General features: G+C 40.8%; 1 protein-coding gene and 1 pseudogene across 1 annotated transcript; both read left to right on the top strand.

The window, feature by feature from the left end:
- Positions 1 to 41,914: 41,914 nt before the first annotated feature.
- Positions 41,915 to 108,465, top strand: LOC140519191 (STE20-like serine/threonine-protein kinase). Its single transcript, XM_072632009.1, has 19 exons — positions 41,915 to 42,631; positions 65,099 to 65,263; positions 69,048 to 69,096; positions 69,631 to 69,780; positions 74,524 to 74,596; positions 75,878 to 76,143; positions 76,669 to 76,729; positions 78,736 to 78,817; positions 80,511 to 80,621; positions 85,292 to 87,370; positions 87,783 to 87,913; positions 89,110 to 89,233; positions 95,042 to 95,221; positions 97,229 to 97,358; positions 99,005 to 99,129; positions 100,886 to 101,071; positions 102,679 to 102,804; positions 106,981 to 107,094; positions 107,813 to 108,465. The coding sequence occupies exons 1-19, from the start codon at positions 42,485 to 42,487 to the stop codon at positions 107,924 to 107,926; spliced, it is 4,413 nt and encodes a 1,470-aa protein (XP_072488110.1). The 5' UTR covers positions 41,915 to 42,484; the 3' UTR covers positions 107,927 to 108,465.
- LOC140520673 (putative monooxygenase p33MONOX pseudogene) lies at positions 89,240 to 95,113 on the top strand (annotated as a pseudogene).
- Positions 108,466 to 126,925: the final 18,460 nt, after the last annotated feature.

Raw genomic sequence — 126,925 nt, 5'->3', positions numbered from 1 at the left:
GTTGTCATAGCCCCCACTTAGAGACCTCCAGTGCTAGGGAGCTTAATACAACTCCAAAGCAGCCCTTGCCACTGTCACAGCTCTTAAGGTTATTTGAGGAGGGTCTCCTTTCTAGTCAAAGGATACACTAAGTGCAGCCCCTCCAGACACTTGAAGGAGAGGCTGGGGTACTTGGGGGTGCTCTTTTGGGAACTGTCATACTTGAGTAACTGTAGTCCCAAAGTATCAGATGTCTCAGCAATTGCCCTGGGAGGTAGGAAACTTAGGCTCTCCTAAGTCAACCTCATTTTATAAACTTGAACATTCGTGCACATCAAGGGACATCCATTATATGCAGGAAATAGGAGCCGAACTGACCAACTTGTCTAATTCTGTGAGCCCTTGGAGAATCCAAAAATTAGAACGTCAGAGTTGGAAGACATCAACTACCCCAATGGTTTTTATTTCACAGATGAAGAAACTGAGGCTTGGACAAGTTAGGTAACTTACCTATTAAAGCAGCATTGAAGTGTTAGGGAAGGAGCACTCACTGATCTTGGAGTCAGCAGGGATGTGGGTCTGAATTCTGTATCTGATACTTCCTACATGTGTGACCCTGAGTAAGTCACTGAACCTCGCTTGAGCCTCACTTGGCTTCCTCACTTGAAAAATGAGGAATAAGAATTATGACCCCTGTAGCACCTACCTCCCAGTATTGTTCTGAGATTCAAGTGCCTGCCATGTACGTACCAACTTCTTGTCCTAGTCATATATGAAAGAGCAGAGATGAATAACAAGCCTTGAATCCAGACTGGGGTTCTTTCCAGTGTCTTGGAGTTGAGTTAACCTCAGCTCTAGCCAACGGTATGCTGATAAGTATTTAACAACTGGCTGACTGGAAAAAAAAATGTATGTAATTAACAAGTTTAATCTGCATTATTAACTTTTTCTCCATCACTTTCTTAAGTGTAAACAATCACCAAAACAATAAATCAAGCCCTGATTTGTAGCCTTGGTGTAAATGTTCACGCTGAAAATTTAACAATCAGGTCTCCTGGGTCAAGCTGGCTCAAGGGCACCCTTAGTTCAGCGTTCTGTGGAGACTGGCCACTTGACATCCCAGACTTGGTCCTAACAGTTTCTGAACCTATATTCTGCCCCTCTCGCAGTTCTCAGGCTGTCCCACACCAACCCCTCAGCACTTCTAGGACTCAGGAGCCCTCCTCTGCTGTCTGAGACCCTTAGAAAATGCTTTCAGCTGAGCAATTAAGAGATCAAAAAAAGCCTTGACTGGTATATATTAAGTCCTAGCCTAGGGAATAGCTCCCACCTCTCAGCCAGGATTACTGGGGCACACCGTTGGTAGGGTCCTACCTTATCGCTTTTCTAGAAAGAACTGTTGTGGGATTGAATGAGCTGCCCAAGGGCGGGACTTCTGCTGAAGGGAGGTGAGTCCAGAGGGGGGCAACAAGAAAGAAAAAAATAGTTACTATTGTTTGCTTCTCCTGTCCAGCAAGCCCATAAGAAGTTTGGAGAGGGCAAAGGATTGAGGAAGGATGGCAGACTGGGAGGATTATCATTCTGGGAAGGTGATGGCCCTCCCCAACATTCCTCCCCAATGCTGAGAGAACCGGTTCAGAAGATATTGGTAGGGTACTACCTACCATCCTCAAACTCCCATATACCCTGTAACTTCCCTGGGAATCCTGGGAAACAAAAGTTTTGCAAACTCTCAGGATGGGGCTAGGATAGCCCTGAAAATTGCAGCCTGATTGAGGGGGGTCATTGGCATGGAAAGTCACAATCACCATCTGTTGCCATCTTGCTACCTGTTTAAATAATGCTCATTGTTACATGATTACTTGGTAACAGATATTTTTCTAAACCCTAGTGGGGCTGTTCAGATACTGGGACCTACTTCTCTTGTCCTTGGAGCCTCAGCTACCACCCTTGTTTGGTATTGGGTTTACAATCTGACACAATGACTTTCCACACCCAAGGACAAAGGACTTTATTCTGATGAATATGATAAGGAAAATAATCTCTGTGAACCAAAAGCCAATAAAACAAGTTGTGGTGACATTTAGCTCTCTGGCTGCTTCATGGTTTCAATCATACTACCCAAAGGCTTGGGAGAGAGGAGCTAAGGCCTCTCCCAAAGGTTGCTTCTTGCTCCTTAGGGCATCAATGCCATGCAGTTTTTGAACTGGAACTCTGGAAAAATGGAATGCCAGGAAGCCCTCCAGATCTTCCAACTCACCAAGTTGTGGGTTCCTCTGGCTTCATTGATCTCCAAGCTCCCCCAAGAGCCCTCGGAGAAAGAGACAAGAGTGACAGCAAATGAGCCTTTCTGAATGTCTCAGTGGCCAACCAAAGAGCCTCCTCTTTAACACATGGTCAGCCAACCAGAACCAATTATAGATACACTCCCCATTTTAATTAATTAATTGATACAATACCCAAATACAATATGCATTTTAATTAATTCACACAATACACAAATTAATACATACACTCCCCAATCTGTCTCCAAGGCACTCCCTGTGTATATCATGACAACTGGATAGCAGGTTTCCCGGGTTTTCTATGTGGAAAGATGCCATCCCAGGTGCTCTGCACATCCACCAACCAGACTCCCATTACAATAGCATACCTTACAGAACAATTAGAAGATAATTCAGCAACTCATCTTAAAACTACTGTTGCACCACTGCTAGGTCCATATCCCAAAGAAATTTTTAAAAATGGAAAAGGACCTATTTGTACAAAAATATTTATAGCATCTCTTTTTGTTGTGGCTGAGAATTGGAAATCAAGAGGATGCCTATCAACTGAGGAATTGCTGAACAAGGTGCAGTATGTGGTTGTGATGGAATGCTATTAATGCTATTGTGCTGTAAGAAATGACAAGCAAAATGACTTCAGAAAAAACTGGAAAGATTTACATGAATTGATGCAAAGTGTAGTGAGTAGAACCAGGAGAATGTTGTACACAGTAACAACAATATTGTACGACGAAGAATTGTGAATGATTTAGCTATTCTCAGCAATACAATGATCCAAGACAATCCCAAGGACTCATGATGCAGCAGGCTATCCACCTCCAAAGAAAGAACTGATACTGTCTGAATATAGACTGAAGCATTCTGTTTTTTCATTTTCTTTCTTTCATTCTTCTTTTTAAAAATTCAAGTCTTATTGTACAAAATGACTAATATGGAAATGTTTTACGCGTTGGCACAAGTGTAACCTAAATCAGATTTCTTACTTTCAGAGAGGGGGAAGGGAGGGAGGGATAGAATTTTTAAAAAAATTTTTATTTTTGAAATTAAAAAAACTTTTAAACTTTTCAAAAAAACTTTTAAAAACTTAAAAAAGCTGAAAAATTGTTTTAACATGTAATTGGGTGGGAAATAAAAATAATAAATAAAATTTTAAAAACTTACTGTTACAATCTTCTTGGAGGCTGATAGGTAAGACTCATCACAGCATCAAAAAAGCGTTGCAATACTAGTAATTAGCCATTTTAAATTTTATCTCTGATGGGCATTGTCCAATCACTCCTGGCACATGTCTGCTGGTAAAAACAGGACAGGAGCATCCTCTCTCCTGGTGGTGGTCAGATTCTCCATAGTAGATGTTTCTCCTGCCAGCAGCCGCTGCTGCTCCAAGGACACAGAAGCTGCCACCTTCCAGAACCTGAAAGGTCACTACCAGTCCTGGACATATCCACTGTAGGATCCTTCTCTGTCTAAAGTAAGGAAAGGACAAACAAATCAGAGGCAAAACCAGCCAGGGACCCCTGAAGCCAGTTTGCTTGGTTAATTTCTGAAGCACTAACTGCCCTGTGGGTGGAATTGCCATTATACTGGGATAGAGGAAAGACCCTGTCCTTTTCCACCCCACACTGGTGCCCCATATTGTGAGCTACAGCCCACAAATCACCAGTCAGAATTTTCCTCCTCTCTTAATAGGTAACCTAAGTCATCAATCAGTTCTTTTGGCTGTGTGGTCAATTAGGGGAGGTTCAGTGCTGCCCCTCACTCCCACCTCATCCCACATGGTCAGCAGAAAGGAGAAAGAGAATGTCCACACGGACTCTATGTAAACCCCATGGTTACAGTTTCTTTTACTATGATTTGTGTCTAAGCTCATGAATGTGAGGTTCAAGAGTGAGAAAGGGCAACTAACTCAACTCGAAAAGAAACAAAAGATGTTTTCTCCAGCTTAAGCTGAGGTTGAGATTGGAGCCAATAACAGGACCTCTGTGGTTGTTTATCCCTTGTTCTTAAAGGACTGTGACATCAGGGAAATCATACCATGACATGCAAGTGAATTGGATTTAAGGGAGGGAAGGCTGTTCAAAGTCAGGACTTCTAGTTATGATGGCTAGGGGAAAAGTTCTAAGAAAATCCAGCTAGCTCCCTCGGGACAAACCTCTTAATAATGAAAATGTTTCCAAAAAAGCAGACCTGAAGAAAAACACCGATACTGAGCTCTTCCATGATATAAGGAATGATGCCAAGAGATAGAACCTAAATTAAGGGTTACTCCAAGGGTTGAGGCTTCCCAGTGCATGGTGGAGAAAGACAACTGAGACAAGGTCAGCGTGCCAGGATTCTGGTCTTACCCTAGGAGACTGTTCTGAAGCCATCATCTCCCATGGTGCTGCTCCAGAGGACAGGCCTGAAACTCTGGACTTTTGGGTAGGCGACTGCCCAGGAAAACAGTGAAGACTGCTAGACCAGGAGTCAGATGTCAAACAAGCTATAGGACTGTAACAGTGGGTAGGATCTGACACCAGTATTGCGTCCAGCTCCTGATCTCCAGCCAGGGTTGTGGGAGAAGATAACAGCATTCAGACTGTAGCAGAGGCTAGCTCTAGCCCTGGTACATCATTGTCCTATTTCAGCATTGTAGCGGGAAACAATACCTGGGTCTAGTCCTGTATCCAGTAACGGAGGAGGGGCAGTACCTAACCCTGGCACAATGTCTGAAACAAAGAACTGAAACCATAGACATAAGTGAACAGGAGAAAAAAATCCCCATTACAATGAAAACATTATTATGAATTAAAAGAATCCCAAGATAAAATCACAGACTAAGAAAAATAACTTAAATAGTCAAAAGGTGGGACAGCTGGGCGATACAATGGATAGAGCACTAGTGTAGGAGTCAGGAGGACCTGAGTTCAAATCTCACCTCAGACATTTGACACTCACTAGCTGTGTGATCTTGGGCAAGTCACTTAATCCCAGTTGCCTCATCCTGGGTCATCTCCAGTCATCCTGATGAATATCTGCTCATTACATTCAGATGGCTCTGGAGGAGAAGTGAGGCTGCTGACCTGCACAGCCCTCCCTCACTCAAAACAAAGCCAAGTGCAAGTCATGTCATTATTTTCTCTGATGGCATGGTCTTCTTTGGCAATGAAGAATGAACACACACAAAAATAATCAAAAATAGAACTGCATTAAAAAAAGAATAGATTGATGACAGTGACACTAAGAATTCTTGAAAGAAATAATAGAACTGAAACAAGAGACCAAAAAAATAAAATGAAAAAATGGGAACACTTGCGAATAGAATAAGTAGCTTAGAGCTAAAGGTGGATGACCAAGTAACTGACATTGAAAAACAGAGTAGGGCAAATAGAATTCAATGATTCAGCAAGCCAACAAGAAATATTAGAACAAAGTCAAAAGACTGAAAAATTAGAGAAAGTGAGTTAATTATCAAAACCAACCACCCTGCATTGGAGGCTTTTTTTCCTAATGTATAGGGAACAAAAAGAAGTTCAGAAGGAAAAGAAAGGTAGCATAACTTTGAAAGTAACATGTTGAATTGTTATATAAATTGTTCTTCTAGTTCTACTGTTAACCTCACCCTGCCATAGTTCACACAATCCTTCCTAGTTTTCTCTGAAACCATCACTTTCATCATTTCCAATAACATAATATTATTCATTTACATTCATATATCATAATTCATACAGCAATTCCCCAATTGATAGACATTCCCTCAGCCTCCAGTTCTTTGCCACCATAAAAAATGGCAGCTGGTGGTGCAGTGGATAGACCAATGGGACTGGAGTCCAAAAGAACTGGATTCAAATCTAACTTCAGACACTTACTAGCTGTGTGACTCTGGGCAAGTCACTTAACTTATGTTTGCCTCAGTTTCCTCAGTTGCAAAATGGGGATAACAATAGAACTTACCTTGTGGGGTTGTTGTAAGGATCAAATGCTACATTATTTGTAAAAAGTACTTAACATAAATATTTATTCCCTTCTTTCCTGCTTTGCCACCACACGCACAAACACACACAAACACACATACATGCCTGCTATAATATTTTTGTACATATGAGTCCTTTCCCAAAAAGGGTCTCTTTGAAGCATAGATCTGTCAGTGGTGTTGCTAGGTCAAAGTATATACACACTTCAGTGACTTTGTGGGCTTGATTAAAAATTGCTTTCCAAAATGGCTAGATCAGTTCATAGCTCTCCTAACAGTATATTAATATTCTTATTTTCTAGCTGATCTTCAACATCTGACACTTTATTTTTTTTTGTCTTTTATGACAATCTGATGGCTGTTAGGTGGACTCCCAGAGTTGTTTTAATTTACATTTTTCTGATTAGGAGTTACTTGGAAGAATTTTTTTTTCATATGGCTATTGATAGAGTGGATTTCTTCTTTCAAAAACTGCCTGTTTATAGCCTTTGACCATTGGTCAGCTGTGAAGTGACTCTTATTATACCTTTGAATCAGTTAATTAAATATCTTGGAAATTAGACTTTTATCAAAGAAACTTCCTAAAATGGTTTTCCCCAGTTAACTTTTCCTTCTAATTTTAGCTGTACTGATTTTGTTTGTGCAATGCTTTTTAATTTTATGAAATCAAAATTATTCGTTTTATTTTTTGTGATACTTCTTGCTCTATTGATAGATCTGGGAGGTAATTTCCTCCTTATGTTTATGATGCGACCTTTCACGTCTGTCATGTATTCATTTGGAGCTTTCTTGGTGTATGGTGTGAGATGTTTGTCTAAACTAGCTTCTTCTAATTTTCCTAGAAGTGTAATGAATCCTTACTCTAGTAGCTAACATCCTTGGCTTTATTGAACACTTGGCTATAATGTTCATTAACATCTCTATTTTTGAAACAGTACCAAGTTATTCAGATATTTATTGGTTTGTATTATGGTCTGAGCTCTAATACTGCTAAGCCCCCATCCATTCCATTTTTTCATTGTTTCCCCTGAGATTTTTCATCTTTTATTCCTCCAGATAAATTGTCATTTTTTTCTATCTTTAAAAAAATAATTTTTTTGGTAGTTTGACTGGCATGACACTGAATAAGTAAATTAAATTAGGTATTATTAACATTTAAATTGTCAGCTTATCCATGAAAAGTTAGTATTTCTGCACTTATTTAGGTTCATCTTTTTTTTCCCCTTATAAGGAGCATTTTGGAGTTACATTCATAGAGTTCCTAGGTATGTTTTGGTAGGTAGACTCCCAAGTATTTTATTCATCCTATAGTTATTTTTAATGGCACTCTTCTTTTTGTTACATCCAACTGGATTTTATTAATATACAGAAGTGTTGATCATATTATTGGACTTGTGTCCTACAACTTTGCTGGAGCTTTTAATTATTTCAATTAATTTATTCTAATGTTCTCTAAGTTAACCATCATATCACTCCAAAAAGTGATAATTTTGTTTCCTTTTTACCTTTACTATTCCCTTTCAATTCTTTTTTCCTATTTTTATTGTTATAGCTAGCATATTTAGCACTAAATCAAATAGTTGTGATGATAATGAAAACCATTAGTTTACCCCTGATCTTACTGGAAAGCCATATAGCTTATCCCCATTACCCCCTTAATGCTGACTCTTGGTTTGAATATAATTCTGTTTACCATATTAAGTTAATGTTCATTTATTCTTTCTATCTAGTATTTTTAACAGAAATAGACATTGCATTTTGTCAATCTTTTTTATTCTCATTGATTTGCTCATATGATTTTTTGTTCTTATATATTAATATAGTTTTTACATTTTTAGTTTTACTAGCAGTGAAACAACTCTGAATTCTTGGTATAAATTTGATCTAGACATGGCAAATCTTTATTTGTAGCAAAACCTCTTAGTCAAAAATTCATTTTAAAATTTTTGCATCAATGAATATTAGTAGTATTGAAATATAGTTTTCTTTCTCTGTTTTGACTCTTCATAGTTTAGGTATAAAGACTATATTTATATCACAGAAGGAACTTGATAGCTTATTTTCCTATTTTTTCAAATGGTTTATGGAATTATGAAATTAATTGTTCTGGAATTTGCTTATGAATCCATCTAGTCTTGGGTTCTTTTTCTTTGAGATTTTATTTATGAGTTGTTCTGTTACTCTTTCTGACATTGGATTATTTAAATTCTCTATGTCTTATTCTGTTAATCTGGGCATTTTTTATATTTTTGTGAAAGTCCATCTATTTAATTTAAAGTGTAAGGGCATATAATTGAGGAAAAGAAGTTCCTGGTAATTTCTATTTATTTCTCCTTTGAGAAGAATTTATTGAGAATTTGCCGAGAATTTTTTCTCACTCTTGATACTGGTAATTTGGTTTCCCTTTTTCTTTAAAAAAATAAAATTAGTTATTTTAAAATTAATTTTATTTGGTTAAAAGTTGCTAGTTTTATTTATTAAATCAATTGAATACTTTGCTTTTTGTTTTGTTAATCTCTTGTTTTCAATTGCTTTTTTAGTGTTTAATTTTTAAAATGGAGTTGATTCTCTAGGGGGGAAGGGTTTAGTGACATGCCCAATTCATTGATCTCTTCTTTTTTCTTTTGCTTACGAAAGCATTTAAAGATAGCAGTTTTCCCCCAAGGACTGCCCTTGCAGAAACCCACAAATTTGTTATTATCTTTACTAAAGTTATCTATTGTTTCTATGATTTGTTCTTTGGCCTACCAATTCTTTAGCATTAAATTTAGCCTTCAGTTAATTTTTAATTATTTTTAATGACCATTAATTGAATGGGGAGGGGTGTTCTGTGTGTATGTGTGTAATTAGTAAAAGATGTGTTTAATAGTTCTGGTTTTTTGCATTTGTGAGATTTTATGCCCAAATACATGGTTATTTTTTTAAAGGTGTAATACACAAATTATAAAATGTATACTCCTTTCTATTCTCATTTAATAATCACCAGATATATATTATATCTAACTTTTATAAAACTATCTTTACATCATTAAAGATTTTCTTGTGGGCTTTTTGGTTAGATTTGTCTGGATTTGAAAAGGGTACATTGAGGGTTGTCTTCACCACCATGGCTTTACTACCTATTTCTCCTTGTAAAACATTTAACTTTTCCTTAAAATTTTTACATTCAGTCACTCAGTGTGTGTATATGTCTATGTCTATACTTAGATACAGACATATACATATATATATTATCTCTGGTACCTTTCAGGACAAAATAATTTCCCTCTTTATCTCATTTAATCAAATTTCTTTTTTTGGTTTTGTTTTTTCTATCATCATGATTACCATCTCTGGGATTTTTTTTAAATGGAAGAGGAATAAGGCCCAAGAAAACTAAAAAGGTGGGAGAGGGCTATGTTTTAAAAAGCTTTCCATACCCTATATTCATTTCTCTTTTATTATAATCCCCATTTCTTACAGAACATTAATATATCATGGACTGGGATGTCCAGGAATTAGTTTGAATGGACTAATGAGAGCTAATTGTTACATGTTCATGTGAGTATTTATGTTTCAGAAATTGGCAAATTTTACAAATCAGGGCTTGATTTATTGTCTTGCTGATGGATTCAACTTAGGAGAGTGATAGGAAATATTAATAATGCAGAGTAATCTAAAAATTGTCCAATTTGTACTTTTTTTTTGGTGAGCCAGTTATTAAACATTTACTAACCCACCACTGATTACATTTTGTTTAGCCATTCCTTTATTGATGGGTATCTTCTTAGTTTCCAGTTCTTTACCACCAAAAGTGTAGCCATAAATAAATATCATTAATATTCTTTGGGAGTATATATGCCTAGTAGTGGAATCTCTAGACAAAAGGATATGAACATTTTAGTCACTTAATAATTTACATAATTCCAAATTGCTTTCCACAATGATTGTACTGATTCACAACTCCACCAACAATGTACTAGTGTGCCTATCTTCCCTAAATCCATGCTTCAATGAGCATTCTCATCTTTTGATATCCATACTGGTTTTTAGGTATTTTTCTTTTATTAGTGATTTGGAGCATTCTTCCACAGTTTAATAGTTTCCAATATTTCTTTTGAGAATTGCTTATTGATATCCTTTATTGTCTTATTTATGGGTTGTTCATGTGTATGTGTGTATATGTGTGTATGGATACATGTGTGTATGTGTGTGTGTTAGTTTTCTACAAAAAACTTGGGCACCAAACCTTTACCTGAGCAATTTTAAACAAGCTCTTTTTCTCCATTCAGCTGTTTACCTTATCCTAGGAGCTTTAAATTTGTTTGTGCAGAAGCTTATCAGTTTTGTGTAAACAAATCTATTTTATCTTTTGTTATTGTCTCTATCTCTTATTTGGTAAAGAATATATCCCCTACCCATAACTTTGAGAAGCACAGGATCTATTTCCCTTCTAGTTTATTTGTAGTTTAATTGTTAATATTAAGATCACATATCCATTTTGAATTTTTTGTGTAATATGGTTGAAGAAGCTGGTCTAGGCCTAATTTCTAGCACACTGCAGTCCAGTTTTCCTAGCAGTTTTTGTTAAATAGGTAGTTCTTTCCTAACCAATTTATGTATTCGACTTTACTGATTACTAGAATGCTAAGTTCCATTTTTTTTTCTTTATCTCCTTTGGTCTGTTCCATTCATCTACATCTCTATGTTTGATCATCAAATGATTTTTAAGGATGCTTTGTCAAATAGAACTGAATATATTTCTACAAAAGCTAACTGTATTTGAGCAATTTGAAGGGGCTAATTAAAAAGGGCTAAATTACATCCTAAAGGAAGAGGCAATTGTCTTTTCAGAACTCCACTGCCTTTGAGAAGAGGTGAAGAAAGACAAACTCAGGGCCTGGGTGGAATTTTGTGCTATTTTGTTTGATTTAAGAGAGTAAAAAAAAAAAAAGGGCAGGGGGGAAAGGAATGCACTAGGGGAGAAAAGAGGAAGAGGGAGGAATTTGCTATGTCACATGAGGAGAATGTGCTAGATAAAGAATGTATAAACAAAAGATGGAGGCAGGGGTGGGAGGAATGGGTCTTTCATGAACCTCATTCTTTTCTGAACCAGAGGAAGGTTGAAAACATACAAACACACAGAGTTCAGTGGAGAAATCAATAAGGAAATAAACAAGGAAAGGGATGAAGGGAAATTAAGAGAGGAGAATAAGGTAGGGGAAGGTCATAAGGGAAACAAATTGGAAGGGAGGAAGCAAACATTTATTAATCGCCTATTTTTGTGCCAGGCACTATGCTAAAAGCACTTTATAAATACTATCTCCTTTGATCCTCACAACAACCTTGTGAGATGTGCTTTTGTATTCCCCATTTTACAGTTAAGGAAACTGAGATTGACAGAGATTAAGTGACTTGTCTAGAGTCACACAACTAGTAAGCAATAGAGGTCAAACTTGAATTCAGATGTTCCTCCAGGCCCAGTACTCTAGCCACCTTGGAATAGGTGATAGCTGTTAAAAATCAGATGTAGAAAAGACATCTGAAATTGGGGAGAGAATGACATGAGGGTCTGATAGGGAAAGTAAGAGAGTATGACAGAAAATTTTATCCTCACAATTTTGTACCATATAGACCATGCTCCCACCCTAAGACTGGCTTTATCTATTGGTTAGACCAATTTAATTCCGTTCAAGTCAACATTTATCAACTATTAACTATCTCTTCCACATCCTGGAGGTTAAGGGTGTGGTGCCCCCCATGATCTGGAAAATCCATGTAAAACTTTTTGACCCTCCCTTTGTAAGAGAGAAGTTCAAATTTTTTCTTTTATGGGGTGTTTACGGTACCCTACTACAAAATTTGGGTTGACATTATACGATACTATGCATATGTTTTATGCATTTCTGAGTTTCTAGAATTTTTCTGTCATCTGTGGCTTCTGCAAAACTCCAAAAAAAAGTCCTATTTAATTTCTTATGCTGACATATGATATATCAAAATCACAATGGGGAAAGTCACAACATAGAAGGGATAACTGTACATGCACTGTGTAGATATGAAGGTTACAAAAATGAAATGTCACCAACAGTTACTACTATCAAAGATCTTAAAATCTATTATGATTAAGACTTAGACACAAATCATTACAACACGAGTGCTTTAGTTCTAAGTAACTGGGAGGCACTGAAGTGTTTTGAGCAGGAGAGTGACATGGTCTCTGGTAAAATGACTTTGGTAACAGCAACGTTGTGCAATGATCAACTTTGATAGACTTAACTCTTCTCAGCAATACAACAACCCCAAATAATTCCAAAGAAATTCATGGTGGAAAATGCTATCCACATCCAGAGAAAGCTCTATGGACTCTGAATGCAGCCCAAAGCATACTATTTTCACTTTTTTATTATGGGTTTTTCCTTTTGTTCTGTTTCTTCTACGACATTACTAATGTGGAAATATGTTTAACGTGATTGTACATGTATAGCCTACATCAGACTGCTTTTGCCATCTTGGGGAGGGTGGAGGGGAGGGAAGGAGGGAGAAAAATACAGAACTCAAAATCTTATAAAATCTTATCAATTATAAAATTTTATAATCTTATAAATCTTATAAAATGAATTTTGAAAACTATCTTTACATGTTACTGGAAAAAATAAAATTCTATTTGAAGGGGAAAAAAGATGACTTTGGTAGCTGTCCAGAAAAAGGATTAGAGAAGAGCCAGTGGAAGCAAAGAAGACCAGTGTGGAGACTATCGCAGTAGTCTTGGTGATTAGTAAGGAGAATCTACACTAGGATGGTCACAGTGGGCAGAAGTGGGCAGAAATTGGAATAGACTTCCACAACATTTGTTAGTGTCTGTTAGTTCTACAATAGAACTTGGCAACTCATTGGATGTAGGATTGGAGGTTTGGGTGAGAGATGAAAGAAAAGGAAATGTCAATGGGAGCTGACTGGGAGAATGGTAGCACTATTGATAGAATTTAGAGAAGTTTAGAGGGGAGATTTGGGGAGGGATATGATCAGTTCAGGCTGGGACTTGGTAAATTTGAGGCTGTCTCTCAGCCTGATGGAGATTTCTATAGGGAATGGAGATCTATAGAGCTCATGGAAGACCTTAGGACTGGAAATAGAGATTTCAAAACACTCTGCATACAGTTGAATATGGTAAGGCCTGTTAAGAGTCTGAAAACCTGTTCTCAAGGCCTGGCTTGAACTTTAGATACTCTGGACCTCAGTAATAGCCATACTTCCTACCTGCCTCACAGGGCTGTTGGGAATAAAGTGCTTTATAAACCTGAAAGTATCATAGAAATATGAGTTGTTATTATTAACTAGGACCATGGGAATTGACGAGATGGACAAGGGAGAGTAGAGGGGGAGAAGTGGGCCAAGAACAGATCCTTGGGAGAGAATGGTCACTTTTAGGGAAATGGAAGGGAAAAGTGGGCTCTGCAAGAGACCAAAAACAAAGTTGGAAAAGTAACAGAACCACAGTTATAAGATTTTGAGCTAGACAGGACTTCTAAGGTCATCTGGTACTACACCAGCAGGTCACAGATGAGGAAACAAAGACTCAGAGAACTGAGTATCCTGCTGAAGGTCACACAGCTGGTGTCAGAACCAGGATCTGAATCCAGGTCCTCAGACTCTAAATGTGTAGACATTTACTTAACACTCTAGCATGACTATTTCTCACCTGGGTCTTTGTCCCTAAAACCAAGAGAGGGGAGGGAGTAGAAAGATTTCTGCCTTTGGAGTCAGAGGGCCTTGGTTCAGATCTTGACCATACTACTTACTAACTGTGTGACTTTGAATGAGTCAGTTAGTCACTTATTTCCTTTAACTGTAAAACAAGGGGGATTAAGCTAGGCAACCTCAATGGTCTTTTTCAGCTCCAAATTACAAGGAGAAGGAGGTCAACTCAACTCTGATGCACACTATTGAGAGTTCTGATTTAGAAAGCTGGTTTAGATATGACATATGTGATTAGAGGGCCCTATACTAGAAATACAGGAAAAGGACATCTAGTACGTTAGGTTTCACTTTCTTAGAAACCTCAGATTTCAAGGTTAGAGGGCATCAAGGGACATTTAAATGAATGTGAACAATAGAAAATAAAAATGAATTATAACCGTTTATTACAGTGTTTATACAGATAAAGGAAAAATAAAACTGCAATTAAGAGATAAACTTCAGTTTTATCACATTGGGAAGGAAAGGAGGGAAGGTAAGAAGCATTTATTAAATGTCTAGTGTATATGCCAGGCACTGCGCTAAGCCCTTGACAAATATTATCTCATTGGAACACTAGAAAGAACAAAAATTGATCAGTTTTTAAAACTGCTCAGAATTGTTTTATTTGTTTTATTTCATTCTCAAAGAGGACCAAAATAATATCACTATTTTGGGGTAGGGTACAGTGTGTCTGACTGTGGCTGGTCAGGCCAATACAGGCTCAGAAGGCTCCACCACAGATCAGGCAGGTGGGGAAGACTGACTGGGATTAAAGGGAATAAGTGGTTAAGTAGCAGATTAACTTTATTTTCTGCACCCAGCAGCAGCTATATGGTATAGTGGCCTGGAGTCAGAAAAACTCAATTTTGAATCCGGCCTCAGTCATTTGCTAATTGTGTGTGACCCTGGGCAAGTCATTTCACCTTTGTCTGCTTTAGTTTCCTCAGCTGTAAAATGGGGATGATAATAACACCTACCTCACATGGTTGTTATGAGGATCAAATGACATAGTAATTGTAAAGCATTTAGCACAGAGCCTGGCATATAGTAGGTACTTAATAATTACTTATTTGTTTCTTTCCCTTCCTCCAAAGCTATCCTGACTACAAGACTACTTTGCATTTATGCATATTATACAAAATCAATTCAAGCTTCATCTTCAAAATCCCCTGATAACTCTCAATACAAGATCCTGGGAATTTTTTAGCCCAAACCTCTTATTTTACAGAGGGAAATTCTGAGGCCTAGAGAGTAAACTGATTTGTCCTTGGCCACACAGCTAAGTCAGGGCAGTCTGGAAACCAGGTTTCTTGATACCTAATCCAGTATTCCTTCAGCTAAATCATTCCTTTGGACATTATTTTCCACAGGGTTGGAAACAGGTAACAGTCAGAGAAGATTCTCAGTCTGGTGACTGGATGGCTGCATTTTCTTGTTGGGGGGGAGGGGTCCAACTACCTTGGACTACCTTCAGTGGTCCAAATGACCCCTGTATCTACCTATGGCTAAAGACTAGAGGATGACAATCCTTCTCACTCTATTGTTCACAGAAAGAATACAACTCAATCCCAGAAACATTTATTAAGCAAGTACTATGTGCTGGGACATGCACTGGGAATGCAAAAACAGAGATCAAAACTAGTTTCTACCCTCAATAGTTTACAGTCTATTGGGGGAGGGATGGAACATGTAAACAGTTAATAGCTTAAAAAAGGAAAGATCACCAAGAGAAATCATCTAGGGCTTCCTGTAGGAGACATCACCTGAGATGGGACGTGAAGGAGGCTGAGAATCAAGTCTGCTAACCTACTTTGAAAAGTATAATGCCAGGCACACGGAAGTGTAACCAGGATTCTGACCAAGCCTGGGATGCTTAGGATGTGGCTGCATTTACAGAGGGAGGTGTGACTTGTTGTTCGTCCTTCTTTCAAAGACGACCAATGACATCCTGGGGTGATGTCTTGACTAGTGAGTGAATTGGATTTAACTGAGGTGGAGTTGCACAGAATCACCAACCTCATTTCTCTTTCAGAGTCATCAAAGTTTGGTGGCAAGAAAAAAAGTCAAGACAACTGAAAATGGCCTAGGATGCAGTGGATGACCTTGGCATCTTGGATGACGGACAAGGGCTAAGAGCTCCACAGTGCCTGCTCCAGCCACCCTTGTGGCCATTGGAACAAATTCTACTCATTCATCTATTCTTCAGGGGGAAACCTTCACATGACTGGGGGTAGACATTCCCCGAGATGTTACAACTACTACTAATTGGAGAAAAGAAGGCTGAAGCAATGCTACAGACCTTCATGAGGGGCTATGTGGGTACCAGGGTTCTTTGGAGAAAGAAATCATGTCATATACTCTTCAGTTGAGAAAGACCCCAAGCTGGTTCCTCAATGTGTCCCTGATTTCTAGCTTGCCTCTCTAAAGACTCTGGAGAGAGACTTTGCCTTGTGCTGAGATCAAGACCTCTCTATTGCTTGAACTGTGATCTTATCATACTCACTTTTATATATTTTCTGGCATATTCTGAGCTGTATAACTTCTCCAATTTCTATTTGCTGTTTTCTTAGATAATAATAATAATTAATAATAGCTAGCATTAATACAGTACTTTAAGGTTTGCAAGGTACTTTACTGATTACTTTATCATTCACTTCTAACAAAACTCTGACAGATGCTTTGACTTCTCTCCATTTTACAGGCTAGAAAACTAAGACCGAGAGAGGTGAAATGGCTTGCATAGGGCAAGAGTGAATGTCCGAACTAGGATTCCAACTCAGGGCTTGATTCCAAAACTAGTATGCTATCCACTGTGCCACCTAGCTACCATAAACTGATTTATTTGTTATTCACTATGTGTATAACAAATGCGTATGTCTTTTGTGTAACCAGCATTTGGTGGGAAGCAGTTAAAGCAACAAGTGTAGGCGTAGTATTATTCTTTCCCTTAAGAGTGACTAGGGAAGCAACTTTTTCTTCTCACTCCCCTTTGCAGGTTATACTCCTAGAGCAGCAGTATTTGGGGGAGCAGAGATATGCAATTCTCGTCCAATACCCCTCCTGAAAACTGGAAAAAAAAAAGTGTCCAACTCCTGGGGCTTGCCTCCTCACCTCTCTCCTAGTATTCTAGCACTGACCCATGCTGTCCTCCTCTCCTCAAAGGCTGGACAGACTTCAGATCATATCTATCCATGCCTCTTAGCACCATATCTATATCTTAAGACAACCTATATAGACATGCATATCTTAATGGGCTCCAGCACATCCTACACAAGCTATTATAATGACATATTTGTCCTAGATTCTTAAAGATTCTGCTAGAAAAACACAGGTCAGGTCTTGCCAAGCTGGAAAGCTTCCAAGTCTAGTCTCTATAACAGTCTGTTTTCTGAGGACCAGCTAGTCAGTCAGGGAAGGCCAAGGCCATATTGCCAGTCAGGAGGGGTGACTTTTTTGTCAGTAGCTCCTGAAGAACATAAGATTAGACATCTTGAAGGTGGGCTGAGTATCTGAAGTATTTCTCGACATAAGTCCACCAAAAACAAACGCTTGCACCTACTGTCCCTTTGACTCCCTCATCTCACTGTGTCTCATTAAGTGCACTGCACACTGCAGGTATTTCATAAGAACTGTTAATGGCCTACTTGAGAAATCAACCCTTCCCCCAAACCCTGGCTCCCATCCAGAAGGGCAGAACTCAGCATCCTACAAAATCTCTGTCTGGCATTGTGAATAACAAGGAATTTCTTTAGGAAAATTCCACCTTGTGAAAGTTCAATTCCAAGTGTAGGATATCAAATTTCTAAACCAGGACCTGCTGCCAAGAGTAGGCTTAACCCTGCAATGTTAATATGGCCAAGTCAAATGGGACAATCTTGTGACCTGAAAAGGGTGAGCCATAGAGTTGGATGTGATTCAGGATTTAGAACTGGAAACAGGGATATGTTGGTAAATGTTTAACAAACAACACTCCAGGAGAGGAGGGGGAGGGGAAGGGGGAAGTAAGCATGACATATTTTAAAGTTTAAATCAGCATAATTAATGATTTCCTTCATCACTTTCTTAAGTTCAGACAATTAACAAACAATAAATCAGACTGATTTGTAGTGTTTATCTGTTTCCAAAGTGTAAATGTTCATACTGAAAATTTAACCATTGGCTCTACAAGTTGGCATGAGTTGACACTAGTAACCCCCTGATCAGGAGGGACTTTAGAGGAAATCAAGTCTACCTCCTTCATTTTACATGTAAAGAATTTGAGACCCAAGGACATAAAGTAACTTGATTCAGATTAGACAAGTACTGAATAGCAGTCAGAATTTGAATACAGGTCTTTTAACTCCAAACCCAATATATTTTTTCCATTATATTAAATGTAGAAGTCAAGGTAGTACTGGGTTGACATTTGTAGAGTACTTTCATATTCTTCATCTCTGAGATAGGTGGAATGATGGTGGTGGTGGTGGTGATGGTGATGATGGTTCAAACTTTCATCACCACTTGCCTTGACATCTTTAATAGTATCCTAAGCTCCCTATCTCAATTTCCTCCCCTTCCCAATTCATCCTTCACACAGCTATCAATCTACCATTCTTAAAGCACAGGTGTGACCACATTTGTCATCTCCCCTGCTCTAGTAACGTCAGTTGTTCCCTACTGCCTGTGAAGAAATATAAATATCCTCTCTTTGTCATTTACAAACTGGCTCCGACCTGTCTTTCTAGTCTGATTTCATATGACTTGCCCATACCTGTTCCACATTCCAGTCAAAGTGGTTGACTTATTATTTTCTATATATGACCCTCCATTCCCCACTCCCCAGCCCCATACCTTTGCTCAGGAATATCCCATGCCTAGGATCCTCTCCCACCTCCCCTCTGCCTCTCAGAACACCCAACTTCCTTCAAGTCTTTGTGCAAGGTATGGGAGGTTAGTGTTAGTGCTCCCATCTCCCCACCCCAGTTACTCCCCTATTGCAACTACTTTGTATCTGTTGTTTAAATAACTTGTCTGTACTTAACTGTACAAGGCAGCTATAGATGGTACAATGGATAAAGAGCTGGACCGGGAATCAGGAAGCTCTGAGTTCTAAGGAGGCCTCAGACACTAACTAGTTGTGTGACTCTGGGTAAGTCACTGGATTTCTGTCTGCCTCAGTTTCCTCAACTATAAAATTGGGGTAATAACAGCATTTAACTCCCAGAGTTGTTGTGAGGATCAAAGGAGACAGTTGTAAAGTACTTAGCACGGTGCCTGGCACAGAGTAAACACCATATAAATATTATTTATTATTATTGAGTGCTTAGCACAGTACCTGGCATGTAGTAGGCATGTAATAAAAGCTTGTCTTCACAACGTGCACACACACATGCATGCACACACACATGCATACTTATCTACGTGTAAAACCCCATGACAAGGTATGGAAGAGGGGGAAAGGAATGTTCTTACAATTCCATGACATTCCCTCTTCATAAACCCTTGTGGGGTTGTAGGAAAACTCCTTAATAGATTCCTAAAGGAAGTGTACCTGTGAACATGTTGTGTCCTCCCCCACCCTCATAGAACATAAGCTTCTTAAGGGCAGGCACCTTTTTGTTTTTGCCTTATGTCACTATTTCCATTGCAAGATAATAGGCTAGCTGGGCAGACGGTCTGTAAGGCAGAGTGCCTGCCTTATAATAGGCACTTAATATATACTTGTTGAAATGGACATCATTTTACAGATGAGGGAGCAGTGACCTGACTTGCCTGTGACCACACGTAGCTCAGTGCCCCAGACTCCTCACTGCACGAGGGCTGCCCCAAGATCAGGAAGAGGACTGCCTTTTCATTGGTCTACCACTCTCCTCACACTTAAAAGGGGATGAATGGCAATCTAACACTGAGCAAAGTCCCAGAACAAAAATAATACCAGTGGTCAAGATCATTTCCATTCTATGGATTGAGGTAGGCCACTGCTACCCCAGTAGGATTGAAGGGACCAAGAAAGACACCCCTAAAGTCCTTCCTTGTAATATAGATGGTTATCTGACATTCCATTAAATGCTAACCTTTGGCAGATTTCCTGGGCACGCCTATGACTTGCCCAAAGTTATAAGGTCAGTAAACATTAGAGCTAGGAATGAAACTCAGACCATCTGGTTCTAAGTCTAGTGCTCCTTACACTGTATAAAACAAAAATCCTGGTTTGTATTTCTGTATCTGCTACTTCCTAGCTATGTGACTCCAGGAAGTCTGCCTCTCTAAATTTCACCTTATTTATCTATAAACAGAGCAGTGTTTAGGGCAAAGGGCACTTTGCCTCAGGGCATCAATCAGAGTTTAAAGAGTCCAGAAATTTGAAATAATTTTAAAGATTATCCAGTTTTTAAAGTTGTTCCATTTAGATATTGGCAGCATATGTATTCCCACTTACGGCATAGAAACATCTGAACTTAGTACCTAGTTAGCAAGAATGATTAGCTAAAATGGGAAGCTACCAGATGATATAAATTGTTAGTAATTAATGTCTGAGTGACTAAAGTAACTAACTCCCCTCCTGCTCACCTGAATTTGCATTACTTTTACATCATCAGTTTCAAAGTTGTTTTGCGTGTACAGTTCAAGATGCTTGCCCAGGTGCTGCAATTGCTAGTTAAGATTCTGAAACATAAGGATAACCACTGCTCATTTTCAGGGCTTGGAGATCTTCAACTCCCATGGAAGAATGAAGGGATCAAATGTATCTGAAGCAACTTCTTTAGCAACTAACTCTATCCTTTAGTACACAGGGGCTGCCATAAGGCTCAGATGAATCTGGGTTTCTTTTGATTTAGATTTGCTCAGTTTTTTTCTGCATTTAGGAAGTTATAAAATATGAAGAAATAAAATCTTTTTCACTTAGCTGGGTTCCCAGTAGTCATGAAAATCTATTTATCTGTCTGTATGTCTCTCTGTTTCTGTCTCTCTGTGTGTTTCTCTGTCTCTATATCTCTCTGTGTCTCTATCTTTGTGTCTCTGTCTATGTCTAGCTACCTTTCTGTCCTTTGGTCCCCCTAAGGACATACATACATCAGTACTATAATAATGACCAGTAAGTGACAATGCCAAAAACAAACAGACTCTTAAAAAAGGATTAGTAAAGTAGATTCCACTCTGCCTCTGGAGAAAGGGAAGAGGTAGAGGCTGGGAATATAGAATTCATTAGGTTCTATCTTTGCAAAGCCACAGGTAAAACAATTTTTCTGTCTGGCTTACATGTATCCTTGACTACACCGTATTGATATTAGAATCTCCATGTATCTCTCCACTCATTCCATGTAGCTGATGTTGCTTACACATGGAGGTTTTGACAAAGTTGAGCAGCAACTCTTGCTTCTTCCTGTCATCTCTTCTACTTCTCCTTGCCAAAGTGATGAAGCTTGTGAGTTTGACACATCCAAGGCTCTTCATGTCTCCCCCAATTGTGATTGCTTACTTCTTGCTTCTCACAAGGTTTAAGCTCTCCCCCTTCTTTAGGATGAGAAGGAGGGAGACTGCCAGCTCTGAGACAGTTGCAACCCATAGAGACTCTAATAAGGAGATACTGGATAATGTATGTGCCAGCAGATATCAATCTCCGATGTCCCAATTCATCACTCCCCAGGCTCAGGAATTTTTCAGTCCCTTGTAAAATTGTCTACCATATACTTGACATCTACAATTATGCTGTGCATCATCAAAATTCACATCAGTACTTAATAGAACAAGGATGATTAACCCAGTTGTTCTTCAGTCATGTCTGACTCCTCATGACCCTATTTGAGATTTTCTTGGCAAACGCAGGGCCACACAGCTAGTAAGTATCTGGTGGCATTCACAGTAAATATAAAATGACACATGAAATAGACATGGCATATTATAAATCATCACTTGACAGGCTGCTTCAGTGACTATGGATCTAAATGACATGCAGGAAAAAAAGAAATTACATGTAAAATATATGACATTCACATGTTACAACAACACATGCATATCTGGAGAACACAAGCAAATATGCATAACAGCAAAGCAGCAGCATCAGTCAGCATATGAAATACCAAAATATGCAGAAGTAGTGGCACATATATGAATAAAAAGGCATCAAAGCTATTTACAGCTAACAGGTAACATAACTACAATCCATAAGTGAACATGAGAAACAAGAAAAAAGGAGAAGCATACTCAAAATAGGAAGTAATAAATACATGCATCAATGAATATATGTGATTACATTCAAGGTGCACAGCGCATTGTTAAATATTTGGCTATGTGTGTAACCATTTCTTCCGTTTCCTTTGTGTTACAGTTTTACTTACTGTATTATAACAGGTTAGTTTGGTCGCCATTGAGTAAGCTCAGCTCTTCTGGTACCTGGTGACCTAGTTGTCACTATAGCTATTTTTATAGCTTATTCCATTGTATAGTGTTATTGTTATACAGGATTTCAGTTGTGTCTGACTCTTTGTGACCCCATTTGGGGTCTTCTTGGCAAAGATATTGGAATGTTTTGCCATTTCCTTCTCCAGTTCATTTTACAGATGAGGAAACTGAGGCAAGCAGGGTTAAGTAACTTGTCCAGGGTCACACAAATATTAAGTGTCTGAGGCTGAATTTGAACTCAGGAAGATGAGTCTTCCTAACTACAGGCCCAGAGCTCTATTCACTGTAGCACCTAGCTGCCTTCACCCTATACTACTATATTCCTAAATCTGAACTTGTGGAGGACCCAGGCTGACTAGCAACATCACCCTGATCTTTGGTGTACGTGTACTCACAGCCTCTCCAACTGAAGCTCTAAGCAGGAGAATTGCTGCATCTGGGTTTGGTCCTCTCCCCTTCTTTGATTCAGTTTCATTTTGGTACAGAACGTCTTCTTCCCTTGAAATGTGTTTCTGAGCCATTATCTAGTTCAGGCTTTACACAAGTGATAAGTGGTCTTTTCTGCTTATTCTCCTCTCCTTTTCTCTCTCTCCTCTCCTCTTCTCTCCTCTCTTTTTTTCTTTTCCTCTCCTCTTCCCAGGTGCTCTACACAGGGAAAGGTACACTTCAATGGCCAAAAGCTGCCTTTTTTCCTTTGGATTTACTGGCTAGATTTCTTGCTAAAAGACCAAGCCTTAAGCCTAATTTTCTCTGGAGCTCATAGATGGACAAGTCCCTGTCCTCCAAGCACAGAGCAAATGTAAATACTAAATACTAACTGTTTCTCTTTTACCCAGGAACCCTGAGAGTCTTCCCTCCCAGTTTGATTTTTTTTATTAAAGGGGCCATCCCTTGAGTAACTACTTAAAGAGGCCTATTCATTGAATGGGTGTATCTCACTCAAAGTGAGAATCTTATAAGACCTTAGCCTAAAATAATCAGGGTCTCCCATTGCATCCTGGACCATCTCCAGTCATCCTGGTGAATATCTGACCACTAGACCCAGATGGCTCAGGAGGAGAAAATGAGGCTGGTGACCTTGCATAGCCCTCCCTCCCTCAAATCAAAGTCAACTGCAAGTCATGTCATCATTTTGATGTCAGGGTCCTCTTAAAGAACAAAGGACAAATACAGCTGAGGTGAGTTTCCATTAGTGTTATGATGGTCTGTCATCTCTCCATTCCAGGTGGTTCTGACCCAAACATACAGATAAGTCTGTAAAACCTGTGACATCATTCCTAGTGCTGTTGTAGATATGTATTAGAATAGCACATGTTCACGTCATTGAAATGTTATTCCGATCCTAATGTCCCTAACTTGTTCAACAGTGTTATTGACATCTTTGGGCTGTGTATCTCTTTGATGAAGGTAAAGTGCAGTTCTAGTTGTCTCAGTGCCAGCCAGTCTCCTTGGAAAGTATGTTTTCAAAATCTCTGAGTTTGTCCATACAATGAGCACCACTTCTCCCACAACATTTAAGCAGCTACAGAAGCTTTCTGGCCACCAGTTATATATGTCCATGCATATAACTTGTGAAATGGTCAATTACCAGCAAAGCATGTTTTTACTATCTCCTTTCAGAGACAGAAAGTCAATGAAGACAATTTTCAGTTTTGTTAGTGTTTATAATCTTCATACATAGAGCACAAGCTGGTAGAATTTCTCTTTGCACACGTCTTGCACACAACTCTTGCACACTGAGTTATATACATCTTGGTAACATCTGCCGCTGTGTTGGGCCAGTAGAATCTGTTTCTTGCTAGTTATAGGGTTTTTTCTTTACTCATGTGTCCAAAGTCATCATGCAAAGCTCTCATATTCACTGCATAGCACCAACTGCATTCTGGTACCATATGTGAGATCAGTGACAGTCTAATACATTACACCACCAAAAAGTTCCAACTTCTGCCATAATCTCAACAGTAAAGCACTTTCCAGGGCCTAGAACCTGAATTCTTTTACAGCACTGTCTCAGTTCTTGAATTGGATCACTTCTCAGACTTTCATGAGTCATATGTTCTTGCTGCCAGTTATCTACTGGCAACTGAGTCAAAAATTGGTTTAGTGAAGCAAAGTTCACATACACTTCTGGGTCGCTGTCTGGTAGTAGTCCCAAACTTTCAGCTCTTCTATCATTTGATTTTAGTCTAGCTCCTTCGGTTTTACATACAGACTTTACTCCTTTAGCTATCTCCATCACTCTGGTATCATGAGACCTTCAGTGCACATCAGTCTTTTCTGGCCAGTAACGTATTCAGAAATCACAACTATCTAATGTTATTCCCAATCTTTGGCAAGTAACATCTAACTTGGCACTGGTAGAAATAGGTCAGTGGATTACTGTTAGTTCATACCTGTAAATTCTCTTCATACATATAGTAAGTGAACTTCTCAATGACAGTTCACTTCAAAGCTCAGACCTCCAGCTTGGGTAATGGATTTGGCTATTGTTCAGGTCAATGTTGAAAAAGGCAATTGGTTTCTGATTGTCATTGCCTTTGTGCAGGACAGACCCCAGGCTCTCCGGGCTATACTTGGTATGCAGGACAAAAGAAAGGCCTGTTTGAATCTGAGTAAGCCATTAATTATACTTGTGGGGTGGTAGACCAATACTGAAGGTGCATTGTTCTACTGATCTCCCAGCAACTCTATGGGTTTTAAGCTAGTTTGCATGTCTTTGCTCTTCTGCTTCTAGAACTTTTCAGTCATATATGCAAAGGTAAGAGCATTCAATGAACTAGCAGCAATAGCACAGTTCTTAACTAATTATGACAATAAGCACAAAATCCTAGAAAGCCGCTTAGACCTCACTGATTCTAAATCTGTGGCCTAGTCTTTCTGTCTTCTTTGGGTTGTTTGTACCTTGTTCAGATACTATGTGACTCACATATTTGATAGAGGTTCTGCAAAACTTTCACTTGTTAACTGAAATTTTCACACTGCTTTTTTCTAGCTGATCCAATGCTTTCATTCATTTCTTTTCAAGTCCTTCCAGAATCTTCCCAAAGGTCAGATGTCATCAAAGTACACTTTTTCATGTATCTACTTAGCCCATCAGTCTTTGTATTGTGGCAGGTGCCTGAGATACCTTGGGACATTCACTCAAACTGGGAACAGTCCAGCTGGGTCAATTAAAAACAATGTTCTCCTTATTTTTTTCTGCCACAGGCATCTGGTAGTAGACACTGTGTAAACCCAACACAAAGAACTGGTGACTTAACAATGAGAGACGTCTCCAGGAAGGCTTATCTCAGGAAGTGATCAGTTTCACTGCACTAGAAGTCTTCAATCAAAGATTAGATGACCACTTTGAGGAGGAGCTGTAGAAGAGATTCTTGATCAGATACAGATTAGACTAGATATCCTCTGTGGTCTCTTCCAACTCTTGGGCTGAGTAGATAAGATCTCTAAGGGGAAAAGTATATATGAGAATAAGGTCCAGGACAGAACCTGGAGGGACACCCATCATTAGGAGTCAAGAGATGAAGGATAATCTAGCAAAGAAGAGTGGAGAAGAGTAGTCTAACAAGGAAGGAGGTAATACCAGTACACATGAGGAAACTGAGGCAGTGTTCATTTAACAGTGAAGTTAAATAATTTTTCCCAAGCACACATAGCTAGTAAGTGTCTGAGGCAGGATTTTAATCCAGGACTTCCTCATAAATCCCATGCCCTATCCATTATCCCATGCTATCTCTCTATGTTCCTCTGATTCTCTGTGTATAATCTTCCTCCAACAGACGGAAGAAGGAATAGAGGTGATAGTGGGGTTGGCCTAGGTTCAAGGATTATCAAATTATGAACCGCAGTAAGACAGGTTTGATTCATAATCAAACACTAACTAAAAAGTAGAAAGTGAGAGCAGAAAAGGGGTAAGGAGAGAAACTCTAGGACAAATGGAGGGACTAAATCTAAACTAGACTAGATTTAGAAGGAATAAGACAGAAGAAGAGATAAGAAGATAGGAGATTGTAAGTGATAGGGCAGTCTAAGGTGACTAGAGATGATTTGAATAATTTGGTTGGTTTCAGCCCTTATTGGTCCGAACCACCCCCTTTAGGGTGAGCCAATGGAATGAAATCTTCATTGTAGGGTCAACTGTTTTCCTTTGTCTTTTGTCCATTGACATTTAGTAAGAGCAGAAACCTAAGGGCAGAGGATAACTACATCAACACAGCCCTCTCTCTGCTCCTCATCCAAGTACCTGCATAGTATCCCCATCCCTAACTCCTGAAACATCAGAAACATCAGCAGGTACCACCACAATGTGTAGCAATAGTTCCTGGACCCCAAGTGACAGAACCCAGTCACAGAGAATCATGGAGAAGCAATAAAGGAACATCATGGTGGCACATGATCCTAAGCAAGCAGCTCCAGAAGAGGGCAACCTAGTGGCCACGTGGTGGGAATCCTGAACCTTGAGACCAAGAGTTCTGGAATTGAAATTCTTAGGTAGAGAAAGAGTTTCTAGGAAACAGCAGGCCCTTAGAAAGAAATGAATCTTCCATATGGTCCTGGAGCTAGAGTGGCAAGGGAACAAAGGTTATACTACAGAAGAGCAAGAAAGATGTACTTTTTCTTCCACTGTTACCATGAGTTATTTGAACAGTACTGTAGGGAAAGGAAATTACCTCTCTGGCAACCCAGTCTTTTTCTTTTTCTGAGTATGTTCTTTTTCTGAGGGGAGTACTACTGCCATAAGGCTGGAGACCTGTATGGGTCCTTGGAGGGTGGGGGGACTCACTGCAATGTCTGGGGTTGTCTTTTTAGTAACCTCAAGTTTGTTTCCTTTCTGAAGGGAGACTTTATGAATCTAGAGGAACGTCAAGATCTCTGGAGGTAAGATGGAACTCACCAGAGAGAGATAATTGTATCAACTGATCATGGTCCATGAGTGCTTTGTGTTTTCTGCATTTTTGTGAGGCAGAATAGAGGCTTTCCTGTCCTTAATGTGCATTGTTACCTTGAGTGCTAATTCAGAAACTAGTGGCCTCTTTACCCACATGTGTGGAGACTTCACTATGAGATAGAGTCTGAGATTTTCCAGGAAAAACTGTGCCCAGTGGAGGCACAGAGGGAAAGAGTTATGATTTGGCACCCCCTCCCCAAAACTAAAACCAGTCTAGAAACCCGGAGCTTGGGGAAATACTTCTTGATGATTACTAAGTAATTTATAGATATGATTTCATTTGATCTTTATCTAGATGGTATAAGGTGGGTATTGCAAATATTTACATGTATACTGTACTGATAGAGTAACCTTGACTCAGGTTGCTAAAGTAATTTTTCCAAAGTCACACAGCAAATGAGTCACCAAAAAAAATGATCTTGAACTTAAGTGTTGTGAATCCAAATTCAGCACTCTTCCTTCTACACCAATCCGGTACTGCTGAGGCCAATACTGCCCTTTCAAAATCCTCCCCATCTAGGTTAGGGGCTGCTATGAGAGTTTACTCTAAGAACAGCCTGCTGGATTTAGTTGGGTGCACTCCCCAAGGGAGCCAAACAGAAATATATCAACCGGTGAGTAATCTTGAGACTATTTGTTTAAGGTTTCTTTTCTGTGCTACTACTGAGTGCACTGGAGCTTTTAGATTAAATAGTAACGAAAGTGTCCTCTGTCATCTATCTCTCTTTTGGCTGTTTGCCTAACCAATATCTAACAAAAGTCCGTGACAAAATGTACACCAGGAGTGGGGAAGGTCATCGTCCTTGTTTTGTTACATTTTTATAGATTTAGAGTTAGAAGAGACCACAGAAGCTGCCTAGTCTAGAACTTGCTCATTTCAGACACTGAAACCAACCGTCTAAGAAATTAAGGGACTGATCTAAGGTCACCTAAAGTAGGCAGTAAGTAACAGAGCAGAACCTGTCCCCTTCATTACAAACGCAGCCTGCTTTGGCATGTTTCTCCCTTGCACAGTGTCAGGCCTCCTCTTCCCTTGTTCATTCACACCATGGTTTCAATGGCCAATCAAAGCTGCCTTTTCGAGCATTACCTCTTCCTCGTTCAGTATGGAGTAGTAGATAGAACACTGGAGTCAATGAATCTAAACCTCAAACCTGAGTTAAAAGCCCATGATATAGAAACGCTGTGTAAATATTTCATGAACGTTTACATAGTTTGTAAAAATATAATTTCTAATATAAGTACATTATAAATGTAATTTATAATATAATTATACTATACAACAAATATGATTTGTAATATAATTATAACATATAACAAATATTATTTATGAATACAATATATGACAAATGTAATTTGTAATGTAAGTAAATATTACATTATATTTCAAAAATTACAAGTATAATTTGTAATATAAGTATAATATATATTACAAATATAATTTGTAAATTTATTCAAAATGTTTATAAAAATATTTACAAATTTTGTGTCTTTGGACAAGTCACTCTCCTCTTCTGGGTGCTTTTTTCCTTAACTGTCAATAGAAGGGCTAACTCAAGTCCAAGCTAAGATCCCTATGATGACAAATGGTCTCGCCTTTTTCTTCTATAAATCTAATGGAGTTTGTGGTTGGCCCCAGGAAAAGTGTTCCAATCCACTTCCCCTTACCCCAAATAAACTGAAGACTTTTAAATTCAGTGGGAGAAAGGATCTGAGACTTTAACAATCCTGCAATCACATTCTGTGAGTAAAAGCTACTCCTTTGTAAGCAAGGGACTCCCAGTCCACAGAAACCAAGTTGAAATGAGAACCCTCTGCCTTGTGCTTAGTACGTGTTTCATCACCCATTGTAGGAATGGAAGTGATAGACACCATCCCATGGTCTTTGGATGTGATACAATCTCATCCTGGAGATATGAAACTGATTCAATTATTTAAGAAGGTGGGCTGGTTCCCCAGTTGGGCAATCTGGGACAAGAGATTGTAGCCTCCTCCCCCACCTTCAGGGGGCACCAGACCTCAGAACACAGTTTAAAATGTAGTCGTAAGTCAACATAAGAAAGAAATACACATATGTGCATTTGTATACACATATAAATAAGAGCAACTGGGAGGTACAACGGATAGAGTGCCAGGACTAGAATCAAAAACACCTGAGTTCAACAAAGGAGGACCTCAGTTCAAATCTAGACTTAGATGCATACTAGGCATGTAACCAGGGCAAGTCACTTCATGCCCAATTGCCTCCTTAAAAAAAAAAAAAAGAAGACCTGAGTTCAAATCCAACCTCACATACTTATGAGCTGTGTGACCCTGGGCAAGTCACTTAACGTTTGTTTGCCTCAGTTTCCTTATCTGTAAAATGGAGATAATAATAGCACCTACCTCTCAAAGTTATTGTGAGGATCAAATAAGATAATATTTGAAAATTTTTAGCACAGTGCCTGGCACATAATAGGAGCTATATAAAAGCTATTATTAATTATTATTTGTTGTTATTGTTACATTAGTATTTAGAGATAGAAGGAAAGAGGATGATGCCATGGAAAGGGAAACAACGTCAGTGTTAAAGGACTTGAATTCAAATTCTATCTCTGCCACTAACTACTTTTGTGACCTCGAGCAAGTCATTGAATTCACACGTTCTTCAGTGTTCTCCCCCTGTAAAAGAAAGGGGTGGGACTAGATGGCTCTAGAGCTATCTATGATCCTATGACTAGATCCAATCCTCTTATTTTACAAAGGAGGAAACTGAGGCTTACAGATAAGAAGTGCTCAAGACTGCACAGATGCAAACTTTTGATTCCAAATTCAGTTCTCTTTCCACTATATTCGACTACAAGAATTATAAAATTCCCACGTGCACAGAGCCTCCTCAGATAATGAAGAAACTAGGTGGCTCTAGACATGAACATGAAGTCTTGCAGAATGGAACCTAAAAGAGTAAACTCAACAGTGAAGTCTCAAGGAATGAAGACAACTTTTCTAGGGAAAGGCATCATGGCTTATGGAATTAGCTGGACTTAGAGATAAGAAGACCTGGGTTCAAATCCTACTCTGATATTTACTAACTCTGTCATCCCTTAAATGCTCTCCAGTCTTAATTTCCTCATCTGTAAAATGCATATCTGTGAACTCTTACCTCACAGGATTGATGTGAGAATTAAATCAGACCACGTATAATATATATTGCAAATGTTAAAGCACCATATATGTAACTGTCTGAATGTCAGTTATTATTACCACTTTAAATGGTTCAATAGAGTTAATGGAAATAGTCATGATGTAAAAGATACAAGAATAACGTATTTATACAATAATACATATTACATTGCCATAAAGATAGATACATATATCTATATGCAGCATGTCCCCAAAGTCTGTGTTATTTTATGCCATTAAAGCTTACCACCCTTCTTAACCCCTAGACTCTCTCCCAGTTGTCCTCAAGCACAATTTTAAAATATTAAAGCTTAAAACTGTACTAAGACTTTTGGAACATATTGTACGTGTGTGTGTATGAAACAAGGTTTGACACATGCTCAGATATCACTTAAGAAAGGGACACTCAGGTGGGAGACAGGAGGACTGGTGAAGACGTAGAAAGTCTCCATTGGCCTACCATATGTGTAGGCCTCTTTCCATTGGCTGAACAGTCAGAACTGTCTAAATTTAGCAGAGTTCCTGCCACATATCACATGCTTCTTCTTTTTCCTGTTCCCTACATCTTTAAATCCACGTGATGGAGGTACCATCACTCTGCTGTCTAAACGCTGGCATTCAAGGGGGAAGGATGAGTTCACTCATAGCAGGTTAGTTGGTTGTTTGGCTGTTATCCTTCATTCTTGAAAAAGACCAAAATAGCATCACTATGTTGAAGTCAGAGTACCTTGTGTCCAATAATGACTGACCAGAACAACATGAGCTCAGAATGTTCTACCAGAGGTCAGGTGCAAATAGTTCATGTGAACATTTGGAATGAAGATGTCTAAATTCGTATATTTCCCATTTCTTTTGAACTACTGCAATTCTGCTTCACTCATAGAGTACAGCACCTTCTTTGATGAGGGCACACCATGCTGGGTGGTCCTTTGTCAGCATCTCTCATGTCACATAATTGATTCCTGTATGAAGTAAGCAGGGAATTACTGAGAGTTACCTTCCCCTCCCCTTAAGACCTCTGAGCCAGAGAAATGGGCTTGTGGTTTTGTTCTTGGTTTATTTCTTCTTTTCAGTGCACTTCTTTGAGTGCAAGGAATGGAATTTTTGGTACAGAAGCTTGAGCCATGGGGACCTTGGAGCCCAGCATTCCAGACCAAATGTAGTAACCAGTCTCTCAGTGAAGCCCTGAGAAGTTGGGATGGCAGGATACAAGCTTGGGGGGGAGGGGAGACTTTAGAATTTGGTGGGACTAATGCTAAGTAAGAACTGAGTTAAATCATGAGTCTACTCCCCCTCCTCTCCTAGTGAGGTGGTATAGGAAGAATTATGCCCTGACTTATGGGAGTAGGAAGGAGAGATGTTTTTATGTTTGTTCTTGAAGTGAATATTCCTTCACTGATTCTTAATTCTTAATTCTTAAGTGGTAAAATGGAACTGAGGTATGTGGACACTTAGAATTGAGAGGAACACAACTAGTGGGTACCCTAGCCAACAGCAGAGAAGAAAGGCTCCCCCTCCCCATGCCCTTAAGGTCCTGGAGAACCCTTAGGAGAGAGATAGAAATATAACATACCAGGCCTTCAGGCAGTGGGAGCCAAAGGATCACCATCATATATGTACATACATACATAAATACATACATACATGCACACACATATATATGTGTGTGTTTTAAAATTACACCTCCTACCAGCCTTCTTTAGCTTCACCTACTCTTAAGGCTGATCCTGTAAAGGAATCTTGAGTGTTTTCTTTAACCAGAGATATTCCCTAATATTAATTTGTAAGTTGCTATTTCATAAAGTCAAGTCCTTTCTGACGCGATATCGTTCAAACAGTTCCTCAGAGTGATCACCACCACCCCCCCAGAGAAAGCCAGTAAAACTGAGCCTCTGAATACTTAAGACTAAGAATCATATCTGCAGAGCTGAGAGAAGTCAAAAAATGCTGAATTGCTGCTCAGCACTGAGACTATTGGCTTAGCATCTGAAACTATGTCATTATCACATGCTGCTTTCCAGGGGACTTGGCAGCCTTCTCGACTTGCCACTATGATGCCAAATGACACATCACTGGGCATTGAAGACTATCGAATTGCCCAAATTTCTAATGAAACAACTCTGAGTATTACATAGACAAAACACAGATCAGGAACATATCCCTTGCCCAAATCTTGGTACTATGACAAGGCACTGACTGAATTTTCCTTATACTCAGAAATGCTAGGAGACAAATGACTCATTTTGGAACAAACCAGATCTGCTAATAGTCCTGAAATACCACTTGAGCAATAGCTAGAATTGAAACCAAGTGATTAATATTTTTGGCTGCATGAAACGAAGTCATACTTAGAAATGTTGAACTTGGCTTCCTAAGGAGTGGTGTAAACTTAAAATTCTGTTTCCTAGTGTAAAACTTTACCTACCAATGCTTTCCCTAGCCACATAAAAACCTCACAATAAATGCAGAAAAGCATGAATAACATAATCTTTTACTGATTACAGTACAATATAGTTTTGTTCAATAAATGGCCACTAAAATTAAACATTGATTTAAAATCAACTGGAGACTAAAATTTTGATAATAGTAACATTGAAAAAACCTTGAAAAAATTATGATTAATACAATGAACATTCATAATTCTGGAGGACTATTAATGAAACATGCCTTCCATTATAGAGATGTGTCATATTTAAGATGTAGAATGAGACTTACATACTTTTGTATGCAGCCATTGAGTGCATGGAAAAAGAATTTGCTCATCTCTAATTAGCCTCCTGTATCCTTATAGGATAAATATTCATAAATAGGTCCTAAAATGGTCAGTTTTCCAGAGTTTAATGGCTACTGATGAGAGTTGATCTCAGCTTATTAATACCAGAAGCAAGCTGGACACATACAGCACCTTGCATGATTTCTAGTCGTTTTGACTTTTGCATTATCCTATGTGATCCTGACTTACTTTTTCCTGCAAGCTATGCCAAAGAAGCAGGGGGGCAAGGAGATCACAGAAAACTCAAAAACTTAAAAGTACAGAGATATTGGCCTGACAGTATCCCCTAATAATGCAACTGAATGAAGTCCCAAGAATTTAAAAAAAAAAAAAAAAAGGAAGTGAAAGTCTTTGGAGCCACTGACTATCTTGCCCTAGAAGAGAATTCTAAGAAGAGTTCCAGTGGTAAGCAAATATTGCCGTTTAAACATCTGCAGACACAGTTGATTGAAACCAACCTCAGGGCTTTGGAAATCAGATGCTTTGAGGCCAGGTGGCTCCAAGGAGCTCCCATTTGGGGGTTTACCATGACTTGATCATCCACCCAGAACTGTTCTAATAAATGCAGATCTTTTGGTTGTCCATCCTGCACCTAAGGACTTGTTGTAATTATTTACTTTGATGGATCCCTGATCCTAGGCAGGTACTTCCCCTATCAGTGTAGGTGCTACACCATTCTTGTCCAGCTCCTTCATTGAGAAACTACTCAACTCACTGGTGATATATTTTATATAATTTCTTACAAATTGATTGGTAATATTCTATATATAATATATATATATGGTGATATGTGTCTTCTGGCTATTGCCTTTTAATAGGCATATGGGGTCAATTGTAATTTTGCTTCTTTGGAGATCATGGGGCTCTCTGATCCACAGCCACATATCTTCACCAGGAGAATATTGAGGTTGAAAAGAATTTTTAATTTAAAATGAGCAAGGACAAAAAGTTCAGAAAAACTAACTCATGTATTGAAATAACCTGGCATTATATGCAGAGTCCCACACCTCCAGTCTACCACCCTGGCAAATAACTGAGGGAAGCTGTCACCTTACATCTGTTCTTTGGGATCATCTCACAGCATTTGGTTTTATCCATTTCACTGCTTTTTCCATTTAGATTGCTCTAACCATTGTATGTATTATTCTCCTAGTTCTGTTTACTTCATTTGGTGACCTTCAGGACTTAGCTCACTAGGTGTTCACATGAGGACTCACTATCACTCACCAGTGATGTCAGAGTTAGACATGAACTTGACTGGACCAATGCTATGGAGAAACCATGTTAAATCTAAGATCTTCCTCTAGAAGCCGAGATAGAATAAGGGAGAGTGTACCTGTGAAGTGTTTGGGGAAAATGTAATCTGTTCTTGCTAAAGTTTGAAGTAAATATCTTTTTGTAAAAACTAATCAATATTAATCAGTTAAAGGTAACTGAGGCACCAGTCACTGGAAGCTAAGAGAGTGGACAGAGCACACCCAGAATGGGAGATTGAACCTATGGGATTAGAGACAAGACACCCTACCCTTCAAGGGCACCCCTCAAATCCTGGAAGGGTAGATGCTGGTTCCTGGCTCTGGGATGGTGGCAGCAGCAAGCATAGTCACTATATCTTTATTTAGACAGTCAGCATTTAGTAAACTGTTACTGTGGACCAAGCACTGGGCTAAGCATTGGAAATACAAATATAAATGGAAAGATAGTCCCTCCCCTCATGGAGTTGATATTTTAGTGGGGGAAGATAACACATAAAAGAAAGTGAAAATGGGAAGGGGAGGAGAGACAAAAATTCCCAGAACAGGGACATGATAGAGGAAGCCCAATGTGCCACTTGGAAAGGAATAAAACATGGCTGACCTGGTTGTTCTCCTTAAGTAGAGGTTCTGGGAAGAACCTCAGACATCTCCTCATCTCCCACCAGACTACACTTATTTTGAACTTCTTTGTTAAGAGCAGGGACTGGCTTTCTTTTTTGTATTTATATCCACCAGCAATTAGCACCATGCCTAGCACATAGAAGGCACATAATAATATTTGTTGATCATTGACAACTGATCCATCCAATCAGAGGAAGTGGCCCCATGAGTGGAAGATATTTCCAATGTGTGAATTCCAGAGCTAGAGTGAGGCCTCAGGATGAAGAACTGGACATGGCAGAAATCTGATTCGAATGTGTTTCTTTGTGAAGGGGTTGAAGTTACCACAAATCAAAAAGGATAGTTCATCATGTTTATTATTTCTTGCTGCATAATATCCCATTACATTAATTTACCACAATTTGTTTAGCCATTACCCCAATCAATGGACATCTACTTTGATTCTAATTCTTTTCTACCACAAAGTGTTACTATAAATATTTTAGTTTACATGAGGTCTTTCTTTTTGTCAGTGACTTCCTTGGGACATATGCTTATTAATTTCCTTTGTATAATTTCACATTATTTTACAAAATGGTTGGAAAAATTCACAATTCTTCCAATAATGTATTAATGTATCTGTTTTTCTACAATTCTTCTGCAGGAAGCTTGATCTAGAAAAATTAAGAAAGAATATTCCTTTGGTTTGAAAAGTGCTTTCTAAATGTCCCTGTTTGAAGACTGGTTCCAGCGGAGGGCAAAATGCTTTTCTCAGGAAGGAAAGAAAAGAAGGAAGGAAATAATTATGGTGTCATTTTTTAGTCATGTTGTATTCTTCATGACCGCATTGGGGATTTTCTTGGCAAAGATACGGAGTGGTTTGCCATTTCCTTCTCCAGCTCATATTTCAGACGAAGAACTGAGGCAAAGAGGTTAAGTGACTTGCTCAGGGTCACACAGCTAGTGTCTAAGGCCAAATTTGAACTCAGGAAGATAAGTCTTCCTGACTCCAGGTGCAGCACTCTATCCCTGGCACCACCTAGCTGCCCCTTTACTGACAAGGTCCACTACAAATTTATGTTCCATAATCTCAACTGGGCCTTCACCATAGTAAGGCAACCCTTATACACCTCCCTAATTAATTCATCCTTCTAGGTACCATAGTGGCTCTTCTAAATCTTTTACTTCTTCGCAGTTTTACTTTTGCTCCTTTTTTCTCCCTTTACAATCTTCTTCATCCAACACTGGTGTCTTTGCTGTTACTTACACCATGCTCCATCCTCTTTCAGCATTTTCACTGGCTGTCTCTCCTTTCTGGAATGTTCTTCTTCCTCATGGAGAATGGTCTCCCTCCTCATCTCTGCCTCCTAGTTTTCCTGGCTTCTTTCAAGTCCCAGCTAAAATCCTCACCTTCTATAAGAAGCCTTTCTTGATGCTCCTTAGAGCTAATTAATACCTTCCTTTATTGATTATCTCCAATTTATCCTATTTCTTATTTGAACATAGTTGTTTTCATGCAGGCTCCCTCATTACATTGTAAGCTACTTAACAATAGGGAGTGTCATTTGCCTTACTTTGGATCTCCAGTGCTCAGCACATTACTTTACCCATACTAGGCTCCTAATCAATGTTTGTTGACTGACTATTTACTATTGTACAAGAGTCCTGTAAATATCATCCCAAATGATCTCTGGGTTTGAGAGCTATATTGAAAAGCACAGGGGAACCATGCCAATTGGTATGTCTTTATCCAGGCAATATATGCTGGATATTAACGATAAGTTAAATAAAATTGTTTCTGGTAGAGATGACTAAAATGAAGAGTATGGTATCAACATTTTTAAAATTTGACATCTCCAACACTATTCCCGTCTTCAGCCAACTTTGCCAGTCTTCTGGGTATGAGATAAGACTTCAGGGTTATTTTTCTTTGTACTTATTAGTGATGAGCAACATTCTTTCATATGGTTGTTAACAGCTTGCAATTTTTATTTTGATAACTATTTTCTTCACATCCTTTGATAGCTTATCTTTTGTGAAATTAACTCTGCTTTTGTGTGTCTTTCTGGTGTTTATACTTTTGATATCAGACCTTTAGCAGAAATATTTGATACTAGGCTTTTTCCCCAGTTAAGTGCTTCCCTTCTTAACTTAGTTGCATTAATTTTATTCATGAAAGATTTTTTTAAATTTCACAGAATTAAAGCCTCTACTTCCTCTTCTGTGATTGCCTCTATCCCTTATATGGATAAAAATTCACCCAATGCCCATAGCTGTGAAATTATTTTTCTGGAATGATGTTTAATATTCAACTTGGCCTAAACCTTATTTCTGCCAAACTAGTGTCCATTTTCCCTAGAATTTCTTGTCAAATACGAGTTCTTTCTTATGTAACTCATATGATCAGATTAATCAAAGCACGGTTTATTGAGTTTGATCATTTTTGCTTCTTTATTGTCCAATCTCTTCCATTGATTATACTTTGCTATTTTTAATCCAATAACAAGTCATTTGGATGAAATTGTTACTCTACAACATAGTTTGAGGTCTGGAAGCCCTTCCCTTTCATTCCTGCTTTTCTATCATATCTTGTGATATTCTGGGTATTTTGTTCCTTTAAATGAGTTATATTATCCTAAGAGGGCAATTTCAGTAACTCGTCTGCGGAAGCCAGACTAGAAGCAATTGAGGAGAGAGTGGGTGGTGAGGAAGTGAAGACATCTGGTGTCAACAACTTTTTCCAAGAAGTTTGGTTGTGAATGAGAGAAAAGAGATGGTGTAGACCAGTTGAAGAAAGATTGGAAGGCTTTTTGTGTGGTTTGTTCTTTGGTTTTTAAGGATTAGGGAGAAAGGATGTGTTTGTAGGAAGTTGGACAGGATTAGCACCTAACACAATGTTTTGCATGTGGCAGCAACTTAACCGATGACTGGAACTGAACTGAATCCAGTGAAGAGAAAAAGATGACACTATACAGGGTGTCCCAAATGTCTTACTAGAGTTTCAAGCTCCTAATTGCACGAGGAATTTTGGGACACCTTGTACAGACCTTTAACGTTTGAGAGGCCCCCAGTTGTGCTCACAGCTCCATGAGGGAGGTGCTGCAGGTATTCTTCTCCCCAAACTGTGTCTTAGGTTAAGTGATTTCTCAGGGTCACACAACTAATTTAAGTGTCCGAGTGAGATTTGAACTGAGATAGGCAAGATATCACTGCAGCTGTGTTTTAGGGATGTTAATCTGATTTGAGGTGAAGGATAGGTCAGAGACAGGGAGACCAAGAGGAGATAAGATTGAACATTTAGTGCAGGTGTTGTACTCCACTCCACCCGCCTCACCTCCCTCTAACTCTGACCCTAATTCCCAGGTACTACAGGTATGGCTCTGGTTACCCTCTTCATGTGTGCTATGGAATAACGATAATGATAGCTGACATTTATATAGCACTTCTTATGTACCAGGCACTGTGCCAAGCATTTTATAATTGTTATCTCATGTGACCCTAATGAGGATCCTGGGACATAAGTGCTATTCTTATCACCATTTTACAGATAAGGCGACAGGCAAACAGAGGTCACACCGCTAGTAAGTGTCTAAGGCCAGATCTGAACTCAGGTCTTCCTGACTCTAGGCCCAGGGGTCTATCCACTGGGTCACCTAACTGCTTTATGAAAATAGAAAGAAAGGGGACAGTAAGGCAGCACAGTAGCTAGAGTGTGCCCAGGGGCATGGAAATCATCAGACTAGGGGAATCTTTCCCCCCAGTTTAAAACACCTGTGGGTGCAATGGGAAAGATCACTGGGTTGACAATCAGAAGCCCTGGCTTCTCCTCTTGCTCCTAGAATTTGAGGGACTTGAAGAAAATCACTTAGCCCTTCTGGGCCTCAGTTTCCTCCTCTGTAAAGTGAGAGGATTGGATGAGATGATCCCCAAATCTTCCTCCACTTCTCTGCTCTCCTTGCACGGTGTCTGCTGCTCAGCCCGTCCAGTGCCAGGGATCTCACAAACGCCTGTGATAATCACTTTCCTTTCTTGTGACCAATCTATATTGCTTATCTTATTTCATTTTCCCTGAACAATTAAGATGAGTCAGGCAGCCTTTTCCCAGTGGGGTAATGCCAGCTTCAGAAGGGCAAGGATTATTGAGCCTCTGATTTTGTATCTCCAGAGTTTAGCACAGGGCTTCACACAGAAAAAGCACTTGATACGTTTGTTGATTGATCGATTGAGTCCAAGTGACAGTCTTTTGTATATCTGAAGACAGTTAGCAAGTGTCCCCTCACCCCCATCCCAGGCTTCTCTCCTATTGGCTAAGCATTCCTAGTTCCCTTAACTGATCTTCATATAGCCTGTGCCTAAAACTTTTTGCCATCTGGGCTGTATTCCTCTGGATACTCTCTAGCTTATTGTTGGTTTTTTAGTAGATTAGTTGTAGCCTATTCTTTGTGACCTTGTTTGAGGTTTTCTTGGCAAAGATAATAAAGTGGTTTGCCATTTTTTCCCCCAACTCATTTTATAGATAAGGCAAACAGGGTTAAGTGACCTGCCTAAGGTCATATAGCTAGTAAGTGTCTGAGGCTGGATTTGAACTTGGGTCCTCAGTTCTATCCTCTGCACCACTTCTCTGCCCTCCAGCTTATTAATGTCCCTAAAATGTGGTAAATGCAAAACTGCAGATGTGGTCTGATCAAAACAGAGGACAGGGAATTTGTCTTCTCTTTATTCCTGTAAAAAGGTGTGCTACAAAACTCCTTTCAGGTCTCTGCTGACCACAGGCTGCATGTGAAAAATCTGGTAATGTGGTTAGACCAAAAGAAGACACACTGACCTTGCCCTCTCTGTTTAACTTGTCTTGGTGTCTTTTTCTTACTCATTGGTCTATAGGGGAGAAAAGACAACTGAGGAACCTTGAACCACGGAACTGTTTGGTAGTTATTAGGCAAATGACCATTGCCTGGTTTATTTAGTCTAGATTTCAGAGATTAAGAGGTCTATAGAATGCTTATCATAAACCAGAATTAGGTTTCTAACCGAAGGACCTAGGTCCCTGGATCAGGAAAAGGAGTCCAAAGAAAAGACCATTAGGCCATTAGGGAGCTGGAGAGACTTTTTTTGTTTTAAAGATATTAACGATGATGATGATGATGATTACAGGTAGCATTTATATAGTACCTGCTATGTGGGAGGTGCTGAGCTAAAGCTAAATTGCTTTACGAATATATCTCATTTTTATCCTCACAACAACCCTGAGAAGTGTGTGCTATTATTATCCCCATTTTATAATTGAGGAAACTGAGGCAAACAGAGGTTAAGTGACTTGCCCATGATCATAGGGCTAGTGTCTGAGGTCAGATTTTAATTCAAGTCTTCCTGAGAAGACCTTCTTGGAGAGCTTAGAACCTGGGATTGAGAATCTCCAGCTAGGGAGATGAGAGACTCCCAGGCAAGAATCGGTAAGGAACAAGAGAAAAGAATTTAAGGATAGGTTTGTGTTTTGTTTTGTTTTGCTAGTCCCAGGTGAGGGTTTATATCTCTTCTAAAAGAGCAAGAAAAAGTCTATGATATTTAAGATATATGAGCATGAACTTCCCTGCTTTTCCCTTGAGGATGAGAAAGCCAAGGATTTCAGCAGAGCTTGAAGATGGAAGTCAGTCAGCTAGTCAAGAGTGTGAATGTGTGTGTGCGTGCACATGTGTGTGTGTGTGTGTTTGTCCTTCATTGCCGAAGAAGACCATGCCATCAGAGAAATAATGACATGACTTGCACTTGATTTTGTTTTGAGTGAGGAAGGGCTGTGCAGTTCACCAGCCTCACTTCTCCTCCAGAGCCATCTGAATCCAGTGACCAGATATTCATCAGGATGACTGGAGATGACCCAGGATGAGACAATTGGGGTTGACTTGCCCAAGGTCACAGAGCTAGTGAGTGTCAAGTGTCTGAGGTGAAATTTGAACTCAGGTCCTCCTGGTTCCTGCACTGGTGCTCTATCCACTGCACCACCTAGCTGCCCTAAGGGGTGGTTAGTTCTTAAAGGAACATGTACTTTTAGTATCTACTGCACTCACTATGTATCAGGCATTGTGCTAAGGGATGGGAATGAATATAAACATAAAGGCAATTGCAGGCATCATTGGGTAGTGTGATTCCTCAAAGCATCGAAGGAGACTGTTCTCTCTGCCTTGGTTTCCTCATTTGTGAAATAAGAATAATGCTTGCACTATTTCACTGGATTGTTTGGAGATAAGTGCTTTCTAAACTACAAAATGCTATTCAAAACAGACCGATTCAACATTTATTATTCCCCTACTATCGGCTACTATTAGGTAAGGAGAACAGTGATTAATGTATGAATGAAGATACTTTGTTTGAAGGCCAGTAAGAAGACTGCCTTATCTAGAGCAGAAAGTGGATGTGAGGGGCAGCTAGGTGGTGCATGGAATAGGGCACAGGCCTGAGTTCAAATCCAGTCTCAAACACTCACTAGCCATGTGACCCTGGGCAAGTCACTTAACCCCCATTGCCTCCAAAAAGAAAGTAGATGTAAGCTTGGGAAATGTGAAAAATAAGTTCAGAAAGGTAGATTGAGAACCTTGAACCTCATACTGAAGGTTTTGGATTTTATTCTGTAGAAAACTAGAAACAGTTAAAGTTCCTCAGAATCAGGGCAGAGCAGGGACCCTGCCACTGAAATTCTTCTGAGATTAGAAGGGAAGAATTTACCCTGAGTTTTTCCCCAAAACATCTGCTGTCAGCCATCTGTGAACATATGTACATATCTCTCTTTCTTTCTCATACTCACGTGTTCCTTTCGTCTACTCTTTTATCTGCAGTTTATTTCCTGTCTTAACAGACCTCAGGGACCTGCTGGCAGAAGAAACAGCAAGTAGTTGGGGCCTGCTCCAGAAACTACTACCCTGGCCTACTCCCGTCCTGCCCAGGTGGTGTGTATCCTGGGAGTGACAGACCAGGGAGGAAAAGACCTGAGTGATGGACAGTGAGGGGTCCAAGAATGATGTGGGAGTAACCTGGAGTCCACAAGTCCTGAATGAGAAGACAGGCTAAAACAACCATGGACCCATCTACTGCTCCACTGAAGCTGTTATCCCCGGAAATGGGCTAGAATCTGAGGAGAGGTTGGTTCACCTCAGAGCCTTCCTGTGATGTCTATTAGCCTCTTCTCTTCCAGAATCTTCATGTTCTTGGAGTTTCCAAGATTGAAATCAGGCCAAGGTGCTGGATAGCAAGGAGCAGACTTGGCCTTAGTGACTATTATTTTTCCTGAAGTCTCTAGCTGCAAAATCTCTTTGAGGTTAGGGCTCCCTCTTCCCCCTACCTCTCTCCTGTACTTCTGTGGGGCATCCAGCCATTTCAGGACCTTCCTAGGAAGAAGACCGCATCCCAAGGTCAGATCCAAGGAACAAGGCATCCACCATGGCCTTCCTCTTGAGGCTGCTCAGATTTGGGACGGAGAAAAAGAAGGCAAAGCATTATACCAACGTGAAACGAGATGTGAATCCTGAGGATGTGTGGGAACTTGTCGGAGAGCTGGGGGATGGAGCCTTTGGGAAAGTATTTAAGGTAAGCATGCTATGGCTAGGACAGATTCTTGGGAGGGAAGCTAAAGGAGTTTACTTACCAACTTGGTCCAGTTGGAAACATACCTCAAGATCAGCTTCCTTGGAATGAGGTTTTGGAGAGTTTGATCCTCTTGGGATGAGCCATGATGGAACAGGGGAACAGGGCCCTTGGTCTTCTCCCACCAAAGAGGGGTGGGTAGGAGAAACCCTGGTGTATCTGATTCTTTCCAGCCCCATCTGCCCTTGGCTACCTGCTAGTAAGAGCTGGCATTAGTAACATAGATTTAGAAATGGAACACCCTTATTTTACAAAACTGGATAATGAGGCTCAGAGGAGATAATGACTTGCCCTGGGTCACCCAGCTAGCAGGTATCAGAGGTGGGATTTGAGCCTAGATCTTCCTGACTTTAAGTCTAATACTTTATTCACTACATCCTACATGTTGGCTGCATGAAGGCACACCCACATACAGATGCTCAAAATAAAACTCGGAATTCCATGGCCCCCACTGCTGTTATCTGTATATCTGTATGTTTTCCCTCTTTTTCATGGACACTTCTCTCTGACTTCCTCATGTTTTTAATGTTCCCACATTCATTTTTCTTTCTTTTTGCTCTCTCCTTTCTTGATCTGATCCACATCCCGCCATTCAGTTATTACCTCTCTGCAGACTACTCCTCACTTTTTATTTCAAGCCCCGACCTCTCTTCTCACTTCCACATTTTAAGCTAAACTGGACATTGCTCCATGGATATCCCACTGACTCTTCAAACATAACCAACAAAGCTCACCATTTTCTGCCCCAAACCACTCTCTCCTGACTTGGCCCTCTGTACAGGTGGCACCACTAACTTCCTGGGTACCAATAGTAGAAACATCAGGGTAATCTGTCAGGTACAATCTGTCCTCAGGTCGTATTGATGATTGAGTTTTTCTTTCTGATGTCACTTGAAAGTGTCTCCTCCTTTCTGTTCTTACTACCTGAATTTAAGTCTTCATTACTTCTCAACAGGACTAACTACTTCAGTAATCTTTATAGAACTCCCTGCCTCCATTCTCTCCCCATGTTACATGCCATCACTCGATCAATCTTCATAAAGAAGTATCCCTCTCTCCTTGCACAATAATGGTCAATATCTCCCTATTGCCTGCAGAATAAAGTACAAAATCCTTAATCTAGCATTCCAGGTCTTCTACTCTCTAGCTCCAATTCATTTTTATCTCCATCTCCCATCCCTCCCTTACACATACCAAATGTTCCGGTTAAATTGGACTAACTTGCTACTCTCCCAACACATCTGGGCCTTTCCCCCTATACTTTGTTCATGCCATTCCCTCTGCCTAGAGTGAGCTAATTAACCCCCCATCCCTACCTCTTGGCCATCTTTCAACTGCCACATCTTCCAGGAAGCCTTTCCTGGTCCCCCAATCAAGAGTGATTTCTCTTTGCCCTGAAATAATTTTGTGCATGTTGTCCCATAACACAACATATGGATCCTTGCATTGCAATTATTTGTGTCCCAGTCCCCTCATCTCCCCTTGGGGCAAAGACTGTATCTGACACATTAGGACATACATAGCAGACACTCAATAGGCTGGCGTTTGTTTGCTTTTTAGTGGATGGTGAACACTGCCTGAGTGAATTCCGCAGTAATAATCGATGACATTTACATGTTGCTTTAAAGCTGCAAAGTGCTTCACTGAGAGGCACCATGGCCTTGTAAATGGAGAGCTGATCTCAGGTAGAAAGCCTAGATTCAAGTCCAGTTTCTTATACCTCTAGTTATGTGACCCCAAAAAGGCCTCTTATTTCTCAGTATCCCCAGGCAATTCTAAGATTGTAATTTGCCCAAATAGCACAATAGAGGAAGTTCCTCACCCAGACCTCCTCACTCTGATGAAATTTCAGATAGGAGTTTTTTAAATCACTTTGCATAGATTATCTATCTTCTTTGAGGCAGAGCCATCCTGCGAGAACAATTTTACCTAAAGGTATGATTTTACATCTGTGGAAACTGAGGCTCAGATAGGTTAAGTCTCTTGCCTAGGATCACATGGCTGTCAGAAGTCTTCCTGCCTCTGTCCCCTGTAGAACCCTGCTGGACTGAGATGCTCTCAGAACAGGAGGGTGGCCTGTTCTAACTCCACTAGTAGTTGATTTGTGTGAACTTGGACACACATTTCCCCCCTACATCTCAATTTCTTCATCTGAAAATGAGTGGGTTGCTTGAGCTGACCCATAAGGTCCTTTCAAGCTATAACAGCTGATGAGTTTGTAAGGGGCCCGAGCCCTTTTACTTAGGTCCTTGTTTTCTGTGGCCAAGAACAATGACACACCAGCATTAGGTTTCCTGTTTATGTCTCTTGCTGTTATGAGGTGTGGTTTCAACAAAAAAAAAGTCACACAAAAATAAAGCTTGTGGAAAAGGGCTCATGCATTGTCCCCTGTGCATTTACAGGCTTTTCTTCTGGGCACCCACTCAGGTGCAATGCTTATCTCTGATTGCCCAAAGAGTAACGGTGGGGAAGGGGAAGTTGTCAGGTGACGTGGACCAGAGTCTAGACCACCAAGTGGGCACCTGAACCCATCTGGCAAAACCCATGTTGCTGGCCTTAACCAGAGGTGGCAAAGCTGGCTGCTCATATGAACTTTCCACCTCTTACCATTTCTGTACACTTTTATAGCAACTTTTACAGGTCATTGGTCAGATGGAAAAATCAGCCCAGAGGAATTCAGTATGCAACTGCCTCTATTTGTTCTGTATCCCCACAGTAGACTGTCAGGTTCTTAAGAGCAGGGAATGTTTTTGGCCTTTCTTTATACTCCCAACACTTTGCACTGAGCAGGGCACATACTAAACGTGAATGCTTACTGTTGACTTCACTTGACTAGTGGCTACAGATTCACCTCTACTTCTTGAAAAGGTACATGACAAGTCCATTTCAGCAAGAATTTAGTATTTGTTCAACAAACTTGAGAATGATATAGCGGACTAGGTACTAGGGGAGGGAGATACAAAGAGTTAACATAATTCCTACTCTCTAAAAGCTTATGGTCTAGTAAGGATGATAAATATGCACAAATATAGATTACAATAGATAAAAAGAAATGCATGAAGTGAAATCAAATGAAATAAGAGATCAATTCCATCTGGGAAGATCAGGGAAGGCTTCATAGAGGCGGTGTCATTTGAGTTCAGACTTGAAAGACTGGTTCAAATGTCATAGACAGAAAAGGGATATATGGTGGATATTGTAGACAAAGGGATGTGTCTGAGCAAAGGAATAGAGGAGGGAAAATTCAGGAAATGTTTGGGGGAATTGGGGGTAGTCATGGGCTCATACAATCATATATTTAGAAATGATCAGGGCTTGGCCATCATTTAGACCAACCTTTATATTTTATAGATAAAGAGGGCAAGGATCAGAGAGGTGAGTGACCTGCCCAAGGACAGCTTGACAGGAATATGTAAAGGGAATGGTGGCAAAAAATTTGAAAAGGTAGATTGGAGCCTAATTGTGAAGGCCCTTGAATGCCAGCCAAATTTGGCATAATTGGACCAAAGTTTGGTTGAGACTATGAACTTCAGTCTAATTAGTGATATGAAAACAAACAATCATGGCAAGTCTTCAGGTTTTATAGACCTTTAGGAACCTGCTACCAGTTTTATTGCAATCTTCTATACGAATAAAGGGCTTATTGGCAATAAATTAAGCACCAACCCAACCTACAGATCCAATTCCCTTTCTCAAACCATTTCTGTAATATTCTCCTCCTTCCACAACATCCTTGCTGCATCCCTGAGTTGAGTGGCAGCTTATGAGTGTTATTTGATATAACTGAAATATGTTGTATTTCCTTTGGTAGAGAATGTCGGAAATGGTACAGAACATAGTGGGGCCAAGGAGTGACTGATTGGGCTTAATGTGTTAACCAATCCAACAATATTTGCATTTTAAACACAATGATGGCTTAAATTGATGTGGGCCTTGGGGTTAAGGGGAACTTTCCACTACTTTCATTTGCTCCTCACATTGCTCTGAGGGTGGGGAGGAGGTGCTCCAGGTATTGCTTACATCATTTTCAAATGGGAGAGGCTGGAGCTAGGAAAGCTTGAGTTATTCCCTTAGAGTCCTCAAGTCAACAAGTTAGCCAAGTAGCATTTATTATGTGCTAGGTACTGTGCTAAGTGTTGGGGACACAAAGAAAAGGAAAAAACAACAATCCCTGCTCTCAAGGAGCTCACATGTAATGGAGGAGATGATAGTTACATACAAGCAAGATATAGATAGGATTAACTGGATAAATTCCCTCAGAGGGAAGACTCTAAGATTAAAGAGAACCAACAAGGACTTCTTGCAGAAGGTGGGACTTTAGTTGAGACTTGAAGGAAGCAGAGAAGTCAAGAGATGGAAATGAGGAGAGAGGGAGTCCTGGGCATGGAAACAGCCAGAGAAAATGCCCTGGGTTGGATGAAGTCGTTTAATAGCCAAACAAGGATTTTTATTTGATTCGGGAGGTGATAGGGAGCCACTGGAGTTTAATTGAATAAAGGAGTAACTTGGAGACCTGGTGACTGTAAGTTAATAATAGTAATATAGTCCAATTACAACAGCTGAATTCAGGTCCTTATCACCTATCGCCTGTACTGTAGCAATAACATCCTACTTGGTCTCCCTGCCTCTGCCTATGTCCTAATATGATATGACTGGTAGGTAAGCCCTTCTAGTGGTCTGGGAACTTGAAATCACCCCTTATTCCTCAGGGCAGTTTAGTCTGGATCTTTTATGGATAGCTTTCTTATAATTAGAGACTCCACTCCCTTCACCTAGAACAGAAAATAATGGATGAATGAAAAGACAATGGGGGGGTAGTGGTAGCCTGAGGTAAAATTGAGGGGCACTGAATAAAATAAAAAGGCAATGATAAGGCAATCCCACCCCCTGAGGGTGCTGGAACAATACGGGGTAGTGGTAGCCTGAGGTACAATTGGGGGGCACTGAATAAAAATGAGAGGGCAGTGGAAGCATAAGGAATAAAAGAAAATTTCGAAAAACTGTTTGTACATGTTTCATCTGTTGTATAACAAAGTTAAAGTCATAGTGATTACATTATTTTCCAAATAAACACACAAAATGCAAGTTATAACCAACCAGTTGTCAAGTATACTGACAGGTCTTAACAAGCAAGTGTTGGCAGGTGAGCGTGTTAAACATTGTTGGGAAGTTCAGCATGCATTGGCAGTAATATGTGCATGTAATGATTTGTTTACAATTTGTTTACACAGTTATAGGATGGAATACTGTATGATCAAAATTTCAATGCAAGAAAAAAATTTACAATAAATTACTAAATTTAAGGTGTGTCATTTTAAAAAAATTATATTTTTTGAAATGATGCAATTTTAAAAAAAACCATTAAAGGATTAAAGAAAGTAGATTTCCAGGGGGATTCTGAGTAGTTTTTTAAGGTGGGGCAGTAGGTCAAATAAGTTTGGAAACCTCTACCCTAGAGCAAAATCCCTCGCTAGGTGCCTTCATACTACCAGAACCCAGTTGAAGACAGTGAGGTGAAGGGATGGCCAAAGCTGACTCAGGCCTTTTTGAAGATGCTGACTATGCTGCTAATCAAAAAAGGCTCTTACCAATCACATGTCTTGCTATGACTTGCCCAGGGTTCCACAGCTAGTAAGTATCTGAGGTCTTCCTGATTCCAGGTCCAGCACTCCATTATACCACCTACCTGCCCTATTATATAGATATAGACAAAGATGTAGATATACATATACACATATGTGTATATTTGTTGTTCATATCATGTCTAACCCTTCCTGACCCAATGGACCATAGCACATCAGATCCTTCTATCCTCCATCATCTCCCAAAGCCTGTCCAAATTCATGTTTGTTGCTTCTATGACACCATCTATCCATCTAACCCTCTGCCATTCCTTTCTCCTTTTGCCTTCAATCTTTCCCAACATCAGGGTTTTTTCCAATGAGTCCTGTCCTCTCATTATGTAGCCAAAGTATTCAAGTTTCAGCTTCGGTATTTATCCTTCCAATGAGTAATTAGAATTTATTTCTTAAAGTATTTACTGATTTAACCTGCAGGGGACTCTCAAAAGTCTTCTCCAGCCCCACAATCCAAAAGCACCAATTCTGCAGCGCTCAACTTTCTTTATAATCCAATTCTCACAGTCATACATTACTACTGCAGAAAACCATAATTTTGACTATATGAACCTTTGTTGACAAGGTAATAGCTCTGCTTTTTAGTATGTTATCCAGATATACCATAGCTTTCCTTCAAGGAGCATGTTTTAGTCTCATAACTGCAATCACCATCTGCAGTGATCTTTGAGTCCAAAAACATAAAATATGACACTGCTTCCATTTTTTTCTCCCTTTATTTGCCAGAAGGTGATGAGACCAGTTGCCAAGATCTTAATTTTTTTTTTGATGTTAAGCTTCAAGCCAGCTTTTACACTCTCCTCTTTCATCCTCATCAAGAGGCTTCTTAACTCTTCTTCACTTTCTGCTATCAGAGTGGTGTTATCGGCATATCTGAGATTGTTGATATTTCTCCCACCCTCCTTAATTCTGGCTTTTGATTCATCCAACCTGGCATTTTACATGATGTACTCTGCATCTAAGTTAAATAAATAAGGTGGCAATATATAGCCTTGTCATACTCCATTCCCAATTTTAAAGTAATCAGTTGTTCCCTGTTCAAGTCTAACTGTTGCTGCTTGGCCCATATACAGGTTCCTTGGGAGACAAGTAAGATGATCTAGTACCCCATCTCTTTGAAGCCTTGTCCCATTTTAGTTATTATCCACACAATGGCTTTAGTATAATCAATGAAACAGAAGTAGATGTTTTTCTGTAACTCCCTTGCTTTCTCCATGATTCAGCAGATATTAGTGATTTGATCTCTAGTTCCGCTACCTTCAGTCTGCTCTTCTGGTAATTCTCAGTTCACATATTGCTGAAGCCTAACATGCAGAATCATAAGCATAACCTTGCTTATGGCATGTGAAATTAGCACAATTGTTTGGTCATTTGAACATTCTATGGCATTACCCTTCTTTAAGATTGGCACATCAACTGATCTTTTCCAATCCAGGGGCTGAGTTTTTCTAATTTGCTGGCATATTGAGTGCAGCATTTGAACATCAACCTCTTTTAGGATTTTAAGTAGCTCAGCTGGAATTCCATCACCTTTACTATCCTTATGGTTAGCAATGCTTCCTAAGGTCCATTTGACTTCATTCTCCAGGATATGTGGCTCTAGCAGAACAACCACACCATTGTTGTTACCAGTGATTTAAGATCTTTCTTATATAGTTCTTTTGTGTATTCTTGCCATCTCTTTTTGATTTCTTCTGATTTCTCTACCTCTTCCTAAATCCCTACCACTTTTGTCTTTCATCAGACCCATTTCAGCATGAAAATTATCTTGATATCTCTAATTTTCTTGAAGAGATCTCATCTTTCCCATTCTATTATTTTCTTCTATTTCTTTGCTTTACTCTTTGGGGAAACTTTCTTATCTCTCCTTGCTATTCTCGGGAATTCTGCATTCAGGTGGGTGTATATCTTTCACTTTCCTTTTACTTTCATTCATTCCTCAGTTATTTGTAACTGTTGCTGTTTCCCTCCCAACCTGATTTAGTTTTTTTCTTTGCCTAATTAAAGGGGCCATCCCCTGACGACTTCTTAAACAGGCCTATTCACCGAATGGGGATTACCTCACCCTAACTGAGTACCTGAAGAGGCCTTGGCCTAAAGGGGCCAAGGTCTCCCATTCCATCCTGGACCATCTCCAGTCATCCTGATGAATATCTGGTCACTGGACCCAGATGGCTCAGGAGGAGAAGCGAGGCTGGTGACCTGCGCAACCTTCCCTCACTCAAAACAAAGTCAAATGCAAGTCATGTCATCATATCTCTGATGGCATGGTCTTCTTTGGCAATGAAGGATGAACCCAGCAATAATAATGAAACCTTAACAGATAGCCATTTTGCTCTCTCCCTCTTCTTTTTATTTGGGATATTTTTTGTTGCTGTCTCTTGTACAATATGGCAAAGCTCTGTCCATAGTTTTCCAGGCGTTCTCTCTACCAGATCTAATCCCTCAAATCTATTCATCATTTCCACTTCATATTCATAAGGGATGCTTTTAGGTCATATCTATATGGTCTGATGGTTTTCCCTATTTTCTTCAATTTATGTCTGAATTTTGCAATTAGAAGCTCATGATCTGAGTAACTGTCAGCTCCAGATCTTCTTTCAGCTGACTATGTAGAGCTTATCCACCTTTGGCTGAAAAGTATATAATCTGTCTGATTTTTATATTGACTATCCAGTTTAATGTCCATATGAAGGGTCCCCTTTTGGGTTGTTGAAAAAGAATGTTTGCATGACCAATGAATTATCTTGACAAAACTCTGTTAGTCCCTTCCCTGCTTCACTTTGTACTCCAAGGTCAAACTTTCCTGTTACTCCAATTATCTTTTGATTTCCTGTCTTAGCATCCTGATCCCCTAGGATGAATTTCACATCTTTTTTATGTCATTTCTCCTTTTTAAATATTTTATTTTTTCCAATTACACATAAAACAACTTTAACATTCATTTTTAAAAATTTTAAGTTTCAAATCCTCTCTCTTCTATCCCTCCCTAACATACCAAGCAATTTAATATAGGCTAGATGTGTACAGTCACGCAAAACACATTTCCATATTAGTCATCTTGTGAAAGAATATACAGACAGAAAAAAACCATGAAAAAATAAAGTAAAAAGTAACATGGCTCAATCTGCATCCAGACTCCATTTCATGCTATTCTACAAGATGCTATAGGTCTTCACAGAACTGAGCAACTTTGGTCTCTTTGATATCAGTGGTTGGAGCATAGACTTGTATTACCATGATACTGAATGGTTTGCCTTGGATTCAAACAGATATCACTCTGCCATTTTTGAGATTATACCTGAGAACTGTCTCTTCACCATTTTATTCGCTATGGGGGCTACTCTATTTCTTCTAAGGGATTCTTGCCCATGGTAGCATACATAGTGATTACCTGAATTAAATTCAGCCATTCCCCTCCATTTACATTCACTAACAGCCAAGATGTCAATGGTTTAATCTTTCCATCTCCTATTTGACCACATCCAGCTTACGTTGGTTCATAGATCTTACATTTCAAATTCCTATACAATATTGACCTTTACAGCATCAGCCTTTCCTTTTGTCACCACACATAACCATGGCTGAGATTCCGTTCTGCTTTGACCCAGCCTCTCCATTCTTTCTGGAGCTACTTGTAGTTGTCCTGGGCCCTTTCCCAGTAGCATATTGGATACCTTTCAACTTGGGGGGTCATCTCTCATCATTTCTGTTATCATTTTAATACTGTCCATGGGATTTTCCTGGCAAAGATACTGAAGTGATTTGCCATTTCCCTCGCCAGCGGACCATCCTTTATCAGAACTTTCCACTTGTCTGTCTTGGGTAACCCCACACAGCATTGCTCACAGTTTCATTGAGCTACACAAGCTCCTCTGCCATGACAAAGAAAAGGCAGTGATCCAGGAGGGAATATGTACCTACATCTATACATATGCATATATAATATTGAATAGATTTTCACATTACTTAACTCATATTAGCCTATATGCTAAGAGTTAAGGACTGAAAAAGGACTGGTATGGGAAGAAACTCAAATAAGAAGGCTTGCATTGGTATTAAATTTATTTAATTGGGTTAGAGTTCTAACACAAAAGAAAGCTAATCATTTCTTTTAAAATAAGAAAACCATCACTAATTTTACATTCGAGCAGTCATTTGTATGATTTTACAAAGCACAAAATTAAGAAATCAAAAAAGACGAAGATATCCTGGAAGTTACTCAGAAACCCCAGGCTTTTATATTATGAACACTTTCTTCAAGAAGAGAGTTGGATGTTATAGGACATGACTAGCACTGGACAGCATTAAAAAATTAATCTATATTAACTAACAGGAAACAACTAGTGACTAATGTGTGAGTCATTACAGAAGCAGCTGCATCTGTGTGATCAGATCATTGCCTAGTTAGAGGTAAGATCAAAATTAATGCCAAATTAAAGGAGTTTATAAATATGAAAGGGCACAGTATACCATTACAACAGTTCCATCCCAACCTCTTTAAACAAACTGTTCACTGAAAAAGAATTGGGAAATTCTAGTTAAGACATTAATAAAGATAAGTTTAATCAAGGAGGTTAGAGAGCCAAGAAACTACTTTAGCTAATAAATATGTACTCTTTTTGCCAAGTTAAAAGTTTTGGCAACCAAGGATAAAGCTAATTTTATAATATAAATTCATTTGCTAAACGTTACAGAGGACTAAGGCAAAAGCTTACAAGTGATATAACTTCACAAAACAGCAAAAGGTAGTGGAGGGGAAAATGAAATTGGGAAAAGCTTAACATAAGATCCAATTAAATTAGAATATGCCAACATTTGTAGGTAAAACTGGAAGGAAAAAAAGATGTGAACTGGACTAATTTTCTGAGGTTTCTATGTTGATTTATTCTCATTAGTGAGAGTGAAACCAAGACATTTGCATCCTAATACACTGAACATCAGTTTTCAGGGTTATGTAACCTGATTTTCCACTTCAATCATGGCACCCCTGAAAGCTACCCCTAGGATCCAGCCATGTTTTGGATCAGCATCACTCAAAATCACAGTTCTCAAGCCTCCACTGATGTTTCTTTCACTGGACCAACCAAAAGACACATTCATTCAAAACAAAATGGCCTTTAATTAACATAGTAAAATATATGACAAGGAAATTTTCCCCCATACATACGTTCTCCCACAAATTCCTTCAACAAAGATATTTCCCTCTTTCAAGTTCAATCCCTATGCCTCGTTACCTCTTTGCACCAGAAGAGAGGGACCCAGATGTCTTAGAGCAGTTGGATTAATTCTCAAATAGCTCTCTTACATCCCCCAAATAGGGAGGTTCAAATGGAAGGTGACTTCCTTTTATCTAGACAATAAAGTTTTCCAGGTACTCCTGTTTGCAGATGACATTGTGCTTATTGCTTTAAGCTACAAGATGCTAAAAGATCTCTTCAAGGCTATCCATAGCCACTCAAAAGAAACTGGTCTAGAAAGTCACACAAGAAAAACCAGGAGAATGAAAAATCTTAGTATATGCAGTTGGATGGGCAGCCCACTGAGTTAGTCCATTACTACATATATTTTTTGAAGGACACAGTAGATGAACAATGATCTGGGTTCAGATCTGAATAGGAGAAAAGTCAGCTATATATTTAGGGAAATGTTCAGTTCTTTCAATAATACCAGTCTGCTCCTTGCCACCAAAGTCCATTGATATTGTATGACTATGAATTGTACCACAATCGTACCATCTCAAAAGAACCAAAACTATAGGTGACTCAAAGAATGTAAGAAGGCGACTGTATATTACCAACTAGAACGTATATGCAAAAAAATTCATTGAAGAAATATGCATGATCACACATTACTGGAAAAGGAGTGAGGCAGTCACATAGGGAGAATGAGAAATGGAAGGTGGGCAACTTGAGTGTTGAATTGGTTCTCACAAAATACAGTCCACAAAGTCATCAAAGTGACTACCCTAAAGTACAAATCTAACCATGTCATTTTCTTCCCCACTCTACCTCAACAACCTTCAGGGGCTCCCTATTGCCTCTAGAATCAAACATAAAATTTAAGCCCTGACCTCTTCCCACCTTTCTAAGCTCTTCCATACTTTTCTCTCTTCAACAGTACTCTAAGCTCTAGAAACTCCAGTCTACTTGTAACATGTTACTCGCACATGACCTTCTATCTCTTGACTGAGTATTTTCACTGACTGTCCGCCATGCCTGGAATGTTCTGCCTCCTGCCTTCCAAGAGGCTTCCCTTTTGTTTGCATTTACTTGTTTACAGTCTGACTCTTTGTGACCCTTTTTGGGGTTTTCCAAAGATACTGGAATAGTTTCCATTTTCTTCTCCAGCTCATTTTACAGATGAGAAACTGAGGCAAACAGGGTCATACAGCAAGTATCTAAAGCCAGATTTAAACTCAGATCTTTCTGACTTCAGGCCCAGCATTCTATCCACTGCATCACCTAACTGTCCCTGGCTTCACTAGCTTCCTTAAAGACAGCCCAAATCCAAACTTCTACCAGAAGCTTGTCCCAGATTTGCTCCTTTCTGTTCCCTTCCCAATGCCAGTGACTTTCCTCAGAGATAATCAGGAAATTCTTGAAGGTAGTATTTTTGCTATTCTTTGTATACCCAACCCTTAGCACAGTTTCTTAAGATAGTAGAAGCTTAATAAGTGCTTATTTATTGACTGACTAACAAAAATATTCAAGGGTCTAGACTAGAGGAAGACTTCCAGTGGGTGGGGTGAATCTTCCACAGAGGATTTGAAGGAGAACATGGATAAGACCCATATAGGCTTGAGAAAGCATAGAGGGCCTGTGAAAACAGTGATGAGATTGTGGATACATCAATGATACATGCATGGAAGTCTGCTGGTTTGGTTTGGGTCTGGCCTTTCTTGTGGCAGCCTGCCTGTGCTTCATGCCCCATCTTTCTACTTTTAGCATTGCCTCAATGGGTGGGCTGCCCTATTTCCCTCATGTATGGACAGCCCAGCCTATTAAGGGTGTGGTGTGAACCCACTGCTCTTGTTCTTGTGGTGTGGGTTCTAGGCCCTAAGGTGGGGTATTGACAAGCCACCTTGGTGGAAGAGATAAGACCACAGTCATCTCCCACAATGATTAGGCGCAGTGACCAAATAGCTAAAGCTAGGAGAACCAAGGTTAAAGAACAATTCTCCAACTATCTGTCAACAACTGTTCCTCCATCCTCCAATGGTCCTAAAGCCATTACACCTGAGGTCCAGCAACCAATGGAGTAATGTCCTTCCCTTGTTACCTATGCCCTATACTCTTTACTCAAGTCTTCCTTTGAATGAATAAAATCAATCTCTTCTTTACTCCCCATTAATATTAATGCCTCTCTGAGATTACCTTTCATCTACTATATAATTACTGTAATTGTAATACATAATATAATTATATGGCTAATACAGTTATGATATATGCATATTATATATATATATATCTTATATGTGTATAGTTTTTGCATGTTAGCTTTCTTATTAGAATATAAGCTCCTTGAGGGCAAGATCTATGTTTTTGCCTTTCTTTGTATCTAGCACTTTACACAATGCCTGGCACACAAAGTGCTTGGCACATAGTAGGCACTTAATGAATGTCTATCGATTGATTGATAGTAGGTGTTTAATAAATGCTTGTTGACTGATTGACTTGTTTCATTCTTGGGAAAGCCTTTAAGTCCCAAAACTATTACAACTGACTGGGTTAGCAAGATATTTATTAATCCATAAAATAGTTATCACTGCCCATTGAGGAAAGTTAGGAAATGTCAGCAACAGCAGCCTTGGGCTCTGGATTGCTGAGGACTTTGTCCAAAAGGCACAACAGCCAATCTGCTGCTGGCTTTTTTGTCGCTTCCGATCTTCTGAAATACACCTGCAATTACTCCTGTGTGTGACAATATTGTCTGCAAGATATAGAGCCTTTAAAAGCCTTCCAAGTCCAGCCCCTTCTTTTTTGCACTTGAGGAAATTGAGGCACAGAGAGGTAAACACCTCATCCAGGGTCACACAGTTAGTCAGCCCCCAAGGTGGGAGTTAGTGCCTCCTGACTCTAAGTCCAGTACCCCATCCACAGGACTAGGTCTTGTTGATATTTCACTTCAGATATTTCACTCCCTGCCCTCCTTCCCCCATCCATCCCTCACCTCACCCCTATGTACACTTTCAGAGTTCTCTATAACATTTACAACTTGCAAAATTTGCTCATCAGAAATAATTTTTTACCTGTGGTTCTCACATACCTTTTTGATCTTTTTTTTTTTTTTTTTGAGAGGCCATCAGGATTAAGCAATGTGCCCAGGGTCACACAGCTAAAAAGTATCAAGTGTCTGAGGTCACATTTTAACTCAGAGTCTCCTGACTCCAGGGCCAATGTTCTATCCACTGCACCACCTAGCTGCCCCTCACATACCCTTTTGCAGATCTTTTCTGCTCCTATTACATTCAATTCTGCAAAATGATGATAATGTCTCACGGTTATTCAGTTCAATTTGAGTAGTATTTACTAAGCCTTACTATATCCTGGGCACTGTGCTAGATGCTGAAAATCCAAGGATAAAAACTTAACAGTCTTTGCTCTCAGAGAGTTCATTCTGCCGGGTGGAAAGGAAATGGTATGCAACATGTATGCTGATAAACAAAAGCGTATTCAGCGTATTAACTGTAACTGTAACATAGTGATATATTGATAGTAATAGCCAACATTTATATAGTCCTTTAAGTTTTACAGAGTTCTTTATACAGGGTGTCCAAAAAGTCTAGGACATTTTTAAGCTTTAAGAGTTATTAAATAAGCTTTTTTAAAAAAAATCTTTTAATACCTAAGCTTTAAAATGTCCTAAGACTTCTGGAACACAACATGCTGTTAAAGCTTTAAACTACATCAAGACTTTTGGGACACACTTTATATATGCCCTCATTTGCTTATTATAATATAGCATCATCTCTATAGCAAAGTTTTGCATGTTTGTATATGTGTCATAATTCATCCTTCCAAATTGTAAGCTTATTAAAAACAAGGCTCATGTCTTCATTATCTTTGTGTTTTAAGCAGAATAATTAATTAGAATATAATTGATAGAGAGAATATAATTGATATATGGAGAATAAATAGGATAGAATAATAGATTTAATAGAATAATTATTTCATAAAGGATTGTTGAGCAAATATCTCTGTCTAATGTCTCTTTTAGAGGTAGCTGGTAGTGCAGTGGATAAAGTTCTAGACCTACAGTCAGGAAGACTTCCTCAGATACTATAATGTTAATTATGTTAATGAGAGTTAAAGATCTTCCCTGCCCATTAAGGGGAAGCTTGATTAGGGGAGATTTGTTTTGTAGGAAGGTCCACACCTTTTTTTCATTTCTAATAAGGCTCTAGTTCTCAAGGGTTGTGATGCCCTCTGGCTCTGAAAGGTGTATGTGTATACACACACACACACGTAATTGTGTGTGTATATGTATGTATGTGTGTATAGATAGATAGGTAGATAGATAGATAGATATACTCTGAGGTTTTGTTTTGGGGCAGCTGCTAAGGAGCCCCCGGCTTTGAAAACCCAGATGTTGGTGCTTCTCTCTCTGGTAACTGTGTATATGTGAAATGGTCAGACAGTTGGATCTGTCTGTTGTTCTGTGATGTATGTATTGCTTATGGTCAGATAGCTGGAAGTCCTGTCTGTTGATCTTTATTTCTCTGTATTTTCTCCAAAGTTCAAGGTGCTGACTTTTTTCCCTGAAATAAGTGAATGATGTATGTGTTTGATTAAAATCATTGTTGACCCCTCAAAAGTTGCTTTCCTTTTAGAAAAGCAGATCTAAGAACCTGTGCAGCAGACCTTCTTATGCATGCCAGAGTCCTTGTTGTTACAGATATTTACTAGTTGTGTTACTCTGGGCAATTCACTTAGCCTTTGCCTCCATTTCCTCAACTGTAAAGTAAGGATAATGACAGCATCTGCTTCACAGAGTTGTTGTGAGGATCAAATGAAGTAATTAAAAAAAAAAACACTTAGCACAACATCTGGCATATGGTAAGCACCATATAAATGCTTATTCCCTTTGTTGAGTGTCACTGTTATCATTATCTTTTTTTTCCCCTACCTTGACCTGTCTACTGGTCTTGGTCATCACTGTCTCCATCTATCTGGCTTTCTCTTGGTAACCCCCTTTCTCTTTCCCATTTCCTCTGAGCTTTGAATCCTAGAGTAGGAGTCTTTCTTCTTGTACAATTTCCCCCCTTTGATTGAGAAAAAGACTACCTAGTATCTTCTGGAAAATGGACTGGAACCATATTAGAAACCATTCCAACTTGATGGCATTTATACTTTGCTAGCAGAGGCTTCATGCTAACATGGCAGAACCTGTTGGAGTTTATGCTTGGCTAGAGTGGTTGATATAGAAACTTCCTCTAATGGAGGTTCCAGGGAAGAACTCACTAAGTGGAGAAGGAAGTCATGTGGTATGTTGCCAGCTAGAGAAGACCACTGGGGTGGAGGTGGAGAAGTAATCTGAGGAGTCATGAAGTGAGCCAAGTTGAAAGAGTTGAGCCCAGAATAAGCAGGAAGAGATCAGTCAGGATCATCCTTGGGAAATTACAAAGAGCCTTAAAGGATCCCAAGATTCTCCTGGAAACAAGTGCCCATCCATTTCATATCAATGCTCTATTGATATTATTATAAGTTTCAAGATATAGAGAGCCTTTGAAGAACTGAATATGACCATCAGACACAATGTGATGGAGAGGGCCATAGTAAGTATAAACAGGTTGTGACATACAATGGAACTACAAGGCATTTCAGAGAAGAATAGGATGTACAAGAAGGGGGAAAAAGATGATCCAGTTACATTGCAAGTGTGGAGGATGACAGGTAGATAATACAAGTACCCCACTGAGATCCTTGTGATGTAAAAATAAAATGAAGAAGGTTTCCAACATGTTGGATAGATGCCCTCTGATGATCTTAGGGGTTTATTCACATGGAATAAACATGTCTAGTTAGATTGAAACCTGCATCTTGGGAGGAAACATACAAATTGATGAGATCACAGAGTCATTTGAGTATTTGGATGAGGTGGACTGAATGTTGAACCTAAAAGTCAACAAGATCTGGAGATGAATCCCACCTTAAACTTGTCACACTTGCTGTGTGACCTTAGGCAAATAATTTAATCTCTCTAAGCCTTAGTATTCTCATCTATAAAATGGAGCTAACAGTACCTATGAGTGCTTACCTTTAAAGAGTTTTGAGGAACAAATAAAATAACGTATGTAATATAAACCTTAAAAAGCTATATAAATATCAGAGTATCATCATGGTATAGAAGAAAGAACAAAGGCTTGATTTCAAGGAGATACGAATGTGAGGCCAACTCCAACTATTCAACCTTGAACAAGTCCATTGTCTTCTCTGGGCCTCAATGTATTTCTCTGTCAAATGAAGGAGTTGCACTAGAATAACTTTAAGGTCCTTTCCCAGCTCTAGCATTTTATAGCATTCTATATATGAAATAAGAGCTCTGAGGGAAGTCCTTTAATTACCTCCCTGACCCAGAAAATATGTGAACCAGCAAGTTTGCAGAGAAAGAATAACTGTTTTAGGTTAATCTCCTGTATCAAGCTGAAAGACGATTCTGTCCATTCCTGGAAGAGTAGGATGCAAGGGCTGAGCCAAACTGGGATGGGAGAACCAGGATATGGAAGCTGGATAGTGTCCCAGGCCAGTGCCTCCTGAGCCAAATCCGTAGTGCTGCTTCATTCATTTGCCTGAATGTTGTGAATTCCTAGAAAAAGACACCCACATCCAGATGGAAGCACAAAACTGACATCTAAAACCAAAGAGAAATGCTTGGAAGTTTAGACTCCCTTTGGAGATTGTCAGTACTCCTTTCCATTAGCAAAAACAATGGCAACCTCTTACCCAAGGGAAAAGCAAGTTTAATGCTCTGACTAAAAGGGATTGTGGCCAGAGCAAGGCCAGCTGATATTATCTATACCCCAAACTACCTCTAGATAGTACAGGTCCCCAGGGCAAAACACAGGATATACTACCTCCCAATTATTGTCATGATAATGAAATTAACAATAATGATATCAACAACAATATATAATGATAGTTAATATTGATATAGTGCCTACTGTGTGCCAGGCACCGTGCTAAGTGCTGTCCAATTGTTATCTCACTTAATCACATTAAAATTAAATTAGATTAAAATGATTTTAATACTGGTTTTATAAGAAAGAGAATCTATCTGTACATATGTGTGTGTGCATAAATATAACATGCATATATAATGTATCTAGTAATTTGCATGTATTTATAGTTATTTACTTTTATTTGTGCTGTATATATTTGTGGACATATTTCTTCTCTTTCCCATTTGAATGTAAGCCCTTTATGAGTAGGGATTTTTTTTTTCTTTATACTTACATCCCTAGAAAGGTTGCTTATCCTAAGGGAAGGTTACAAAACCTTCCCTTGTAATAAGGAAAAACAATTTAGGAAAACTCGGTGACATAGTGTCCGTGTCTGACAGCATATGAAACATTCCACACCCTTAACCCCTCAACTTTCCACCAAGTGTTTTTCACCATCTGCCTTTAGAACCCAAATTGGTCAGTCCCGCCAAGGACATGCCAAGTGAGCTTGGCCAAGAATTCTTCTGTTCTATTGTGAAATGATACAAATCATCACTATTCTCATATACCACCCAATAACAGAAAGTGGTTTTTCTCAATAAACTAGGAGAGGATGGAACAGACTTGGGACGAATGACAGTTCAAGTTGGTAGGTAAGTTTTAATATGACTGAGTGTATCTCCTCTGTGAAAGACAAAATGTATGTGATCTAGGGCAAGAGGTAGAGAATGAGGTCTTGGTGTTGGTGAGCAACACTTCCTGTCAGTCTCCTTGAATGGAGGAGAATCGGAAACCACAATGACTTCCTCTAGACTGCAGGGTTCAGTGTGCCTCTGCGCTGGGTGGGGAGTACAGAGGGAGTAGGGCAGGGATTGGATACAAGGAAACTGAGGAACATAGGGAGAAAGAACTGAATGGTCTCAGAATGGAGATCATTATCGTGGTATAGATGTGGGATTGGGGAATAAGCTTGATTCCATGCCTACTATGTGCCAGGCACTGCACCAAGAGGTTTTCTACAATTATTTTCTCATTTGATTCTCACAACAATCCTGTGAAGTAGGTACTATTATTATCCCCACTTTAGAGCTGAAGGAACTGAGGCAGACAGAGGTTGTGGTTTGCCAAGGTCACACAGTTAGTAAGTGACTGAGGCCAGATTTGAACTCAGATTTTGCTGCCTCCAGGTCTGGCATTCTATTCACTGCACTGGATAGAAGCCCAATATTGGGTTGGGCTCTGCATAGACCTTTCTTTCTGATCCTTCTGTCTCCCATCCTTTCCTTTCCTTTTCGTCACCTTAACATTTCTTTTCTGAGAGTGGAAGAGAGTAACAGAAGGAAGAAGAAATGGCTTTATACAAGAATTCTGTGCTAATGGACCCCCCTAAAATAATTATGAACCACATATAAATGGATTCAACTGCCATCACCCCAATGTTGTTATGTGCATGATAGAGGAGAGAAATGGAATTTTATGCACAAAAGTACTCTGATAAGATCGATGTGGGAGATACTCTGGGTCAGAGAACCTTACTGGTAGGCTACAACATGACTGCCGTAAATAAACTTATTAGCGAAAGCTTTATTTCATGGAGCTAGGCCCACTCCCTTTGCTGGTGCTAGTATACCTTTCAGCTCTTCAGTCTTCAAACCACTTCTCAAAAGGTAGGGGGTAGACTAGAAATAGATTCATATGTAACTAAGGGGATATCCTTGCTATAATTCCAAATGATCATCTCCAGTCTTCTCAATGCTCAGCTCAACCTGGGCCCTGTGGTGAAGTGGTTCATCAGTGAGACCTGGACAGAGAAGTAACTAAAGCAAGGTAATAAAGTATTGTCATAGAATGCTGACATTTAGGAAGCATACTTCTGACCTATTCCCATGATTCCCAGTCCTTGGCCAGCCCATACCACAGGTGGTATAACTGCTCCTATTTTCTTTCCCAACCCTGGGCTACCTCACTAAGGGTGGAGTCACAAGGGTGCTCCTCTTCTAAACCATTTACCCTCCTTCACCATATTCCTCCACCTACTGAATTCCCCACCCACATCTTTACTGCAGCCACAGGGACTGGAGGGTCAAGGGTCAAGAGCCTTCTAGTGGATGTGAAACTTCCTTTCTCTGTATAACCTGAGCAAGTTCAACTGACCTCTGCACCACTCTCCCCTCAAACTGAATTTGCCCCAGTTGCAAGAATTCCTAGTTATAATCCTGAACCCAAGCAGTATTGTCCTTCCCCCAACCTTAACGTTCAAAGATTTCCCATATAGTGGGAAGTGGATGGGGAGTAGGGTGGGTGGGTGGGGAAAGCAGTAGGGGATTTAAAGAAAAAATATTCTAAGGATAAAGAATATTATGATCAAAGTTACTGACACAGGAGAGTATGGGATAATTATGAATGATAGTGAGTTCACAATGATCTTTTAATGCCAAGCTAATGAATTGGATTCCATTCTAGAGGTAATAATAGAAAGCAATTCAAAGAGTTTAAGCAGAGATGTGAAATTTTCAGATCTGGCCATGTTACTTCAAAACATCTGTATACCACCTTCTGCATGCAGCCTTTCCTGATCCCCTTAACTTCTAGTGCTCCATTTCCCAAACCACCTTGTATCTAACTAATCTGTATATATTTGTATTTCTTAACTTTCATTTGTGATATGTATGTATGTATACAGTTCTTGTCTCCCCTATTAGAATGTAAGTTCCACTGGGGTAGGTACTTTCCTCCCCTCTTCATGCTTGTATCCCTAATACCTACTACAATACCTGGCAAGCAGTAGGCGCTTCACAAATATTTGTTGGTTGATGGATTGACCTCTGCTAGTGTGATAGCAGTAAGAATTGAGAGAGCTATTCAGAGGTTCCTTTTCTATTTTTAGCAGCTTTCTCCCATCTTTAAAAACAAGATAAAAAACTTCACTTGATCCCACCATGCTCTCAAGCCATTGTACTAAATCTCTCCCTCCTTTTGTAATTAGTCTCCTAGGAAAAGCTATCTATATTCATCAACTCTACTTTCTCATTTCTATCACCTCTACTTTTCTCCTCCAATCACTTCTCAACCCCTTGCAATTGACTTCTAGGTTATGTGTCCCACAAGACAGAAGACTGAATTCTTGTGATTTCTCATATCTTTCCAAAATAAGAATTTTGTTAAAAAGATAAAACCATTTCAGCTATTTCCATGATCTAAGACATGTAGAACCCTAATGAAGCAACAACCAGATGGACCAGAAGCAATGGTTAATCTCTTTTCAATAAGTTCAATTTTCATTTATTTTTAGCCCTGAGTTCTCTTCCTCCTACCTCCCCTTCTCTCTCATGGAGAAAGCAAGAGAAACAGAATTCCCTATTACAAACACATGGTTGAGCAAAATTAATTTCTGCTTTAGCCATATATATGTATATATGTGTGTGTGTATGTTTGTATATGTGTGTATATATGTATGTATATCTGAATCCTGAATCTATAACCTCTCCATCTAGAGATGGGTAGCATATTTCATCTGGGGTTTTTTGGAATTCAGTTGGTACTTGTGTTAATAAAAGTTCTGAAGTCTTTCAAAGTTGTTCATCTTTACAACATATGATTGTACAAATTGTTCTTTTGGTCCTGTTCACTTCACTTTGCATCAGTTTAGAGAAGTCTTCTCTGAAACCATGACAGAGAAAGCTAGTTCCTTCAACTATTTGTAATCTGACTTCTGATTTCATCACTTAGCTGAAACAAGGTTACCAATGATCTCTTACTTGCCAGATTAGATGACTTTTTCTCAATCCTCCTACTTTTTGGAAAGAAAGGGTTGGAAAACTTAGAGACAGCAACAACAGGATGACTCAAGGAGACAGCACAGTAGATATTTAATAAATACTTATCAAATGAATGAATTGGAGAGAGTATAGGCATACAGAGGTAGGGGGTGCCAAAAAAAAGAGTGGAGAACCACTTTCTCAAGGTCTTGCCCACACCATGAAGAAAAGTTCATAGCACAGTGCCAGGTATAGAGTAGACATTTAATAAATGTTTATTGATTCATTGGTTGAAGTAAGATGCCAAGATTCAAAACCAAGGCCTTCTAGTAAGTCTGCAGGGTTTCCAGAAAATCATTCATTCATTCAGTGAACAAACCTACTATGGGCAAGACACTGCATTGGGCTTTGCAGAACACACACACACACACACACACACACACACAGAGTCCCAAAAGTCTTAGTGCAATCTTGAGCTTATTAAAGCTTTAAACTGCACTAAGATTTTTTTTTTGACAGTAATAGAAATATGTCTATATATAGGTATAACCTAAGAATCATAAATCCTAGATTTCTTAGAATTGGCTATCCAATCCAATCCTTCCTTCAAGCATGAATTCTCTCTTCAGCATCCCTGATATGTGATGAACCAGTCTCTACTTAAAGATCTCTGGTGACCAGAAACTCCCTTTCTCATGAGACAGCTATTGAATAAAGCATGACCCTGGTTCCCAGAGGAGCTTAGAACCAATAGAACCCTGGCTCCCTCTACTTCTTTTGTAAGGTAGTCATAGGAAAGTTGGGGAAGGTAAGAGCTGACTCAAGAAGGATCATTTGTGTCTATATCTTCCAGGTTCAGAACAAGGAGACCGGGGTCTTGGCTGCAGCCAAAGTGATTGAGACTCAGAGTGAAGAGGAGCTGGAGGATTACATAATGGAAATTGACATCTTGGCTAGCTGTGACCATCCACACATTGTTCAACTACTGGATGCCCTCTATTGGGAAGGCAAACTGTGGGTAAGTTGTTGGGGCTAACAAGGACTAAGCCATGCACAGTTGTATATCCTCAGAGCATTTCTATTGTTTAAACACTTGACTTGTTCATGCACTGTATGTAGTCAGGTAAATGAGGGTATCCCCATAGGATAGGACAGACGCCTAGCTTATAATCCTGGTTCTGACCCTGCCTTTGCTGTGTGATGCAGGACAAGATATCATATTCACCTTCTCTATGCCAATGTGAAATGGAGAAAGATGAATTCTTTGGGGAAAAGGACAAAGGAGATGGAAAAAGCTGTGATGGTAGTTACTGTCCACTGCCCTAGGGCTCTGATACTTTTCAGTTAAAATTCAAAGATTGGAGTCACAGGAAAGTGATGGAATCAAGCAAGGCCATTTTGATATTCGTTGGCCTATATTAAACTTGTACTCCACTATTTATATTATAATAAAGTAGTTTCTTGAATTCCACTCAATTGGCAAAGCCTGGAATTATGAAAAAAGGACACATTTTCTTTAACATTCTCAATAAGAGAAGGATGGTATGGTTGTTCTCTTTATCCAAAAGTATTGCTGAATCACAGAAATCATGGAGCAGAAGAAAATAAACCCAAGATACAATCCCTGACCTCAAGTCACTAAATTCCAAGGGCATTCCAACTAAGAGTTTCCTAGTTTAAAGGAGAGGAATGGATCTTCATTAGGCTCTAGTCTTGGATTTAGGAGTGCTCAGGACCCCAAAATTTTGACATGCTGGGTCCTGCCTGAATGAATTTAATTCAACACTTCTTTCAGCCAAAGAAAAACAAAGTTTATTTAAGATGTGCCATATTGGGTAGACTCTTAAGGAATCTAAGCATTTATGACACTTGTATTGACAAGCAGGCCAGATAGAATCTGAGCTAGATTGAATCTGATCACCTTTGTGGAGGCAGATGGATCTTACATACATACAGAAAGACTGTGGGGGGATCTAGGGGTGGTCAAGTAGTCTGAGGCAACTAGAGGAGAGGTTTGGGGATGGTCTTGATAGAAGTGGTCTGTAGACTAGATGGCATACCTATATGGTAAATAGATGGGGGACTCCAAGAATCAACAGAATGGGATTAAGGGTGCTAAACTAGGTTAAAGATGATAGAGATTCAGGTATGAAAAGTCAGATCAAGTGGGAATGATAAGGGCTGGAGAGATAGAGGTACAGAAATTCCAAGACTGGATGGGTCATCTGGGCAAGAATTCATGTACTTAAGCATTGTTGAGGTCAAGGTAAAGATTTATTTTGCTTTTCAGCAAGCAAGAGGTCTTAGAGAACCTGCAACCTTAGAGGAGTACAGGTAACGTTTATGTAGGATATTCTATAGTAAAACATGTGCCAAAAATGCTAATTAGATAATTCAGGAAGGGATTAGGGAGTGGTTAAGGAGTGATTAGTTTTTAAAGGAACATGCACTTTTAGTGTCTACTGTACAGGTAACTTCCCCATAGTTCATCAGGAAATAGCTCAAAGGGAGGCTACATGGAGGTGTGGTTTTAGGCCTGAAATGTCACTAAGTCAACTAGTAGTGAGGACCAGCTATGGACTACCAGGCTGTTCTCATAAAGTCTTGTTAGACAAGATAAATGTAAGGGAGTATACATATGTCTAAGTCTAGAATACATATGATTCAATAAGTACTAAATGTTGTTATGACCCAGTACACAGCCCGTTCAGCCAGTACACAACTGGTTCAGACTAATAAGTTCTATAGATGCAGCCGGCTACTGTATTAGGAGGGGAGATAATGGTTGTTGCTGGAGCAGGCTGTGTCTTCAGGCTGGGGAGAACCTGCCTGAAACAGTGTTTTGAGACTAGGGAGAAATGTGATTTTTAGAGAGAAATGTGATTTTAGAATTGGGTCCAAGCACATGCACCCAAGCACCCCATCAGAAAGATTCAAGGAGAGTTCAAGGGGGTTCCCAGAGTCTGCACCCCATCACTGGGGCTGGAGCTAGTTTTAAAGTGAGGCTTTTACACTTAAGACTTAATCCTCAGTTCTGGATTTCCCATGCCCTGTGCCACCCCTTCATCTGGTCCCAGTCCACTCCAGAGCCTCCTCCCTTTGCTTCCCTAGACAGAAGCTTCAAGGTCCTTTCTGCCTGATTCGTTAGCTAAAACAAATTCTCCAAGTTGGTGCTTTCTCTTATGGACTCATGCTTTGTTTCCTAATCGTTCTGCTCTGTGTCCCTTGACTTCCATCCTACATTTCTGGCTCATACTTCTGTCTCCAATCTCCTTGAATTAATCTTCCTCCTTTCTTTGTCTTGACTCTCATAACACACAATCAAGAACAATTTCTTTTGCCCATTACTTAATTTCTTTGGGCAGCATGAATTCACATTTGCAAAGCACCAGAGCTCACAAAGGATTTACTTAAGATATAGGGAAGAAGGGAGATAGGAGAATAAAAATATGTATTTATATAAGTAGGTAGCATAAGTAATCTTGTCCCCACTTTATAGATGAGAGAACTGAGAATCAGAGAGGTTAAATCACACACACACACACACACACACACACACATACACACACACACACACATACATACACACACACACACACAGTCACACAACTAGAAAAGCCAGGACCCAAACTTCTAACCCTTAGATCTTCCTATCTTTTTGACTCCAGACAAGTCACTTAACTTCTATTTGCCTCAGTTTTTTTTAACTGTAAAATGGGGATAATAACAGCATCTACTTAACAGGGTTGTTGTGAGGATCAAATGAGACAATATTTGTAAAAAATAAAAAAATGGAAAAGGCACTTAACATAATGATTAGCATATAGTAGGCGCTATGTAAATGCTTATTATTTTCTCCTCCCCTTAAGTGACACACCCACAATCACATATCTAAAACCCAAACTTTGGACCTTCAAGTCCAATTGCTCTTTCCGTCTTCAGAACTTGATCTTTCTCTTTTTTTGGAGGGGGCAGGTGAGGCAATTGGGGTTGACTTGCTTCAAGACAACTAGAAAGTGTCAAGTGTCTAAGGCCAGATTTGAACTCAAGTCCTCCTGACTTCAGGGCCAGGGCTCTATTCATTGGAAATTCATCTTCGTAAAGATGGAGTCTGTCTTTTCTAAACCTTGTATCTCCCCCAAGCCTAACAGTGCTTGGCATAGACACTTAAGTCTTTGATGGATCATTCACTAGCAGGGAGAAGCAGTATGGAATATCACAGAGAGTGCTGGACTTGGAGTCACAAAGACCCCAGAGCCTCTGATACTTGCTGGACAGTCACCTAATCTCTTTGAGACTCAGGCAACAACGCGGTGTTGTGTGGTAACTGTACGCAGTCTGCAACATTTGGATGCATAGGTATATCCACATGTGTGGGTGTGTCTATGAGTACCATATATATATATGGGGATATATGTGGTGGGATTTGGAGATGTATTTGAAGAGTGGATATATTTGGAGAGGTTATAGGGTCATTCATTTATCACTGTGAGGGAACCTAGGGACCAGAGCCTAATACCCTCATTGTACAGGAGTAGATAGCAGAGATGAGATTCAAACACAGGTCCTCTGACTGTTATATGTGGTAGGGTGTGTAGATACATGTCAGAGGGGTATATGTGAGGTACATGTATATATGTGTGTGTATAAACATATGTGTATATATACATATGTGTATTATATATACATACACATATATACATATACACACATACATATGTATAGGTTAGAGTGGAGGATATAGCACCCGACAAATTCCATAAGACATTTGATTCTTCATTTCTTATCTCTTTGGTCTTCAGATCATCATTGAGTTTTGCCCTGGGGGTGCTGTGGATGCCATCATTCTGGGTAAGTGTACTCTGTAAGCTACCATTAAATCATAGCCTAGTTGTCCACAACTCTGAGGACGCATCCCTCAAAAGGTGACTGACCAAAAATATCACATCTTACCAAAGTACTTCACCCCATTATACGGAAAGGAAAGCCAAGACCAGAGTTTGAAATAGGACCTCTGGATCTTCCACACTCCTCATTGTCTTGAACAAAAAAAACACTAAGTTTGAATCCTGCTTTGAATGCTTATTAGCTATGTCATTCTGGGCAAGTGATTTAACCTGTTAGCCTTAGTTTCCTCATCTGTGAACTGGAAATAAGAATAGCACTTACTTCCAGGACCGTTGTGAGGATTAAATAACACACGTAAATGACTTTGCAAACCTTAAAGCACTCTACAGAATGAGCCAAAATGCTCTTGGGGCACTGCATAAATGCTAGCATGATAAGGATGATGATGACGATGATATGATGATGACAATGGAACTTGGAGGGCTGAATTCAGGATCTCTCTGTGTCTCTCTGTCTCTGTCTCTCTCATCCTTGCAGAACTGGAAAAAGGGTTGACTGAAGTGCAGATCCAAGTAGTTTGTAAGCAGATGTTGCAGGCTCTGGAATATCTTCATGGATCTAGGATCATCCATCGGGACCTCAAGGCTGGAAATGTCCTGCTGTCTTCTGAAGGCTATGTCAAACTTGGTGAGTAAAGCCCTGGACCATCCCCCAAAATCCTCCCCCAACACTGCCTGCACCCTTACAACCCTTGTTGAAAATACCCATTCCTGGGCCATTTCCTCACTTACCACCTGGCCAAGAGAACTATTTTTTCCCTGCTACAGAAGTGTGCCTATGTGCCCTTACATTCACTCCCAATACACCACACATTGAAAATCCACACATACAAATCTTCACATCCTTCAAATATTTTCCTTACAAAAGCTTTTCAAATACCCCTATATGCTAACATATCTCCTGAACTATCTTATAATAATAGTACTACTAATAATGATAATAATAGCTGGCATACTTTAAAGTGTAAAAGTACTTAATATGCAATTGTGTAATTTGAGCCCCTAAACAACTGTGTGAGGCTACAGATATTATCATGCCCATTTTACAGATGAGAAAACAGGTCCAGTAAAGTTGTGACTTTCCTATGTTCATACATCTAGTAAATATCAGAAGTGAGATTTGAACTCAGGTCTTCCTGATTTCCAATCCAATACATTTTCTACTATGGTAGTTGGTATCATATGGCAATTGACCAACAAGTCTAATTCCAGTCTGAATCTCCTTCCATCCCTCAAGTAATTGTGCCTTGCCCATCTTTGGTGTTTAGTACATAGTTGTGGAATGAATAAATTCATGTAATGCCTCATATATATATACCTACACACCACCTCTTTGCAATGTGCCCACAGATACGTATGTGCCTGTGTACCCATGGATAGACAACAGGGCATATCCTTCCTTAAGAGACATGAAAATATGGGTTAAAGTCCTGTCTCTGACATATCTTGGCTATGTGAGTCTGAGCAAGTCACAATCTCTTTAGTGTTCACCAGACAACTTTCTAGGACTATAGTAAGTGGCAGAGAAAGGTGCTAACCTGCATTGGTAAAGAGTTTCCTCATCTCAGAGGTCCCCATGCCAATTAGACTAAGCTCTGTCCAGTCTTTATCCCTAGTCTAGATACTCTGCATATAACCGTAACAGGAAGCAAGATGGCATAGAGGATAGCAGTTCTAAGATTACAGTGAGGAAGATCTGGGTCCAAATTCCACCTCTAACATTTATTATCTGGGCTGTGCTGGGTAAGTCACTAAACCTCCTCTGCCTCAGGAAATTCATCAACATTTAATTACTATCATGCTATTATTACTAGCTATATAGCCAACATTTATATGTCACTTTAAGCTTTGCAAAGCACTTTCTTTACATATATTACCTCATTTGATCCTCACCACAACCCTTTAAGGTCATTCTTATTATCCCCATTTTACAGATGAGATAAGCTGAGACCAAATGATTTGTCTAGTATCAAATAACTAGTTAGTGTCTAAGAAGGGATTTGACTACCAAGTCTGATGCTTTATCCACTGTGCCGCCTACTGCTCAGCTAAATCACAAATGAAATACAGTCTATATTGGTGGAGGGAGAGGCCATATGAGAAATTTCCCAAGTTGATGAAACCACAGATCCTTTAGGTATTTGTGTATAACCCTACCACACGCACACACACACACACGCACGTGTACACACACACACGCGCACACACACACCTCTGCCACCAAACTCTACCCAACAACTAACCAGGCCCCTCCCCCACACCAACCCGCTACTCTTTGTGGATCATATCATTCAAATATACCTTCCTGCTGGTGAGGGACCAAAACAAAGTGATGTTTGATTGTTTGATGTAAGGGGATGAAACTCCACAGGGATTCCAATTTCCCCTCCCTTCTCCCTTCTCTCTTCTCATACCAACAAACCCACTCCTTGGTTCAGACTCAATCATCTTCATTAGGAAAGTTCATTCCTACTGACTGAGCCTACAAAAACTGTCCATGTTATTCCACTGTATTCTAGCACCCACTTAATGTTCACAAGTCATGCCCCCCGTCCCCAGACAGGGCCAGCCCATACGCAGGCTTGTGACTGTCAACACAGCTGTATGGGCATGTGACATCACCCTGGTTTTTATGAACCATCAGGAGACTCTCATTCTGCCTTACATGTGGCCTAGAGACTGATCATGACATGACTGCTGTAATTCTGTAGGCACCTCTGGACGGGGAGACAACAGATGCTCAGTAACCTGGGGTCTCCTGTCCACTGCCCCTCGTGGGGGAATGGAAAGAGCCCCAGACAGAGTTATATCTCAGCTTTGCTACATGACCTTAGGCAAGTTCCTTCATCTTAGTGTGCCCTAGTCAGGCTAAAGTATGGGAGAAAGAGTAGAAGATGTCAGGAAAAGGTGTTAACTGCCTAGCCAAGGAGTTTAGAGTTTGTCCTGTAGGCAAGTGGGAGCCATTGAAGGGATTCAAAGAGATAGGAGTAGCATGACCCAAAGGGTGTTTTAATAAATGCATTTGATAGTACCTGCAAGATGGAAGAAAGACCAGAGGCAGGGAGACGTGTTAGGAGATTATTGCCATATGTTTCATATAGGAGATGATAAGACTCTAAATTATGGTAGGGGTGGAAGGATGGACAGTACTTGGTCACCAACTAAATATCATCAGTCAAGGAGATAAATGACTGCCAGTACTGTGTACTCACTGAATCCACTAAAAATTTATGTTACACAATCACAACTGGGCCTTTGCTACAGCAAGGCAATCCTTGTACATCTCCCTAATCATTTTGCTATCCTTCTTACAAACCTTTTTATCCTTTCTCAAACCTCTCATGGCACCACATTCCCTCAGTCTCAGCCCAGGACCTTGTCTCATACTTCACGAAAAAAAAAAACGAAGCCAAAAGCTCCATCTTTGGAAGTCCAGAAATTATTATTGGGTCCAATACAAATCCATGCCATCAAACTTTAACTAGCACCAGGGGTGGGAAACCTGAGGGCTCGAGGTCACATGTGGCCTTCTAGGTGCTTGGATGTGGCCTTCTGACTGAGTCCAAATTTTGCAGAACAAATCCTTTTTTTAAGGGGATCTGTTCTGTAAAATTTGGATTTAGTCAAAGGGCTGCACTTGAGGACCTAGAGGGCCGCATGTAACCTCAAACCTGCAGGTTCCCCACTCCTGAACTAGGTTCTTAATTTTGAAATATCATCTTTTCATTTATCTGTGATTAATTCCCTCTCAAATGATCCATAATAACTGTTCCAGAACCTTCCTTCTCAAGTCCCCAATTCCATCACGTTCATTTTCTTTGTCAAATGATATCTTTGCCTTCTTTACTGAGAAAGGACCATCTGTCATCAGGTTCCTTATCTCTCCTACTCTATAACTCTTAAACCTTCATTCATCCTCACACATTATCTCCTTCCCTCCATTATCATCAAAGGAAATGGCATTCCTCTTTGCCAAGGTTAACCTTCTCTACTAATAAACTTTCCAACTCCTTTGAGACCTTTTTCTATCAATCATCTCCTCTCTTATCTTTAATTTTTTCCTCTCTTCTAATTCCTTCTCTTCCTACAAAGTGTTCCTTAAAAAAAATATCCCTCCCTTGATCCAATCATCTCCTCAAGTAAAGCTTTGATCTCTTTTCCTATTTACTGCTAAACTTTTAGATAGCATAGTCTACATTTGCTACATCTCACCACCCCCTCACTCCTCAGCTCCTGAATTCTGAGCTTTTTGTCTCTATCACACTAATGAAATTGCCATTTCAAAAAACACCAATGACCTCTCAACTGCACAATCCAATGGTCTTTTCTCAATTCTCATCTTCCTTTAACTTTTTGCAGCATTTGACATTATCAACCACCCTGTTTTCTTAATAATCTTTCTTCCTCTGCATTTTTGTCATTTTCCTCCAATCTATGGCCATTGTTTTAAAACTTCCTTTGCTGTACCATCTTCTTTTTCTGAGTGGAGGTGTAATCCAAGGCTCTGTCTTTTTTTCTTGCTCTAAAATCTCTTCCTTGGCAATTTTAACCCTTCCCTTGGCTCCAATTATCCTCTCTCTTCATATGACTCCCAAATTGGCATATTCAGGCCTAATCTCTCATCAAGTACCAGGTCTACATTTCTGACAACCTTCTCTTGAATGTACAACTGGAACTTTAAAATCCACATGTCCAAAATTAAACTCATCATCTTCCCCCATAGAACCTATCCTTCCTCCCCAATTTTACATTTCTGTTGAGAATCATCATCCTTCCAGCTACCCAGGCTTAAAGCCTAGGAGTCATTTTTGATTCTTCCCACCTTCTTCACCTCCACCTTGGCAGCAAGAGCTGTCCAATCTCATTGATTCAAACTCCACCATGCCTCTATTTTCTATCCCTCCCTTTCCACTCAACTGCCACCATCCTAGTTCAAGTCCTCATCATCTCTTGCCTAGAATATTACAATAGACTCCTAACTGATCTTCTCCCCACCTCCTTCTCCCCACTCTAATCCATGCCTCACATACCTGCCAAAATATCCTTTCCAGGAAAGAATTCTGGCTCTGTCACTCCCTATCTTAAAAATCTGCAATGGCTCCCTATATAGTCAGACCTTTGTAAGTACCTTAAGGGAGGGACTATGTCTTTTTTCTTACATCTAGAAGGATGCCTTGGCATAGATCAAGGAGTCAACAACTGTTTAATTGTTGAAGAGAAATAGGAAAGTCAAGATTTGCAAGCAAAGATAAATTTGTGAGAAAATAGCCAAGGGCATTTAGAAACTCACTCAATGAGGGTCTGGGGAGGGGAAAGAAATCTCTTTTCTTTCTCTCTCACTTTGCCTTCTCCATCTTTTTCCTTGAGACAGCTGATTTTGGAGTGTCAGCCAAGAATTCCCGCACCTTGCAGCGAAGAGCTTCCTTCATCGGGACACCATACTGGTACAGCTAGGGGGCCCCAGGGGGTTGGACAAGGTGCCCAACTTCCAAGGTTGCCCATGGCTCCCACCCAGGGATGGGGTGAGGTGGGAGGTTGGCTGAACTTTGGGCATCAATCTTTCAAACACAGAAAGGTCCACTAGCTCTTACCTTTGGATTCTGGCCTTGTAGGGAAGAAGGTGATAGGATAGATACTTGAAAGTAATTAAAGGCAAGTGGCAAAAAGATTCCTCCTGGGTAAAGAAATGGGCATAGCCCAAGTAGTGATCTGAGAGGATGCACAGGATGTTGGGTGGAGTTCATGTTACAGCCAAATCCAAGGGCTAGGTGGACAATCAAGAAAAGGAGTCCAGATGGCTAGTTTCAAGACTCAGCAGAGAGCCATGGGGCATACACCATAAAAGAGGCATAATAGTCATTGATGAGATCAAAGTTTATCTCATAAAAGTCCTTCCCCATATCCTCTATCCTGTAAATAACATTCTTTTTTTAAAAAATATGTTACTGATTTATTTTAACATAACCCTCATTTCCAGACATTGCCCTCCTTATTCCTCTACGCTACTAAGCAAAATCCTTGATCATGAGATGAAAACTGAAAAACAAAGTGTAGGGAGGTGGGAGCAGTTCAGCAAAACTAATGACCACCTCAGCATATTGTCGGTGTCTGACAATATGCATCCAATATTCTTCATTCCTAGTCCCCTACCTCTTCAAGAGGAGAAAGAGAGAGATGTGTTTTTCAACACTTCTTCCTGTTCATTCAGTTTGTTTTGCTTCCTTCCTGGGCAATGTTCTTTTATGGTGGGTCCTCAGTCTTCTGCTTTGGATCTGAGGCACATAGAAATAGGGCTGCAATGGCTCTCAGGGACCCCTGGGATTCAGGGAACCTGGGTTCAAATCCTGTGCGACCTTTGGGTGAATTTCTTCTCCTCTCTGGGTCTCAGTTTCCTTTTTGGCAACATGAGAGGATTGGAGGAAATAATTTACCAGGTCCCTTCCTGCTCAAGATCAATGATCCTAAGGTCTTCCTCCCTCGATCAACCTTTTGGGAAGGATAGGTTGCTTCTCCCAGCCTGCCCCTAGAAAGTCAGACTTTTTTTCAGGGGCCTCCAGCAAATGCTATTTAAGGAAAGGGATGGGGCATCCCAATGCATCAGTCCACTGACCAAGCTGACTACCACACCCCACAATCTTAACCTCTTGGTTTCTCTTCTCTTGGCAACTTAAGGGCAGAGGGAGCCAGGTGGGACAGGTAAGATGAACCCTTGTTTCTCGTTATAGGATGGCACCTGAGGTCATCCAATGTGAGACATCCAAAGAAGCTCCCTATGACTACAAGGCTGACATCTGGTCCCTGGGTATCACACTGATAGAGATGGCTGAAATGGAGCCCCCCCATCATGAGCTGAACCCCATGCGAGTGTTGCTGAAGATCCACAAGTCCCCGCCACCCACTCTGCGCCACCCTCAGCAATGGCAAGTCCTCCCCTCTCCTCTCATCATAACTGGGGCAATGCTGAGAAAAAGAGCAGGCCAGATTGTAAATGGTCAGAGCCTAAAGAACCAATAGATCCAGGGGAGGTTCCAGTACCATGCAATAGGGGAGGGTAGAGGCAGTCAGGTAGGCAAAATGGAGGGAGGATAGATGGAGAGAAGGCAACATATGGCAGACAATTACAGTGAGGTGATGTTTGGGAGGTTTTGCATCACATAGAAGGGACCTAACCATGGTTATTAGGGTTTACAGACAGTATTTCAGAATTTGAAAGAATTTTGAGGGGAAGGAAGTTTCTGCAGACCTGACCTGGTCATCCTGCTGCAGTGAGTAGATGGTACAACCAGTGGTGTAGGGATGGGGACCTCCCTAAGTTACAGATTACCCTTTGATCCACTCCCAGTTTACTCAATTCTCAAGGATACAAATAGTACAGATGATAGAAATTCAATGAATATTTGTTCACTGACTAAAGAAACAAGTCCGTTGGGAAGGCCCCTGTGATTCCTCTTCCCCAAGGCAAATTTTCTCTAGATACTCTCTTTATCTTCCTTCCTTGCTGCCCCTTCTGGTCTAGGAGCCCTGGTCTGGACCATGGAACTTTTTTGCTATCCTTCTAGGTTCACCAGGCTCAGAATGTAGAGAACCAAGAGGCTTCTCCCCTTCATTCTGATTCATTTTGATTCCAGTCAACAATAGTTTATTGGACTTGGAGTCATAAAATCTGAGTTTAAATCCTAGTTCAGAGGGAGCTGAGGCAATTCACTTTACTTCTGCAGAAGTTGGTTCCCTTAGCTATAAAGCCAGAAAATTGAACTAGGGGATCTCCAAGTTCTGTTCTATCTTGAGATACACTTATTGTGGTCCATGATTACTGGATGCAGAGCATTATAACTAGATAGGCACATGAGGTAGGGATGATAGGTTAATGAAGAGATATGACTGATCCCTGCCCTCAGATCTAATAGGGGGATGTTGCACATACCCAGCAAAGTACTGTATGTGGTCCAAGGTGGGAAAGGATCACTACCTACTGGTGCTTTCAGGGAAGATTTCTTTGAGAAGGTGTCATTTGAGTTGGCTTGGGGCACTGTTTCCAGTCTTTTCTCTCAACACATATTGTTCACTATTAAAGATCAGCATTCACTTAGACAGAAGAGTGTCCTAGATCTTTCCCTGTCGCATGTGAGGGGACTAAGTCTGAAACCTTTGATCCCTGAAAGAATGAGACTGAGAACTAAGACTCTGGTCTTAGAGCAAAAAAGATGTCACTTCAACAGTTCCATTCAATCAAGCAACAAGCATTTATTTTTTCAATAATATTTTATTTTTTCTAATTACATGTTAAAGCAATTTTTAAAACTTTTTCTTAAACTTTTGAGTTCCACCCCTCCTTCCCTTTGCCCCTCCCTGAGATGATAAGCAATCCATTATAGTTTATACACATGCAGTCATGTAAAACATTTCCATAGTGATCATTTTGTGCAAGAAGACTCGAATAAAAAAGGAAAGGGAAAGAGAAAAAGAAAGTGAACAACAAGCATTTATTAATCTTACTATCTTACCATCTGTATTGGAGACATAAGAACAAAAAAAGAAACTCTCCCTGCCCTCAAAGAACACATTGTATGAGGGCAGGTAACATGAAGACACGGAAGTATGTGTGGAATACATACAAAATACCAACATTTCTAAAATTCCAACTCTGGGCGAGGCTCTGTCCCAAGTACCAGAGACAGCTAGATGACATAAAAATACACAACACCTAATCTCATGAGGTTCACTTCTCCCTTTTATCACACCTAGACATCAATACAGAGGCAGCTAAGTGACACCTAGACATGATAGTGCACTGGGTCTGGAGTCAAATTCAGCCTTGGATACCTACTAGCTATGTCATCCTGGGTAGGTCACAACCTCTATTTGCCTCAGTTTCCTCATCTTTAAAATGGGGATAATAATAGCACCTATGTCCCAGAGTTGTGAGGATCAAAGGAGATAATATTTGTAAAATGCCTAGCACAGTGTCTGACATTATATCAACATTAGCTATTATTAATACATACATATTCCATCTCCGTTTCCTAATAAGCACTATATAAATGTTAGCTCTTATTAATGCACACATCTTCCATCTCTAATGCTTCTTCTTTCCCTTGGAAAAAAGTCATTAATAATAATAGCTATCATTTATGTGCTATTATTTGTGAAGTTCTTTACATATATTATGTCCTTTGATCACAACAGAACTGTGAGGTGCTATTATTATCCTCCTTTTACGAATGAGAAAACTAGACCTAAGAGAGGCTGAGTGACCAGGGTCACACTGCTAATAAATGGATGAGGTAGGATTTGAACTCTTTTCCCTGACCTTCAGTTCAGACCTCTATCCAATATGCCACCTAGCTGCCTCTCTAAGGATTATGTGAGATCTTTAACCATTCATCTGATCTCTATTTCTTGATTGTCCCCTCACTTTAGAAGAAAGAAGCAAAGACTTTTCTAGGAGTCTCTCAGCCCCTTCCATACAGAGGGGGAACGGTGGGTCTTCTGAGTATATCAAAGGGTAGTCAGAGTTGTTAGTGATGATCTCTGGATGTTGGACACTGGGATAAGCAAGCAGTTTCTTGGCTATTCGTTTTAGGTCTGAGGAGTTTAAAGACTTCTTGAGGAAATCCTTGGAGAGGGATCCTGAGAGCAGATGGTCTGCCTGTCAGCTCCTGCAGGTAAGCACCCTACGTCTAAGGTGTGATGCCTCAGTATTTCTACCACCTCCCAGCATCTTCAAATGGCCACCACCCCGGAGGATCAGTGTTTTTACTCAAATGATCTCAAACTATGAAAGGAGACCTGAGAACCAATTAAGTCAATTAACAAGCATTTATTAAAAGTGCTTAATATATGTCAGGCACATGGGACATAAAGACACCGAGAAAACAGTCCTAGATCCTCAGGGAGCTTACACTCCATTGAAAAAGACAGCACTCATAATATCCTCATACATGACCCTCCATCTCCCCATACCAAACATTTCCATTACCTCTCCTTCATGCCTGGTTACCTAGGCAACAAATGAGACCTTAGAAAAATCACCACTCCTCTTCAGCCTCAGTTTCCTCAGCTATAAAATGAGGACAATCATGCTTGCACTATTTATTTCAAAGGGTTGTTGGAAAGCTACATGAATTTTTAAAGTACTCTAGACTTGTGAACTGTTATGATGTGGAATAAGTAAATATAATTTTTCTGGCTTTCAAAAAGCCTTTGAAAAAGGTTTGTGCCAAAGGATCCTTTTAGTGTATTTTTTTTTTTGATTATTCATTAGTCATTCATTGAAACCGAGAGCATTTTTTTTTGTCACAGGGAACCAGCTCTATGTCAGGAATTAAAGAATAAGTGTAAAGGGCATTTTTTTATCCAACTCCATCCCAGTCCAATACATTTTATCACACCCATCTGTGATCTGGATCCTAGCTGCTGTCTTATCATTTCTCTCTTGCTTAAGAGCCTTTCTAAAAACCTAGACTTGAATCCATTCTGTATTCAGACTTAAGAGTCCTATGAGCTAGCTTTGGCTACAGCTGCTTCCCAAGAAGCCTTACTAAGGCTAGGCTGCCTAGAAGTTGAAGGGATCTGCTAGCTGAAAGTTATAGGAAGTCATGGTAACAGTGACTGGCTTTCTGCAGTTTCTATTCATGGCCCAACCTACGCTGCACCCCAAATATTGGCAAAGTGTTACCATTAACCTCCATTTGTTATTGTTAAGTCATTTTTTCAGCATGTCTGACTCTTCATGTCCCCATTTGGGGTTTTCTTGGCAAAGGTACTGGAGTGGTTTGCCATTTCCTTCTCCAGATCATTTTACAGATGAGAAAATTGAGGCAAACTGGTTTAAGTGACTTGCACAGGGTCACACCACTGATAAGTGTCTGAGGCCAGATTTAAATTCAGAAGGATGAGTCTTCCTGACTCCACACCCTGCTTCCTATCCTTTGCCCACCTAGCTGCCTCCAGCAACCTCCTAGGAATCATTAAACACTGTATTTACACACAGGACCCACTTCAGCTGAATCCTCTAAACCTAAACTCCACACTTAATAAAGATCAGTTATTCACTTTGGTTCTGGCTTGAGTTGAAAGAAAATGCAAAAGGTAAAAAGAATTAGAGTCTGTCCCAATCAGGGCCGCAGCTTCCCGTTCCATTTCCTTGTAGAGCCATAAATTCTATCCAAGAAGCCCTTCTGTGAGTGGGCAGAGAGAAGACCCACCAAAGAAGAAGGAAGCCTTCTAGGCCCCTAGAGATCGTTGCATTTTGTAAGATAAGGGGTCCTTTTGCACTCCCCCCCCCCCCCCACCAACCCCTTTGCTAGGAAAGAAGCCAGTACTAAAGGTTTTCCTTTTGTTCCTTCTCCTTCCCAGCATCCTTTTGTGGCAGAGGTGGAAGACAGTGGACCTTTACGGGAACTGATTGCGGAAGCTAAGGCAGAAGTCCTGGAAGAGTTTGAGGAAGAAGAAATAGCCTCCTTTTCGGTAAGCCACAGCCGGATGGCATCTGTATGCCTTTTAGTTGAATTGTTCCTTCTTCTGGATTGATTTCCCTGGGGACTCCAAGGCCACAGATACTTCAGTTTATCTAGGGAACCCATGGCTCCCTGGAAACCTTCCCCTTGGAAACAGTCCAATTAGGGACTCTAGCCACCACAGCATGAATAATAAAGATATAGCAGAGCCACAATGAATCTTGAAAATGTTACTTCTAAAACCGGATTCTCTCAGAAGTGTTGGCATAACAAATGGCAGGTAAAGAGAGACTTGGGGACACAAAAGTGCCCAATAGACTTTAATATAAGAGAGCCAGTGTGATCTTGGGCTACCCCATTGTACTCTGCCCTAGTCAGAGCATTATATTCAGATTCAATATGGAATATTAGATTCAGTTCTGGGTTCAAGACCTTCCTCTTGGAGGATGCACATACTGGTTGTGAGTCCTTGGATAAGTCACCTCAGTTCTCAGTACTCCAGGCAAATATCTAAGACTAAAAGTTGCCAGGCAGGTGCCAATCTGCATTGCTAGAGAGTGTTCTCTTCCATGAGCTCTCTATACCAGCTGTGTTAAAATCAGGTCAAAACAGGGGCCACATGCATAATGGTCTCTGTCTCTGTAGGTGGCACATTGACTTTTAAAGCTACATATTAATATTATCTCTGTTTTTTATATTTTATTTATTTTGTTAAATATTCCCCAATTATATTTTAATCTGGATCAGACTGCATTTAGAAGTAGTGTAGGCTGCATCTGTTCTATACCAATAAAATCAGAGATCCAGTAAAAAAAAATACATTACCTACCTTACATGACCATTGTGAAAAAAATCACTCTGTAAATGTTACTGTATCATAAACATATGAATGAGTATTATTAGCCACAATCTCCATGCCTTCCAGATGCTTTTCAAGGGGCCAGCGCTCTGGGCTCAGATCCATTAGACAAGGAATTAATTGAGCTGGTTTCTCTTTCCCTCAATTTCCTCATCTGTAAAATGAGCTAGAGAAGGAAATGGCAAACCACTCTGATATTTTTGCCAAGAAAGCCCCAAATGGAGTCATGAAGAGTCAGACATGACTGAAAAGATTGAACAACAAAAATATGTTTTCCTAGGATCATGGCCCTTATGGCTAGAAGGACCCACAGGAATAGTACAACAGTACAACTCCCTTATTTTACAGATGAGGCAAATGAATCTTCAGGAAGAAAATTATTTGTCCAAAGTCACACAGCTAGTATGGAGCACAGCAAGGATTCCAGCTCAAGTCCTCCTGTTCTAAATATCATCTAAATATCAGGCTCTTTGGTGCCTCTCACCAGTGCACAGGAATATTGTGCTTACTGTGTACTAGACCAGGGGTGGGGACCCTGCAGCCTCAAGGCCATACGTGGCCTTCTAGGTCCTTGGATGCGACCTTTTGACTGAGTCCAAGTTTATTAAGGGGATTTGTTCTGTGAAGTTTGGATTCAAAGGGCTGCTCTTAAGGACCTAGAAGGTCACATGTGGCCTTGAGGCCACAGGTTCTCTACCCTTGTACTAGACACTGCTAAACACTTTTATAAATATTATCCGATTTGATCCTCCTAAGAACTCTGAGAGGCAGATATTGTTATTCTCCCCATTTTACAATTGGGGAAACCTAGGCAAACAGAGGTTAAGTGACTTGCCCAGGAACATACAGTTAGTAAGTGTCCAAGGCCAGATTTGAATATAGGTCTTTCTGATTCTGCATCCAGAACTCTACGAATGATGCCACCAGTTGCCTGAAGTAAAGGTGAAGCCATTTTGATCACTCAAGTGAGTGACAAACTTGGACCTAAGTCCTCTCAACTCAAAATGCAGAACTCATTCTAAGACACCACAATCCCAGCTCTAATACTTCCAAGCCACATAATCAAATCATTTCATGTCATTGAGGCTCAGTTTCTGGATCAGTAATAGGAAGAGATAAGACTCATCATCTTCAAGTTCCCTTTTAAGTGACCTTGGATAAGTCCCTTATAGCTCTTTGATCCTCACTGCCCTCATCAGTAAAATGAAGGCATTAGACTAAATGACCTCCAAGGCCCCTTCCAGTAATAACAAACTATAAACATGAATTTTCCAGAATACAATAATAACATGTTAGAGCTGGAATGAATGAATGAATGAAAAACACTTATTAGGCACTTACTTCATGCCAAGATATCTACTCCAACTCAGACTTTACAGATGGGGAAACTGAGGTTCAAGCTAATTTGTCTAAGTTCATACAGTTTGTCAGCAACAGAGCCACTCATTCTAGTGTGACTAAGACCCAGGCATCCTGACTACAAGATAAATGTAGCTTTATGGCTTTCATGGACAAATCATCCCATTCCAGATTCCTGGCAGGGGATAAGATTTCTCACTGGCTGGTAGAGCTCATGTAGCTTGGCTGGATAACAGGGTCTATTAGCACATTGCCCGGCCATGCTCAGGCTGCTGAGGCTATCAGTGAACACAGTGTTTACTTAATGGGATCCAGTTTTCTTTGGGGCTTTCTTGACCCCTAGAGGTGACTCTGCTGGGCACTGTACTATATTTGAATAATTTCAAAGATGTGTGGAATGAGCATACATACACACCCACACACGTGCACGGGTGCAAACACTCACATGTCTGTGCCAAACACAACTCTTCCTTGCCTTTAGTTTCTTGGCTTGCTGAAGCTAGAAAAACATATCACTCCCCTTCTTCACACTTTTCTAAGCTGATGGTCCTCAGATGACAGACAGACCAGGTTCTGTTCCAGGTCTTACTCAAAGATTTTCCAAATTGCTAGGGCCTGCCAGAGGTGGTGGTCTACCAGCATAGACCTCAAGAATATATGGCATGGGGAGTTGCAAGGGAGGAAGCAGCAAAAAATGCACCCATCTCCATCCCACAATGAGGCATTGGATCAGGTTGGAAGGGACCTTGGAGGCCATAGAATTATAGCTCGAAAGCTGGAAGGAAACGTCTAGTCTAGACCTTTCATTTGACAGATGGAGAAACTGAGGCCCAAGGAGAGGTCAAGGGCCTTCCCCTAGGTCCCAGAGCTAATAAATTGCAGAGCTGGGAATCTCAGAGCCCTTTCCACTGCACTAAACTTCCTTCTGAACTTAGCTCAGGGGGCAGCGACACGTGAGTTAAGGTCAAAGGCGGTGAGCTTCTTTTAGACTTTATCTAAACCTCTAACAAACACGGGTGTTACATCACAAAGTGGAGATGCTCCCACTTCCTCCTGGGGAGGCTTTGTTGTACGGGCCTGATTATTGTCTCTGATTCTGTCTCTCCTCTCCTCTTCTATCTCCTCCCCCATCTCTTTTCTTCTTTTCTCTTCCCCTTTTTCTTCCTCTCTCCTTCTTTCTTCTCCTCCTCCTCCTCCTTCTTCTTCTCCTTCTCCTTCTCCTCCTCCTCCTCCTCTTTCTTCTTCTTCTCCTCCTTCTTCTTCTTCCCTCTTTCCCTTCTACCTAGCCTAACAAATTATTTGTCTCTTTTCTTCCTTAAAAGATCTTAGCCTATTATCCAAGGGTCAGAATTAACTATGGAAGAAAAAGAGGGATACCCTATGAATTTCAACCTGTCCAATTCTGCTAATAGATAAATTTAACTCTCATTGCTAGTCTCAGGTTTCTATAGCCCTGAGTAGAATTCTGTCCGAATGTTCTAATACCATAAAGAGAGTTGGCCAAGCCTGGTATCCTGGATAGGGAGCAAGCCTTAGAGGCAAAAAGGCCCATATCCAAAGTCCTCCCTCTGATATTTCCTACTTGTGAGACCGTAGGAAAGTCCTTAACCTCTTAGTCCCCCCAAACAACTCTGTAAGATGACATTGTAGAACAAATATAGATTTTCATTAGTATCAATGGTCTCTTCAGGAGTATATAACCAAGGTGTGACTTTGGGCAAGAAATAACTTGGGATGATTAATAGTCAATAAACATTTATTAAGTTCCTACTTTGTGCCAGGCATTGTACTAAGCACTAGAGATAGAAATAAGAAAAAGAAAGACAGCCCCTGACCTTAGAAAGCTTATAATCTAATGTAAGAAGACAATATACAAAAGGAAGCTGAAAGGGGGAGGGGGTGGGGCCAGGAGAAAGGTTAGGATGAGAAGGGAGGAGATATGATGTTCATGGAATTGAAATCAAGCAGAGCAGCTGGTGGGAAATGAAGAGTTGGAAATTCTGAGCCCTCTATAAAGGAAGCTTTAGGGGGAGATTTTTGCTCTGCTTTCCAGCCCTGAAATCAGAGGGGAGAGGCAACTGAGGGTACTCAGCAGGTGTTGAGTACCAATGGCAGGGATGGTAGAAAGGATGCTGAACCTCAAAGTCAGGTAACCATAATAAGCTATGATGCTTATTATGTATCCATGAGTACATGAGTAAGACATTTGAGCATTCTAAGATTTTGTTTTCTCATCTTTAAAATGGAGATAATAATATCTACACTATCTGCATCACAGAATTGATATGAGTAGTGTTTTCTCAGTCAAAAAGCATTATCATGTACTTTTGCCAGGCACTAAGCCAAGCTCTGGGAATATAAAGAAAGGGGGTAAAAACAAACTTGAAAGTGCTATGAAAATGTGGACTATTATTACAAAAAGACAGTAAGGCCCTAACTTTCCTTCTCTCTTTGCCTCTCAGCCAAGTCAAGAACATAAGTGCACCCTGTCCAATGATGGCGTTCCTCCCCTAGAGCCAGAGAGACCCTCAAAAGACAGGAAGTTCTCCTTGGAGAAGCCAGACAGAGGAGATACAGCCAATAAAGGTGTCCAGCTCCTACCTACAACTCTGGCAGTCAAAATGAATGACTTTCAACCTCAGGCTAGAGAAGAGAATCACGTAACCCTCCAGGAAAACCTCCAGGGAGATTCTCCAAACAAACCAGTTGATGGTGGGGGCACCAATTCCCTTGCTCATTCTCCTAATCCAACAGGACCTGGGCTCAACAGGCAGAGCTCCATTGGTCCAAATCAAAGGCTGCTTCGGCCAAAAGCCAGTCGGACCTATAGTCTAAAGAAGCAGATGAGACGCAAGTCTGCACCTATGCTGGTTGCACCCATTGGTTCTCAAGATTCCATGAAACTTCCCTCCAAGGGCCCTTCAGATATCTTGAAGCTAATGAGACGAAGGTCATTCTTTGGTGGGTTGAAGTCCCAGGACATTCTTGACCCACTGGCCCAGGAGACTCATGAGCTGTTGGCCACTCAGGGTAGAAAAGACCTGCTGGAAGAGCAACCCACTTCCATCACTAGGCCTCATACCAAGCTAGACTCACAGAGTCATGTTCTTCCTATTCCCAAGGCACTCTCTCCTGAGCCAGACACAGTGATGAACTGTGTATTAGAGACTACTTGCCCAGATAAGACACAGGAATCACAGCTTTTTACAAGCTCCCCACCAAGCCTCACCGAAGGACAAGAGGGACACCAGGTAAGAGAAGGAGTAATTGCTGCTCACAATTGGACCTCAAAGATAGAAAGTCCAGAAGATATTGGCTCAGATATCCCAGAGCAAATTTCTCATCCTGCTGTTACCCACTCCACCCCAAGAGACCAACAGCAGATTAATTTGAGTCTAGAAGACCCCACACTGACCAATTCTCCAGGAGGTCTGAAGAATTCAGAGGAGAAACATGATCCCACAGGAAACCTGAAGATATCCTTATATAAGAGGCTACCTGTTGGACCAGAAATATTGAGTGATCCCCTGTGTGATAAAGAAAGGAAAGTCTCATGCAATCAGCTCAGTTCTACTTGCAGGCAATGTACTGGGAGTGAACAGCTGGAAGGGACCAAAATTCAGCACTTGGATGGGATGTCTATGTCTAGTCTTCTCACAAAAGATGAAAAGTTAGGAGCTGAGTGTGTGATAGAGGCTCTCAATCTCTGCCAGACCAGGACCGAATTCCTGAGCATCCAGGACCCAGGGGTCCCCATTCCAACTAACCTGCCCAATAATACTGAAGAGCTAATGACAGAGGATTCAGGACACTACCTATGTTGTCCTCAAGAGTCCTCCAACTCCAGAGATGAAGTGGGCTGTGGTACCCAGAATCCAAAGGTGCCATTCAAGGCAACACACTCCTCACACCTAAAGGAACCCTGCCTCCCCAAGCCAGAGGCAGGGGATAAAGATTTGCTGCTGAGAGAAATACATGAGGAAAAAATTGAGGATGCCCAGAAACACATGTCCCCAGACTCAACAGGGAAATCAAAGTGTCTCAGCCAGCATGGGGTTTCCTCTTTGGGAGGGGAAAAACAAGTAGTGTCCACACAGTATGAGAAGAAAGACGCACAGACAAATTTCTCCAAAGGTGAGAAAGAGATTCCAGGAAAAGAGGGTAATATTGTAGTAGCCCCCGTAGAGACCTTTATAAATGTTATGGAAGATGCCCAACCTAGGCCCCCAAAGGGACAAGCCAGAGACCTAGAGGAAGGTCATTACAAGGAGCCTGCTCTAAAGCTAGCTTGGACAGCAGAAACCCTGGAGAAGTCAACAGGGCCAGGAATCCCTGAGCCCCTAAGGGATAAGAAGAAAATTAATTTTGCAGAAGGGATCCTGGAACACAGATCCAGTGGGAGATCATGGAGTGAAGACACAGTCCAGAAGACTGAGAAAAGTCCTTTGGAGAAAAAGGACTCAAGAGACATCAGGACCAATGTGGCTGGTGACAGCATGCCCAATGCCAGGCCTTCGCCAGTTAAAAGTGACATTAACCAGGTAAGGTTGTTTATTGAGAAGAGGTTGATATAAAGACTAGATAGAGGGTTCTTTAGGGTAGGCTGGAATAAAAGCCACTTTGCAGATAACCACATGCCCAGGACTAGTAAATTAACAAGATAGACTTTACTTCCTTCTCTGTGTAGTTTAGTAGACTTAGTCCTAGGAGAACTGACCAACTAAAATGTTTGTAAGAATTATCTACCTGCAAAACCAGAATAGTTTAGAGTCATTATCCCGCAATGAATCTGGCCTTCAACATCCTGTCTTGGTTGGGCCAGTGATAGGAGCAGGCCAGAACAAAGGAGGGGGGCTGCCCCCTGGTGGGAGAGGACAGCATTTCATCATCTTATGATGGTACCAGAATGGTAGAGGTTATGGGGATGCAAACCTTACTGTTTCTTGGCTTCAGGACACCCTTTCCTTCAGGAAAACTGTAAAGAAAACACGCAAGTTTGTGGTGGATGGGAAGGAGGTCAGTGTGACGACTTCTAGGCCTGTGCAGGATGCTGACCGGAAAGGAGAAAGCATCCGTTCTGCCCGGTAGGAGAAAAGAATCCCCTCAGCTCCTTCTCAGAATAGTGACAGTCAAAGAAGGGAACCAGTTTCTCTTTGCCAAACCAAGAATGACCCAAGAGGAGTTTCCCACGGGAATCAGGGCATTTGTCTGGGCTAGAGAACAGCAATGATTGATTTTGAAATTATTGATTATGTCAACTTAGCAGGAGGGCATCAGAGGCAGATACAGAGAAACACAGAAAAGCCAGAGAAAGCATGCCAGTCCCCCAAACCATCTGTGGGAACCAGTCCATCTGCCTCCTGGCAGAAGACTGGAATAGATGGACCCCCTCCCAGGTCCCCTCCAACTTTAATACTCAGAGACTATCAGAATGAAAAAGCTTCTGTCTCAGCTGTCACAGAATACCACAGGATTTCCTCCTTTATGCAGTTCACTACTGAGGTGTGAAAGGGTTTCCCACAATGGGCTGGTATGGACAAGCACGTAACCACTTTGATCTTTATTTCCTAGAAGCAATATAAACAATTCACCAAGATATGCCTGCATACATACATACACACATACAATATTGATTAAACACTGACGATGTGCTAGGCATTGTGCTTAAGTGCTGAGGATAGAAATATGAGAAAACAACATGGTCCTTCCCATCAGAATGGATCCAGGAAGGGATATAGGATGGGCCTCCTATAGGGACCCACCATCATTCTTTCTGGTACTGCCTACTGACGACAGAGATACTGTTGCCCACTGAGGCACTGGGGAGTAGGATTATCACTTAGAGCTGGAAGTTACCTTAGTTTTCTGCCAATCTAACTTCCTCATTCCACAGATGAGGGAACTGAAGCTATGTGAAGGGGGGGTGAATGGGAGAGAAAATAAGAGTTTGGTAAATGAGAACCATGAAATAAACGAAAATCACATAAAAAACAAAGCCAAACACTGAGACCCAGAGAGATTGTGACTTATCCTAAGTTACAGATCTAATAAATGGAATCCAAGCCTGAGTCCCTGATCCAGCACTCCCACTCCTCTAGCACAACGCCTCTCCTGCGTTGGACAGCCAGGCTTCCTAGGGTCCAGTTTCTCCTCTGTCCCTGATTGAGTGAATGGTTTCCCTTGGCTTGGCCTCAGTCTTCACACCTGTAAAATGGATCCATCCCCCTACTACCCAAGTAATGTCTGCAGACATGATCCTGAAGGATCTGCTATATTTCAGCCGGAAAGAGCTGCAGGAACTGCGGCTCCTTCAGAAGGAAGAGCAGAGGGCCCAAACTCAGCTGGACCAGAGACTCCATCAGCAGAGGGAACAGATGTTCCGCCATATTGAGCTGGAAATGACGGTAACTATAGTCCTTCAACTTTATGTATATGGCAAGAGCACTGGCTTATACAAGTCAAAGGACCCAGATTAGAACTCACCTCCATTATCTCCTGTCTTTATGACTTATTTCAAATCCTCTAGGCCTGAGAGTCCTCAGCTGTAATACAATGAGGGTAAATGGAATGATCTTCATATCCTATGATCCTTACATCCCTTTCCTCTTTTCTTTCTTTAGAGGCAATTGAGGTTAAGTGACTTGCCCAGGGTCACACAGCTAGTAAGTGTCTGAGGTCAGATTTAAACTTAGGTCTTCCTGACTCCAGGGTCAGTTGTTCTATCCATTTTGACACCTAGCTGCCCCTTACATCCCTTTTCCCAAAAGCGGGGCTGTCCCTTGATGTATCCTAGGGGTACGGTAAGTGTTTTGGACTCTCTCTCTCTTCTTTGCTTCCTATCTCTCCCCTCTTCCCCTAATCCTTTTCATCATCACAAAATAATCTTCCTAAGGCACAGGTCTGACCATGTTGCTCTCCTGCTCAAAAATCTTCCCTGGCTCCTTATAACCTCTAGGATAAAATACAAACTCTTTGGCTTCGCTTTACTTCTCCTTGCTGAGGTCCATTTGATTCTTGGTTTGCATCATGGCCTTGGTTCTCTCCGTGCTTCAGCACTTAGGTGGTGACAGAGGCCTAGAACCTTGTTAGTCTCAGCTTCCTGTTTGTGGCAGAGCCTCAGGCTGTGGATGGTCTCTTCTCCCCACCTTTCCTCCATCCCACTCCTCTCCTCATGGAAACCCAGCTGTCTACAGACCTTCTACATGAGTCCTGCTTGGAATTCTTTACTAGTCCGTCACTATTTGCAGAATGTTCCCTTTTGACATGTTTGTCTTATCTGCATAACTTCCATAGACTTTGGGAATCAGAGTTCTGGATATCTATTTAGAGAAACACCTAGATCACAGTCTTTCATGGTGTCATCCAGAGAGCCAGATGTGCCTGCTATTGAGCACAGTACAGGTGGGTTTCTAGGCAAGATGTCTTTGCCAATTGGAATGCATCATCGGGAATTCAGTTATGATGATATCCTGGAGGATCCCACACTGATGACTCTGCCTTCATCTGACATGTGCAGTAAGGTTTTGTGGAAAAAGTCAGTCATCCCATATTGGAAGTACCAACTGCTTTCCAAGGTTGAAGAAGGAGAAAATAGTTTCTCTGTAACCCCTTCAGCTTCCAGTGACCAAATGAACAAGGCCCCAGTGGTGAAGGCCAAGGCTACGCACGTCATCATGAATTCTCTAATTACAAAGTAGACATAAGAAATCATCCAGTGCTTTGAGCAGCAGGCAGGGCTGACAGATGTGGGATATGCTCCCTATAATGGCCTCACCACAGAAGAAACCAAGTACCACTATGTAGCAGAGACAGTCCATAAATTGAAGTTACAAAATGGAGAAATGACAAAAGAAGATAGACTGATTGCTTCAACTCAGTCTTCTCCAAGTAGTACACCCCATTCTTCTCCCAAGCAAAAGCTCAGAGGCTGGTTTACTCATGGATCTTCTACTTCCTTACCTGGCCTAGATGTCAGCAGCATGGACACTGGAAATGGAGATGGAGACAAACCCTCATCTGAAAAATGGAGCCTTTTTGGACCAAGACCCCTTCAGAAATCTGACACTGGTTTCAGTGTCCAGTCCTACAGAGGTACTCAGAAGCCATCACCAAAGGAACTCATTCAGGTTCAGGCTACAAGAATTGCAGAAGACCCAGCAGCCTTCAAGTTACCTAAGATGGACCTTCCAGTGATGGAAGGGAAGAAACAACCTTCATGAACCTATAACATCAAACCAAGAGACATTAATGTGTTTACTCCTACAGGATTCTAAAGCTCCCTTTTCATATGAGCAAAATTGTTTTCCCTCGTGAACCCACTGCTATGTAGAGAGCGTATCTTAGACTTTTCTTTCTTTCCTATCCACCTTGCATTTGACATAGGAAAGATGTTATCCATTTACAGTTCTGCTGAGGATAATATTCCTGGAGAGTCAGTGATTGTTTCTTCAAATATTTGTGCAAAGCTTGAATGTTTCTAATGCAGAAAGACCTATTTGGTAACATCCCAAAGTTAGTCTGAATGATTTCTCAAAGTACAACTGACTACAGCCAATTACTGATCTACAGAACAAGATTGTAGGGGGCAAGGGAAATAATTAAAATCTAGTAGACTTTGTTCTGCATATTTTATACAAGGTAAAAAAGAATACAAACTCTTCCATCTTTTAAGTCCTTCACCATCTGGCCTTGGCCTTATTTCTTGTTATTCCTCTTTACCCTCTGTGCAGCCCAACCAAACTGGCCTGTTTGCTCTTCTCCATGGTTCACACTCTTATCTTCTATCTCTGGATTTCTTTCAGGCTGTCTTCTATGCCTGGAATTCATTCCTCTTCCCTTAGCCTTCTTTAAGACCCAGCTCAAGGCCATGCACATTGGGAAGTCTTAGGTGAAGTCCTTAGTAATATTTATCTGAGTACAGGTTTTAACTCCACCTCCCCTCCTCCCTATGGAATGTAAATTCCTGAACTGCCAGAGTGATTTCATTTTTCCCTTGGTGTTCTCAGTGTCCAGCACAATGCTTTGCTTTTGCTCTTAATATATATCTGTTGAATGAATGAAGGAATGAGTAAGTGAGTGAATGAAAAAGCCATTTATTAAAGGGCTTATTATGGTATGCTGGGCACTGTGCTAGGCACTAAGGAGATAAACAAAAAAAAAAGAGAGCCCCTGTCCTCAAGAAGCTTATATTCTAACGGGGGAGACCAAAAAAAACAACCCTCTATACATACAAGATATATGCAAAGTAGATGAAAAGTCATCCCAGAGAGAAGGTTCTAGCAAATGAGACCAGGAAAAATGAGGTTTGAGCTGAGTGTTGAAGGAAGCCAGAGAAGCCAGTAGACAAAAGGAAGGAAGGAAGGATTCCAGGCATGGGGGACAACCAGTAAAAAGGTGTGAAGTGGGAGTCAGGAAATAGAGGGTCATATGTATGAAGAACAGTAAGAATTTCTAGAGGTGTTACAGGATGGTAGGAAATGTGGAGGAGACTAAAAGTATAAGAAGATTAGAAAACTAGAAAGGAGAGAGGTTAGGAAGAGCTTTAAATGCTAAACAGATGATTTTGTAGTTGATACTGAAGGTAACAGTTGCCACTGGAGTTTGTTGAGTAGGGCAAAGGCATAGTCAAACCTACATTTCCAGAAAATCACTTTGGTAGCTGAGTTGAGGATGGATTAGAATGGGGAGAGACTTGAAGCAAGGGAGGTCAATCAGAAAGTCATTGCAATAGTCCTGATAAGAAGTGATGAGAACCTGTTGCAGGACAGTGAATTGTATGAAAGGAAAGGAGAGATGCAATGGAGGTAGAAATGACAAGACTTGGCAACAGATTGGATTATATGTGGAGTGAATGTGAGAGCGGAACTGAGGAAAACACCAGGAGGGCTTAGGTGAGTAAGAGAATGGAAATGTCCTTCACAGTAACAGTAAAATGTGAATGAGGGTAGGGTTTAGCAAGAAAGATGAGTTCTGAACATGTTGAATTTGAGATGCCTAAGGGACATGCAGTTAGAGGTGTCTTCTAAGAGGAAGTTGGTGATGCAAAGCTGGAGCACTGGAGAGAGATTAGGGCTGTATATATCGATGTGGGAATCATCTGCCTAAAAATGATTATTGAAATAGTGGGATGAAATCACCAAACAAGATAGTAGGGAAGGAGAAGAGTAGAGGGTCCAGGACAGAGTTTTAGGGGAGACCCACAGTTAGGCGGTGTGATCTGGATAAAGAACCTACAAAGGAAACTGAGAAGGGCTAGGAAGACAGGTAGGAGAACTAGGAGAGAAAAATGCCAAGAAAACCTAGAGATGAGAGAGTATCTAGGAGAAGAGGCTGATCAACAGTTTCAAAGGCTATAGAGAAGTCAAGGATTAGGACTGAGAAATAAACCACTCACACTCCTTCTTCTGTGGCTCTTGTCCATGATCTCCCATAAATCCTCCACAATGCATCTACCTCATATGCTTTGGGCACAAAGCAGAGTTCTAGTCCCCCCACCACTCTTGACCTTGCATAGTGCATATTACCAATAGAACACCTAGGTCGGTGATCCCTGGCTAATCCTTCACTTGCTACATGACCAGCCCACTTTCTTTTCTCATCATTCATCTCTTTGATGACTTCTTCTGCACAATTCCTTGTCAGTAATGTGTTACAGCCAACTTTTGGTCTAATCATTTTCAACACTTCTTGTATTCATTCCAGAGACGGTCAAGCTTTCTGAGTCGAAAAATGCAAAGCCAAATGAGCACCACACTCCACAAATCTGTGTCATTCTTGGACAGATACCCCAGAATTCATCTTTAAATAACACTGGCCAGAGAATTCTAAAAGTATGATGCTGACCAGTTCCCTAAGCTGTACATTCTCCACAGTCAATCTCAATTGATTCTATTCTTTCAGAGAGTAACCAATCAAATAACCTTTGGATTTCTCTATTCAGTTCTCACTTTCGCAGTACAAGTACTAAGATTTCTCTATTTTACCAGCTACAATCCCAGTCATTCTGAAATGACTGGCAGCAAGGGTGCTAAAGTTTTATTTGCAGAAAGTGAAAGTACGTCACATAGAATGAGATATATATTAAATGATAACTGAGAGAGACAGACAGACAGAATTTTAAACATTTGTAAAACGCTTTATACATATTTTCTCATTTGACTATCCTAACAACCCTGTGAGTTAGGTACTCCAGATCACAGGGCCATAGATTTAGAAGTGTCAGTTGCTTTAGAAATTATCTGATCTAACCTCCTCATTTATAGATGGAGAAACTAAGGCCCAGAAAAGTGAGCTGTCCAACCAAGGTCACACAGGTCGTATATGACAGAGGCTGAGATTTGAACTCAGATCCTCAGATTCTAAATCCAAAGTTAATTACACTATATCATACTTGTCCATATTTTATAGATGAGAGAACTGTGACTAAGAGAGTTTAAGTGACTTGCCCATGCTTCCACAACTTGGCAGGATTTGAATTCAGGACTTCCTGACTCCAATTCCCACATTCTATCCACCAGTAACAATGAATTCATGCTGTCTATAGTATAATTCTGATCATCATCACTCATATTAATCTTTTCTAGGCTTACAAAACATTTTCCTTGCAATGATCTAACAAAATGGGTAATGAAAGTATGATTGTACCCATTTTGCAGATAAGGAAACTGTAAAAAACTGAGGATTTACCTTAGTTACTCATTTTGTACTTGCTTTGAAATATAAAGACACAGAATTAGACACACCCACATTGTCTGAATCTCAAGTACTGGCATGCACACTGTACCTTCTCTTTCCCTTTATCTTCCCCTTCTTGGGTTTCTGACCCTCTTGCCTCTGGCTAGGACATCAGCTGGTCATCATGAGAGGACAGCCCTGCATCACCACAGAAATCCATTTTGGCATTGCTGAGACTCGACTGTTTGTTCCATAGTCTCATTTGAAAGGCTGAGTCACCTCCAAGAGAGGCCAAACCTATGCTGAGCAAGAGCTAGAGCAGAAAAGTGTGTCTCCTCTAGGAATTCATTTCCTGGGGAAACAGCAGGCCCAAATCTTCTTCCCACCTTCCTTTCTCCCTCATTCACAGGAGTAAACCTCCCTACTATAGGAGCAGAGTCACCATGTTTCATGCTTTATGGGAATAAACAAGGTGATGCCTAGAACATGTGAGAACTCATCCAGAGTGAGGAACAGGGTGGTGACCCATCTCTCCACAGGGCAAGAAACAACACTACGACAGCCAAGTGGAGGCTGTGGAGCGCCATCACCGTCAGATTACAGCAAGGTTAGAAGCAGAGTATACCCAGAGGCTCCAGGACCAGGCTCGGCGCCTAAAAGCCCAGCAGGAGAAAGACTACACTCGGAAGTTGCCTGCCCTGAGAGAGAATGGGAAAGAGGTAAGGAAATGCATTCTTGTGTAGGTCCAGGAGCCAGGGACACTCTCTTTAGAGTCTGGGAGGAGAATATTAGAGAAAGAGGAGCAGAGGGCCCAGCAGAACCACTACAGACACATCACCCATGTCACCCTACCTACCTGGTGTCGGGGTTAGAATGGTACTGATGTAAAAATTGGAACAATATATAAGGGTATATCAGGTGTCCTCAATGTGAGTCTCACCAAGGTACAAGAATAGACAGGGCCATAATTTGGGTGAGGAAACCAGGATTGAAGGAAGATGGTAAGAGGTAGGGAATAAAGTGATCAGATGGATTTAGGTTTTCCAAAAAACAGGGTTGATTTGGATCCCATCTGATTTGGGACTAGGGATATGCAGCTTAGGGAATAACATGCAGAGTATTTCTTGAAGGGATACTTTTGAATATTACTTTTCATAAATTTACATATTTTAATGTCAGAAAATTTCTCTTCCCATGTGCATAAGTATTTATTTTGAGGTAAGTCAATTCATGTCTTAAATTGCAGTGTCAAAGCCTCTGATGGAAAGTAATAAATAAATAATAAATAGTAAAAGTAATATCATTAATAACTATTAAAATCATTAACAAATAATGGCAGTTTAATTAATAATAAATAAATAAGCATTTCATATCACTTTTAAACTTTACACAATACTTTGCAAATATCATCTCATTCCATCCTCACAACAGTTCTGGGAAGTAGGTACTATTATTATCCCCATTTTACAAATGAAGAAATTGAGGCAGACAGAAATTAAGTGCCTAGGGTCACAAAGCTAAATATCTGAGGCTGGATTTGGACTCAAGTCTTCCTGACTTCAGGTCCAGCACTCTATTTACTGCATCACTTGTCTTCCTACTTAGCCTGCAAAGTGTGTTACATAAATTATCTATTTGAGTTTCATAAAAACCCTGTGAAACAAGAAGTATTTGACAGCTACAGGTAGGTAGCCTCATTACAGATGAGGAAACTGGGGCTTAGAGAGATCAGGCTTTTCCCTGGCCACTAGTACCCAGCTCATGAGTGTTCAGATATGGGATCTGAATTCAAGCCCAGAACTCTACCCACTAGACCACACTATCTCTCCTCAGTAATACAGAGAGGATACAACTTTCAAAGGCAGAAAGTCCCTTTCTTTAGCACCTTCTATAAATTAATTTGTACGTTTACTTTTACTTTAGTTCATCTGTGGTATCATTCTGGGCTATACGTTTTTAAGCTTAAGGACTATGTGTTAATCTAACTGAGGTCTGGAGGAAACAAATCTTTTCTTTACTAATTCCATATGCATAAAGAACACCTCATGTGGAGACTCCACTTACTTAGATTGGCAGTTCATCTATAGTTTATAGTCTTAGAGGGTTTCTTTGGGCCACTGAGAGGTTAAGTTATTTGAAACCAACTAATAGTATCAGAGGCAAGATCTCAATCCAGATCTTTCTGACTTGTAGGTTGGTCCTTTATCCACTATATACTATGTTGTCTTTATCCTTGTTCTTTGTTTTAAAAAAAAAATCCCTCCAATTTAAATGCCTTGAGGGAAGAGACTCTGTCTCACATACCTCCCTATGTTCAGTGCTTAACCATAGCGTTTTTATATTCCCAGCAATAGATCAAGAAATTCTTGGTGATGGTGATAGTGATGATGATGTTGGTGGTGGTGGTGATGATGATGTTGGTGGTGGTGATGATGACAGTGGTGGTGGTGGTGATGATGATGATGATGGTGGTGGTGGTGGGTGGTGGTGGTGGTGGTGGTGATGATGACGGTGATGGTGTTAGTGATAGGACCCAGATGACTCTGGAGAAGAAAATGAAGCTGGTGACCTTGCACAGCCCTCCCTCACTCAAATCAAAGTCAACTGAAAGTCATGTCATCATCTTGATGTCATGGTCCTCTTTGAGAACGAAGGACAAACACAACAACAATGATGATGGTGCTGCTGTTATCACTGGACAAAAAGTATCCTCCTCTTTTTTTCAGGAACAGAGTTTTCTCCAGCAGCAGCAGGAACAGCTGAACCAAGCCCTCCAGAAAGTGATCCAGGAGCATAAGAAAAAGGTGACCTCCATTGAATGGGAATGCACCAGCAAAGTCCATAGCCTCAAAAGAGGTAGGGCTTAGCTCACAAATGCAACTTCAGAGTAATGGATAAAGGACATGGGAATGTTTAGCCTGAAGAAGGAAAGACAGGGAGGATGATATCTTTGTATTTAAAAGCTGTCATTTATGAGAGGAACTAACTCTATTCTGAGAGGCTCCAGAGGACAAACATCGGGTCAATAGGTTGAAGTTACCAAGAAGCGGATTGCATCTGAATTTCCTCAATAGAGCTGTCTAAAAATTGAATGACGTGCCTTATACTGAATGTGTTCATTAGAAGTGAAATGAAATTTACTAGGGATGTTGTAGAAGGGATTTGTGCTTTGGAAAGACTAGATGATCTGAAAGTCCCTCCCAACTCTGATACTCAGTGATTCCATGACCATCCAAGTTCCCATGAGAAAGGACAGCAGGGATCTTAGAAGAAAAAATGCACAGTTATCACTTCTACATCATGGGGTTAGGGGTGCTGCACCTAATGGAAAATCTGTATAAATTTTTTTGCCCTCCTTTTGTAGTAGAGAAGATATTTGAATTATTATGGTATTATAGAGTACTATAAATAAATTTTATGTATTTCTGAATTTCTAAACTTTTTCTGTATCATTGGTTGGCTTTCACATGTTGTCTGCAGCTTCTGCAAAACTCCCCCAAAATTCCCATTTAATTTCTTATGCCAACCTGCCATATATCAAAACCACAATGGTGAAAGTGGCGATGTAGAAGAGATAACTGTACAGTACTTGGAACATCAACACAAGAATCCAGGCCAGAGCATAATGGCAGGGAATTCTAAAGACAAGGACCTCTCCTTCCAGACTACATCACCCACCCTACCACCCACTTTATCCCAGGCTCAGGTGGGAACCGTAGATTGACCTCAATGTTCAGTGATTATAGCACAAACTCTGGTAGAGAAACTAATGTATGGTCTTGGGGGGAAAGCATTCCAATGTAAGGGACTATGGGTAGGATTTCTATGGAGCTTTCTAAGAAATGTCAATTTTTTCCTGCAGGATCCAGGTATGATGAGTAGAGGTGGTAGAGGGAAGGATGAGAATAAGAGATAAAGTAATTCAAGATGGTTGGAAAATAGAGTGCATGAAGGGAGTGGTATATGAAAAAAATGAAGTAAAAAAATGGGTTGGAGTCAGGCTGTTTGAGGTCCTTAAACCAGGATCAGGAACTTGGTCTATAAGGTTAAAAATGTGTTGAGGATAAAACTCATATACATCTCTATAATTGAAGGTGCTTCCCATAGATTATCAGCCAGCTGTGGGCCTGGGAAGAGAGGCATTTCTCAAAAGTTGTCTTTCATAGGGCCTTCCTATCAAGGTTGAGGATCTCATGAGAGTATCCAAGAATCCAGTTGACTGGATCATTTTAGTGGAATAGGGGCAGAAAATAGATGGAATGTCTTTTGGCAGAGGTTCACAGAATTGTTGGATTTTCAAGGGGCCTTAGAGATTACTCAGTCCAGTCATTCACAATCTTTTTAAATATAAAGACTAAATTTTTTCATGTCAAAAAAAAATCTGCAGATTTCACCCCCCCATAATAATTATATTATTAATGCCTATTGATTGAGAAAACACATAATTATGAGAAGTTACATTACTGAGGGTTTGTAGTGATGGAGAATCTTCTTCTCCCCAGCCCGGGAGGCTGTGATATGGCAGCTGGAACAATCCCACTTGCAAGACAAGTATCAACTCTTCAAGCAGCAAGTGAAGGAACAGTACTCCCTCCACAGGCAACAGTTGACTAAGCGCCATGAAAAGGTAATGTAAATGTTGCTTTGATACCTAAGCCTACTGACCTCAACTAAAGAGCAGCTCTTCCTGAATCCACTCCCACTTCTTAGATGACTCTCCAAAAGATGTCCCTCAGGCACTCAGGGCCTAAAATGGGGTGGGGTGGGAGACAGATAAAAGAACTGGATTTATTCCTCCCATAATTGTTTATAGGTTTGGGTTTTACAAGGTTAGTTCATAACTTTCTTTCTAGGTCCAAAACTCAGCATTCAGGTGACTGTCCACATATCTGTTTATATAATGTTTTATGGTTTGCAGAGAGCTTTATAAGTTATTTCATTTGATCCTCATAATAACCTCTGTGAGGCAGGTGCTATTGTCATCATCCCCATTTTACAGATGAGAAAGCTGAGGCTGAGAGAGATGATTTGCCTAGAGTCACATAGCTATAAGTGTCAGGGAAGATTCCACCTCAAGTCTTCTCAATTCTAAATCCAATATCCTAGCTACTGTATCACCTAGGTGCCTTAGAAAGAAAGAAAAATTCGGGTCACAGAAGGGTAAAAGAATGGAAGGGAGAAAGAAAACAAAATGGGGAGTGGAAAGTCAAGTTTATACCAGAGGGACCAGAGCTGCATAATGTCCCCAATATCCAATACACCTCTGTAGCTCCAATCTAATCCAACAAGCATTTATTAAGCATTTACTATTTGCTACGCAATGTATCAGGGATTCGATGACAAAACAACAAATTAGCTCCTGACCTCAAGGAACTTACCTTCTATCAGGGAGATTCAATGAGTAAACAGAGAAGTTTGAAGAAAAGAGAGCGATAGAATAAAAAAAAAAAGCTCTGATGGTCTGTCTGCCAGAAACCAAACCACGTCACTTATGACAAGTTTGAGTTTGGCTGTCTTCATTCTAATCTATATCTGTCCCTCCTCTCCACTTTCTCTACCCTCATTTTTTCATCTCTTCTCACCTAGACTAATTTAGTTGCCTCTTCATTGATCATCTTACTTCTAGGCCATCTCCTCTTTAATCTATTCTCCCCACCCCCAATTCCCCATCCTCCCTCCCTGCCTCCTCTGGTCCTGGAAGTCTCCTACTCAAAACCTTTCCATGATCTTCCATCATCTACCAAATAAAGCAGAAATTCTCGATCCTGTCATTGAAGTCCTTCAGCAACCCAACTCTAACCTACCCTTCCAACTTTATCATATGCCACTCCACTTCACCCACTTTATAACACATTCTATATTCTCTTTTCTAGCCAACCTGTATTACTCTGTCTCCAATTGTTCTCCTTCCCTCCACCATCTCCAAGTCTTTGCTCATCACTGTTCCCCATCCCTGAAATGAACCTCTCCCCACCCAACTCCATCTGCGGATGGAACTCTTTCAAGAACCATATCATACAACACCTCCTCTGTGAAACCTTCCTGGACTCCCCCAAGCGCAAGCAATCACTCCCTCTTCAAATATATCATTGAAATTTTCTTGGAACCCCTCTTTATAATTACGTTGCTCTCCCTTGCATAGTTATATGTAAATATCTTCTTTTAGAGTAGACCCATGTCAGATCTATTTTTGTATTCTCAACACCTAACATAGTATCTGCATAGCAGTACTTAGTATTTGTTGAATGAAAGAGTAAATGGGTTTATGGATGGATGGATGGATGGATGGATGGATGGATGGATGGATGGATGGATGGATGAGTAGATGGATGGATGGATAAATTTCAACTTCTACTTTACATGAAATGTCTTGTGCTTTTCAGGATAATGAAAGGATGCATAGCTTCCACCACCTCCTGCTAGAAGAGTTGAAAAACCAGCAGGCCCAGGAGAGAAGTCAGCAACTAAAGTCTCAACGAAGTGAGGCCAGGATCCGCCTGGCCCAGTTCAAAGAGAGTCTCAAGCTTCAGGACATAAGTGGTGCTGAGCACAGAGAACAAATCAAACAGGTACTCCATTCAGGTCCATGGAGTAAGTACTTGTCAGTCACTTACCAAGAGAATCATAGAAACTTAGAATGGTAAAAGGGGCCTCACACATTATCTTGTTCCAACTACTCACTTTATGGAGGGGAAATTTGAAACCCAGATTTGTGAAGTGTCTTTACCCAGAGTCACACACTAGCACAACTAGTACCTAGCAGAGCTAGCTAAAACCCAATGTTTCTGACTCCCCATCCAGGCTCTTCCCATTAGTACAGGATTCCAATTCAGTCCAAGTTGGCCCAGATGGCCACTGAGGTACCTTTCATCTCTAACGTTCTGTGATTCTGTAAAATCAATATGAGATAGGCTAGGATCTAAAGGAACATGATCTAATCCAGTCCAGTCTCTGATACCAGCAGTGTGAGCTCAGGCATATGCTTTCAGTTTCTTAAATGAGGGATTTGACCCTTCGGCCCCCTTAATGCTAGGGCCTTATCTCTGTTGATTATCTCCAATTTATTATATGTGTATGTGTATATATGTATAATTACACACACACACATATATATATATATATATATACTGCCTGTATGTGACTTTTTGTTTATTCTCTCCCTCCCTTAGATAGTGAACTCCTTGAGAATAGGGGCTATTTTTTGCTTTCAAGGGGTTTTTTTGGTCTGGTTTGTATCTCTAGCGCTTAATCCAGTACCTGGCACCTCGTAGGCACTTAAAAATGCTTACTGATTTGATTTCTGCCTCTAACATACTATGATTCCATGATAAAATAGAATATGAAAGTGAAACAGGAAACATGGAAGCAAAGTGCTGTGGGAGTTCAGTGGACTACTAAGTGAATGAATAAATACAGCATTTATCCTATAAATATTATGTTTAATTATATAAATATTTATATTTGTCATAAATATAAATTATTTAAATATAAAGTACGTAAACATGAAGTATAAAGTACATAATTATTATAAATGTTAAATAAAGCATTTATTAAGCGTTTATCGTACAGTAAGCACCAGGAAATACACCGAGAAGAGTCAGACTGCCCCTGCTCATAAGGAACTCATATTCTAATGGGAAGGTTTCAGCTACAAGTCAGTTGGAAAAGTCCCACAGTCCTGAGGGTCCAGCAGCAAAGCAGATGTTCCTGAGAGGTTATTTCCAGTTGGGTGAGGGTGGGGGACCAGAGAAGGCTTCCTCAAGGAGGTGGCTCCTGAGCCAGACATCGAAGGATGGGTAGGATCTCAATGTATGGAGATCATTCCAAAAAAGCACAGCATGAGAAAAGACAAACAGTCCCACTTTGCTAGAGCAGCAGAACAAGAAAGCAGAGTAATGAGAACCGATGCTGGAAACGTAGGCTGAGATCAGATTGTGCAGGGCCTCCATGGTCCAGTTAAGGAGTTTTGACATTGTTCTGAATGCAGGCCATGGGGAATAGATGGAGGTTCTGAGCAGAATCCTGGTGTGATGAGCGTTGTGGGCACAGTAGTATAGAATTCCCTGAGCCAGGAGAGCAGTCAAAGCCACTTTCGCCACCCTGCCCCTTCAGGAGAGTCTGGAGACTATGTTGCCCTACACCAAACCCAGTTTGGCTCGATGTATTTCTTGTGCAGTTCTTACAGCAAGAGGAAGGACGCCAGAAAGCAGACACAGAGAAGCACCAGCAGAAGCACCAAAAACAGCTGCAGGAACTGCAGCAGCAGCTGGAGGCTAACGTGCAGGAGGTGGGCCAGATGCAGGTGAGTGACCTCTTGGGCCTCAGGTGAACCTTCTGGGCAGAAAACAGAGAGAGAGAGAGACAGAGAGAGAGGGAAGGAGAGAGAGAGAAAGAGAGAGAGAGAGGGAGGGAGGAGGGAGGAGGGAGAGAGAGAGGGGAGAGGGGAGAAAAGAAAAGGAAATGCCAGAGCCCTAGCAGACCATATCTAGGGCTACTTGGGCCCACAGGAGGGTTGGAGAAACCTTGTTGGTTGTGGCTTCTAAAAATCTGCAAAACTGGAAAGGATTTCAAGATCACCTAGACTAACCCCTTCATGTTTATAAATGAGAGAACTTGGGCCCAGGGAGGCTGAGCGACCTGCCCAAAGTCACACTGGTAGCAAATGTCAAAACTTGAATTTGAATAGTGTGGGGATCTGGAGTCAGGAGACTCATCTTGAATTCAGATCTGGCCTCAGATACTAACTGTGTGACCCCAGTCAACATAACCCTGTTTGCTTGTTTCTTCATCTGTAACATGTGCTGGAGAAGGAAATGACAAACCACTCCAGTCAAGAAAACCCCAAAAGGGGTCATGAAGAATTGGACACAACTAAAAAATGAGTCAAAGACAACCTCTGATGGATCCACAATCCAGTGCTCTTGTCCCTCGCCCCTTGGCTATACTGACCCTTTATCCTTCAACACACACAATATTCATGTTCCCCAAGGCTTTGTCCTTGGTCCCCTTCTCCTTCCTCCCTCTCTGTCCTCTCCTTTTGGCAGTCTCATAGCATGTGCCAAGCACTGTGCTAAGTACTTAACAAATTTATCCTCCATAGCAATGACCCCCATAGCAATCATGCAAGGTAGGTGTTATTATACCCATTTTATAGTTGAGGAAACTGAAAGAGATGTAAGCAGCTTACCTAGGCTTTGTTGTTGTGCAGTCTTATCTGACTCTTTGCGACCCCATGTGGAATTTTCTTGGAAAAGATACTAGAATGGTTTGTCATTTCCTTCTCTAGCTCATTTGACAGATGAGGAAACTGAAGGAAATGGTGAAATGACTTGCCCAGGGTAACATAGTTGATAAGTGTCTGAGGGCAGATTTGAACTCAGGAAGATGAGTCTTCCTGACTCCAGGCCCAGCACATGATCCACTGCACCACCTAGCTGCCCCTACTTGCCCAGGTGAATATATTATTACATAATTCATAAGTATCTGAGACTGCATTTGAACTCAGATCTCAGGCCCAATACTATCCACTGTACTACTTAACTGCCATGGCTTCATGTGAACTCTCTCTGTGCAGGTGATCTTTCCTCTGAGCTCTAGATCCACAACACAGCATAGCAGAAAAGAGTAGCGGGTTTAGCCAGAGGTCCTGGGTTCAAATCCCTACTTTGCCCCTTACTTACTTTGAACAAGTTAATTAACCTCCCTGGTCTAGTCATATCATTCCATTGCTTTGGCATTTAAGCCTTCCACAGTCTTCTTACCATCTTACCTTTCTTATATTACTCCTTTCCTGGCATTCAAGGCTCCTGGCACACTGGCCTAAGATTCTGTCCCTCAAACACATACTGCCCTCTCTTGATTGCCCCAGGAATGTCTTTCTTTCCTCCCCTCTGTCTCATCTTGGCCTGCTGAAGTTTGACCCATCCTTTAAGTCTTCATTTTGTAACTCTCTACTATATTTATCATGCAGTATTGCATTTTATCATGATCTTTGTTGCTTTATCCTCCTGTTAGATTAAAAGCTTCACAAGGGCAGGGATCAACTAAAACTTCGTATTTCCCTCAAGTACCTGGCATGGTGCTTTGCATGCAGTAGGCACTAAATAAATGTTTGTTGTATTTTTATTTGTGAATACCTACTAGGTAATAATAATGATAACTAACATTCATATAATGCTGTGTATCAGGCAATGTGCTAAGTGCTTTATAATCATAACTCATAACAACCCTGGAAAGCAGGTATTGTTATTTTCTTCATTTCACAGTTGAGGAAACTGAGGCAAACAGATGTTCAGTGACTTGTCCAAGGTCACACAGTTAGTCAATGTCTAAGGCCAGATTTGAACTCAGGTCTTCTGACTTATCACCTGGAGCTCTATTCACTGCACCACCTGGCTGCCCTGCTGGGGATAGATACCACAGTCTTTGCCATAAGGAGCTTATCCAATAATATTTCTTTTGTTTCCAGGCATAAACATTAGAAATGGAAGAAACTTGAAAGATTATTTAGTCTAAAAACCTTATTTTATAGATGAGGAAGCCAAAATACAGAGAGCTAAAGAAATTTGCCCAATGTTCCCACACATGAGTGAGAGAGTCAAGATTAAACCCAAAGTTAGTCAGTCAACAAGTGTTTATTATGTGCTGGGCACTGTCTGCTGCCCTCCCTCTGTTTTTTCCTCTCTTATGACATCCCTTCTCCCTTGCCATGTCCTTTTATAATATTTGGACTTCAGTGGATGTTCAGGAGGAGAATGATGGGAAGATGCATGTATTAAGAGAATAGAAATATGCATATTGGGCCTCTGAGCTGCTTGACTTCCAAGTCATTTACCTGGTCCGGTGTGGGACACTCATTTCTGCACCTCCCCCTTCCCCCCATACACATTCATCTCCTGCCAAAGGCAATGGAATAGAGTGGAGATATGAGTCAAGTGTTGGATCTCTCAGTTGCCAAGCCCACTGAGACTTGCCCAGGTGGGCCTGAGGGATGAGGGCCCTGGACAACAGAACTGTTACTACCAGGTCTGTCAGGCTCCTAAAGGAGGAAGGGAGTTGGGGCACTCTGAGGCTGCCTGGTTCTCAGCTCCCAAGGAGAGTATGTCTTCTGAATCTGGTGGGACAAAAATCATTCAGATGTCCAAAATGGTCTATGGGATTTGTGCTGAAGCAACGGCAGGAGTGAGAGGCATGAAGGGTTGGAGAAAGGGGAGGGTGCATGGGGTAAACAAGAGAGCCGTGGACATGGGTTCCAATCTAGACTTTGCTATTACCTTGAATTTATCCATGTGATCTAGGATACTTGAGTGAGTCTGGGTCTTAGATTTCCTCTCTGTCAAATAGGGATAAGAAGTCCACCTTTGGAGTCTCAAAGTTACCACCCCACAGTAATCTTATCATCTGTATTTTTAGCCATGACCTATTCTGCTTATAGATAGAATAACAACTACACTCTCCCATGTGCTGGTAATGAACTCCTCCTACATCTATGGAAATTCTCTTTTTTTTTAAGGACCAAATCCAGAACCACCTTTTTCATGGAGCCTTCCCTAACACTCTTTCCCCATCCCCCACTGCAAAGGATTTATTTCTCCTTGAATCTCTCATCCTATTGTGTTTGACCTCTCCTCTGCACTTACTGATATTTTAGCTTTATTATACTTAGCTATGCATGTCTCATTTCCTCCTTCCTTCAACCAGAATGGTATAAGCATCCTTTGAACAGGCATTGTGTCCTTTTGCATTTTTCTGTCCTCTGATACTTACCTTGGAAATACATCCAGTACCTGTAAATACATCCAGTATGGATCTTCCCCTTCCACCCCACACATATCTCAATCCCTCTATCATTTAGGCTTGAGAGTTGCTATGGTTCTGCAGCCAACCTGGTGATGGGTCCCTCCAACCTTAGTTAGGCAGGTTTTTAGACAATAGATGCACAATCTATCTCCAGACCTGGAATGAAGTCTTTCTAGCCTGATGGGATGTACCAACAATTGTGTTCCATTGGCACAGACTTTGAGAAATAGGGTTATGTCAAAGTCACGTTAGAGCCTAGGCAAATGGGACTTTAGTAGAACCCTTGTTCATGGTAAGTGCTTAATAAAGTTAACTGAACACTCAACCTCCTTTCCATGGCTAACGTGATGACTTGATCATCACTTCTCTGACGTCATGGTCTTCAAAAACGAAGGACAAGCACAACAGCCACAATGCAATGGCACAATAAGATAAAGTATATGAAAACCTTTTTAAGGTTGGGAAGGAAGGACTGCATAACCATGGGGAGCTATCATTATTTGCAGCCCATTTTGAGAAAGATGAACAGACAAACTATGGGTGAGTCCCATTTGTGAGTGGCAGGTAGATCAGTGGGAACCCAGCGGGGGCACAAATGCTATGAGGAATACAGACAGATCATGGCCAGTGAAGTCCAAAGTGGAGACCCTACTAGCTTGCCTTTCCACCTTCTGTATAGAATGAAAAACTCCAGCGACTGGTGGAACAGGAAAAGAAGAAGCTAACTGCCCTGGATGATGAACACAACTTGGAGCTACGAGAGTGGCAGGAGAGGCTAGCTACCCGAAAAGAGGTATGGGATATAAAACCAAGTAGAAGAGGGAAGTCGGGGAAGCTTGAAAGGCATTGGTTGTTGTCCAGGCCAAGAAATGGAGAGATGATTTGGAAATTGCAGCTATAGCTGGGACATGATGTTTACAGTAGGCACTCCATAAATGCTTGCTGATGGGAGCAGGGATATAGCATTGGATCCAATGCAAGTCCCTGTCAGGAGAGACCTTCTCAGGGTCATTCAGATTCTCAGAGGCAGAGATAGAGATGGTGTGCATTCTAGGAACAAGGAGTAGACAAAGGCATGGAAATGGGAGATTAGATATCATTTGTGAAATTTTGCAAGAGACTTTTCTGGCTGTGCCACCAAGAGCAGGAAGGGGAGTATTTTTCAACGGAACTAGAAATATAAATTGGAGCTAGGTTATGCAGGGTTCTAAAGGCTAAACAAAGGAGTCTGTATGCGATCCTGGAAGTAAGAGGGAGACAATGAAGTTTATTAAGCAGGGGAGTGACATGGTCAGACCCTGTGCTTTAGGAAATCCAACTTGAGTGGAATAAAGATGATGTGAGAGGCATGAGTATGATGGAATATAGGTGCTAAGGGCTGTGTGCTTTATTTGACAATCAGTGCAGAATTTTGAATAGGAAAGGGATGGGATCAGAGGGATGCATTTGGAAAACTAACCAGGCAGATCAAGAAAGGAATGAACCACGGCTTCCTTCTTTCTGTGCTTCAGATGCTGGAAGAAGAGCTTTCTAAAGCCCAGCTTCGTTTCCCAGGGCCCCGGAGAGGGAGTGAACCAGCAAGGAGGCTTCAGCGGCTCTTCCCCGTCTTCCACTTCCCTACATGACAACCTCTGCCACAGTGAAGAGAGCTAGCCCACACCTTCTTTCATTGGTAAGGGCTAGCCCACACCTTCTTTCATCTGGGAGAGCTAGCCTACACCTTTCTTGAGTATTTTTTTTTCAGAGCTTCCTCAAAAGTGGAAACGAAGCTTCTACACACTATACCTTAAGGAAAAGAAAAAGATCTATTTGTAACAAAATATTTTTAGCAACATTTTTTTCTAATAGCAAAAAAATTAGAAAGAACCCAACCAACAAATTGGGATTTATGGAAAGAATGGACTGTTATTGAACCCACAGCTGTAACTAGGGTGGGGCCAGCAGAGTTTAACTCCAAAGTGTGAATATCCAGGGTTTTTTTTTAATATACTTGAAATTCTATGAGCCTATCCTAGTGTTCCACTGTCCTCTGCTGGTGTGTGGCACATAGTGCAACCTTATTCCCTCCTGTGTAATATGATACCTCTATAAAGAATGTGAATATGGAAAAATGTATATAAAGTGATGCAGAGTAACAAAAATAAATAAAACCAAAAGAACAATATATACACTGGTTACAAATTATGTACATAATAATAGTCATAATATGCAAATCTAGAAACCGTACCATAAATAAGAGGAGAGGAGAGGAGAAACGTAGATAGAAAAGACAGATTTGTTATGACTTAAATTTACATATTCCATTATAGTATAAACAATGGAGCCATCTGATTTTTTGTGTAAATTGTTTTGCTTTAGGTCATGTGCTTTGAGGTTTCTGTTTGCTAAGGGACGAGTTTATAATAAAAATATTATTATTATATTGTTATAATAACATTGTAGTAAGAATGATTTTTTTAAACATCCTGGTTTGGGGACTTCTCATTTAAAGGCAGACCAAACCCTTCTCATAAATAACCCAAAGTGCTTCAGAAAACCTACCTGCAGAGGGAGATAGAAAGCAGGTTTGTGGCCAAAACCCAAAGTCTCTAGTATTAGTTCTCCAGGCTCATTCCATCAGAGGGCTACTTAGAAAACACCACGAAGGTCAGAACAAAAAGAGTCCACAGGAGTGCCCTTCCCTCCCCCCTCTAAAGATGCTCTCGTTTAAGAAGGAAATAGACCCATATCTGCTGTGGCTACACACAAAGATCAAAGTCCCAGGAAGGCACAGGACTTTGAACTATGGTGTTAGACTCATCAAAAGAAACATTACCTTTATCTCTAGGATAGAGTAATCGTTTTAGAGTCCAAAGACCTGGGTTCCATCCAGGGTCTGCTTCTTATTGTGCCATTTTAGGCAAATCTTTCAATATTTCTGGGCAGCTAGGTGGCACAGGTGATAGAGATCCGGGACTGGAGTCAGGAAGACCTTAGTTCAAATTTGGTCTCAGATACTTACTAGCTTACTAGTGACCTTGAGCAAGTCACATCACCCTGTTTACCTCAGTTTCCTCATCTGTAAAATGAGGTAGAAAAGGAAATGGCAAACTAACTCCAGTATCTCCGCCAAGAAAATCTCAAATGGGATCATGAAGAGTCAGACACAACTGAAATGACTAAACAGCAGTAATAACAAATTTGATGCCTCAGAGCCTCAGTTTTTCAGGGGATTAGAAAAGATGAAATCTAAAGGTCTCTTCCAGATCTAAAATCCTATGAACCACCTCATTTTACAAATGGAGAAAATGAGAGGGAGAGTTAACTTGTTCAAGGTTGCCTAATAAACACAATAGCAAAGAGCTCACTTGGTTGTGATATCTGATCTATCTTCCATAATGAAAGTGAGTGCCCAGAAGGGGCACCATACTCATGAAAGCCCTCCAATTCATGCTCTACGAGTATGGGTTGAAGGAAATGGGGATGTTTAATATGAAGAAGGGAAGATTTGGGGAGGGAAGGGGCAGGGAACATCTGAAGAGCTATCATGGGTGAGAGGGCAGCCAGGGGGCACAACCCAAGGAAAGGTGGCATGGCTGTGGCTGACCAGGAGGAAGCATTTCTACCTTGAGATATTTCCATTGCTTTAAATTGTTTCTCTAAGGGTCTATTCCTTGGAAGAAAATGGGTTTTCAGCAGAAAAAGTTGTTTGTATTTTAGGACCCACACTAATGCTGTACCAACAGCTGGGGTTCTTGTAGGAATTACACAAAATCTCCTCTTTAGATCCTCCCCTTCTCAGTCCTGAGTTCCCTGTTCTCTTGTTCAGGCCTTTTCTTGGAGAAAGCTGGCATAAAATAGTACTTAGCACAGGGCGTTTTACACAGAGGGCATTTCCTGTCTGCTGAATACAATTAATTTAGTTGAATAAGCACCAAAGATATGCTAAACCATGGACCCCAGCTATTGCATTTTCTGTGCGATTATAAGCAAGACACAGCCTCTCAGCTTCAGTTTCCACATCTGCAAGATGGCCGTAAGTTTTTTACAGACCTCAGAGGGCTATGGAAATGCGAGTTGTTGATCCACTTAAGTAGAACAATCATGTCACATGGTTGCCAAGCATATAAAGTCCAGGATCACATCTATTATGTCACTGTTCTCAAAGTTCCATTAAAAAGAAGAAAACAGTGTGTGTCCTGTGAGTCTTATCACAAGCTGAAAAGTTTGAGGCTCTGATAGGGGTTATCACTCCTGCATCTCCTGGCTTGTCTCAGTTTCCTTCCTGGAAACAAAACAAGCTTGTTTAGCAGGGCTCTGGCTGAAAGTTCTCTGTCTAATTGCAGAGGGAAAAATAAATGTTATTTGGATTTGTCACCGCCCTCCCCTCTCACTGTCACTGGGGACCAGGACTGAATCTTCATCCTGGAGACCTCCAAACAAGTCACTTAATCCCACAGATGTCTAAGAGAAGAGACCTTTCAATCCAGAATGAATTGTGTGTCCATATCAGACAATTTTGGAGGTGGGAAAAGCATTTTCCGGTACTGAAAGACTAGAACAATGGTGTCCAACTCAAATAGAAACAAGGGTCACTTATTGGAACCCTTTTTGCCATATGTTGACTCAGTTTTACAATGTATAATTATCTGTGTTTTGTCATATTTTTATTTATTTTATTAAATATTTCCCAATAACATTTTTATCTGGTTCCTGAGGCATTTGGCAGTATGTTGGGCTCTATGTTTGACATCCCTACTGTAGAACACAAAGACATTTATTCTGTTTCCATGATCAGATGCTATTTGACCTTGTCCCTTGTACCTGATCCTCTGCTGCAGGAAAACAGAGGCCTCTTGGGATCTTCATTGCAAAGTAAACTAGTCTCTAATGGGCATTTCAGAGGTCCACACTACCAGAATCTCAGAGCTGGAAGAGATCATATGAACTCTTAGAATCCCTTCTAAACCATACCTTCCAGGTAGTCTTAACAGCCTTTGCTGGAAGACCTCCAATGACAGGGAACACACTTTCTACCAAAGAAGCTGATAGTCCACTTCTGGATAACTCCCAGAGCTAAGAAGTTTTTCCTTATATCCTTCACCTTCTTCTCCTCTCTAGGTTCTCTTGGTTTTCTCCTTCTATCCATCATTTTCAGTCTCTTTTGCTGGAGCTTTATCTAGGTCTAATCAGGGATGTTCCCTCCCCCCAGGCTCTGTCCTGGGTCCTCTGCCCCTTTCCCTTTATTTTACCTCACCTCATGATCTCATTGGTTTCCATGTATTCAATTATCATCTCCATGTCAATGATTCCCAGGTTTACATGTTGTTTTCAGTCATTTTTCAGTTGTGTTTGACTCTTCGTGACCTTATTTGGGGTTTTCTTGGCAAAGATACTGAGTGGTTTGCTATTTCCTTCTCTAGATCATTTTACAGATGAGGAGCTGAGGCAAATAGGGTTAAATGACTTACTCAGGGTCACACAGCTAGCTAGTTTCTGAGACCAGATTTGAACTCAGAAAGATGAGTCTTTCTGCCTCCAGGCCCAGCACTCTACCCACTGTGCTACCTAACTGCCCTAGATTCAGATCCATATATCCAGCAATAATCTCTTGGCTGAGCTACAGTCATGAATTTCCATCTTCCTCCTGGATACCTCAAACCGAATGTCCTATTAGCATCTTAAATTCAACTTCTACAAGACAGATTTTATCTTTCCCTCCAAACCCTTCCAAACATACCTATTACTGTCAAAGGCACCACTCAGCATCCTAGTCACCCAGGCCCACTTGTAACCTTGGTGTCATGCTTGACTCCTCCCTCTCTAAATATAGCCAACCCATTGCCAAATCTTGTCTTTTCTACCTTCACAACATTTGTCTTATAAGCCCCTTTCTTTCCACTCACGCTACCACATCTCAATCTGGTTTCCCTGCTTCACGTCTCTCCCCACTCCAATCTACCCTCCACTTACTTCCCAAGGTGATTTTTCTAAATACACTATGTCTGACCATGTCACCCCACCCTGTTTAAGGAATTCTAGTGTCTTCCCTATCACCTCCAGGATAAAATAGGAAGTCATCTGCCATTTAAAGCTATTCATAACCTGACCTTTATAGCCCTTTAAAATCTTCCTCCTTTCCATATACTCTATGATCCACTGATACTGGCCTAATTTTAGTTCCTTGAACACAACACTATCTCCCCTCTCCGCTAAAAGGGCAAGGGTCTCCTATGGCATTCTGGGCCATCTCCAGTCATCCTGATGAATGGCTCAGGAGGAGAAAATGAGTCTGGTGACCTTGCACAGCCCTCCCTCATTCAAAGTTAACTGTAAGTCATGTCATCATCTTGATGTCATGGTCCTCTTCGAAAATGAAGGACAAACACAAACTGAGTAGACCAAGCTGCATAATTGGGGACCCAGCCGGTTGGGTAACTCAGCTCTCCCTCTCCCTCTGCTTCTCCTCTCCAAAGGGAGGCAAATTTCCAGTTAACTTGGGATTTACTGCCTAGATACTTTCCTTACTTCCTTCCCTCCCTCCTTACTTTCCCCCTTCCTTCCTTCCTTCTCTCTTTTCTTCTTTCTTTCCCTTCTTCCCCTCAGTTTACTCTGAAGCTAATACATTCGAACACAACGGGTCCCTGGCTAAGCTCCACTTAATGGCTACATTTTGGGCCCTTCTGGCTTTAAGTGAATTTAGAGTGAATGTCAATGGTAATGGTTTCTCTTTGGAACAGAAACCCTGAGGGTCTTCCCCTCCCAGCTTGGTTTTTTTGTTTTTGCTTTCTTTTTATTTAAAGGGGCCAACCCTTTAACAACTTCTTAAAGAGATGAGGCCTATTCCCTAAATGGACATTACCTCACTTTAAATGAGTATTTGAAAAGGCCTAAAAGGGCAAGAGTCTCCCATTGCATCCTGGGCCATCTCCAGTCATCTTGAGGAATACTTGGTCACTGGATTCAGATGGTTCCAGAAGAGAAGTGAGGCTGTGATCTTTCATGGCCCTCCCTCACTCAAATCAAAGTCAACTGCTAGTCATGTCATCATTTCCCTGATATCATGGTCCTCTTCGAAAACAAAGGACAAACACAATAACAATCTCCCATTTTCATGCACTAGTTGGCCCCCAAACCTGGAATGCTATGCCCCCTCACCTCTTGTCTCTTAGCTTCTTGCCTTCCCTCAAGGTTCAGATGAAATTCTACTTTCTGCACGCAGCCTTTCCTGGTTCTTCTGACCCCTTCCCACCCCTGCCTCCAAGCTACAATGACTTTTACTTTCATACCACTACATTCATCCATTCTATACATCACCAGACTTGGCAGGGAGTCCTAGGGAGGAATGGAGTTGGAAACAGCAGCAGCAATGGTGATTTACTGCCAAAGACTTGTGCATCACATGACCTTCTCATCACCAACACTGTCTTCTGTTTACCTAAACACAATAAAACTTCATGGATGCACCCTGGCAGCAAACATTGGCATCTAATAGACTATGTGATTGTAAGGAAAAGAGACAGACAAGATGTGAGAGGGACAAAGGCAATGTGTGGTGCAGAGTGCTGGACTGATCATATTTATCCTTTCAAATGGATACCAGAAGAATTAATGTCAACAAATTAGAGCTCTTCTCTGAGGGAAAATTGAACCAACACACAGTTGTCAACAGTGGAGCAGAAAACCAGTGGGCCGCTTTCAGAGATTTGGTGTACAGCACTGCATTTGGTCATATGGGTCAGAACATTCACAGACACCAAGACTGGTCTGATGAAAATGATGGGGAAATTCAGAAACTGCTAAATGAAAAACAAGAATTCCACAGGATTTACCAGCAACATGGTTCATCCACTTCTAAGAAAGCAGCATTTAATTCCATCAAAAGCAAAGTACAAGCAAAGCTTAGAGAGATGCAGGATTCCTGGTTCAGTAAGAAGGCAGATGAAATTCAGTTTTATGCTGATAGTAACAATCCAAAGCACTTTTTATGTTTCCCTGAAAACTGTTTATGGACCAAAAACCTACGGTGCATCACAACTACTCAGTCCTGATGGAGCCATCTTGATTAACAATAAGGACATGATCCTATACAGAAGGGCTGAATACTTCCTTAGTGTTCTCAACAGATCATCATCAATCAATGCTGAAGCCATTGACCGTTCACCTCAGATTGAAGTCAGTCCCTCCTTAGCTGAACTTCCAACTGAAGAAGAGGTTTTGAGGGCCATTAGGTTCCTTTCATGTGGCAGAGCACTTGGTGCTAATTCTATTCCAGCTGAGATTTACAAGATAGGGGGACCATTGCTCACACAAAAACTGACTAAAATGTTCCAGGTTATATGGCAAGAGGAGGTTATCCCTAGGAGTTCAAGGATGCCTCCATTGTCCATCTCTATAAGGGTAAAGGGAATAGACTGTCCTGCAACAATCACAGGGGGATCTCTCTCTTAGTCATTGCTGGCAAAGTTCTTGCTACAGTCCTCATTAATAGACTGATCCTTCACTTGGAAGATGGTCATATACCTGAGAGCCAGTATGGCTTCAGAAAGGACCGAGGAACAGTCGATGTTTGCTGTCCGACAACTCCAGAAGAATTGCCAGGAGCAGAACAGAGGTCTGTACACAACATTTGTAGATCTCACCAAGGCCTTTAACACTGTTAGTCATGAGGGCTTATGGAAAATTACGTCAAAATTTGGTTGTCCATCAGCATTCATCAGCATTGTACATCAATTTCATGATGGCATGTTTGCCCGGTTCTGGACAATGGACAAAGTTCTCATGCCTTCCCAGTCACCAATGGAGTAAAACAGGGCTGTGTACTTGCTCCCATATTTTTAAGCATGATGTTTTCAGCCATGTAGTCAAATGCTTTCAATAAGGATGAACAAGGCATCAAGGTCAACTATTGTACTGATGGCAAGTTCTTCAATTTGAAAAGGTTACATGCCAAGACCAAAGTGGAGGGAGTACTGGTGCATGATTTTCTGTTTGCAGATGATTGTGCACTCAGTGCAGCCTCTGAAGCTGAGATACAACAAAGTATGGATCAATTGTCTGCTGCCTGTGCTAATTTTGGCCTAATAATTAACACCAGGAAAACACAGGTGCTCCATCAGCCACCACCACACCATCCATACATGGAACTATCAGTTACAACAAATGGAGAAATTCTGAATACTGTGGATAAGTTCACTTACCTTGGTAGTGTACTTTCCAGGGATGTACACATTGACAATGAGGTTGATGCACACATTGCCAGAGCTAGCTCAGTGTTTTGGAGGCTCTGAAGAAAAGTCTGGGAAAGAAGAGGTATTAGACTGACTACCAAACTGAAGGTCTACAGTGCTGCTGTGCTGACCTCATTATTACATGCTTGTGAAACCTGGACAGTCTACCAGAGCCATGCCAGGAAACTGAATTGCTTCCTTGAACTGTCTTAAGAAGATTCTGAGGATCACCTGGCAGGATAAGGTACCAGACACTGAAGTCCTTGCTCGAGCTGAACTGCCAAGTATTCAAACTATGTTTCAGAGAGCACACCTCCAATGGGGTGGCCATGTTGTTCAAATGCAAAATGTATGCTTGCCAAAAAGACTATTTTATGGAGAACTTGCATGGGGCAGGCAATTACATGGTGGCCAAAAGAAACGACACAAGGACACTCTTGAGGTCTCTCTCAAGAACTCTGGATTTGACTGTGCCACATGGGAGACACAGGACCACTCAGCATGGCATGCCCACATCAGAAAGGGTGCTGTGCTCTTTGAGCAAAGCAGAATTGAGATAGCACAAAGTAAATATAGGATGAACAAATTTGGGATATCCACCCCAAATATTCACATGGACTATCTGTGTCCAACCTGTGGTAGAGCATTCTGAGCTGGTTTGGTCTGATCAGCCACAGTCGGACACACTGAAATTTCACTTTATCATGGTGATGTCATTTTGGTCCTCTTCAAAGATGAAGGACAACAACCAACCAACACAACGTATCATGTATATAACTATATATTTACATGGTGTCTCCCTCATTAGAAAATGTGTTCCTTGAAGCTACAATATGTGCAGCTGCCATACTCCAGTAAAAGCATCTGAGCAGACAGGCTAAACCAGGCTGAGGGTAATGGATGGGCCTCAGATCTGTTGGTGAGTTAGGGGGATCTCTACCCGAAGCAGGTGAAGACTCCCTGGCAGAATGGACGGATAACAACAATTTGTTCCAAGGGCCATGAAGACAGCTGAAGCTGATGCTGTGAAGCACTTAGCACTTGGTCAGACATGGAAGATACCAAGGTCGTCCAGGGGATCCAAGGGCATCCCAGGCCATCATCAGTCGTCCTACCTTTTGTCTTGCCACTGAACTTTGATGACCCAGGAAGACAGAGACTGACGACTTTGTGCAACTCTGCCTCACTTAAATCCAACTCACTGGAAAGTCAGGATATCACCCCTAATGCCACTGGTTCTCTTCAGATGAACGACAATACATGCTCCTTGAGGGCAGCGACTGGTTTTTGCCTTCCTTTCTATACCCAAACAGTAAGTGCTTATAAAATGCTTGTTGACTGATTGATTTACATTAAGCTCAAATTTATCTCTTTGCAGTGCCTATTCTATTGCAGATGATAATAGTTTTCAAGTATTATAAAAGCTATCATATCTCTCCTAAGTCTTCTCTACTCCAGGCTGAGCATCACAAGGATAGTCTATCAGAAGGCCTATGGCATAAACTCAAGGCCCTTCACCATCATGGTAGTCTTGTTTTGGACAATTCTGATCTTTCCCAATGTCCTTCATAAAATGTGGTGCCCAGAACTGAGCATCACACTTACCAGATATAATCTTACCAGGGAAGAGGACAGAGGGACTATCCTCCCAGTCCTGGACAACTTTTCAGGGCAGCCTCTAATCAAATCAACTACTTTGGCTTCCATATTAAGCTTGTGGTTCACTGAAATCCCCATTTCCATTCAAATAAGGTAACAGAGTAAATTGGTAACAATCATTTAACTCCTCTGGATCAGCAAAATGAAAAATGATACCTACTTCTTAACTTCTTAGTAAGCAGTTATGAAAGCAAAGCAAATGAAGGAAATTATGCCTATCAAAGCTTGGCATCCCTTGAAGAAAATACCACTTTATCATTCTCATTATTATTATTTTAGAACTTTCAGCTTTTTCAAAGTACTCTCTCATTCATGCTTTATCCACATAATAACCTTGAGAGGTATTATTAATCCCTTTTGATGAGGAGGAAACCAAGACACAGAGCAATTAAGTGACTTTCCTAATGTTATGCAGTCAATTAATATAACTCCTTACATTTTTACAGCTCAGTGAAGGAAATAGCAAACCACACCAGCGTGTTTGCCAAGAAAACCCCAAAAGGGATCATGAAGAGTCAGATACGACTGAAAAGGACTAAACGACAAACAACAAAACATTTTTATAGCGCTTGAAGGTTTATAAAGTGTCTCCCTCATATGATGCAACAAAAAGAATAATGGATTTAGACACAAAAACCTGGGTTCAAATCCTGACTCTACCATATGTGACCAAGTTACTTTCCTTGACCCTCAGTTTTCTCATCTGTAAAATGAAGAAGGAGGACTGGATGATTTTTTAAGATTCCTTATGACCCTAAATCTTAGAATTCTATGAACTTTATAAGAGAGGGTGTAGAAGTATTATTAATCCCATATTATAGATGATGAAACTGGAGTTCAGAGGTTAAGGGACTTGCCCAAGGTCACCCAGCTAGTAAACTCTATGAACAGGGCTCAGACTCAGGTCTTCTGATGGCCAAGGGTTCTTTCCATTGTTCTTTCTACTACATTACCCTACCCCCAACCCAGTTAGTAACAAAAAGAGGACCCAGGTCCCTTGATTCCAAGGCTAACAGTCTTCACTGAACTATGTTAGCTATATGGGGTGATTATTGTTGTATAATGCATTCCTAAGATTCATTTTTATATAGGGCAGTCTCCCTCATTGGTGTTCAAACTCTGGAAAGAGAAACAGGCAATATCCTGGTTCTTATCCTGCCAGTTACAAGGCTGGAGTGAAGAAGTATTTTCTCCTTAAGCCCTGACCAAATTCTGCTGTAGAAGGGACTGATCAAATCTTGGTTCCAGAGGACCTGTGAGGAAACTCATTTTTTTTTTCTCTCAATAGAGAGGAAAGGATATGCAGTAAAGATACAGAATTGGTTCAATTAGGGGCAATTAATCTAATCTCCCCTTTTGCCACAATGGCAGAGAATTTACATCTACCAGATGAAGCCATTGTATTGGTTGGTTTTTCTTAAACTTTTCCTTTATTATTAGGGAAGGTTTTATGGAAGGGGCCAATAGCATTTTTGTTTTTAAGACTGGGTCACCCTACATCACCTAGGCTAGAAGTATAGGGGCTACTCATTGAGCAGTTCAGATCTGATCAGCACAGCTCTGTTACCAACCTGCCTCAGTTCTACAGGACTCAGTTTCCTCATCTGTCAAATAAGGCCCCTAATGTTTTGGGCCAGGCCTGACCCGGACTAATCCAATGATTCAGACTGGGATTAGAGCAAAATAAGACATTTATAGACCACGTAATCGTTGATGAAAGGATCTTCAGCAAAGATACAGCGTTGTTCAGGTGGGGGCTGTTTATCTCACCTCCCCATTTGCCACAGTGGCCTAGCTATTCAGAAAGGTGTGTTGACTGTGAAGTCTGGGGAATATGGATTACTTATCTATGCACTGGGCTTTTAGGCCACTGAGAATCCACTTCAATAGTTCAAACCTTAGTCACCAGGACCAATATAATCTCAAACACAGTTTCATTACTTTAAAAAAAAATAAAGCAACAAAAACCTCCAAAGCCCAAACCATAAATGAGCCTTGGTGGCAGGAACCTTCCAGCCTTCTCTTTAGTTGTAGTTGTTCCTACCAGACCTGTCCTATCTATGTCACTCGGCTCCTGGGAAGGTCAAGGGAGAAAACAGATGTGAAGACTGCTCCAATATTTATGAAGTATTATCCTTTGTGGGGGGGGGGGGGGGGGGGGAGGGGGGGTTCAGTGATTTCGATCGTGTCTGACTCTTCATGACCCCATCTGGACTTTTTTTGGCAAAGATACTGGAGTGGTTGGCCTTTTCCTTTTCCAACTATACTATAGTGGTCCAAATATAGGTTGTACTTTCTTCACATATTTGACTTGTGTGAAGCCTGAAAATGGGCCATATAAGCATTATTTTTCAGCATATGTCTATAAACTAAGGGCAACTAGGTGGTATGGTGAATAGATCACTGGGCCTGCAGTCAGAAAGATCTGAGTTCAAGTCTAACCTCAGACACTTAATTAGCTGTGTGACCCTGTGACCAAACCTCTGTCTTGTTTAATTTTCCTTAACTATAAGATGAGGATAATAACAGAATCTACTTCCCAGGGGTGTCATTAGGATCTAATAAAGTATTTGCAAAAAATGCTTAGCTCAGTGCCTAGCACATATTAGGTGCTTAATAAATGCTTATTCCCTCTTCTCTATATGCATTTTTTTCCTGTGGAAGAGATCTCATTTCAGGGACCATTCAGACCAATAATTACAAAGTGTTCTCGTACACAACGCTTTCCTCCTTCCTCACAATATCCCTCCTTATGAGGCAAGTATGGGTTATAATTACTCTTAGTTTTACAAGAGGTTTGCTGATTTACTTTGTTACACAGGAAACAATTAACAGAAGCAAGTCCCTCACCCCAGAAATCCTGACACTTAGGTCAATGCCTTTTCTCACTAAGGACACAACTTCCTGACCTTATCAGATTCCTAAGAGGAAGTTGATTTAAGATATAAAATGAGTAAAGTAGTTTAATTGTTGAACAACCATCAAAGACAAAGCATTTTAGACAATACATTTTTAAGTTAGTGAGCCTACTCAAGAAATTACATCACAATTAGCTCCCAATTCAATCTAGCAAATATTTATTAAGCAGATTTACTAGGTGCTAGGGATATAAAAAGGGACAGTTAGATGGCCCAGCTGATAGAGAACTGGGTTGGAAATCAGGAAGATTTCTCTTACAGAATTCAAATGTGGCCTCAGACACTTACTAATTGTATGACCCTGGGCAAGTCACTTAACCCTGTTTGCCTCAGTTTCCTCATCTGTAAAATGAGCTGGAGAAGGAAATGGCAAACCACTCCAGGGTCTTTGCCAAGAAAACCCCAAAAAGGGGTCATGAAGAGCAAAAAGGGATACAAAGACTTAAAAAAACCCTATAATTCCTGCTCTCAAATGCATACATTCTTTTAGAAGGATACAACATGAACAAAGTAAATGCCAGATAATTTGAGAAGAGTTTAAAAAAATAGAGGAATGAGGAAATATTTCCCCACAGAAAGTGGCATATGAACTGAGCCTTGAACAAAGCTAGGGATTCTGAGGTGGAGGAGAGGAGGGAGTGAATTTAATCATGCCAAGACAGTCTGTGAAAAGGTGAGATGGGAGAGATGGAATGGTGGGTTGGGGAAGAGCAGATTGGCAAGTTCAGCTGGAACAGTGTGAAGGGGAATGCTGTGAAGTAAGCCTGGAGATGTAGATTGGAGCCATATTGTGAAGGCCTTTAAATGCCAAATGTGTTTTATCCTAGAGATAATAGGGAGAAAAATGGAGAAGAATGATGTAGTCAGCTTTGTATTTTGGTAGCTGTACGAAGGATGTCTTGGAGAGGGGAGAAACATAGATGTTCTCTATCTTCTTTACCTTATTTTTGAATGATCCTAGGGACTGTCTCCGGACCTGATCTCTGTCTGACCCCTGGACCCAGATGGCTACAGAGGAGAAAGCGAGGTGGTAACTTTGCACAGCCCTCCCTCACTTAAATACGCATGGCATCACCTCCCTGATGTCATGGTCCTCGCAGAGAATGAAGGACAAACAACAGCACAGTAGCACAATAGGCAAGAAGTGATGAGGGCTTTCTCTAGGATGGTGGCAGTGAGAGAGGGATGGAGGCCATGTTGTGGAGGTAGAATTTACAAGACTTGGGAACTGAAGAATCGACGGCAACCCCAATGTTGCAGCTCTGGATCACTGGAAGAATGATGGTGCCCCCTAATCCAGACAGCAAAATGAAAATGAGAACTTGGAAACTCAGCTCTCTGATGAAGGAACAAAAAAGCATTTATTATACGCTTACTATGTGCCAAGCTGGTTGGTTGAACTTCGTTCTCAGAGGGCCAAAATGACCTCACTACGTGAGTCAAGTTTCAGTGTGTCCAATTGTGCTGATCAAACCAACACGAGCTCAGAACTTTCTATCAGAGGTCAGGCACAAATTGTCCATATGAACATTTGGGGTGGATTCTCTAAATTTGCGCATCCTGCATTTCCTTTGAGCTATTTCAATTCTGCTTTGCTCACCTTCTCTGATGTGGGCACACCATGCTGAGTAGTCCTGTGCTAGTGTCTCCCATGTCACACAATCATTTCCAAAGTTCTTAAGTGAGACCTTGAGTGTCCCTGTATCGCTTCTACTGACCACCATGTGAACACTTGCTTTGTGTAAGTTCCCAAATAGGTAGTCCATTCAGGTCCCTGGATGGGGACTTACCATATTTGTTAGTCACTTACCATATGTTTGTGCCAAGCACTGAAGCTACAAATGGACAAGCAAGAATGTGCCAACTTTCAAGGAGTTCACCTGGTAATTAGGTCCCATAAAGGCTGGACCAATACCCTAGAACAAGGGTGGGGAATCCATTTTGGATTCAGTCAAAGAGCCTCACTTGAGGATTGGAGAGGGCCACATGTGGACTCAACGCTGCAGGTCACCCCCCCCCCGGCCTGGAAGGAAAGCTCTGAGGTGACCAAACTGAACTGTTTACCAGCCATATAGTGCAACTAGTACACAGTAGTGCTTGAAATATACATGTTTAACTTAGTTAGGCATTCCTATGGGCTCTAAACTGTTCACCTATTGTGACATGGGACATAGCACCATTGACTTTCTTCCTTTCCTAATTAATCTAAATCCCTAAGAGTTTTTCACTCTGCCAGTTTGAGAACAGTTTCTTCACTGAGACAGAAACAAAAGTCCATGAGAACCAGATTCAAAAGGGTTAGTTTACCAGTTCACTACAGCCATTTTCTTGTATCTGCCAGAAATGAATTCTCAACAGCCTCAGGCAAGCAGAGATTTAAACAAGCTTTGTATTACACTGCTGGGACAAAGCTATTCAGAATTCTCAAAGAGGTAAGTAAACAAACCTCCAGCAGATTTCACAGCCCGATATTTTTAATTGAGTGCTCAGTCTAGTCTTATGACTAGAACAAAGTCCAGTTCTTTTTGGCAAAGGTCCTTTTCTCTCAACCCAGCCACCAAACCAACAGAGTTACATTCATGCACATCACTAGACCAAGACTTATCCCTAGATTAAACACATATGCCCTCTAGAAATTTACATCCAATTTTAAAACACTTTGCATTTTTTTAGTTCTTTCTCTTAAGAACAATGACAAGGAATTTACAAGACAGAATTAATAAAAGAAGAAACTGATACGCAGATCAGAAAGGCAACTTCCTCAAGATTAAGAAAAAATTAAAAAGAAAAGTGGAGGGGGCAACTAGGTGGTGCAGTGGATAGAACACTAACCCTGGAGTCAGCAGGACTTGAGTTCAAATTCTGGCTTAGACACAACCCTTATTAGCTGTGTGATCCTGGGCAAGTCACTTAACCCCAATTGCCTCGATAAAAAAAAAAAAAAGAAAAAGAAAAGAAAAACTGGAGGTTAAAGCTTTCAGTCCTTTCACCCTGATGTCCCTCTCCCAAATTCCAGGATCTGTTTCTAGCTCCTTAGGGGGCCCACTGTTACTCACCTCAAACTCGATGACTCATTTTTTCCATAAAATTAGCCCTTTCTCTTCATCTTCTCCCCCACATCATTTTCACTGAGACTCAAAACCAGGGATTCCCCTTTGCCTGTTCTTAGATTCCTGCATTCCAGTCACCACTAAGTCACATCTATTCTTCTTCCATAGCATCGTAACATGTGGCCCTTCCATTCTATTACTGTTGCCACCATAACAGGTTCAGAGAACTCTGGGAAGACTTATATGAACTGATGCAGAAAGTTGAGCAGAACCAGAACAGTTTATACAACAATAGTATTGTAAAGACTAACAACTTCGAAAGACCTGGGAACTCTAATCAACACAATGACCAACCAGAGGACTCGTGATGGAGATATAAACCTCCTCATAGAAAGGTGATGGACTAAGAACACAGACTGACATTTTTCTGGATGTGGTCAATGTGGGCATTTATTTTGCTTGAATATACATATTTGTTACAGTTTTGTTTTTCTTGCTTTCTCAGTGGGGAGGAGGGAAGGAAATAAGGCAATCCTTTGTTTGAAAAAAAAATTAATTAAAAAAAGATTGCCACTATACTTCATCATCTCATTCCTAATATTACTATAACAAGAATATTTAAACCTTTGCCAGGACTCACTTCCACCATGACTCTAACAATAGCCCCTTGAAGGACAGATGCAGGGAGGTGATGTCACATAGGGGACTCTGGCTGAGTTCTTCAAAGGTGAAAGGCAAGGGCTGAAAGACACATTATGACAGCTGAGGTACATCTTTAACTATATACCAATGATGGCATTAACTTCTGGGGCATTTGCATAGTGCCATGTTCCAGTTCTGGGGTTCCAAGGACAGACAGGAGCATGACAGGCAAGGCTCCAGGATCCCAGGACCCTGGAAAAGTTAGCCCAGGTTTCTGTTTACCCAAGCAACTGCAAGCATGAGAATCACACAGGTTTCTCTAGCTCTCTCTAATCCTGTTGTGAGTTAACTTTTTGTGACCAGCTTCAATTCCACAGGGACAGAAGGTCTACTATAAGGCACTAGGTTTCTTCTAGTTATTTTTTTCTCTCCTGTTCATACTATGGCTGTATGGCATGTGAAAGGTTTGAGAGATAATTTCTGGGTAATATAATCATTTTATTAATAAAAGGGGGGATCATCATTTGGCTGTCTCTCTTAGACCAATGACAGTCATGGCGGCAGGCTGTTTTTATGCCCTTTTGGAAAAGGAGTGTTCAAAAGGATGCAATCAACTCTGATTAACAATTAAATGAGGTGGACTTCACAAAGAGAAGTGGGCTTACTCCAGTGAAGGTCTGAGTGTGACATCATGTTACCCCTGGACAGAGACTATCTCTATATCCAGATCAACCCCCAGTCGTGGGCAGCTTAGACAAAAACGTCTGTCTCTACCCAAGCTTGATTGAATGGAATTCACCTTAGATTAGAGATTCTTTATAATGCTGGGTGGGGTTGGATAGAGGAGGTTAGCTCAACTTTCAGAGACTGGGGTCTTGAAATGAGGTTAGAGAAAAGGGAGAACTCTGAATCTCCCCAAATCATTAATTATTAGTAATCATTTCTCTCAGCTCATACACTAAAAAGAAGAGAGAAGCTGAAGCCTACAAAAGCATTTCTGCCTTAGGAAGCATGGGAGCTAGTGACTAAATTGAATATGCAATCTACATTACATGCAGTGAATATCTGTTTACATAGTTGCATTTATTAGTTTGACCAAATTGTGTGTTTATATCATAACCTTTAGTGAAAGTGGATAAAAGAAGCAACACGAAGTGAAGGCAAAGGAAGGGGGGAAGCCAAGCAGGTGGGGACCCAGCCAGAGACTTGGCCCTTATAAGAATCTGGGAGATCATGGAGATGCAGCAAGTGAGGGCAGAGCTTGAGCAACTGTGAGTACCATGCTCCCCCAACCCCCCAAGTCTTAACTCTTAGCAAACCCAGACTACAACGCTTACTTACCCTGGTGCACTACAATAAGCTCCATCTGGTCTTTCAGTTTTCTCTCCTTACTGAGATTTCATTCTACCATTGCTGCCAGACTAACCTTCCTAAATGTCTTCCCTCACTACTACCTGGTATCCAAAGGCTTAACTGTCTTGATGATTCTGTATCCACAACCACTTCTCAAATCCATTCCCTTCTCTCTACTCACATACCTGTTCGGTAGGCTCAGTTGCTCATCACTTCTCACCTAAAGCATTGTGAAAGTTTCCTAATTGGTCTCTCTGCTTCCAATCTCTCCTCCCCATAACCTGCTTACATTGGTATTCTTAAAACACGAGTTGAGTCGTTTTTCAGTCATATCCAATTTCGGTCATATCCAATTCATGGTGTTTTCTTGGCAAAGATACTGCAGTATTTTCCGATTTCCTTCTCCAGTTCATTTTACGGTGGAGGAAACTGAGGTGAACAGGGTTAAACAACTTGCCCAGGGTCACACAGCTCGTCAGTGCCTGAGGCCAGATTAGAATTCAGGAAGAGGAGTCTTCCTGATTCCAGGCCTGACACTCTATCCACAGTACCACCTCATTACCCTCTCAAAGGGCAAGTCATTCTCCTATTCAAAAATCTTTAGTGGCTCCCTATTGCCTCTGGGATAAAATATAAAATCCTTAGTCTGGCATGTCTCTACATCCCTTCAGAATCTGGCTCCTATCTAGCTTTCCCCTCTTATTTCATATTACTACCCTTTTCACACACTTTTCTAATAGTTATTCCCAAAGGATATTATTCCATTTCTTTGGAATATTATGTGCTTTTGTATAAGTGGGATCTCATGTTTGAGACACAGTCCCTCCTAACTTCTTAAGAGAATCCTGTTTCCTTCAAAACCTCACACAGATGCTTCTTACGTGGCACCTCTCCTCATACCCTCCCCTTAAGTGCTTTTCTCTTCGAAATTAATTTGTATTCATTTATATGTGTACATGGTGTAGCTACCTAACATAAGCTCCTTGAGGATGGGGACTATTTAACTTTTTGACTTTATCACCCCAGCACCTAGAGCACAAAGGGGCCACTTAATAATTATTTGTTAAATTTAAAGTATTCATTGCTTTTGTCAGGTCACTCACTCCCAGACTCAAAAGCCTTCAATGGCTCCCCGCTGACTACAGGATAAAATCCAGACCCCTAAGCCTGACATTCAAAGCCCTCCAGAACCTGAACCCCACTTATCTTTCTCATATTACAAGGACAGCTCATGTTTATAGGACACTGAATTTTGTACACTTTCCTCACACCACCCTGATGAAATAGTTCAAAATGTCCTATCTGGAATTTCAACCAAATTTCAGACTCAGTTCTCATTTTTCTTCTCCAATTTTCATAAGTCCTCCCTTTTCTTCTCCAAATTTCATGGGTCCTTCCTAGTATCTAGCCAGTGTAGCCTACTTACAGATCCTTGCACCAGCGCTCATGTTTTGCTCTTTGCCTAAAATGGCATTCCCTTCCCCATCCACCTACCCAAGCCCATCTCTCCTTCCAATCCTTCCTCCTGCCCTGACAGTTCCCCACCCAACTTCTTCTTCTTTTGGATTCTTATAGCACTCCTGTACTACTCATCTGGTGTTCATCACATACAATGCCTTATGCATTAACACACTACTTTCAATAAGGGCATGTGTCACCTCTTCAACCAGACTGCAAGGTCCTCAAGGTCAAGTTGGGTGGGAGGGGAGGACCCACAGGTTTGGAAATAGTAGGAACCTTAAAGGTCTAACCAAACCCCTCAATTCTTTTCATATGAGAAAACTGAGGCCCAA

Source organism: Notamacropus eugenii, chromosome 1 (genome assembly GCF_028372415.1).
Source record: "Notamacropus eugenii isolate mMacEug1 chromosome 1, mMacEug1.pri_v2, whole genome shotgun sequence".
Classification (NCBI taxonomy): domain Eukaryota; kingdom Metazoa; phylum Chordata; class Mammalia; order Diprotodontia; family Macropodidae; genus Notamacropus; species Notamacropus eugenii.
This window is presented reverse-complemented; position numbering and strand designations above follow the sequence as displayed.

Excerpts from the sequence above, each read along its gene's own strand:
- LOC140519191 (XM_072632009.1), top strand. The coding sequence starts at position 42,485 with ATGGCCTTCCTCTTGAGGCTGCTCAGATTTGGGACGGAGAAAAAGAAG. Across the intron at positions 89,234-95,041 it reads ATATTGAGCTGGAAATGACG|GGCAAGAAACAACACTACGA; the intron begins GTAACTATAGTC and ends ATCTCTCCACAG. Across the intron at positions 107,095-107,812 it reads GGCTAGCTACCCGAAAAGAG|ATGCTGGAAGAAGAGCTTTC; the intron begins GTATGGGATATA and ends TCTGTGCTTCAG.